General features: G+C 41.5%; 1 pseudogene; it reads left to right on the top strand.

The window, feature by feature from the left end:
* On the top strand, positions 134,975 to 135,764 carry LOC102189164 (annotated as a pseudogene).

The raw sequence follows: 144,179 nt of genomic DNA, 5'->3' as shown, positions 1-144,179 counted from the left end.
CCAGTGAAATACCAGAATAATAAACAGGAGAGGGGTGGGTCCACATTCTCAGGGTCAACAAATGTTTCAACCCAGATAAGAGTGGGCAAAGAGTATACAAGAAATGACTGAATTCTAAAGCTGTGGTCTATGTGTATTTAGGGTCTTAGAAGTTCAGAACTGAGAGAAATCTGAGAGCTTTGAAATCACCCTCACATTTTTGTATTTAAAAAAAAAAAAAAATCAAGGACCAGGGAGGAAGTCCAAGGTACCATGGTCAAGGTCACACAGAGAGGTCATGGTAGAGCAAGACCTTTTGATATTTCCTCTTATGTGAGTTCCCCTTCATTATGTGGACAGGATAATAGATTAAAAAATGAAAACTTAGTCCATTGCTTCTATATGGAGGAATGGCCCAGGGGGTTCTGTGGACAAGCAGATGTAAAGCCTTATGATCATGAGTAGTCTTGCTACTGACAGCTCAGACTACTAACTTCCAGGACTTCCCTGGTGGACCAGTGGTTAAGATTCTGCACTCTCAATGCAGGGGACCTGGGTTCGATCCCTGGTCAGAGAACTAGATCCCATGTGCTGCAACTATAACCCAACACAGCACACCCAAAATAAAAAACACTGACTGCCTGCCTCTTGGACTGCTTTGTGCCAGGCACTGTGTGCATCCCTCATTTCATCCTTGCTCCACTCTTGAAGGTAAATGTTATTCTGCCCTGAGGACACTGATGCTCAAGGAGGCTAAAAATGCCCGTGGTCCTAGTGAACCCAGGTTGATACTAAGATCTGCGCATCTTCAAAGAACTTGTGGTTTTCTCCTGTGTCATGCAGATATTTTGTGCTCAGAACAGAGTCCTTGAGAAAGTGACAGAGAGGTCAACAGTGTGAAGGAAAAGTTCCAGAGGGAGAGGGCAAAGAGGATCTGGAGGACCCATTCAAGAAGCCCTCCTGGAAGAAGTAAGTCTGTAAAGAACTGAATGAATGTGTGTTGGAGGGAGAGAGGTGACAATAACAAGACATGTCTCGTCTATCAGTGGGTTTTCTTATATTCGATTTTTTGTGTTAAATAATAATCATCAAGTTTGCTGTCTTTATAAATTTTAAGACTATAAAATGAGGCAAGACTGGCTTTTTCTCTCAGCATAATTTCTTTTATTTACATGATATTCTCGAACAGACAAAAGTATAGTTGTTAAGAGTCAGGGGTTGGGGGAGAGGATGTGGATGACAAAGTGGCATGGGACATTTTTGCCTGGGGGACTGTTCTGTGTCCTGAGGGTAGAAGTGGTCACACCCACTTATACGCTGTTAATATGCATAGAGGTATACCTCCAAAAAGGCAATTGTACTGCATTTTCCAACTGATGAAAAAACAAAATGTTATAAAATAAGGCACGGAAACTCACTGATGAGCACTTAGATTCCGATCACTAGGAAACAAAGGGATCTAGTTAAATTAGCCCACCCTTTGGTCTGTCATTCAAGGCCCCTCAGTGTCCAGTCTGGTGCCCAGCTGACAGCTGACCTCCCTATGTTTCCAGCTGAGGGACAGGGGCTGGTTCCATCCAAGTGCAGCCTCCAGCTCTTCCATGGCCCCATTCGTCCATCTGAGCCTGGAGGAACCGGAGGAAGGGGTGAGGGGGGATAATATTCAGGCAGGAAATGCACCTCTCACTCACAATATATAGTTTTTACAAGAAGCCTTTGTCACCACAGAGTATGCATGGCATTTCCCCTAAATCTATTCTCTTCTGAAATTAAACACAGGTAAAGAGATTCTCTAAAACAGGATGGGACTCTAAAGTAGCATTAAACCCTCTTGCAACTATAATAGCCACTGATACCATTTACTGAGTGTCTCCTCAGGGGATCAGGAATTTTCACTGTCTGCATTGTCTGATTTATCCCTCACCATCAGCCTTCAAGGGAGGAGAACCATTGCTCACACAAGGAAATTCAAGCTCAGAGAGGTGGCACCGCCTGCCAGAGGTCACAAGGCTGGGCCCTGGCAGAGCTGGGTTTTTCATCTTGGTCTCTGTCCCCAGGAGCTGGTGTGCTTGCTCTGAGTTCCAACGGGGCCACTCCAGTCCTACCAAGCAGCCAGCCCTGGCCCACCCCTCCTCCTACCCCTCTTCCCCAGTTCCCACCACGGGCAACGCCACTTCCCACTCTGCCTTGCTCGTCTCCCCCTACCCTCAATTTGTCCCTACTCTCACTCCTCCCTTTTAAGAGATTTGTCCTTGCTTTGAATCCATCTGTTCCCAGCTCTCCATCCTTCCCTGTTGTGCTCTGAGAACCAGTAGCTTGGAAACAGGGAAGAAACGCACTAAGTTGGAAGAAGATGAGTGCCTGGTACTTACTCCATGTGGTTCTCCAAGCTTGTCCTTACAGACCTTGTTATAAACAGTGGGCAAGATTTATAGGCTGTTGACTGGGAATCAGAAACTATTATTCTGTCTCTCTGTCTTTATACATAGATATGAATGGAGGGAACCACAGTCCTTATCTTGTCTAAGCTCTAGAGACTGCAGAAAATCTTGCGGGCAGACCTAGGAATCTAGTGGTGTAGATCCGTGGTACATAAAGTGGGTGTATCTGCATCAGCTGGGATCTTGTTAGCAATGCAGATTCTCAGGCCCCTGCCCAGACTTGCTGAACCAGAAACTCTGGATGTGGAGCCCAGCAATCTGGGTTTCAACAAGACCTCAAGCTGTTTCTGCAGTAACATGTTTTTGAGATTTACAGATGGAAACTAGTGCTTCTAACACCTTTATGTGCATAAAAATTACCTGAAGATAGGGTTGCCAGGTTTACCAAATATTTTTTATTTTATAGGTATGTTTATGGGACATACTTATACTAAAGAAAAAAAACAAAAAACAAAAACCTTTCCTTGTTTAATCTGAAATGGAAATGTAATTGCCTATCTTGTATTTTATCTGGCAGTTCTGCCTGAGGTCCAGCTTCTGATTCAGTGGTTCTGAGGTGAAACCTGAGATTCAGCATTTCTAACAAACTCCCTGGTGAGGCCAGAGCTGCCAAACCATGCTGACAGCAAGGACCTAGAGCTACTTGTTAAATGCAGATTCCTGAACCTTCCCCCAACCTACTGATTCAGAACATCCAAGGAAGACATTGATTTGGACTATTTGGCTGTGTGTTCTGAGTCACGAACATTCCATCTACAAACTTTGGGGGAGTCATTCTGTAAGTTCAGGTCTTAACCTTTACATGTAACCTTTACATGTGTACTCCATACACACAATAGTTAGTGGAGGTGAGCCAAGAATGGGGGGCTCTGCTGAAAGACAGGAGAGGAAGGGAGGCTCGCAGAGGAAAATGGAGAACTCACCAAGGGAGTGGAGGACCCAGGAAACTGGAGGTCTGGTGCATCTGTAACCGAGGGAGCAAAACTCAGGGCTGCTGGTCTCCCAGGCTCACCAAAGACAATCAGACCTTTGATAGTGGACCACGCTTGTGGGTACATTTATTGAACCCTCTTGCATTAAGAACTCTGCTTGTTTTGTTCAGTCACTCTGTTGTGTCTAACTCTGCGACTGCATGGAGAGTAGCACGCCAGGCTTCCCTGTCCTTCACTATCTCCCAGAGTTTGCTCAAACTCATATTCATTGTGTCAAGGATGCCATCCAACCATCTCATCCTCTGTCACCCACTTCTCCTCCTGCCCTCAATCTTTCCCAGCACCAGGGTCTTTTCCAATAAGTTGCTTCTTCGTACCAGGTAGCCAAAGAATTGGAGCTTCAGCTTCAGCATCTGAACTGTATGGATTTTATCTTATTTCAGTTTATTCTCAAACAATGTTTAAAGTTGGAGATTCGTCCTCTCATTTAGTAGATGAAGAGCCCAAGGGAGCTAGTCCAAGGTCATACAGCTGTTAGGTCCTAGAGTCAGGATTTGAATACAGGTCTGTGACCAGAGTGCTCTCTGCTGCACGTGTCACTCTGGATTCTTATGTTTATGGAAGGTGCTGAAGCACAATGGTGGCTCCAGGAGCAACTAGCCACTGCCCTCCACAACTGCAGCCACAGGCCCTTTTCTCATGGCATCTGCCTTCAGCCCCCTCCCAGCTGGGCCTCTCCACCCCGTCAGATGACACCCCAGAGCATCACCCACACAGACCCAGCCTGCTCCTTGACTCACCGACTGGCTTGTTTCTCCTGAGGAGCATGGCCTGCATGGTGGAAGCTTCTCCAGAGCCCTGAGCCCCCCACTTCATTAGACCCATTGACCTCCTCTTCTTGCTGTTGTGGGATTAGTCATGTGTTTATTCTTGATGCACTTTTGTTTCCTTTCATCTTCCAGAACAGTCTTTTCAGTTTTAGTTTCTACCTGGACATGATGAAATTCCAGGCATGTTCTCAACTCTATCCCAGGTTTCAAAGTGTATTAGTTTGAAGAATTTCTCTCCACCCAAGGAAATGATATTTGTCTGAGCCAGGACGAAAGAGTCAGAGGTTTCAGTCTCACCACTGTGGATGAGATGTCAGAGTTTCAAACTCATAATCTTATTGACTCCTCATCCTTTTGTTCTTTTTTGTACTTGTCATGAGAGTTGAGTTTGTGTAATTTGGAGGGGTGGCTGGTTGGCTCTGGTTTGATTATGACCTATTTGTGTCATTTAATTAATAAGAGCAGCAGCCAACTGACAGATGGGTTAAGGACATTTTGGCAATTCCTGCTACTCCAAAGCCCAGGCAATTATTTGGGTTTTAGAAAAGTGACTGAATCAGATCTTCAGCTTGGGATGGATCTTGTTTTGCCTTTAAGCAAGCTCTAGCCATCCTCTGTAGAGTCCACCAGTGAACAGAATAACCAAGAAACACACAGCTATTTTCAAGGATGGGAAAGGGAAAGAAAAGTCCTATTTCTCCAGTATTTAGGTTGTGTCAGGCACTTAACTAATTTAATCTTCTCAGTAGCTTTAGGTTCTAGATCTTTAGTTAGTTCAGTTCAAGTTGCTCAGTTGTATCTGACTATTTGAGACCCCATGGACTGCAGCATGCCAGGCTTCCCCATCCATCACTAACTCCTGGAGCTTACTCAAACTCATGTCCATCGAGTCAGTGATGCCATCCAACCATCCCATCCTCTGTCATCCCCTTCTCCTCTTACCTTCCATCTTTCCCAACATCAGGCTTTTTTCCAATGAGTCAGTTCTTCGCATCAGGTGGCCAAAGTATTGAAGTTTCAGCTTCAGCGTCAGTGCTTCCAATGAATATTCAGGACTGATTTCCTTTAGGATGGACTGTTTGATCTCCTTGCAGTCCAAGGAACTCTTAAGGGTCTTCTCCAACACCACAGTTCAAAAGCATCAATTCTTTGGAACTCAGCTTTCTTTATAGTCCAACTCTCACATCTATACATGACTACTGGAAAAACCATAGCTTTGACTAGATGGACCTTTGTTGGCAAAGTAATGTCTCTGCTTTTTAATATGCTGTCTAGATTGGTCATGGCTTTTCTTCCAAGGGGCAAACGTCTTAATTTCATGGCTGCAATCACATCTGCAGTGATTTTGGACCCCCCAAAAATAAAGTCTCTCACTGTTTCCATTGTTTCCCCATATAAATGCCATGAGGTGATGGGACCAGATGCCATGATCTTAGTTTTCTGAATGCTGAGTTTTAAGTCAACTTTTCACTCTCATCTTTCACATTCATCAAGAGGCTTTTTAGTTCTTCGCTTTCTGCCATAAGAGTGGTGTCATCTGTGTATATGAGGTTATTGATATTTCTCCCAGCAATCTTGATTCCAGCTTGTGCTTCTTCTAGCCCAGCGTTTCTCATGATGTACTCTGCATATTAGTTAAATAAGCAGGGTGACAGTATACAGACTTGACGTACTCCTTTCCCGATTTGGAACCAGTCTGTTGTTCCATGCCCAGTTCTAACTGTTCCTTCTTGACCTGCATTCAGATTTCTCAGGAGGCGGGTCAGGTGATCTGGTATTCCCATCTCTTGAAGAATTGTCCAGAGTTTGTTGTGATCCACACAGTCAAAGGCTTTGGCCTAGTCAAGAAAGAAGAAGTAGATGTTTTTCTGGAACTCTCTTCCTTTTTCAGTGATTCAACAGATGTCGACAATTTGATCTCTGGTTCCTCTACCTTTTCTAAATCCAGCTTGAACATCTGGAAGTTCATGGTTCACATACTGTTGAAGCCTGGCTTGGAGAATTTTGAGCAGTACTTTACTAGTGTGTGAGATGAGTGCAATTGTGTGGTAGTTTGAACATTCTTTGGCTTTGCCTTTCTTTGGGATTGGAATGAAAACTGACCTTTTCCAGTCCTGTGGCCACTGCTGAGTTTTCCAAATTTGTTGGCATATTGAGTGCAGCACTTTCACAGCATCATCTTTTAGGATTTGAAAGAGCTCAATTGGAATTCCATCCCCTCCACTAGCTTTGTTTATAGTGATGATTCCTAAGGCCCACTTGACTTCACATTCCAGGATATCTGGCTCTAGGTGAGTGATCAAATCATCATGATTATCTGGGTCATGAAGATCTTCCTTGTATAGTTCTTCTGTGTATTCTTCCCACCTCTTCTTAATATCTTCTGCTTCTGTTAGATCCATACCATTTCTGTCCTTTATTGTGCCCATCTTTGCATGAAATGTTTCCTTGGTATCTCTAGTTTTCTTGAAGAGATGTCTAGTCTTTCCCTATTTTTTTCCTTTATTTCTTTGCATTGATCACTGAGAAAGGCTTTCTTATCTCTCTTTGCTATTCTTTGGAACTGTGCATTCAAATGGGCATATCTTTCCTTTTCTCCTTTGCCTTTCATGTCTTTATTTTCTCAGATATTTGTAAGGCCTCCTCGGGCAACCATTTTGCCCTTTTGCAATCCTTTTTCTTGGGGATGGTCTTGATCACTGCCTCCTATACAGTGTTATGAACCTCCGTCCATACTTCTTCAGACATTGTCTATCTGATCTAATCCCTTGAATCTATTTGTCACTTCCAGTGTATAAGCATAAGGGATTTGATTTAGGTCATACCTGAATGGTCTAGTGGTTTTCCCTACTTTCTTCAATTTAAGTTTGAATTTGGCAATAAGGAGTTCATGATCCAAGCCACAGTCAGCTCCCGGTCTTGTTTTTGCTGACTATATAGGGCTTCTCCATCTTTGTCTTACTAGGAAAAGATCTATTTAGCATAGATCTTACTATCCCCATTTTATAGATTACAGAGTCTAGCCCCAGAGGTTAAGAAACCTGCCCCAAGTTCAAACAACCAGACAATGACAAGCCTGGGATAAGAATTCAAGTCTGTCTGATTTCAAAGTCATTGTGTTTTAATTCTGGGTAGGTTGGAGAACTTCTTCATTTAGCCCGAAAATTAAAAAACTTTTTTTAAAAATCATTTGTGTGTTTTTTAATGGGTGGAATATGTGTTATTTAAAGTACTGAGGCTCTTAGTCAACCAGGTATCAATACTCACCAAAAGCTCTTGCTAGTAAGTGGGAAATACAGGAAATATATTAAGAAGTGTAGATCAGTGGAATAATACAGCGTTCTGAGAAACAGCCCGAGATATCAGTGGGGGAAGTGATAGACTATTTAATAAATGGTATTGGGACCACTGACTTTTCAAATAAGATATAAAGTTAAATTCTTATCTCATACTGTACACAAAAACTAACTCCAGGCAGCATATACATTTAAAAATTTTAGCAAGAAAAAATATATAGGAGAATATCTTTGTGATCTTAAGGCAAGGAAAACCAAAAATAGAAAAAATAATGGGAAATATTGGTAAGTGGGGCTGCCATACACTATATGCAGGTCAGGAAACAACAGTTAGAAGTGGACGTCAAACAACAGACTGGTTCCAAATAGGAAAAAGAGTATGTCAAGGCTGTATATTGTCACCCTGCTTACTTACATGCACAGTACATCATGAGAAACGCTGGGCTGGAAGAAACACAAGCTGGAATCAAGATTGCCAGGAGAAATATCAATAACCTCAGGTATGCAGATGACACCACCCTTATGGCAGAAAGTGAAGAGGAACTAAAAGGCCTCTTGATGAAAGTGAAAGAGGAGAGTGAAAAAAATTGGCTTAAAGCTCAACATTCAGAAAACCAAGATCATGGCATCTGGTCCCATCACTTCATGGGAAATAGATGGGGAAACAGTGAAAACAGTGTCAGACCTTATTTTGGGGGGCTCCAAAATCACTGCAGATGGTGATTGCAGCCATGGAATTAAAAGACGCTTGCTCCCTGGAAGAAAAGTTATGACCAACCTAGATAGCATATTCAAAATCAGACACTACTTTGTCGACTAAGGTGCGTCTAGTCAAGGCTATGGTTTTTTCTGTGATCATATATGGATGTGAGAGTTTGACTGTGAAGAAAGCTAAGTGCCAAAGAATAGATGCTTTTGAACTGTGGTGTTGGAGAAGACTCTTGAGAGTCCCTTGGACTGCAAGGAGATCCAACCAGTCCATCCTAAAGGAGATCAGTCCTAGGTGTTCATTGGAAGGACTGATGCTAAAGCTGAAACTCCAGTACTTTGGCCACCTCATGTGAAGAGTTGACTCATTGGAAAAGAGTCTGATGCTGGGAGGGATTGGCGGCAGGAGGAGAAGGGGACAGAGGATGAGATGGTTGGATGGTATCACGGACTCGATGGACATGAGTTTGAGTGAACTCCGGAAGTAGGTGATAGACAGGGAGGCCTGGCGTGCTGCGATTCCTGGGGTCACAAAGAGTTGGACACGACTGAGAGACTGAACTGAACTGATACATTTTAAATTTTTTGTAGAATAAAAGGCCCCACTTACAAAGTTAAAAGATGAGAAGCAGGCCGAGAGAAGATAATGAGAAGACATATAACAGTCAAGATTAGTACTGAGAATGTTTTAAAAAACACAAATCAATACCCCCAAGACAGATAGCTTAGTAAACAAATAAGCAAAGATTATGGAGCAAGAATTTCACAAAAGAGAAATGCATATCCCCTACTACACAGAATAAACAAACAAATGAAAAGATATTCACTTCACAGCGAAATAACAAAAATAATACACTTGTCAAAAATAAAGTAATATTTCACAATTTATTAACTGTAAGTGAGAAAATGAGCCAGTGGAAACTGTCACCTACTACTGGTATTTGTGTAAATTTGTACGGCCATTATGGAATGTATTTGGGTAATTTCAGATTAAAATGGAGAGTGAGCGTGGCCACTCAGAAACCCACTTTCAGACAATTTCCTAGAGCATCTTTCAGGCAGATAGATGCAGGACCAGCTCCATGGGCATGTGTAGTCCCACAGTGCTGTGTCCTTGGGAGGGCCCTGTGCTTGGTTTCATGTTCTGCTTTCACCATTTTGAAATTCTTGACAGTTCTGAACTTGTGCTTTTAACTGAAGTTCCGTGGGATGGTGGAGTATGTCCTGGGCAGAGGAGGTGGGTGTTATATACATGCCTCCATTGCTTATTAACATTCAGGTCATCCCCTGAACACAACATTCTAGTGGAACTATGATGTGGGAAAGTTTAGCAGGGCCCAGATGGAATAAGGTTAAGCATGTGATGTCAACGACAGAGTAATCGTGAAGCTGACATTCCCAAGAGGTCACAATTCTCTCGAACCAGAACTTGCTTCAAATGCAGAAAGACTTCAGCAACCAGGGACCTCTGTCTAAGCCTTTCTCACTCACATTCCTTCCCTGTATCAACCAACAACTTACCCTGAAAATGATGACACAGAAGGAAAGGGAAAGACAGAACACCTCAGTTCCTTTTGATATCAGTGCTTCCTTACTCATCAGTAAGTCGAATGCAGAGCATGGGTAGAAGGTGCCGGAGTCATAAAAAAAAAAAAAGAAAGAAAACACTTCTAGTAATTTTATGCAGTGTTTCTACTTTTTCTGGTACAAATGGTACATACCTATACAGGAGCTGCAAGATTAAAGTTGTAGGATTTCAGTGATTCCCTATAAGTGTTAAGTATGCTTACATTTGCATTTAAAACTGGCATTGTGTAATATATTATATACCATTGAAAGGTAAAATTCCTGATAATAATCTTCATTTCTCATCTTTCTTAGAGCAGTATTAGGATGGAAAATTTTAAAAGTTTGTTACAAGTTGAGAGAAAGAGAGATCATGGAAGAAAAGAAAAGGTTTTATATTTTAGTTCCTCTAACAGCTCTTTTCCCCTACATTTTCCTTAGCAGGCAGGGGCCAGCCCTACAGCTCCATTTTGCACTAGCCAGCCCTGGGTAGTTGCACATGGGAACATGAACAAGAATGTCCATTTAAGCAAAGTTGTAAAGGTGAAAAAATAGAAACAATTCAAAGTCCAGGAATAAATGATGGGGTAGATTATGGCATAGTCAATAGGATGGAATAAATATATTGGCCAAATCTGTGGGTACATAGTGAAGATAAAAAACAAGGCTAAAAAAAGAAAAAGGAATGCTGCTCATATATAAGTATACCATAAACTTTAATTAACAAAATTATTTAAAATATTTTTAAAAGGCTGAGAAAAAAATAAATCTGGAGGGCATTACACAAAGTATGCAATCATGCATCTATTTACTTGTATAAAGCACCCACAAAATTTATTACCTATGGATACATTTTTATGTATATATAGAAACACTGACTAGGCACACACCAAGTTCATGATAGTGACTTTATTTAGGGAGAGAGAGAGAGAAAGAATGGGGCCAGGAAGAGGATGATGGAGGAGTTTATTTTAAATCTTTTATTTCTTAAAAAAAACAAGTTTATTGCAATGAATGTTGCATACATGAGTTTGATACGTTGTTCTCAATGGTTTCCATATTTGTTTAATTTTTAAAAAACCCTCCTAAGTTCGGTTAGATAGACCGGCTATGTCTCCTACCATCCCTTCAGGCCAAAAGCAATTTCCAAAGAAGAAAAAGAAACTACAGTGAGAACACAGAGCCATCCCTGTCCCCTTGTGTGTTTCTTTTAACAAGATGCTAAAACATGGCTCTATTTGGCAACATGGGAGATATGGCAGTGAGGCCTGGAGTAAATCTCTCCAGGGTTCGTGAGCAGAGTTTGTGCACAGACCATTAGAGAATCATTTGGCTGGCAAAGGAAGATACATTATGCATCTGATTTCCAAAATAATACTGTTTTTTTTCTCTCTTGAGTCAAGCCTTTTTTTTTTTTAATATACATGACTTTTACATCCTGCATTTGCTACTAAGAAGTCAGACCCTTTGGAATCATCCATTGCCGTCTGGAGGATGGTCACATTCTTGGCCATGCACCAGACCGGAAGGCAGTGGTGATGATAACATGATGCACACAGCCTCTCAGCCCCTGGTCCCATATGGAGCTGGAACAGCTCTTTAAGCTCTGAAGGCTTGAGTTCACTGTAGGCATAATATAAGATGGAAATGACTTTGGTTGCAAAGGCAGGATGTAGTCCATTCATGTAGAAAACCATTGCAATAAAGTGAAAAGAAAGTTAGTCTAGGAAAGTGATGCTTGGTTTGGGTTTTGTTTTACGTGTCCTTCCTTTCCAGACATTGGCTTCATCGCTGGGAGCTTGGCTGCTGTTTGACATCTGGCCCTCTGGAAACAACATGGTACTGATAACAATCCCTGGAAGGTGACTCGTTCAAGTTCAGCCCAACATTCTTCTGTCTTGCAGCCCCATCCCTCACCTCCATTGCTCTCCCTCATGAGCAAATCACACACAGGTAAGTAACGGGCCTTCCATGTCACTTTTAATTGACATAGCACTTAGTTCACAGCCTGCACCTCTACTATTTTTCTACTGAAACCTCAAAATTTGACAAAGATGAAACATGGCCAGCATCTAAAGGACAATTCAAAATGTCAGTGTCTCTTACATAGAAAATGGAAAGAAAAATGAAAGCTTCTACAAAAAAATTAGATGGCATTTAAAATTATTTTCAATAACTCACCAGTAAGCCCCTTTTCATCCAAGTTGGTTACCAAGATGGAATTAACCCTTTCCAGATAATTTATAGTATCTACCCTAACTTACACTGCAAATTCACAAAGCAGTGAAGGCTTTTCTCCCTGACATCTGTAGACTGCCGCAATGGACTTGAATTGCCTCCCACTAACTGTTCATTAAGGGTGCAGGGGGCGTGGCAACAGCAGAACCATCAGTAAATAAAGTTGTGGGAGCCTTTTGTGTTTCAAGGTGAAAAACTGATACTGAAAGGGACCTGCTGAGTCAGGGGACCTTCTGTCTGGCTTAGTGCTTTGACACTGATGGCCAAGCGGTTGGGATCCTGGAACTTTATCAGTTTATATTATACTGTAACTGCATAAAAATTGATATACAATTAGCTATCAATTAATTTAGACTCCTGAAGAGAAGAACAGACAACAAAAAAATCCCTCCCAGAGAACTTACAACCCTATCCACAAATCAGCAATATTCATCTTTGGAATTTGTGATGTGATTTTTATTTCTACCAATTTGCCTCCCTAACTGAGTATGATTTAGACTTCTCTGACAGTTCATTTGCAGTTGGTGTAGATAGTGAGAGGAGAGACCTGGGCAGATGCTTTGAGGAGAGTGGTCAGTTGTGGAGAAATCAAATTTCACCATATATAATCCTCACCAAAGGTTGAGAATCTGTGGACTGGATGCTGATTTGTATTAAGAAAAGAGTTGTTCCTTTGCCTGTTTATAACATCTTTTCTTCCATTAAATCATATCTGTGCCCTGTGAGAGGAGGAGATGAGGGGTGGGAAGCAGTTGTGATTTGTTTCCATTTTGCAGATTGTACTCAGCAATACAGGAGAGTTCTCCCAGACCATGAGAGTCCATGAGACCACATGGCCTATTGCTTGGTAGCTGAGTCCAGTGCCATGAACATCCTAACACCAAGCTCACTTCTGCAGCAAAGCAAAAGCCTACTGACTGAGCACACAGCTGCTGATGACAGGACTCGCTCTAGAGACACAGGAGCACTAAATGTTTGCTGCCCCTGCGAACATACTGGGTACTGTTTGGAGAGAAGCCCCATTGCCCCAGCTGGAATAGCCCTGGCCTTGCAGAACAGTGACTGTGCTCCTTGTCTTATTGCCAATCATTGCTTTTCCCAACACCTCCTGAAATTAGCATTTTTAAATGTTACTAAATAGTGTTTATATTTACTTTAATATTGCTTAAACTTCATCTAGTAGCTAGGTATACCTTAATCTATCTAATACTAAATAGTGTTTATATGTACTTTAATATTGCTTAAACTTCATCTAGTAGCTAGGTATACCTTAATCTATCTAATTACTATCTTATATAGTTGTTTGACATTTAATTTTTTCCAGTTTTTCAGAATTACAGATAATGCTTTTTTCATACTGAAGAAAAAAAAAGAGTCCCTTGGACAGCAAGGAGATGAAACCAGTCAATCTTAAAGGAAATCAGTCCTGAATATTCATTGGAAGGACTGATGCTAAAGCTAAACTCCAATACTTTGACCACCTGATGTGAAGAGACAACTCATTGGAAAAGACTCTGATGCAGGGGAAGATTGAGGGCAGAAGGAGAAGGGGGTGAACAAGGATGAGATGGTTGGATGGTTATCACTAACTCGATGGACATGAGTTTGAGCAAGCTCTAGGAGGTGGTGAAGAAGGGAAGTCTGGTGTGCTGCAGTGCATGGGACTGTGAAGAGTTGGACATGACTTAGCAACTAAACAACAACAGATAATAGAACTACCTTATGACCCAGCAATCCCACTGCTGGGCATACACACCGAGGAAACCAGAATTGAAAGAGACACATGTACCCCAATGTTCATCGCAGCACTGTTTATAATAGCCAGGACATGGAAACAACCTAGATGTCCATCAGCAGATGAATGGATAAGAAAGCTGTGGTACATATACACAATGGAGTATTACTCAGCCGTTAAAAAGAATTCATTTGAATCAGTTCTGATGAGATGGACGAAACTGGAGCCGATTATACAGAGTGAAGTAAGCCAGAAAGAAAAACACCAATACAGTATACTAACACATATATATGGAATTTAGAAAGATGGCAATGACGACCCTGTATGCAAGACAGCAAAAAAGACACAGATGTGTATAACGGACTTTTGGACTCAGAGGGAGAGGGAGAGGGTGGGATGATTTGGGAGAATGACATTCTAACATGTATACTATCATGTAAGAACCGAATCGCCAGTCTATGTCTGACACAGGATTCAGCATGCTTGGGGCTGGTGCATGGGGATAACCCAGAGAGATGTTATGGGGAGGGAGGTGGGAGGGGGGTTCATGTTTGGGAACGCATGTAAGAATTAAAGATTTTAAAATTTAAAAAATAAAAAAACTAAAAAAAAAAAAAGAATATTCTTGCTTATGGGTTTTTTTTCTATTGAACTATTTGTTCAGATTTCTTCTCATATGTGTTATCACTAGGTTAAAGTCTAAAATCACTTTAAGTTCCTTTGCATTTTGCTTTCTAAAAAGGATAGTCCAATATACACTGCCAGTAATGAGTACAGTTGTTTTAAATTTTGTTTTAACTACCTTTATATAATACACTTATTAAAAAGTGCTTGTCTTATTTTTCATTTTGATCTTCTCAAAGTTCTAGCCCTAGACTTCAGGGCCACATCATAATACTATTTGACCTAACTAACCCTCTGCTGTTTTCATGTGAATTCAAACCCTTGTCAAAGGAAGATAGTGCTGGTTTTCTCTACTGACTTATCCCACTTATGCAAATGGACCTCAAATTCTTCCTTCCTAAGATAAAGGGATATTATCTTCTTCTGGAAAATAGAATCAGTATGGTCTGATTCGGGCTTCTCTGTTAGCTCAGCCTGTAAAGAATCTGTCTGCAATGCAGGAGACCCAGGTTTGATCCCTGGGTTGGGAAGGCCCCCTAGAGAAGGGAATGGGTACACACTCCCATTTTCTTGCCTGGAGAATTCCATGGACAGAGGAGGCTGGTGGGCTACAGAGCAAAATCAGACATGACTAAGCAACTAACACTTTATTCATGGTCTTCCTGTTAACCAGTCCTTATGCTCTAGTGGTACCCAAGAGTAGGAAGGCTGGAAGAGAACAAAGGAGGGATTCAAAGGCAACAAGGACAGTCTGATCTTTTAAAATAAATTTCCAGTATAGTGGGGTGAGAGGTGGGAGGGAGGATCAGGAGGGAGGGGACATGCATGTACCTCTGGCTGATTCATGCTGATGTATGGCAGAAACCAACACAATATTGTAGAGCAGTTATCCTCCAATTACAAATAAATAAATTTAATTAAAAAATAAACTTCCAGTATAACACAGAAGCACATGCACATACTTGCATACATACCCCTGAGCCTTCCAAATGTTGAAACATTACCTCCAGATGGGTTTGCCCTGAAACTTATTTTTTAGAAGAAAACCCTGATTCCAGTTTGCTTTCTTGGCAGATGATAAAAGGAGAAGCCATAAGAAAACTTAATTTGAAATCAGAAGAGCCAGTAAGTTTCACTAGCCTCTTTCTCAAAAAGTAACCAGCACTTATATGTATAAAATTGTTACAATATGTACTACTACTATAAACACAGTTCTTGAACTGGAAGTTGACCCAAATTTCTGCTCCCTAAGCTTTCTTCCCTGTGCAGCCCTCTTCTCTCTTGCTCAGTGTCCCTTGGGTTTTTGCTGCTGCTGCTAGGTTGCTTCATTCATGTCCGACTCTGTGCGACCCCATAGATGGCAGCCCACCAGGCTCCCCCGTCCCTGGGATTCTCCAGGCAAGAACACTGGAGTGGGTTGCCATTTCCTTCTCCAATGCATGAAAGTGAAAAGTGAAAGTGAAGTCGCTCAGTCGTGTCTGACTCTTAGCGACCCCATGGACTGCAGCCCACCAGGCTCCTCCGTCCATTAGATTTTCCAGGCGGGAGTACTTGGGTTTTTACCAGCATCCAAAATGTTCCCTTCTTTTGGGCTCTGCAGCAGTTACCCTACCAGTTAATGAGATTGCATTAATGTCCCAGGGCAATGGTGCCATCTTGTGAACACTTGGAATGCTGCAGTTTCATCCCAGAGTAAAGTTGCATTTTCCCAACTACAGGCACAAATAAGACTTTGTCTTTTTACTGCTTTTAGATCTAGGCTGAGAGGGGTCCCATATGGCTGAAGATGTCAAGAGGGTAGGGGGTAGACAATCTGTAGTGTCTGTTGGTCATGTCACTTGAGATCTTGAATAAACCTTGGGAACTTGTATGAGAGTTGTTGCAAAACTGTTTACAAGATGCATCATTGATTTATTAGATCTGACCGAAAAGCTTTTCCCATAGCACAGTAATATGGCAACATGTACTACAGGTGAGTTGGCATGCTGTGTGACTTGATTCACTCTTGTAAAATAATTACTTTACTGGACATGTGGTCTTCAATCAGAATCAATTCTGTGATTTAATTTTTAAATACGAGAAATACTTTCACTTCAGAAACTCACTAACTTTGTGAACTTTGTGAAATTGGATATTCCAGTGGAAATATGTATTAGAGTTTGGGATATAAGACACAGGACTTTAATAATAATTTTTAAAACCCTAAAAGTATTCGGAGAAATGTTTGAGTCAGCACAGAATTTATATAATTTAGCAAATATGTTAATAATAAAATTTTGTGATAAAATTATTTTCTTAAAGAAAGCATAAACTTTCCTTTTGATGAACCTCTTTCTTGTATGGTTTAACTAAACGCCAGAATGCCTGCAAGTATCCTTTGGAAGGAGGAAACTGGTATTCTTCTAAGCTACTCCTAAAAAAGGTGTTTGTTCAACTAAAATGTGTTGTCTGCCCGTTGCTGTCACTATCAGAAAATAATCTCTGATTCTGTCTTCTTGGTGCAGATTTTCCATCAGTAAAATTCAATTTTGAAATGCAAATATACTCTTCTTTCTATAAGCTTGTAAAAATGCCAAAACAGCCCACAGGAAAATTAATTGTCACATAATTAGGTATTTAAACAGGAAGGCTATCCTGATGTTTTAATTTTTGCTTTATTGCAATGATGTATACTGAATAATAAGGCAGGGTGGGACAAGGGGATAAATTAGGGAAGAAAATAGCTAATAGCACCAAAAGGGGCTGCCCCTGGACCCAGAGCCTGGCAGAAAACAGAATTGACTTGCAGGGAATCACCATGGGGCCTAAGGAAAATAAACACAACTCTATTCAGAAAGCCCTCTTTACTCACTGGTTAAATTAGTAATAAATAACCAGAACCCAACAAAGTGTCGTTGCAAGCCAGAATTGCTTTTGGAAGAAAAATGTGAAAATGAGGATTTATGAAGAAGTTACATCCTGGGGTCAATACAAATTCAGTCCGATTCCTTCAACCTTCTTCATTTTTCTTACAGAATTCTACTTCTTGTTAATGTTTGTAATAACTATCCTGTGGCACTGTCGATTCCCAAATCATAAAAGAAAGATCAAATTACAGATCGTCCTCAACCTACGATGGGGTTATGCCCTGATAAACCCATTGTAAGTTGAAGATATTATAAGTGGAAAATGCATGTAATACACCTAACCTAGAGCGACTTCGCTTTCACTTTTCACTTTTCATGCGTTGGAGAAGGAAATGGCACCCCACTCCAGTGTTCTTGCCTGGAGAATCCCAGGGACGGGGGAGCTGGTGGGCTGCCGTCTATGGGGTCGCACAGAGTCGGACACGACTGAAGCGACTTAGCAGCAGCAGCAGCAGCAAACTTCTTAATCTTGCCTACCTTAAAATGCCCAGAACAATTACATTAGCCTACAGCTAGGCAAAATCCTCTAACACAAAGCCTCCTTTATAATAAAGTGTGGATTATCACATGTAATTTATTGAATTCTATACTAAAAATGTAAGAATGGTGGAAAGGGTACAAAATGGTTGTACCAATTGTTTACCCTCATGATCACATGGCCGACTGGGACCTGTAGCTGCGATCATACAGCATATCACTAGCCCTGGAAAAGAATAAAATTCAAAATTTGAAGCACAACCTCTACTGAATGTGTTTTTCTTTTACACCATAGTAAAGTCGATAAATGGTAAGTTGAATCATTATAAGTCAGGGGCCCTCTGTAATGTTTCATGATGCTTCTTACTAGACAACAGAGTGGGCTCACATGTTACAGAACGATGTTTGACAAAGGTGGAAATTACAAGGGTTATCTGATCCACCTCAATTAATCAGAAATTTCAATTAACAGAACCCTGGTTCTGATAATATTCCATTATGATAATGGTGGAAAAGAAAAAGAGAAGGAAAGGAAGAGAAGAAGGAGGAGGAAGAGAAGGAATTTGAACTTCTCAGCAGCTAATAAGGAACACACTTTTGTTTGGTTCTTTCAAGGTAGCCAGCTTGGGGCTAACTACATAAAAGGTGTGCATCAGATACACTTGTTTGTGTAAATTTCTCCTCTCAATACCTGGGGCGGAGGGCATGAATGGAATTTACTCCAAAAAACGAAGTCTCTTGAGTCAGAAATCAAGCAAGCTTTCAAAGAAAAATGTGCTTATATCAACAAGATACAGGCATTAGCTTGAAGGGTTTCCTACTAGTCAAAGTTGGGGCAATTTACACATCACAAGCATGATAACTGTAAATTGAATATATGAAAACCTATCAGTCTATAATGATACTTGAAAGAAAAAAGGCCAAAAGAAGTGCTTTGTCACCATCCTTGAAGTCTATTATATCAATCTCTTAATTGTAAAATTTGTAATTAATGGGAAAGAATTAGGTATTATCTTGCGTTTCAAGTGCAATCTATATTCTAGGGTAAACAAATAGTCCCAGCTGAGAAAAGAACATTTTCCTTTACGGTAAAGTCTTAGCTAATAATAGATGGACTTACAGAATTAGAAAATCACTACTTTGCAATCCCTATTAAGAGAAATGATTCTGTCATGGACCATTAAAAGATGCTAAAATCTGAAGGGAGTAGATGTGGATGTTAACATTCACCTCATAGATTACAAGGGAGGAAAGCATAACTTTACACAGGAAGGGTCAGTGCTGTATGTGGGCATCAGTGGTGGACAGTCAGAGAGCATGCACCTTCTGTGAGGAAGCAAAGAAGGTCTATTAGCTGTGATGTTCTTGCCCAAAGTATTTAGGTTGAGTGTAATCAAGCCTTTAGTTCTAACTTCGAGTTTACAAGAAGATAGGGTCTACAGGAGCAAGTAAAACAGCATTGCAAGGGATCAAAAGTCCATAAGGTAGTACATTCTGAAGAACAGCTGGTCTGGTCTCAGCAATTACTGTTAAGGAAAACAAAAGGGAAGGAGGTTGCTCTAATGTGTGGTCCTTGATTAGAATCTGATTTGAAAAACATTTTGGGAACAGTTGGGGAATTTTTCACACAGACTAGGTATTACATGCAGAGAAGGTGATGGCATCCCACTCCAGCACTCTTGCCTGGAAAATCCCATGGACAGAGGAGCCTGGTAGGCTGCAGTTCATGGGGTCGCTAAGAGTCGGACACAACTGACCAATTTCACTTTCACTTTTCACTTTCATGCATTGGAGAAGGAAATGGCAACCTACTCCAGTGTTCTTGCCTGGAGAATCCCAGGGACAGAGGAGCCTGGTAGGCTGCCATCTATGGGGTCGCACAGAGTCAGACACGACTGAGGCAACTTAGCAGCAGCAGCAGCAGCAGCAGCAGCAGGTATTACATAATGTTAAGGTATTATTGTCAGTTTTGTTAGCTGTGATAGCAGAATTGTGGTGACATAAGAAAATATTCCCAAATTTCACCACTGGAAACAGCCATTGTTAATGCAGATGAATTTCATTTCAGACATTATTTAACGAAAAAGAGAGAAGGAGTATGAAAATATTTCTATAAAGATAAAAATAATGCTACCATATACACATTCAGTTCAGTTCAGTTCAGTTCAGTCGCTCAGTTGTGTCTGACTCTTTGAGACCCCATGAATCACAGCACGCCAGGCCTCCCTGTCCATCACCAACTCCTGGAATTCACTCAGACTCACATTCATCGAGTCCGTGATGCCATCCAGCCATCTCATCCTCTATCGTCCCCTTCTCCTCCTGCCCCCGATCCCTCCCAGCATCAGAGTCTTTTCCAATGAGTCAACTGTTCGCATGAGGTGGCCAAAGTACTGGAGCTTCAGCTTTAGCATCATTCCTTCCAAAGAAATCCCAGGGCTGATCTCCTTCAGAATGGACTGGTTGGATCTCCTTGCAGTCCAAGGGACCCTCAAGAGTCTTCTCCAACACCACAGTTCAAAAGCATCAATTCTTTGGCTTTCAGCCTTCTTCACAGTCCAACTCTCACATCCATACATGACCACAGGAAAAACCATAGCCTTGACTAGACAGACCTTAGTCAGCAAAGTAATGTCTCTGCTTTTGAATACGCTATCTAGGTTGGTCATAACTTTTCTTCCAAGGAGTAAGCGTCTTTTAATTTCATGGCTGCAGTCACCATCTGCAGTGATTTTGGAGCCCCCCAAAATAAAGTCTGACACTGTTTCCAGTGTTTCCCCATCTATTTCCTATGGAGTGATACTATATATGAAACAGATAACCAACAAGGACCCACTGTATAGTATAGGAAACTGTACTCAGTATTATGTAATAACCCATAGAGGGAAGGAATCTGAAAAAGAATGTATACATATGTATTTGAATCACTTTGCTGCACACCTGAAACTAACACAATATTGTGAATTCATTACACTTCAATTAAAAATGCAAGAAATCATTGGTATATACTAATTTTAATAAAAAATATTACATTGACATTTAATTGAATTTCAAGAAAAAAGAGAAACCAAAATTAAACTGAGGAAATGCCTTAAACTTTAACTAAATGCTTCTTCACTATAAGAGATTTCCTGAAATACAGCCCTAGGATTAATAACAAAGATTAAGAAGCACTTTCGTTTGTTTTTTAAGTAAATTATGGTGAATTCACACACTTAATGGTTTATTATGGAATTGTTGAAATAATGCTGTCAAGTATTATTTAAAGACAAATACTTGCAATATATGGTTTTGTATTTTCTATCATTTTTTGTATTACTTTATTATCTTTTAAATTTATCTTTATTTTTAGTGAAGTATGGCAATGGCAACCCACTCCAGTACTCTTGCCTGGAAAATCTCATGGATGGAGGAGCCTGGTAGGCTACAGTCCATGGGGTCACTAGGAGTCGAACACGATTGAGCGACTTCTCTTTCACTCTTCACTTTCATGCATTGGGAAAGGAAATGGCAACCCACTCCAGTGTTCTTGCCTGGAGAATCCCAGGGATGGAGGAGCCTGGTGGGCTGCTGTCTATGGGGTCGCACAGAGTTGGACGCGACTGAAGTGACTTAGCAGCAGTAGCAGCAGCATAGTTGCTAAACAACATCATGTAAGTTACAGGCATACAATACAGTGATTCACAATTTTTAAAGGTTGTACTCCATGAATAGTTATTATAAAATATTGGCTATACAGTATTCACCATGTTGTACAATATATCCTTGTAGCTTCAGTTCAGTTCAGTCGCTCAGCTGTGTCCAACTCTTTGCAGCCCCATGGACTGCAGCACGCCAGGCCTCCCTGTCCATCACCAACTCCCGGAGTTTACTCAAACTCATGCCCATTGAGTCAGTGATGCCATTCAATCATCTCATCCTCTGTTGCCCCCTTCTCCTCCCACCTTCAATCTTTATACCTAATATTTTGTACCTCCTACTCCCCTACCTCTATATTGCCCCTCCCTTCTTCCCTCTCTTCACTGGTAACCACTAGTTTGTTCTCTATATCTGTGATTTAGTTCTTTATTTTAAGAATATAAATGTTTTTAAAATATAGAACCATAAAAGACCCAGAACTGCCAAAGCAAACCAGTGGAAAAAGAACAAAGCAGGAGGCATAACCCTCCCAGACTTCAGACAACACTACAAAGCTACACTAATCAAAATAGCATTATACTGGCACAAATATGAGACACAGGAATCAATGCAACAGAATAAAGGGAAACATCATTCCTGTTATTGTGAAACTAGTATATCTTCCTAAAGAGACCTGAACATTGATTGTTTTTATCAGCCTAAATTAGACTATTTCAAAGTATACTATTTTCCCATAATAAGAGAGAAGGAAAGTAGCTGTTGATTGTCTCAACTTAAGGTATATATGTGAATTTAAAATAAATTAAACAAAAAATTTTTTCAAATATATAAATTTGTAGTTCTTTATTTAGTTTGCCTCTTGATTGGCTGGCTTTTATCAAGACATTTTTACATGAATGCCTCATGAATGCCTCAAAACACTTATTAAAGCAAAAGAGAGTGGAAAATTATGTATTTCTAATTAGAAAAAAAAAATCACAGGATTTCATGCTAGAGAGCATCTGTGCAGTTGCACAGAAAGGAATTTCTTTTCAGCTTGACCACAAAGGATGCAGGAACTCATAGTTAATGGTTTTAAGAGCCCCAGGGCAAGGATTTCCAGGAGTGACTTTTGATCTTGATCAGTACTAGCTCTAAGGCTTGAGAGATCAAAAGCATCTAAGCCTCAATTTCCCCATCTGGAAAATGTAAACATTATCTATTTGTTGTTGTTGTTGTTGTTGTTGTTCAGTCACTAAGTTGAGTCCAAGTTTTTGTGACCCCTTTGTCCTCCACTATCTCCCAGAGTTCACTCAAATTCCTGTCCATTGAGTTGGTGATGCTATCTAATCATCCTATCCTCTGCCTCTCCCTTCTCCTTTCGCATTCAGTCTTGCCCAGCATCAGGGTCTTTTCCAACCAGTCAGCTCTCTGCATCAGGTGTCCAAAATATTAAAGCTTCAGCTTCAGCAACAGTCCTTCCAATGAATATTCAGGGTTGATTTCCTTTAGGATTGACTGGTTTGATCTCCTCGCAGTCCAAGGAACTCTGAAGAGTTTTCTCCAACACTGCAGTCTGAAAGCCTCTTTTCTTTGGCACTCATCCTTCTTTATGGTCCAAGTCTCATGTCTGTACACGACTACTGGAAAAACCATAGCTTTGACTACATGGACTTTTGTCTGCAAAGTGATGTCTCTCCTTACTCATGTGTGTTAGTCACTCAGTCATGTATGATTCTGCGCAATCCCATGAACTATAGCCTGCCAGGCTCCTCTGTCCATGGGATTCTCCAGCAAAAGAATCCCATGGACCAAGGTAGGTATGCTTACTCTTACCTATCTTAACAAGCAACTGAAAGAGTTAAAGGAGAAAAATCTGTATAAAATGCCAGGACAGTGCCTAACATATAGTTAACTATAAACACTAGCTTACATGACATTCACCAGCACATAGCTCAGTAAATGCTAGTTATCATTCATAATTGAGATTCCTAGGAGGGTAACTTTGATGTCTTCTGATGACGTTAGAAGGAAGTCAAATAGGTAAGGGGTTATCATGCATTGCCTTCCAAGATTTCTAAGGCAGAATTGGCCAGAATTCTAGAGTTCTGATGCACCATGGGCAGACACCAAGATGAAGTTAAAGCATTTGAAGAATTCACTTGAAAAGTCTCATTCAAGTCTTAAAGAACAATACATCAAGCCAAGTAGTGACTGATACTAAGTAGTATGATTAAGTATTCAGTTCAGTTCAGTTCAGTCACTCAGTAGTGTCTGACTCTTTGCGACATCAGGAATCGCAGCATGCCAGGCCTCCCTGTCCATCACCAACTCCTGGAATTCACTCAGACTAATGTCCATAGAGTCCATGATGCCATCCATCCATCTCATCCTCTGTTGTCCCCTTCTCCTCCTGCCCCCAATCCCTCCCAGCATCAGAGTCCTTTCCAATGAGTCAACTCTTTGCATGAGGTGGCCAAAGTACTGGAGCTTCAGCTTTAGCATCAGTCCTTCCAAAGAAATCCCAGGGCTGATCTCCTTCAGAATGGACTGGTTGGATCTCCTTGCAGTCCAAGGGACTCTCAAGAGTCTTCTCCAACACCACAGTTCAAACTCATCAATTCTTCAGCACTCAGCCCTCTTCACAGTCCAACTCTCACATCCATACATGACCACAGGAAAAACCATAGCCTTGACTAGATGGACCTTAGTCGGCAAAGTAATGTCTCTGCTTTTGAATATGCTCTCTAGGTTGGTCATAACTTTTCTTCCAAGGAGTAAGCGTCTTTTAATTTCATGGCTGCAGTCACCATCTGCAGTGATTTTGGAGCCCCCAAAAATAAAGTCTGACACTGTTTCCACTCTTTCCCCATCTATTTCCCATGAAGTGATGGGACTGGATGCCATGATCTTTGTTTTCTGAATGTATGAGCTTTAAGCCAACTTTTTCACTCTCCACTTTCACTTTCATCAAGAGGCTTTTTAGTTCCTCTTCACTTTCTGCCATAAGGGTGGTGTCATCTGCATATCTGAGGTTATTGATATTTCTTCTGGCAATCTTGATTCCAGCTTGTGTTTCTTCCAGTCCAGCCTTTCTCATGATGTACTCTGCATAGAAGTTAAATAAGCAGGGTGACAATATACAGACTTGACATAGATTTTCATTTTTCAAGTCTTAAGGTAATGGAATTCTGAACCACAGTTTGATGCTTTTCTGTTCTAATAAAATAAAACTAAGAAATGTAATTAAATTGTTAAATAACTCTATTTCTTGGCAATATAGTCTATCTTTGGGAGATTAAGTAACAAAATTATTTCCTTTTGAGGTTTTCAGACTGGTTACTGATTAGCCACATGAACATTGCCCAGAATTATCCCATGGTCCAATGTTGTTGCCTTGTGGCACCAACATTTATTGAATCACCTGACTTCTTCCAGAGCATTTGAGAAACTACATTAAGAGAGAAACAACACTGGTATAGACATGGCTATTTTTCTTGCTATAGTAAGCCTCACTCTCAATGAATCTCCTCCTTTATTCTTTCTTTCCACAAATATTTATTGAGCACATGCTATGTGCCAGGTGAATATGATATAGAACAAAACAAATGCGGCTCTTCACTTCATGTTTAGTTGTAGTTTATTATTCAAAACAGTACATAGATTAATGTAAACTTACAACTGTGATAAACAGTTTGAAGAAGAGGTACCTGCTATTTTGACAGCTGGTAAAAGGGTGATGGAGTTTTGAAAGAGGAGCTAGGGAAGGTATCCTTGAAGAAGTGACATTTTAATCTCAGGTTTAAAAGAGAAGAGTATGCTATTGAGGGAGGTGGAGTATGTGGGGAAAGAATCTTAAACAAAGGGAATAGTAAGAGTCAAGTTCCTGTAGCATGAGAAATTACATCAATATTGGGAAGTGAAGGAAGACAAGACTGGTTAATAAGGTGCTGGAATAAGGTGCAGTGAATAAGGTGCTGGAGAGGGTGCAGTTTGAAACAAGTCTGGCGAGGTAGGCAAGAGGCACACCTCAGACAGCAGTGCAAGGAGAGACATCAGAGGATTTTAAGCAGGGGCTTGATCTAGCTTGGTTAAATTTGCACCTCAATAAGTCAAAGTGGAGAGTGAAAAAGTTGGCTTAATGCTCAACATTCAGAAAACCAAGATCATGGCATCTGGTCCCATCACTTCATGGGAAATAGATGGGGAAAAAGTGGAAACAGTGTCAGACTTTATTTTTTTGGGCTCCAAAATCACTGCAGATGGTGATTGCAGCCATGAAATTAAAAGACACTTACTCCTTGGAAGAAAAGTTATGACCAACCTAGAGAGCATATTCAAAAGCAGAGACATTACTTTGCCGACTAAGGTCCATCTAGTCAAGGCTATGGTTTTTCCAGTGGTCATGTATGGATGTGAGAGTTGGACTGTGAAGAGGGCTGAGTGCCAAAGAATTGATGCTTTTGAACTGTGGTGTTGGAGAAGACTCTTGAGAGTCCCTTGGACTGCAAGGAGATCTAACCAGTCCATTCTGAAGGAGATCAGCCCTGGGATTTCTTTGGAAGGAATGATGCTAAAGCTGAAGCTCCAGTACTTTGGCCACCTGATGCAAAGAGTTGACTCATTGGAAAAGACTCTGATGCTGGGAGGGATTGGGGGCAGGAGGAGAAGGGGACAATAGAGGATGAGAGGGCTGGATGGCATCACTGACTCAATGGATGTGAGTCTGAGTGAACTCTGGGAGTTGGTGATGGACAGGGAGGCCTGGCATGCTGCGATTCATGGGGTCGCAAAGAGTCGGACACCACTGAGCAACTGAACTGAACTGAACTGAAGTTCTCTTAAAGTAGGGGGAATAAGAAAGGTAAGAAACAGTGGCAGCTTGGTGTATGGTAGTGATGATTAAGATGGAGAAAATTGGTTAGGTTCAAGAGATATTTAGGAGATAAATTGATGAGTCAGTAACATGATGATGAGTTGGTTAAGGAGGGTGAGCAAAAGGGAGCCATAAGAAAGGGAACCAAAGATCTCCTAGGCTCCTGGTTGTGAGATTGGATGGATGGTGTTGAAACCTCTCACTAGAGAAGGGAACAAGGGAAAAGGAAAAGGGTTAGGGAAAGGAGTGAGAAATCATAGATTGAGTTTGGATAAGAGGTTTGAAGCCCTTTTAAATATTCAAAAACACATTCAGAACATAGTAGGCTCTCAAAAAATATTCACTGATTTAACCAAGGAGACAGCAGTGAAAAGGAAGTTGAATGCATGAGCCTGAATCCCAAAGAACGGGTGTGGCTGGTAAGATATACGTATTTGAGTTGATGGCTTCTCTGTAGTTATTGAAAGTGTGAATGTTGAAGAAAGTTTAGAATGGAATACAGTAGGAAGAAAAGAGGGCTGCGGACTTAATGGAATTCCAAATTTTATTGTTTGGAGAAGAGATGAAACCTGCCAAGGGGACAGAGAAGGAATGGACATTTGGATGAAAGCAAGAGAGTGAGGCGTGATGGAGACCAGGCGAAAGATGTATTTCAAGAAAGGAAATCAGTATATATTAGCACATGAGAAAATGGGTGATTAAAGAGTTTAATGAAGAAATTGTTTGCAAAAGAGTGAGCAATGTTAAGACACCAACAAGGGACACTGAAGCAGCCCAAGGCCAGCAACAGGTTGGTCTAACCTATGGGTCAGAGAGAATGGGGGTTACCTGAACCCAGAAGAACTGTGGCTATCAGAGGGGTCTGCCCAACAACTGCTCAACTGGAGCTTGATGGAGGAAAAGGCAGGGAATAAATACCCTGACCTTTCTCTCCTCTCTTCATCTTATCTCCTGCCTGGACTTTCACTGGCCAAACCTGTTAGAAGGTACGGGAGCCTGTTGCTGTAATGCTTAGAAGTCAGCACCCTAGGGTAGGGTGAAAAGATGAAGCACAGATCTGGAGTGGCAAATAGAAAAAGTCTAAGAAGAAAGCAGTGAGAGGATGTGGCTGACAGGGCAAATAAGATGAGGACTGAAGCACATCCCCTGGGAGACTGAGAGGTCCTAGGTGATCCCCAGGGAGAAGTGGTGGAAAGATGCTGGGCCAGTCAGAATGGAGTGGGCAGAGTCGTGAATGGCAGGTGAGGAAATGAAGGGATTTTATCACTTTGGGCTGAGAATGGGGAAGAGAAGAAGGGAGAAATGGAGAGGCAGTAACATGTGAGTGAGAGAAACAGTGAGGATCACATTTCAAAGAGGCCATTGATGTGCTCCCTGCCACTCCCACCTGCTCTCAGCTCAATGAACATCTCCTCATGCCCTGAGGGACTTTCCCTTCCCCCCTTCAACCCAGTTAGACAAGAATCATATACTGCCTTGGGACAGGAGTTCACTCGGAAACCAGATAGACAATGGCGGCGAATTATGGCTCTTAAGTTCAAAAATGACTTAGTGTGTAAGATAGGAAGTCTCAGAGGCATCCTTGAAGAACCAGTTTCTCCTCGCCACCTCCTCCTGTGGCTGAAATAAAAGACTCGAGCTGCTTTACCCACACTCAGCCCTCACACCTTGGGCTGTGTATGACAGGCCCTTCTTTAGTTTGGAAGAAAAGCTTCGAAGAAAAACTATGACAAACCTAAACAGCATATTAAAAAGCAGAGAGATCACTTTGCCCACAAAGTTCTGTCTAGTCAAAGCATATTTTCTCATGTGCTAATATATACTGATTTCCTCTCTTGAAACACATCTTTCACCTGGTCTCCATCACGCCTCACTCTCTTGCTTTCATCCAAATGTCCATTCCTTCTCTGTCCCCTTGGCGGGTTTCATCTCTTCTCCAAACAATAAAATTTGGAACCATACAGGAATGGTTTTTCCAGTAGTCAAGTATGGATGTGAGTGTTGGACTATGAAGAAAGCTGAGCGCCGAAGAATTGATGCTTTTGAGTTGTGGTGTTGGAGAAGACTCTTGAGAGTCCCTTGGACTGCAAGGAGATCAAACCAGTCAATCCTAAAGGAAATCAACCCTGAGTATTCATTGGAAGGACTGATGCTGAAGCTGAAGCTCCAATACTTCGGCCATATGATGTGAAGAACTGGCTCATTGGAAAAGACCCTGATGCTGGGAAAGATTGAAGGCAGGAGGAGAAGGGGATGACAGAGAATGAGATGATTGGATGGCATCACATACTCTATGGACGTGAGTTTGAGCAATCTCCGGGAGTTGGTGATGGGTAGGGAAGCCTGGTGGAGAAGGCAATGGCACCCCACTCCAGTACTCTTGCCTGGAAAATTCCACGGATGGAGGAGCCTGGTAGGCTGCAGTCCATGGGGTCGCTAAGAGTCGGACATGACTGAGCGACTTCACTTTCACTTTTCACTTTCATGCATTGGAGAAGGAAATGGCAACACACTCCAGTGTTCTTGCCTGGAGGGTCCCAGGGATGGAGGAGCCTGGTGGGGTGCCGTCTATGGGGTCGCACAGAGCTGGACACGACTGAAGCAACTTAACAGCAGCAGCAGGGAAGCCTGGCGTGCTGGAGTCCATAGGGTTGCAAAGAGTCAGACACGACTGAACTGAACTGAACTGAACTGAACCTTCAGTTTGGAGAAATAAGGTTACAGAGGACTCGTACCCAGGTGGCGCTAGTGGTATAGAATCCGCCTGCCCATGCAAGAGATGTGAGAGACTCAGTTTCGATCCCTAGCTTGGGAAGATCCCCAGGAGTAGGAAATGGCAACCCACTTCAGCATTCTTGCCTGGAAAATTCCACAGATAAAGGAGCCTGACAGGCTACAGTCCATGGGGCTGCAAAGAATCAAACATGACTGAGCGACTGAGCACAGAGCACACACACGCCTTATGCCAAGGTAAGACTCTTAGGCTAGTCCCCTGTGCCATCCTGGTGCAGAAGCTATGCAGTGGAAGGAGTTCAATCATCCCAGGAAACATCACCCTACCTGCTTATAGCAATGACATTAGACTGACCGGACCCCTGCTAAGTGGATTTTAGAGGTAGTGGAAGTGAAAGTGAAAGTGAAGTCACTCAGTCACTCTTTGCGACCCCATGGACTGTAGCCCACCAGGCTCCTCCGTCCATGGGATTCTCCAGGCAAGAGTATTGGAGTGGGTTGCCTTAAGAACCCTAAATTCTTCAGTATCTTTGATTATCTATGTGGTCCTCAGGACCAACTGTAGAAACAAGGACTATGGAAATTATGCTCTTAATTGCTTCTATTATGAGCTATGAATTGTTTCTTCTCCTTCAATCCCCATAACTATCATATATGAGGATTATTACTAGTGACTAATATTTTAGGTTTCAGGAAGGAATATGAACAAATTGATGTCACTCAACAATAATATGGTACCTGATGAGACTTTGAGTGGTTCCTGCATGAGACACATGAACTTTTCACCTAAAGGAACTCTAAGAGTGATGCTGTGGGGGCAAAAGGGTGGGTTGTATAGAATACCTTCTATTTATTCTTCCAGATCTATTATCATCCTTCTTCCACTCTTGTGGGAGACTGAATAATGTCCCCCAAAGTCCCCCCAGTTCACCATTTCTGGAACCCACAAATGCCTTATTTGGCAAAAGGAATTTGCTAATGCAATGAAGTTAAGGATTTTGAGATGGGAAGATCCCAGTGCACCCTAAATGCAATTTAAATGTCTTTGTACAAAGGAGACAGAAGGCATAGGACACAGAAGAGAAGAAGGCCAAAGGAAAGAAACATAGTCCGAGGGAAAAGAAGTACATATACCAGTGATATATCACTGGTTTCAAAGATGAACCATGAGCCAAGGAATGCAGCTCTTGACTCCGGAAAAAGCAAACAAACTGATTATCTTGTAGGGCCTCTGGAAGGAATGGATCTCTCAGTTCAATCAGTCAGTTCAGTCTCTTAGTTGTGTCTAATTCCTTACAACCCCATGGACTGGGGTCAGTCCTTGTGACCCCATAGACTGAAAGCAGCATGCCAGGCTTTCCTGTCCAACACCAACTCCTGGAGCTTTCTCAAACTCAAGTCCCTTGAGTTAGTGATGCCATCAGGTCCATCATGTTGACTCATGTCCATTGAGTCGACTCAGGGAGTAGGGGGGAGATTCTTCAAGGATGCCTCTGATTAGTGGATCTCTGCTAACACCTTAATTTTAGCCCTGTAAGTCTCATTTTTAACTTCCCACAAAACTACAAGAGAATAATTTCTGTTGGTTAAGCACCAAGTTTGTGATAATTTGTTACAGTAGATATAGGAAACTAATACAGTCCTATGAAGATGCTGATCTGCATGGACTATACAAAGTTTTCTTTGCCTCTGATTTCTGGTTCAGTTTGGCACAACTGACTACTCTAGCATTAAAGGGCATGAGGATACTCAGGTACAACAAGGGAGAAAATGTTTTGGTAGGTTCATTCAGGATTGAGGCTTTGTCCTTGTTAGTACAGTAGTGAGGATACCCACATGTCACATGGGAAACCATGGTTTGATTCCCCAGTGGGGAGGCAACACACTCTTTCAGTCTTCCCCAATAGCTCAGCAGGTGAAGAATCCACCTGGAGTGCAGGAGACACAGGAGACTTGGGTTTGATCCCTGGATCAGGAAGATCCCCTGGAGAAGGAAATGGCAACTCACTCCAGTATTCTTGCCTGGAGAATTCCATGGACAGAGGAGCCTGGTGAACCACAGTTCATGGGGTTGCAAAGAGTCAAACAGGAGTAAGTGACTAGAACAACAATATAGCAGGATGAGGAATGTGTTGGAATTGGCTTATACCAGCTCACAAGGGGGAAGTCTATGCATCTCTTTCCAGTCCCATGTTCAGCGGCATCATGCTAGTAGCCTGAAATCAGCCAGCCATGGTGGGGAAACTTACCCAAGGAAATCAGCAGTGCTACAAATCAGCTCCTCGCTTAAACTGCTTGCATTTACCAGCACCCTACTGAATAGGTTCAATGAAAAGAGAAGGAGATTCAAAAGATTATATTAGGAAGAGAATTACTAAAATTTAAAGTACTACATTTACTAAAATTTTTAAAACATAGAGGCTGATGGGATTAGAGGATTGCAGAAACTAATGAACTGGATGACTCATAAGGTTCAAGACGAAGGTAGTGAGAATAGTGAAAAGGTCACCTGCCATTCCTAGTTCAAAACCTGGCAAAACAAAGTACAGTTTAGAGACACCAACTGTGTTAAGAGTTGACCCAGGTGTGATCCCTGGTTGGGAAGATTCCTTGGATGAAAACATGGCAACCCACTGCAATATTCTCGCCTGGAGAATTCCATGGACAAAAGAGCTACAGTTCATAGGGCTTTATATATATATATATAAAGGCAAAGGATTGATTAAAAAAAAACTAACCTTCAGGTGTTGTTACCTCTAGTGATCTGGGGTGGCAGATGAAGTTGGGAAAGGCTCGTGTCGGGCTCCTAAAGTACTGAAGATGCTATATTTCTTAACTGTGGTGAGCACACAGGTGTTCACTTCATTATTCTTCTTTAAACTTATAGATACTTTTAAAAGCTTTTTGGTAGGGACGGTATACCTCAATTCCATGTTCCTAAAATTGATAATGATTTCAGGCTAGTATACAGATTCATGAGTCTTATTTAAGAAGGATACTAAGGAATGGTTAAGAAATTGGGCTCTTATGGCACCAGTACTCTTGCCTAGAAAATCCCATGGATGGAGGAGCCTGGTGGGCTGCAGTCCAGGGGGTCTTGAAGAGTCAGACACGACTGAGAGACCTCACTTTCATTTTTCACTTTTGCGCATTGGAGAAGGAAATGGCAACCCACTCCAGTGTTCTTGCCTGGAGAATCCCAGGGATGGGGGAGCCTGGTGGGCTGCTGCCTATGGGGTCTCACAGAGTCGGACACGACTGAAGCGACTTAGCAGCAGCAGCAGGAAAGCCTGGCATGCTGCAGTCCAGGGGTTCATGAAGAGTTGGACATGACTGAGCGACTTCACTTTCACTTTTCACTTTCATGCATTGAAGAAGGAAATGGCAACCCACTCCAGTGTTCTTGCCTGGAGAATCCCAGGGATGAGGGAGCCTGGTGGGCTGCCGTCTACGGGGTCACACAGAGTCGGACACGACTGAAGTGACTTAGCAGCAGCAGCAGCAGCAGCAGCAGCAGCAATATATCTTGAGGGCTTCCCCAGTGGCTCAGTGGTGAAGAGTGCCATGGAATGCAGGAGACCCAGGTGTGATCCCTGGTTAGGAAGATTCCTTGGATGAAAACATGGCAACCCACTGCAATATTCTCGCCTGGAGAATTCCATGGACAAAAGAGCTACAGTTCATAGGGCTGCAAAGAGTTGAATATGACTGAAGCAACTATTAACACACGCACGAAATGTATCTTGGAATGCATTTTTAAGGTTAACTTAATATAAGTTCTTTCTGGAGTTATTTCTCCACTGATCTCCAGTAGCATATTGGGCACCTACCAACCTGGGGAGTTCATCTTTCAGTGTCCAATCTTTTTGCCTTTTTGTACTGTTCATGGAGTTCTCAAGGCAAGAATACTGAAGTGGTTTGCCATTCCCTTCTCTAGTGGACCACATTCTGTCAGACCTCTCCACCATGACCCATCTGTCTTGGGTGGCCCCACAATGCATGGCTTAGTTTCATTGAGTTAGACAAGGCTGTGGTCTGTGTGATGAGATTGGCTAGTTGTCTGTGATTATGTTTCAGTCTGTCTGCCCTCTGATGCCCTTTCTCAGTGCCTACCATCTTACTTGGGTTTCTCTTACCTTGGATGTGGGGTATCTCTTCACAGCTGCTCCAGCAAAGCACAGCCACTGCCTCTTACCTTGGACGTGGGGTAGCTCCTCTGTGGCTGCCTCCCCTGACCTTAGAGGTGGAGTAGATCCTCTCGGCCACCGCCCCTGACCTTGGACGTGGGGTAGCTCCTCTCGGCTGCTCCTGCACCGTCGCAGCTGCCGCTCCTGCACCATGGCCAGACCACCTGACCTGCCTCTTGAGAAACTTGTATGCAGGTCAGGAAGCAACAGTTAGAACTGGCCATGGAACAACAGACTGGTTCCAAATAGGAAAAGGAGTATGTCAAGGCTGTATGTTGTCACCCTGCTTATTTAACTTCTATGCAGAGTACATCATGAGAAACGCTGGGCTGGATGAAGCACAGGCTGGAATCAAGATTTCTGGGAGAAATATCAATAACCTCAGATATGCAGATGACAGCACCCTTATGGCAGAAAGTAAAGACGAACTAAAGAGCCTCTTGATGAAAGTGAAAGAGGAGAGTGAAAAAGTTGGCTTAAAGCTCAACATTCAGAAAACTAAGATCAAGGCATCCGGTCCCATCACTTCATGGCAGATACATGGGAAAACAGTGGAAACAGTGGCTGACTTTATTTTTCTGGGCTCCAAAATCACTGCAGATGGTGATTGCAGCTGTGAAATTAAAAGACGCTTGCTCCTTGGAAGGAAAGTTATGACCAACCTAGACAGCATATTAAAAAGCAAAGACATTACTTTGTCAACAAAGGTCTATCTAGTCAAGGCTATGGTTTTTCCAGTGGTCATGTATGAATGTGAGAGTTGGACTGTGAAGAAAGCTGAGCACCGAAGAATTAATGCTTTTGAACTGTGGTGTGGATAAGACTCTTGAAAGTCCCTTGGACTGCAAGGAGATCCCACCAGTCCATCCAAAAGGAGATCAGTCCTGAGTGTTCATTGGAAAGACTGATGTTAAAGCTGAAACTCCAATATTTTCGCCCCTGATGCAAAGAGCTGACTCATTGGAAAAGACCCTGATGCTGGGAAAGATTGAGGGCAGGCGGAGAAGGGGATGACAGAGAATGAGATGGTTGGATGGCATCATGGACTCAATGAACATGGGTTTGAGTGAACTCCAGGAGTTGGTGATGGACAGGGAGGCCTGGTGTGCTGCAATTCATGGGGTTGCAAAGAGTCGGACATGACTGAGCGACTGAACTGAACTGAATATAAGTTCTATAAACAGATTGAACCTTCTTTTTATCCTCTGTGCTATAGAGTAGGTTCTCATTAGTTATCTATTTTATACATTGTAATGTGTATATGTCAATCATAATCTCCCTATTTATTCCATCCCCTTTTCCCCACTTGGTGTCCATACAAATACTGTTTGACTCCACTTATATGAGATACCTAGAGCAGTCAAATTCACAGTGTCAGAAAGTACATTGGTAGATGTTAGACACTGAGGGGTGAGGGTAAAGTGGGAAAGGGGAAGGGGGAGTTGGTGTTTAATGGAGAAGGTTTAATGAAGGTGTTTCACCTTCAGTTTAGGAAGGTGAAAAACACGGGAGATGGAAGATGGTGAGATTTGCACTAGGTGAATCTGTACTCCGTGCCACTGAACTGTACAGATAAAAATGCTTAAAATAGTATGCTTTACATTCTATGACTTTCACCACAATTTAAAAAAAAAAAAAAAAAAACATAAAATAGAGAACAATTTGGGCTTTGGAGTCAACCCAAGGTCCAAACTGGAATTTTCCAATATTAATTCCATGACATCGTACAAAGTATTTTTAATTTTACAAACATTTTTTGAATACCATAGACCCTTGAGCAGTATGGGAGTTAGGAACACTGACCCCCTGAGCAGTTCAAAGTCTGTGCATAACTTTATAGTCTGGGACTTTCCTGGTGGTACAGTGGAGTGCCCTGGCTGGCGACACAGGTTCAATCCCTTGTTCGGGAAGAACCCACAGGCCTCAGAGCAACTTAGCACGTGTGGCACAGCTACTGAGCCTGTGTTCTAGAGCTCATGAGTTGCAACTCTTGAAACTCAAATGCTGCAACTACTAAAACTTGAGTGCTACAACTACTGAAGCCCCCACACCTAGAGCCTGTGGTGCTCCACAAGAGAAGACATGCACAGGAATGAGGAGCCCATGTATCGCAGCAAAGAGTAGCCCGCCGGCCCCTCACCACTCACCACAACTAGAGAGAGTCCTCATGTGGCAGTGAAGACCCAACTCAGCCAAAGAAAACCATAAAACTTTATAGTCTGCTCTAAACCTGCAATTCCGCATCCTCAGACTCAACCAAATCCAGACCATGCAGCACTGTAGTATTTAGTAGTGAAAAATATCTGAGTGCAAGTGAACCTGTGCAGTTCAAACCCGTGTGTTCAAGGGTCAACTGTATCTACCGTATCCCAGGCATTAGTCTATGTACTGAGGATACACTGATTCAGAAGACAGATGAGCCAGATTCAGTTTTTTGTTGTTATGCATCTTACACATTAGCTTCTCTGAACGTTAGTTCTTACTGAGGATGGTAATATATGAATGTTAAATAAAGAGTTAATTACATAGCAATTGGCAAAGGGTAAATGCCAATGTATTTGGTAAATGCTCCACCAATGGTGCTTACTTTTCCATTTAATATGTATGAGAAGCAAAATAATCCTTCATCTGCCTGGTAACACTGGGAACTAAGATGTTCCAGGTAAGTGAATTTTTAAAAATTTAATCCCACATAGTCTAGTATTTTTTAAAACTGAGATCTAACATACATATAGTAAGAGAACAAATCTTAATGTCTCAATAATTTTTATAGAAGTACACACCCACGTGATTCCACCTAGATCAAAGACAGAGAACATTGCCAGAAGTGCCCCACAGACATGTCTAAAACTTTTTTATTTTAGACATTTTTATGGCTAAACTTCTGAAAAATCTTACATGGTTTTTTTGTCTTCAGGAAGGGAGGACCAGAAACATAACTACGTCTTGCTGTTGATTGCCAAGAGGTGATATAATTTTGCTGTCTCCTTTTCTTCCTTTTTCTCCTGTATCTCTTTTAGTTACACAAATATAACATGAGCCTGGATATGTTTATGTTTGTTTTTTGTTGAACTTTCCATCTCTTTTCTACTCAACATAAGGCCTTCTTCTTTGAGGTCCACTTTCTTAATGTACATTGTTTTTCAGTTGCAGAACTGATAGCAATATGTATGTGTACTCAGTCGTGTCCAACTCTTTGTGACACCATGGACTGTAGCCCGCCAGGCTCCTCTGTCCAAGGGATTCTCCAGGCAAAAATACTGGAGTGGGTTGCCATTTCCTACGCAAAGGGATCTTCCCAACCCTGGGATCAAAGCTGAATCTCTTTTATCTCCTACATTGGTGGGTAGATTCTTTACCACTACACCACCTAGGAAGCTCTAATAACAATATGTTAACAAGAATTAGGTTGGCACTAAAGAAAAAGACCAGTGAAGGATTTTTTGGTGACAAGACCCTCAGACAGCTGTGTCAGGGGTTGAAAGGGATTTTGTTTGCTTTTGAAAATGTTTTTTCTCATCCATGAGCTCCACATACTGTGGATCTGAAGTAGACTCTTCTCACTTATTGATTTACTTGTCCTTATAGCATCGTCACAAGAGTAGGAGTCATTTGATTACTTCTTACAGACGAAGAATGTGGCTTGATTCATTACTCGTCCCACAATAGGGCAGCATTCTTAACCCAAGGTCCTTTTCCCCCCAGCTGAGCATTAGATGGTTCAGAAATATCTCTTTTCACTTTTTTTAGGAACCAAATGAATGTGAGAGTTGACAATTATCTGAACAGCTGGCTAATCCCAGCAATTATTTCCTTAGTGTGAACTGTGGTCCAGCAGAGGGACAGCAGGTGACTGCTTGATCTTGATTCACTTCCTTCTTCCTAACCATGGATAATTTTAGACTTCAGATCATATTAGGGAATGAATGACTAGAGTGAGAGGGATGGAGTATGTATACAGCAGAAATTCATGGGTGAGGGCCAACTGCCCACATGGGACCTCCCTTTGGAGACTTGGCCCATCAGATTCATTTGATGCTTCAACAGAAACTGAATGAATAAAGAGCTATTGAGACTAGACCTTTGAAAGTGTGTGGCTCTCACATTCATTCATCGACAGCTTGGTATGAGCTGGGCACTTGCACAGAGCTGCGGGGAACTAAGACACCTGAACCAACCTGCCTGCCACCTCAGAATGAATGAACTTTCTTGGCTTGGTTTCATTTCTCTTCTCTCAGAGACCCATCGTCTCCATGCAGTGCAGACCCAGTTTAATCTTGGCTTGGAAATAAGCTCATTTTTCTCCCCATTTATGGAGAGGATTCTCCACAAGAGAGAGGCGGTGTAGCTCGGTGGGCCATGGGGGAGAGATCATTGCACTGCCTGAGATGGCTTTTCTCCCCTCTGCAGATGCTGAGAGTCCCGCCTGGACTCCAGAGTCCCATTGAGAGCATGACAGCAATGTTTATGTGCAATTCTAATGCGGGTTTTAGCAGCATAAGTGCTTTTTAATGCATAGCATTACAGCGAGTGGGCCCTATTCTCTCAGCCTCTGAATAGCTGTCTAGAGGGGCGTAATTCCCAGCTCTGCCTCCAAGCACAGTTATTTACAAGCTCAGTTACACGTTCACATCAAGTGTTGTGAAAGGCAGGATGGAGATGGGCTGAGTTTAAAGCAATTTGGCAAGCCTTTATTCCCAGTATAATCACTCAGGTTCCTCAACTGCCCCGGACCAGAGCTTTCTGTTCACATATGTCAGAGGGAGCCTGGGAATTGAGGAACCAGCTGCAGAAGTAGATTTTCTTTCTACTCCTGTCCCTCTGGGGTACCCCCATCAACAGCTAAATTGCCCTTTAATGCTGCATTAGGTTAAGTTTCCCAACCTACACCTGTTCACCCTTCCTACCTCCACAGCACCCACCCTGTCCCAAGTTCTGCATCAGTGTCCAAACTAAGTTTCCTGCCCCATTCTTGCCTCCCCTTTCCAATTCTGGCCCCAAACCAGCCTCCATCCAACAACCAGACTGATTCTTTAAGTGTAAATCATATCCCATCACTACTCTGCTGAAAACTCTCAGTGCTTTTCCTTCAAATCCAGAATATAATTTACCTTATACACCTCATTGCATGCTCCCTCTCTCTTGCTCAATCCAGTCACACTGGCCTCTTGACTATCAAGTTTATTCCTACCTCAGGGCCTTTGCACATTCTGTTACCACTGCCTTTCTCATGACTGCCTCTTCATTGCTCAGTTGCGAGCTCAAACTTCACTTCTTTAAAGAGGCCATCCTTGAATACACAGTCTAAATAATCACGCCTCCTCCTAGTTACTCTCTAGCCCATTATCCTTTATTTCCTCAAAGCACTCAACATCAGAGGAAAGAATCTTATTTTTCACTGTCTATGTGCTTTTTTTATGTACTCGACTAGAATATATTATAAAATCTATGAGAGCAGGTACCTTGAACATCATTACATCCTGGCCCCAGCACATAGTAGGCGTTCCATAAGCAGTTGTTGAATGAATGAACTTTCTCAACAGAGTATCAATAGGTGCTGCTTTGGCATTAGTGCTATTACTGTCACTACTGTGAGTCTGTAGCTACTGTCTTTTATGTATAATCATTTTAGGACAAATGAAATATGGTCAATGTGATGTGCTTTTCTTTCATTTTCCCCTTTAAAATGTTATTTGTCTATACTAAATCAAAATTTTACATGTTCAAAGTTTAAAATATCAACTAGTTCTCTAAGGTATGTTATTTTTGAAAATAAAACAAAATAGCAGGCCCCTTCTCACTCCTCTTCTTCCACTTTCTCACCGGCCACCACTTTCTCTTCTTTTAGCTGATTATCTTAGGATTTACCTCTAGGTTTCTAAATAACATATTTGTATTGTATTGCTAACTCTGTTTTAGACATCATTTATTGACTTCTCTCTCTCAAAGATGAAGACAGGGGACTTAAAGAGATGGGGACTTTGATCTCTTTCCAACTTTCTAGTCAACCATACACATTCACCCGTCTCATCCATGAACCTCCTACTAGAGTTAATTTTAGTTTTGGTTTGATTAGTATTCTGTGTTGACATTATCATAACTATTTAAACATTAACACAGCTAAGCCATATAATAAAATATGAATATTTTTCCTTTCCCACACAACCTCTGGTCATCAAGTATATACCTGTCCAAGATCTATTTGTCTTCACAGGAACTTTTACCAAAGAACTGGAGGTTCCTTCTTCAACTTCAGAATTGTGACTCAACTTGGAGAGTCTTTCTTTGGGAAAACAGAATCAGAAAACTATGTTTAAGTTAGTTTCCTATTCATTCATCATTCAAATCAATGAAACTTGGTAAACTGGGTGTATTCTTTTGAAAATGCATCTAATTGGCCATTCTTGTATCCGTACCATGACATGGTACCCATACCATGACATCATCACGCAGTATCCCTCTCTCGGGAACCTGAGGTTGTTGACAGACGGGCAGTTGCCAGCTGCTCATCAAGACCTGTAGCTTCTAGTGCACAGCTTCATGGATGATTCCAGGTTTGACTGATGTGTGTTCTTTAGTAGGAGGCTCTGGGGCATCCATGTCTCAGAAGCAGGGCCATTTGGTCATTCAGTTCCCACCAGTGTTAAACAAAACATACTCTAGAATAACTCTTTGCCCATCCCTTATGTTATGGACAGAATTGTGTCCACCCCCAAATTTTTACACTGGAACCCCAACTGCCAGGGTAACTGTATCTAGAGATATGGCCTTTAAACAGCTAATTAAAGTTAAGAGTCTAAACAGAGAGAAAAGGCCATGTGCAGACACAGAGAAGATGATCATCAGCCAGCCAAGGAGAGAGGTCTCAGAAGAAAGCAAATCCACCTTGATCTTAAACTTCTAGCCTCCAAAATTGTGTGAAAATTCCTGGTTATTTAAGCTGCCTAGTCTATGGTATTTTGTCATGGCGGCTCAAGCTAACTGATATACCTCATAATGTTCATGGTGTTTTGGAGCCAAGAAGGGCTTACTCTAACAGAAAGGAGAGTCTGTTCCTGCCTAACTTAACTCAGCCACGTCCTTGCTTTCACTTCTACTCACCTGCAACTTCTTGGATTGCCCCAAGCCCTTTGGGGCCACACTGGGTATATGCACATACAGGGTGAAATTTAGAATCCCTTTGTTACTGACCTACATGCTACTCAACTGCCCTCACTACAAAGGTGAAAGTATTTCACTTTTAAGATTCATTTTGATTCCTAAGGATTTACATGCTGAGTTACTTGAAGTTGAAGGAAGTTAGAATTTGTGTGGACTGCATGCCTCCAGCCAGCCTGGAATTTACAACACTATGAAGGCTTTCATGGTCTTTGTAAAGTTTTAAAACTTAAAATTTAACTTTATCAACTCAGGTTGTAGACTGATAGAGACACCCTCATAATGAACAATGAATTTTCTTCTGGAAATGGACAGAAGCTCATTTCTGCTGGGTGCAGTTTCATCTTCTTTTCTAAGGAAGTCATTTTTCATTTGTCATAGGATTTGAAATTTTTAAAAATTGTCTTCAGTTGTATAGCATGGCTGTCTTAATCACATGTATATTGGCTTCTAAATGTTATTTACATATTGTCTTTCTCATCCCTCAGTTTGAATTGATTTTTGGTATTTGCTTTATTTTTACCAGAGTAACACATGCACGTGCTTTTGGTTTTTTAAACTGTATTTTAAAAAGAGGGAAAGCGGTAGTCCTTTATCTTAGTCCTTCCCATTCTATTTCTGCTCCCCAGAGGCCAGCATTTTAAACTTTTTTGAGCTATTTTTTCTCCTGGCTACTTATACAGTGCCAGATAATGTGCTTCTACTACTATTTCTTGATTTATCCACTGTTGACCTTACCTATCGGCTATGGTGTTAAGAAGAATGTATTTTTACCTCTGTTAACCTGTCCTCTCCTCATGTCTCCACATCTCCTAATACAGTTATTTCACTATTTTTGTTAAATCCATAATGGGTAGTTTACATCATATTACACAGTAAACGTGTCCTCAGTAAAGCAAAGGATACTTCCCTTGCTTTAGTTCCTCTATTTATAGTTTCTCTATGTATAGTTTCTTGTTTTGTCTGGAGCATCTACCTACCTTTCTATTTTCTTGCTGTCTTTCTGGTACCAATATAACCTAATGATGTCCAAATGCTTCAACATATCAGGCATTGTATTGAGTCTCCTTTTTCCTGAAGGCCCCCTACCTCTACCCGTCCCTCCAAACTGCACACCTCTTTTATTCCGCTGCACCGAGCTCTCCTGGACCACTCTGCCAGGCTCTTCCGGGTTAACTGTACTGCGTCCGGTTACTTCTTCCGTCTCCTACTCTTCATACCAAGTTCTACTCAAGCACATCTTAAGACAAGGAGTTCTCTACATCTTTACAGGTATGAAAATGTGTTTATTTTCTCCTCATATTTGATTGATAATTCGGTTGAATGTAGAAATCTAGGTTGAAAATTATTTTCCCTCACAATTTTGAAGACACTGCCCAACTGTCTTCACTATTGAGAAATTTGATGCCATTCTGATTCTCATTCAGTTGTAGGTGGGTGTTCCTTTTCTTTCTGGTTTTCTAGGTGCTTTTAGAATTGTCTTTTATCTTTGAGGCCCTGAAATAATAGAGCTTGATGCAAACCATTTTTAAATTCACTATTTGGGGCACTTGGTGGCAGTTTGAATGACTCTATAGGGGACTGGAATGCAAAAGTAGGAAGTCAAGAAACACCTGGAGTAAGAGGCAAATTTGGCCTTGGAATGCGGAATGAAGCAGGGCAAAGACTAACAGAGTTTTGCCAAGAAAATGCACTGGTCATAGCAAACACCCTCTTCCAACAACACAAGAGAAAACTCTACACATGGACATCACCAGATGGTCAACACCGAAATCAGACTGATTATATTCTGTGCAGCCAAAGATGGAGAAGCTCTATACAGTCAACAAAAACAAGACCAGGAGCTGACTGTGGCTCAGATCATGAGCTCCGTATTGCCAAATTCAGACTTAAATTGAAGAAAGTAGGGAAAACTGCTAGACCATTCAGGTATGACCTAAATCAAATCCTTATGATTATACAGTGGAAGTGAGAAATAGATTTAAGGGCCTGGATCTGAATGGATAGAGTGCCTGATGAACTATGGAATGAGGTTCATGACATTGTACAGGAGACAGGGATCAAGACCATCCCTATGGAAAAGAAATGCAAAAAAGCCAAATGGCTGTCTGGGGAGGCCTTACAAATAGCTGTGAAAAGAAGAGAGGTGAAAAGCAAAGGAGAAAAGGAAAGATATAAGCATCTGAATGCAGACTTCCAAAGAATAGCAGGAAGAGATAAGAAAGCCTTCCTCAGCAATCAGTGCAAAGAAATAGAGGAAAACAACAGAACAGGAAAGACTAGAGATCTTGTCAAGAAAATTAGAGATACCAAGGGAATATTTCATGCAAAGATGGGCTCGATAAAGGACAGAAATGGTATGGACCTAACAGAAGCAGAAGATATTAAGAAGAGGTGGCAAGAATACACAGAAGAACTGTACAAAAAAGATCTTCATGATCCAGATAATCATGACGATGTGATCACTAATCTAGAGCCAGACATCTTGGAATGTGAAGTCAAGTGGGCCTTAGAAAGCATCACTACGAACAAAGCTAGTGGAGGTGATGGAATTCCAGTTGAGCTATTTCAAATCCTGGAAGATGATGCTGTGAAAGTGCTGCACTCAATATGCCAGCAAGTTTGGAAAACTCAGCAGTGGCCACAGGATTGGAAAAGGTCAGTTTTCATTTCAATTCCAAAGAAAGGCAATGCCAAAGAATGCTCAAACTACTGCACAATTGCACTCATCTCACATGCTAGTAAAGTAATGCTCAAAATTCTCCAAGCCAGGGTTCAGCAATACGTGAACCGTGAACTCCCTGATGTTCAAGCTGGTTTTAGAAAAGGCAGAGGAACCAGAGATCAAATTGTCAACATCCTCTGGATCATGGAAAAAGCAAGAGAGTTCCAGAAAAACATCTATTTCTGCTTTATTGACTATGCCAAAGCCTTTGACTGTGTGGATCACAAGAAACGGTGGAAAATTCTGAAAGAGATGGAAATACCAGACCACCTAACCTGCCTCTTGAGAAATCTGTATGCAGGTCAGGAAGCAACAGTTAGAACTGGACGTGGAACAGACTGGTTCCAGATAGGAAAAGGAGTACGTCAAGGCTGTATATTGTCACCCTGCTTATTTAACTTCTATGCAGAGTACATCATGAGAAAGGCTGGACTGGAAGAAACACAAGCTGGAATCAAGATTGCCTGGAGAAATATCAATAACCTCAGATATGCAGATGACACCACCCTTATGGCAGAAAGTAAAGAGGAACTAAAGAGCCTCTTGATGAAACTGAAAGAGGAGAGTGAAAAACTTGGCTTAAAGCTCAACATTCAGAAAACAAAGATCATGTCATCTGGTCCCATCACTTCATGGGAAATAGATGGGGAAACAGTGGAAACAGTGTCAGACTTTATTTTTGGGGGCTCCAAAATCACTGCAGATGGTGACTGCAGCCATGAAATTAAAAGACGCTTACTCCTTGGAAGAAAAGTTTTGACCAACCTAGATAGTATATTCAAAAGCAGAGACATTACTTTGCCAACTAAGGTCCATCTAGTCAAGGCTATGGTTTTTCCTGTGGTCATGTATGGATGTGAGAGTTGGACTGTGAAGAAGGCTGAGCGCAGAAGAATTGATGCGTTTGAACTGTGGTGTTGGGGAAGACTCTTGAGGGTCTCTTAGACTGCAAGGAGATCCAACGAGTCCATTCTGAAGGAGATCAGCCCTGGGATTTCTTTGGAAGGAATGATGCTAAAGCTGAAACTCCAGTACTTTGGCCACCTCATGCGAAGAGTTGACTCATTGGAAAAGACTCTGATGCTGGGAGAGATTGGGGGCAGGAGGAGAAGGGGACAATAGAGGATGAGATGGCTGGATGGCATCACGGACTCGATGGATGTGAGTCTGAGTGAACTCCAGGAGTTGGTAATGGACAGGGAGGCCTGGCGTGCTGCGATTCATGGGCTCGCAAAGAGTCAGACACGACTGAGTGACTGAACTGAACTGAACTGATACTTTCATTCTTCAGCTCTGGAACATTTCCTTGTGCATATGTGTGTTTTAATATTTATTTATTTATTTGGTTGTGTGGGGTCTTAGTTAAGTCATGCAAGGCCTAGAGCACATGAGTATATGGGGCTTAGTTGCCCCAAGACATGTGGGATCTTAGTTCCCAGACCAGAGATGGAACCTGCAAACCCTACATTGCAAGGGAGAGTCTTAACCACTGTACCACCAAGGAAGTCCCATTCCTTGTGTTTTAAAATATAGCTTTCTCACCTCCATTCTCTCTGTGTTCCCTTTTAGAACAATTTGGGATTAAATGTTGGGCCTTCTGGATTAGATCCTCCATATTTCTTATTTTCAATTTCAGTGTCTTCTTCCTCTCCTTTCCAAGCAATATTCTCTGTTTTATCTTGTAGCATTTATTTAGTTTTCAATTTTGGCACTAATGTTTTTAATTTCCAAAAGTTTTGTCTTACTTTTTTAGAGTTCCTTTATTTATGGCCATCTTCCTCTACTTTTTAAAAGCTAACAGTTAGAATACTAATTTATATACCAAATTGTTTTGTGGGTTTTTTTTTAAGTTTTAATTTTATTTCTCAATTCTGTGAGTTATCCCTTTTGCTCAGATTTAGTCTTCTTTTTGGATATTAGCTCATTTTTTTCTTCCTTTCCTGCTGTAAGTCTTAAAATGCCTGATGACTCTTCATTGTGTTTTAATGCTTATGTGGTAGTCAAAGGAGAATTGGAAGCTGAGGGTCACATGTGCAGGGCTTGCCACTTGGTGGACTCTGCTCCTGGCTAAACAGACTGGGTTGCTGGGGCACCTCTAAGTGTCATTGCATACATAGGGTCATCAACAGTGAAAACGCCTCTCTTCACGTTAGGGTAGATACTTGATTACTGACATTCTGCAACTGAGGTGATGGGTGATGGGTGACTGGGATTGACTAGTTTGTGCTCATCTTTGGGATTAATTCCTTTCTTTGGTCCCATGCCTTACCCCATGCATGACACCTCCAGCAAATCAGTTATCTCTGTCCAGTGCACACTTCAAGCTGTGTATTCTCTATTTACCTTCCAACATCTAAAAATGTATCAAAATCCCTTAGATTTAGTGGAGTCTTTGGAAGCAGAACATGTAATTCTCTACCTTTAATCAAAAGGCAGCTTGAGTAATTGTTTTAAAAACACATAGTAATTGTACAATTCCATTTTTATAAAATAGCCAGAATAGGTAGACAAATTATAGAGAAGAAAAGCAGACTATTGGTTGCCAGGGGCTGGGAGGAGGGCAAAAATGGAAAGTGACTGCTTAAGGAGTATAGGGCTTCTTTTGGGGGTGATGGGTAAGACTTCTTTTTGGGGTGATGGAAAGTTCTGGATCTAGATAGTGGTGATGGTTACATAACACTGTGTATGCAACTAATGCCACTAAATTATGCCCTTTAAAATTGACAAAATGAAAATTTATGCTATGTGTGTTTTATCACAGTCAAAAAAAAATATGTGGTGACCATAAGGAGCTTACAAAAGTTTTTCACAAAGAGTATATTCAAACTACGCTCCCATAGAATCCTGGTGTTCTGTGATCAATGCTGACATGGAAACTAAATAATAAATATCAGCCTTCCTCATTCATTTTTGGAAAAATCAATTCATGAATAGAATATTCTCAATTTGCATTTTCTTCCTACATATTTTCCTTCAACTTCTGACACCTAATGATTCTTATCTATACTGAAGATAAAAGATGTTCTATAAAAGGTGTTTTCTTATTTACCACAAGAAGAGATTATATATTAATATAATTATTTCACATTGAAAACATCATTATCTCTTACTGTTCCACAAAGAGCCATCCCTAAATTTACCCTTTTTCATTTGCTAGGAAAACAAAATATTCAACTGTTAGAAAAATGAGTAGATAAAATAGCTACTTCATATGAAAAGTTGCTGTAAAACTATGAAGTACTTCATTAGCTGCATTGGAAAATGCAATAGCATTTTAGCTACTGTAGCCTTTGGTGCTTGAAAGAAATGGGTTCACAGAGCTGGAAGTGATGATTCACTGAACAAAAGTGGTCAGGCTTCCCTGACCTCATCATCCTATGTATCCTGGGATGAGGATCCTCTGGCCATGGTGAGAGGTTAACTCCCCTTTCTGGTGCCCCCTCTGACCAGTGCTGTCTTTAGGTTACCCACACACTGAATTAAAACCAGCTACTGTTGACTTGGAGCACTTCGTAAGCTAAGAATTTTACACAGACTGTCTTTTTGAATTCTTACAACATTATTGTTTCCCTTCTACAGATGAGAAAACTGAGGCTTAGAGAAGTTGAGTAAATTGCCCAAACCTCTATGGATATTAAGTGGCAGAGTCTGAAGGCAAACCCAGGCAGCTTGTAGTCTAGACTTGTAGCCATTATGTAATATCTCCTCCTATGAAAATTAGAATTCTCCCATTTCAGGTCCTCTGGCCACTTTACAGTTAACAAATGCTTAAAACAACAACAACAAAAAAAAACCCTCTAGAGGAGTAGTTGTCGGAAGACTTCAGTTTCCCCTGTAATGTCAGATCTGACATGAAGTTGGCATTAAAAATAAACTTGTGAAAAAGACTATAATAATATGAATTTTATATTCAATGTCATTTAAAATCAACCTATCCCCTAGAGTATAACTTTAGCTGATGCCTAGTGCCTATCACATTACCAAAAAAAATTATCTATAATTTCTTCAGTGATGTTTAAAGTATGGGAGACATGATACAGTATATTATAAAATTTAATTGAACTTGATAAATATTTAAAAGCTTCCCTTGAAGTTTCTTAATCTATAACTATAGATTTGAGGGTACAGGCTCAAAATCTTTTGTGACTGATAGAACGGTCAATTTAAGGAAAGTTTGGAGATCTCAGCTAAAGTGGATTAGGTCCTAGACCCTAAAAAGAAATAAAGTATCCCCTCTCACCTGATGCTTGCCTGTTTATGGCACTCCTGGCCACCCCAATCAGCTCCAGTAGCCCTGCCCCTTCTGAGTTACACACACACACACACAGTCACTCACTCCCTCAAATACATGTTATATAGCTGTTATATAGCTCCTGTTCTCCGAACACAATTTTCCCTAAACTTGAAACTCCACCCCTTTCTTCAGCCCTGACGTGTACATTTATTTCAAGAATGTGCTTCCAAACTCTTTTCATAAGGGAAGTAGAAATAAACTCATAAAAATCCACCTAAGATTGTACAGAAAGAAAACATAGACTAATCAGTCCATCAACAATGATATACAAATCCTAAATAAAATATTAACAAATACAATGTAGTAATTCTTTAAGTGAGCAACCCATGAAAAAGTAGAATTCATTCATGAATGCAAAAAGGGTTCAATATTAGAAAATCTTTTCATATGATGTATTATATCAGTAGGTCAAATGAGGGAAAACAGAGTGATCATCAGGATAGATATAAAAGAAGGCATTTGGGAAAATCCAATATGTATTACAACAAAAAATTCTTCAGTTCAGTTCAGTTCAGTTCAGTCGCTGAGTCGTGTCCAACTCTTTGTGACCCCATGAATCGCAGCACGCCAGGCCTCCCTGTCCATCACCATCTTAGTAAAATATAAATAGAAATTTTAACTTGATTCGTTTTCAGATATATTTGCATGTATGTATATAGGAATATGTACATATACATGCATGCTGATATAAATGTGTATACATAAGCACATACATAAAACATGCTTAATGTCAGGGCACTGGAAGCTTCCCATTGGAAAAGATAAGAGTATCACTACCTTTAGAGTCTATGATTGTATTGTGGAAAGCCCAAGAGAATCACCTGAGAAGTGTCAGAAAGAACAGAATTTAGTTAAGGTGAAAGTGAAAGTGAAGTCGCTCAGTCGTGTCTGACTCTTTGAGACCCCATGGACTGTAGCCCACCAGGCTCCTCCATCCATGGGATTCTCCAGGCAAGAATACTGGAGTGGGTTGCCATTTCCTTCTCCAGGGGATCTTCTTAACCCAGGGATCAAACCCAGGGATCAAACCCATGTCTCTCGCATTGCAGGCAGATGCTTTAACCTCTGAGCCACCAGGGAAGCCCTTAGTTAAGGTAGATGACTGCAAAGTTGATATTAAAAAGTAGTTTGTTCGTATTCAAATAATAAGCAGTTAGAAAATATATTGAAATGAAAATGCTCCATTCAATATCACAACCAAAATTATCCTTTTATTTCCATTTCCCACAAAAGGAGTAAACTTTGAAATGAATGCAAACAGGCAAGATGAGGAAAAATCTTTACTTACATCTGAAGAAAAAGAACACAAAATATTTTAATAAATAGAAAGGAATGCCTTCCTATTGAATGGGAATATTAATGAATGCAGTTCATTATTCCTAAGTGAATCTTTATTTTCTGTGTTGCCCTAGTCAAAATACTTGCAGCATTTTTTATTCAGCAAAATCATATTAAATTTATAAATAAAATTAAATAAGTAAGAATGGCCAGAAAGTCTCTGAAAAGGAAGAGTAATAAGAGGGGACAAACTCAACCACATATTAAGCCCATATAATCAAGTTACAGTAATTTAAACTCACGTAGGATTAGATAGAATATTTAATGGAACAGAGGAGAGAATTGAAAAAAAAAAAAAAAACCTAATACATGTGGGAGTTTTGTACATGATAAAAGTAGCATTTCAAATCAGCAAGGAAAAAGATGGATTATTCAATAACCGGTGTTGGGACAACTGGCTAGCCATTTGGGAAAAAATAAAATCTGATCTCTATTTCACTCCTTACATTAACTTGAATTCCAGATGGAGCAAAGATTTAAACATTAAAAAGATAAAACCATAAAAGCACTGGAAGGAAATTTTTTGTAAAGGGAAGACCTTTCTAAGCATGGCACAAAACCCATAAACCATAATGGAAAAGATTAATAAAGTTGACTATATACATTTTTAAGCCTGTAAATTTAGCAATAGCTAATAAAATTAAAAAAGAACATACACTTTGACCGAGCAATTACATTTCTAGGAATTTCTCCTCCAGCTATACTCAAATATGTGGGGAAAAAAGAGAAAGAAAGAGAATTATATGTGTAAGGATGTTCATTGTAAGGTCATTTACAATAGAAAAAAAACCTTGCAGGAACCTGAACACCCATCATCAACTGACTAGTTAAGTAAAATATTGTACAAGCATAGGATGAACCACATGTAGCCATTAAAAGGAACACAGTAAGTCTATAAATGCTATAACAAAAAACAATTTCAAATGCCATTAATTGTAAAAAAAAAAAGATACCAATCACAAAAGGGGTCATTATATACATTCATTATAACAGGAGGATTTGTAGTACTTTGCATTAAATAATTTACAAAAACCTTTAATCCACTGTCCATTAATTTTATCTCCTTTCTCTCCAGATTAAGCCCCTTTCTCTACCAAATTTTTCCTCTCAGCAGTGGCTAATGTTCCAGAGCAGTGTTCCTCAGCCCTTTTGATCGAATGGCACAGAGAGATGGTGGTGTGTATGGCACGCTGAGGAAACTAGATGAGGTTGCTTCTGTCATAAGCCCCTCTCTTGGGGGAGCTCCAGAGTCCTGGGATGAGGAAAGCAACTAGCAGCAACAGTACATACCTGTAGCCCATTCCCAGTGGTACATGGTGTAGGAGCATTTCCTGGCAATGGGAGACTTGGCTTGCAGAGAAGTGTTGACCTTGCAAGAGGGAGAAAGAGAAATCTTACCCTGTCACATTCTCAAGCAGGGAGACAGAGCAGCTGAAGAGTGCAAGCTGAGGGCTTGTGCTTGGCTAAGCAGGTTCTGATCCTCCGGAGGAGATGCCACAGCGTCCCCTTTCAGAGACTGCAGACAGGTTGACACACATGCAGGCTTCTAGGTTTTGACTGAAGATGAGTATCCTTTGCCAAAGTAAGCACTGGATAGACTGAGGTGGGCTTCCTGGCTGTGCCACTTCCTAGCAGTGTGACCTTGGACAAGTTACTTCACATCTCTAGGCAAAGCAACCCCATCTGTAAAATCAGGTTCATAGCTATCTTGGGGGATTTGGGAGAAGGAAACAAATCTGTGTATTCAAGCACAGCATCCTCTTTTATTTTTATACGAACCCTGCCTCCAAGTCAATACTTAGAAGTAGTTATATCAAATTTCATGGGTGGTAAGAAGGTTCTTTAATCCCTCCAAATCTCCTCACATGTCCACATGATCAGTGATGCCCAAAAGTTCTTTAGTCCACAGAAAAGTCTTCTCTCTCTTCAACCACCCTCCCCCTATCCCTCTCCTTCAGCCTCTGGCCTCTCCTCCTCCGTCTAATTACAGGGATAGAGTATAATATGCAAATGTCCAGGGGGAGAAGCAACACATAGCACCCCATCCCTATAAGTTCAATACTAACACATATATATGGAATTTAGAAAGATGGTAACGATGACCCTATATGCGAGACAGCAAAAGACACAGATGTAAAGAACAATCTTTTGGACTCTGGGAGAAGGCAAGGGTGGGATGATTTGAGAGAATGGCATTGAAGCATGTATATTATCATATGTGAAACAGATCCCCAGCCCAGGTTCGATGCATGAGACAGGGTTCTCAGGGCTGGTGAGCTGGGATGACAGTGAGAGATGGGATGGGGAGGGAGGTGGGAGGGGGGTTCAGGAAGGGGAACACATGTACACCCATGGCTGATTCATGTCAATGTATGGCAAAAACCACTACAATATTGTAAAGTAATTAGCCTCCAATTAAAATAAATTAATTTTAAAATAAATAATTATTTTTTAAAAGAATCAATGCACAACATGACAGAGAATGACTTTGCAATGTTTTCTGGTTTTGTTAAAGCAAAATATGCTTCATGGGTCCTCAGGTTGAACCTAACGTCCAGAAGGCAATAGCAGCCTTTAGTAAAGAAATTCAAAACAAGGCCCCAGGAACTTAACAGCTCAAGTCCTGGAGAGAAGCTAAATGTCAGGACCTAGAACCCAAAATGGTTACTCTCTCTCCTGTGAGGCAGGGGACTCTCCAGGGCCGCTGTCCTGCATGCAGGAACCCAGCAATCCATCTGTTTCCATCAGACACTCAGCCATCTCAATGCAAGGCCTCCACTTCTCGTAATAGACCATTGACCAGAACCAGACACATGGTGTAGTTAACTCTTGGTGGGTCAGGGAGGTAGAAATGCCTGGAATTGCTGAAAGGAAAACAGAACCAGACAGAACACAGTACTGATGGTATTGATGAGGGACTTGCTGTCTTTCCAGTTCCAACAAAATCCAGCTCTGTTGAATCTCAGTGGGCCCAGGAGTGTGGACAGGGCTTTGGGCTGAGGGGCATCGACAACCTCCTTCATTAAACCTCTACTTAGTGATGCCTCTGTCCTGGGCTCCTCCATTGGCAAATAGATGTGAAGGAACACAGCCCTGCCTTTGGTGAGCTCACACTCCAGAAGCAATGTTGAGCTTAAGTCCTAGGTCCTGGTTTATCATTTCAGTAGCAAAACATGTTCCTGTTCAGCCCCAGGTTCTTGCAACTGCCATTTCCTAGTGTGATCTGAGGAAGCTTACCTCAAACCAGGACATTGAGCTGCATTTACCATGACAATAATTAGCATCAGCTGCTCAGCACCAAGCTCAAGAGCACAAGCCCATTTACTGTTTTAGCCCCAGTGGTGCCTCCCTAAGTTTGGTTACTGCAGCATCCAGGTGAGAATGAAATTTCACCAGTGGGAAAAGCCAGTTAGGACAGCCGTTCAGCCTTACACAGATCTCATGACTGAACTGGCTGAAACTCTAGTCTGTGTTTGCCAGTGGTTCTCAGCATGTGGTCCCTAGAACAGCAGCATCACCTGGACACTGGTGAGACACGCACCATCTCAGGCCCCACACTTGACTCACATATTTAGAAACTAGGGGGTGGGATCCAACCATGCGTGTTTTAACAAGGCAATTCTTGTGCATAAGTTGGACACTCAGTGGCATATGGGATTGAGAAACCACTGAGAAACAAGCTTGAGCCTGGAAGCTAGCTTTTCATGTCAGAAGAGCCCATCACACAGTCTTGGGAAGCAGGTAGAGTTATTGGTCCTTGAGGTTTTATTCTGTTTGCATCATTTGAAGAGATTGCCAAGACAGCATATCCTGGTGGTTTGCATTCCCAGGTGCAGATTAGAATCATATGAGAGCTTTTTGAACATGGGCCCAACCTCAGAGATTCTGATTCAGAGAGTCTGGGCTGGGACCCAGACATGCACAATTTGTTATAAGCGTCCCCTTGTCTGTACCTGTTAAGTCACTCAGTCACATCTGACTCTTTGCCAGGCTCCTCTATCCACGGAATTCTCCAGGCAAGAATACTGGAGTGAGTGCTGTGCCCTCCTCCAGGGGATCTTCTTGACTCAGGGATCAAATCCACATCTCTTATGTTTCCTGCTTTGGCAGGCAAGTTCTTTACCACCAGCGCCACCTGTGAATCTCAGTCTATGCAGCCAACCTGAGGACTATTGATTTAAACTGGAGTGAGGCTGAGAAATGGGCACATCCCCTGGCATATCCCTCCCTGGGTTTTGGCTCTTATGATTTTGAGAGGGGAGACTTACTTGGACATAGGCCCAACTCTACTTTGGGGCAGAAATGTGGAACCTGTTTAATTCCCATGAAAGGCTCTCTACATAACTTCCCAAATATCCATGGTAGAGCCTCACACTAAAGATTGTAGATAGTCCGATCCTCCCTCCCTAGCCCCCAACTTCCCACTCCCACCATAAAGCCTAACATAACATAACTGCTTTGCATGGGGCTAGCATTCAGGCTTTCTCCTGTCTGGGTAGGACAAATTCCTTAAAGATAGGAAGAAACATCAAATTAATATTAATATCAAATCAATCCCCCTCAATAAGAACCACTCTGGTGTGACAGGTCCCATCACCAGCCCATGCCATCGCCCAATTCAGCATATTAATGCTGCACTGACCTTCCTAACCCTATCTGTGTGATCGGCCAGGTACCATGAATAATAAAACAGATGTAGGACCAGGCATAGTCTCCCTTCCTCCATCTGGGACTAGGTTTTGGACCAGGCTGCTGTGGCCTGTCGCTTCCCAGCAAGTTTGGTGCATTTTGGATTTTCTACTGTGTCAGAAGCAGAAGCCACCAGACTTTCCAGGGAAACCTAGTTACATCATCATCAGATATTTTCTTGTCCTTCACCAAAAAAAGAAAGAAAGAAACAATCAGACGAAACCCCTTGAAGGCAGTGAGCACTCTACCTGATAATGAAGAGTATTGCTTAATGCTTTCCCTATCAGTAAATGGCGTCAGTGACTATTATTGTCACCAACCTGACCCCTCTCTTGCTTTCTCTGTTACCGCATCAAAGACTAAGGGATTCCTTAGAGAATATAGCTTGAGAAAACCAGGCTTTCCCCTTGCCTCACCTGTGGAAAATAACAATCTTCTGTCAAATCTTCCTGTGTGATGGGGCAAGTTATCTAACTTTTCTGCATGTCAGTTTTCTCATCTGTAAAATGGGGATACTATAAGGAGCCCAACTCAGTTTCATGTAAGTTGTTGCCCAATAAACAGATGCTGGATGAAAGAAAGAACTAGGAATAAGGGGAAGCAATGCCAGCTATAATCCAGAACCACAGGACTATCTTCACAGCTGGGGGTTGGGTAGAGGCTAGACAGTTTACCCAGTCCTTTATTCCAGACCACACCTTCCTGGCCAGGATGCCTGAGGATATGGCTCCTCTTCCTGGCTTTCCCCTATCTTTTTTAACCCTGTCAATGCCAGAGTCCCACTGGTGCCCAGGAAGGAGGAGCTTTGGTCCTTCTCCCCCTCATTGGGCACAAGCTATGGACTCAGACCAAGGCTGCGCTTGGCCTCCTGAGCTCTTTGACTCATGATGGATACTCACTTCATTTCAGCCCTCTTTCTCCCTCAAGCCTCTCCTCTCTCTTGGGAACAGCTAGGTCCTCCCATGCCTTTTGCTTTGGGCAAAGTTTTCAGACCACATCTCTTGAGAGACCTTAGTATTAACAGATACATTTGGTTTTAAGAAAGACATTGAAGTTAAAGTTACATCTTTAGGAGCCTCTTAGTAGTCAAATGCAATCAAGTATCATCATCATCATCATAGCTCATTTAACTGTTCAATGAACTCTTTGTCAGATTAACTCATTTATTCCTTATACCAACTATGTATGGCAGGGAGTATCACTACCATTACACAGATGAGGAAACCAAGGCACTGAGATGCTGCATAATTTGCTCAAGTTTAGACAACTAGTAAGTCATAGGCCTGGCTTATAAATCCAAGCAATTTGTGGCTTTAACCACTATGCTGTGCCTCCTAATGTGCTCCTGCATCTTCCCTGTCCCTGCATAATTTGAACCTTTAATGATGGCAAGGAAGCTTATCAACATATCCAATCTGTTGGGAACAATGATTGGTAAATCTAAAATAGAATGGGTATAACGGACTTTTGGACTCAGAGGGAGAGGAGAGGGGCGATTGGGAGAATGGGATTCTATCATGTATACTGTATGTAAGAATGAATCGCAGCATGTCTGACGTAGGTGCAGCTTGAAAAAAAAAAAAAAATAGAATGGGGAGGCTGGAAATGCTCAAATTCCACACCTTGTTATTTTTCAGACTCTCTGAAAATTGGTTTCTAGTAACATGTATCATGGTGGAAAGACCATAAACTTTGGATTCACAGAGATCAAGATACGTTGTTTCTGGTATGAATTCTGTTTATTATGACCTGGGGCGAGTCATTTATGCTCTCTAGCCTCGATTTCCTCATCTTTAAGTTGGGGATAATAACTCATTAGCTTCCAGTCCAACAATTTTCCTTGACTCTTCTCTATCCTGGCAAAGCTGTAAATCTAAAAATAGCATGATTTTCAGCCTTGAGGCCAGCTGGGTACAGGTTAGTCTCTGCCAATGGGAGACACTGGATGGAGAGTAAAAGCCACAGAAAAAGAGTTACTTTTCTGCTTCTGATTCTGAAAGTGGGAGGGGAAGGACAGCAGTAATTGCTATGGAAGCCCCAGAGGGTAGTTAAGGATCATTGCAATAAAGGAAATGATTACTGTAACAGCAGGATAGGGTGATGGTGGGAATGATGACTATAAGACAATGGGTGGGATGTCTGTTTCCTGGAGACACTGCAGAAAGAACATGACAAACTTAGGTTTTTAATCGCTCAACTCCAGGTCTCATCACAGAACCAGAGAGATTCTGTGATGGCGCTAAAGGAATCTTTTATCTTTTCAGCCACAGGTCTGATGTTGTTGTTGTTCTGTCGCTCAGTCATGACTGACTCTTTGCGACCCCATGGACTGCAGCACACCAGGCTTCCAGGTCCTGCACCATCTCCCAGAGCTTGCTCAGACGCGTATCCACTGAGTCCGTGATGCCATCCAATCATCTCATCCTCTATCATTCCCTTCTCTTCCTGTCTTCTCTCTTTCCCAGCATCAGGGTCTTCCAATGAGTTGGCTCTTCATATCAGGTGGCCAAAGTATTGGAGCTTCAGCTTCAGCATCATTCTTTCCAATGAATATTCAGGGTTGATTTCCTTTAGGACTGATTGGTTTGATCTTCTTGCAGTCCAAGGACTCTCAAGAGTCTTCTCTAATACCACAGTTTGAAAGCATCATTCTTTGGTGCTCAGCCTTCTTTATGATACAGCTTTCACATCCATAGATGACTACTGGAAAAACCATGGCTTTGACTATGCCATCTGACATCAAACCAAAATTCTATCCTATTGGAGAATTACAGTGTAATTTGAATTCATGAACTCATCAGATATTTTATGTAAGACTTTGAGGATTGAAGGAACTGGTGGAACCCTGAGAATTGGAATGGGATCATTTGAATGGATTCAGACATATTTGTTGTTGTTCAGTTGCTCAGTTGTTTCTGACTCTGCAATCCCATAAACTGTAGCATGCCAGGCTTCCCTGTCCTTCACCACCTCCTAGAGTTTGCTCTAACTCATGTCCATTGAGTGGGTGATACCATCCAACCATTTCATCCTCTGTCATCTCCTTCACCTCCTGCCCTCAGTTTTCCCAGCATCAGGGTCTTTTCCAATGAGTCAGCTCTTTACATCAGGTGGCCAAAGTATTGGAGCTTCAGCTTCAGCATCAGTACTTCCATTGAATATTCAGGATTGATTTCCTTTAGGATTGACTGGTTGGATCTCCTTGCTGTCCAAGGGACTCTCAAGAGTCTTCCCTCCAGCACCACAGTTTGAAAGCATCAGGACTTTCGTGCTCAGCTCTCTTTATGATCCAACTCTCACATCCATACATGACTACTGGAAAAACTATAGCTTTGACTAGATGGATCTTTGTCAGCAAAGTGATGTTTTTACTTTTTAATATGCCGTCTAGGTTTGTCATAGGTTTCCTTCCAAGGAGCAAGTATCTTTTAATTTCATGGCTGCAGTCACCATCTGCAGTGATTTTGGAGCCCAAGAAAATAAAGTCTGTCACTGTTTCCATTTTTTCTGTATTGATTTGCCATGAAGTGATGGGACCAGATGCCATGATCTTAGTTTTTTGATAAAATTTGAGAAACTCTTGATCTTCCAAGTCTTCTTGTCAGTCCTTCCTCCTCCAGCTGAGAAGACTAGTCTTCTTTTGCAAGAAGGTGTTATTAATAACCTTACCCAAGGCAGTTTCCGTACAAAAGGATGCATATTCCTCTCAAGATTTACTCTCTCCATCTTTAATGGCCTCCAGACTCAGATCCACTCTGATATCAGATTCCAGCAATTCTGGAGATAAAATCTTAAAAGTATGACCTTAGAGGATACAGCTTTGCACACCTAAATAATTGAAGTTTTTTTAATTTACATTGGTTAAACCCTATATACATGGAAATGGACTATAAGGTTGTAAGACCAAGGAAGATGAACAAAATACTGAGTTGGGCCGATTTGAGATATATACCAGAGATGCCTACTTGGACTTCATATATCTCCTTTTAGGAAAAGGGTAAAAGTATGTTGGTTTGTATAAGGGATGGTTACATTGTATTAAGTTGAAGCATTGAATTTGGTAATATTGTTGATGAAAGTTTAAAAGTGCAAAAAAGTATATACAGATGCTTCTGTAACCAAAGGGGTGGTGAACTGTTCCAGATATTTATCTTTGGTTCTCAGCCCCACACTTGTTCTTTTATACTCTTCTGTGTATAGAAGACCAGAATCTTTAAAACTACATTTCCCAAACTCCCTTGCCAGATGACTTCTGGTAAAGTCTGCCAAAGATTAGAAGTCAGATGAAAGAAAAAACTATTTTTCTTCTTTGGACCTACCAGTGACCACATTGGGACTATAGCCTCATGCGAGTGACCGGTTTCCTGAAACAGTGATGAGTGTTACAACAACAGGTTGTAGCAATAGCAGCAACAGCAGGTCTCTGCAGTAGTGACAGTGGCTACCACAGCTGAAGCAGTTGCTGTAGCGGTGGTGCAGGGAGGGGCATTCAAGCTCTGTGCTCAGCAGTAATAGCATGGGTTCTACCCTTCATACGAGTTCAGCCATAAAACTGTCAGTCTCAGTAGTGAGCCCACACCGATGGGCTCTGAGTAGCATCAATTTCCCTTTTGTTCCTCCAGACCTTACAACTTTTGTAAACAATCTTCTGTATTAACTTCTCTCTGTCTGAAATAACTAGGTAGATTTCTGCTTTACTGACTGGACACTGACACAGAGGAATCTTATCTTCTTCTTCATATGGTTGTTGTGAATGTTAAAGGGGATAAACATGATAAACATAAAAAGTGCTCAGTTTAGCATCCAACACAAAGAAAATGTTTAAAATTACTCTATAGCCTCATATTCATTTATTCAACCAAAAGTTAGTTAAGCATAGACTTTATGCTTGGAGATTTTGCTGTTTGAATCCAGCTGGACACAGAGAAGAGAGAAGAAAGCCGTGCTCAAGAAGTCTTTAAGATAAAGATGAAGAATACTAGATATTAGGTTGTTATATTACAGCTCCAAATCCATCTTGCTATATGCTGTTCTGTGATGCTGGTGCTGGAACTCTGGAAATCACGACTTTTCTTTGGCTTAAATGAATGATTCCTGTTAGGTTCTATGAATAGGAGCTGGAAGAGAGAGACTGGAAGGCAGGCAGGAGATGAGACTGGTTCCTTCCTTCTTACTTGCTGACTCCTATCAGGATGCCCCAGCAATGGATCTTCATTCCAAGAACAACAGTTCCAGTTTCCAGCTTCTTCCTTCATTCCCAGAAATAGCCTATCTAGGCAGTGCCCCCTCCTGAGAAGGAAAAGTCTCAGTTCCATGATGCTTCTCCAAATTTCTAGTGTCCAAAATCACTTCAACCTCTGCCACTTCATTTTTCTAGCCTTTGGGATATGTGGCTTCTTAGTGTAGTATTCCCTTGATTGCCTTTGAAGTCTTCCAATAACTATTAAACAATTCCCCTCTATTAAAATAACTAATATGGTTTTGTTTTTCTAATTGGACCCTCATTGACACAAGAGATGATGAATGTCTAGATGGACAGTTGAAGAATAAATATTGACCCAGAGCCAAGCAGTGCTAGTAATTTGGGTTCTCCACAGCAGTTGGAGAAGTTGGGTCTAAACTCTTTGCTTCTAAAAGTGTGTGTTGGTAATTTTAGTGGAAGACAGCTACTTACAGACCCTAGGGAAATAACATAGAAATGAAAAGCTAAAAAATGTAATTTCAAACTATGATTCTGTTTATTTTAAGTAATATTTATATAATTATTGCATAGTTATTATATTATCATGCTTTTTATAATAATAAGTGCATTATCGTGAGCAACATTGTATCAGGTACGTTCACTATATAACAAACCACCCCAAATCCTAGAGCTTCAGTTCAGTTCAGTCGCTCAGTTGTGTCCGACTCTTTGCGACCCCATGAATTGCAGCACACCAGGCCTCCCTGTCCATCACCAACTCCCGGAGTTCACTCAGACTCAAGCCCATAGAGTCAGTATGCCATCCAGCCATCTCATCCTCGGTTGTCCCCTTCTCCTCCTGCCCCCAATCCCTCCCAGCATCAGAGTCTTTTCCAGTGAGTCAACTCTTCGCATGAAGTGGCCAAAGTACTGGAGTTTCAGCTTTAGCATCATTCCTTCCAAAGAAATCCCAGGGCTGATCTCCTTCAGAATGGACTGGTTGGATATCCTTGCAGTCCAAGTGACTCTCAAGAGTCTTCTCCAACACCACAGTTCAAAAGCATCAATTCTTTGGTGCTCAGCCTTCTTCACAGTCCAACTCTCACATCCATACATGACCACAGGAAAAACCATAACCTTGACTAGACGGACCTTAGTCGGCAAAGTAATGTCTCTGCTTTTCAATATGCTACCTAGGTTGGTCATAACTTTTCTTCCAAGGAGTAAGCGTCTTTTAATTTCATGGCTGCACGTCACCATCTGCACTGATTTTGGAGCCCCCCAAAAATAAAGTCTGACACTGTTTCCACTCTTTACCCATCTATTTTCCCATGAAGTGATGGGACTGGATGCCATGATCTTCGTTTTCTGAATGTTGAGCTTTAAGCCAACTTTTTCACTCTCCACTTTCACTTTCATGAGGCTTTTTAGTTCCTCTTCACTTTCTGCCATAAAAGTGATGTCATCTGCATATCTGAGGTTATTGATATTTCTCCCGGCAATCTTGATTCCAGCTTGTGTTTCTTCCAGTCCAGCCTTTCTCATGATGTACTCTGCATAGAAGTTAAATAAGCAGGGTGACAATATACAGCCTTGACACACTCCTTTTCTTATCTGGAACCAGTCTGTTGTTCCATGTCCAGTTCTAACTATTGCTTCCTGACCTGCATACAGATTTCTCAAGAGGTAGGTCAGGTGGTCTGGTATTCCCATTCTTTCAGAATTTTCCAGTTTATTGTGATCCACACAGTCAAAGGCTTTGGCATAGTAAATAAAGCAGAAATAGGTGTTTTTCTGGAACTCTCTTGCTTTTTAGATCTCTGGTTCCTCTGCCTTTTCTAAAACCAGCTTAAACATCAGAAAGTTCATGTTTCACATATTGTTGAAGCCTGGCTTGGAAAATTTTGAGTATTACTTTACTAGCATGTGAGATGAGTGCAATTGTGCAGTAGTTTGAGCATTCTTTGGCATTGCCTTTCTTTGGGATTGGAATGAAAACTGACCTTTTCCCATCCTGTGGCCACTGCTGAGTTTTCCAAATTTGCTGGCATATTGAGTGCAGCACTTTCGCAGCATCATCTTTCAGGATTTGAAATAGCTCCACTGGAATTCTATCACCTCCAGTAGCTTTGTTCATAGTGATGCTTTCTAAGGCCCACTTGACTTCACATTCCAGGATGTCTGGTTCTAGATTAGTGATCCCACCATCGTGATTATCCGGGTCATGAAGATCTTTTTTGTACAGTTCTTCTGTGTATTCTTGCCACCTCTTCTTAATATCTTCTGCTTCTGTTAGGTCCATACCATTTCTGTCCTTTATCGAGCCCATCTTTGCATGAAATGTTCCCTTGGTATCTCTAATTTTCTTGAAGAGCTCTCTAGTCTTTCCCATTCTGTTGTTTTCCTCTATTTCTTTGCATTGATCACTGAAGAAGGCTTTCTTATCTCTTCTTGCTAGTCTTTGGAACTCTGCATTCAGATGCTTATATCTTTCCTTTTCTCCTTTGCTTTTCACTTCTCTTCTTTTCACAGCTATTTGTAAGCTTAAAACAACAATTTATTTCATTCATGATTCTGTGGGCTGATAATTTGTGCTGGGCTCAGTTATATGGGTTTTCTGGTCTTAGCTGGACTCACTCATGTGCTTGCAGTTGGTTTCCAGTCAAACAGTATGAAGTGAGCTCCAGAATCCATGAGGCAAAGACTTAACAACTCCTTTCCATTCACTGTAGGTCTCCAAACAGGACAAATGGGATTCATTAAAAATGACTGATCTCTACACCACAGAGATAGCAACAAGAGGAGAGATGTTCAAGAGAAATTTTCTGACCTTCCTCAAGCCTTTCTAGAAGACTTTTCTCTCCATCCTCAATTCCTTATTCCTGGGTTCTTCATAGCCTTCTATGGGAGATTCTTTTCTGACGTTCTATATGCAGGGCTTTGTGACTTTTCCCCTCTACATCTCTTTCCCCCACATTTACAGTCATTCTCCTAAATCTTTGCTTAACCCCTGCTCTGGCCCTAGGACTGTCTCTTCCCTTCCCCCTTCCCCTCCTTTCCTCCCACCAAGATCCTTCTCCATGCCTCCTGCTCCCCATGCTATTTGTTATCAAAAAGGCCCTGAATTGCTTTGAAAGGTGACTGTGGTGCTTATGTGAGGTGCATTTGCATGAAAGGAAGGAAAGAAAAACTAAACAAAAAGAATCTGTCTTAACAGTTTCTCCTACTTCTGGAAATCCCTAGAAAATTTCCAATGTCTAAGCCCTTACTGGGGCTCAGGGAAAACTATGCCTTTTTTTTTTTTTGTCATTACTGTCATTTTAATTATTTCTCAGTTAATTTTGTTGCAGGTAGAGCAACAGTAAATTTCTGCACAGTGTTTTGCTACAAGTGCTCAATATTTTAAATACATGTTATGTTAGATAAACTTGGGGTTTCCCTGATTGCTCTGACAGAGATCTGGGTTCAATCCCTGGGCCAGGAAGATCCTTTGGAGAAGGAAATGGCAACCCACTCCAGGACTCTTGCCTGAAGAATCCCATGGACAGAGGAGCCAGGCAGGCTATAGTTCATGGGGTTGCAAAGAGTTGGACACAACTGAGCGACTAACACTTTAGGTAAACTTTGTGGACTCTAACAACATTTCTAATGCATTTTCTACACAAGAACATTTGTAGATTTCCAAACTGATTTACAAAACTTTTCTTGAAGACAACTAGTTATAAGTTGAGAATGTCTTTGTCTTACACTAGATTCCCAAGAAACAGAGTCTGAGATAAGAATTTATGCTGCAGGTGTTCCTGGAAGGGCCTGAGAGTGGATTCTTGTCTAACACTTAGAAATGAATTGTCCAAGGAGACACATACACTGACAAAGGAAAGACTTTATTGCAAACGGGTACTTGATCAGAGAAGTGGTGAGGGAACCCAGGAGAGCTGCTCTGCTATGCGGTTCAGTCTCAGGTTTTAAGGTAACAGTGTTATCTTTCTGAGTTGTCTCTGGCCAGTCACCTTGCTTGTGCATATATTTGGTTTGATTCAGGGTCCTTCTTGGCAGTGCTCACGTGTTTCAGCCAAGATAAACTCCAGCGTGAGGCTTTCTGGGAGGTTGGCAAGACATTTTATGGGCTGGTGTCTCCTCCCTCCTTTTGGCCCCTCCCAAATTCTCCTGGTTAGATTTTGGCAACAGCACAAAGTTCCTTACTGGGACCTACTGTTATGAGACAACTCATGCAAACAAACATTTTCGTGCCTGACCAAGGCAGGTAGTTTCAATCAATGGTTGCTAACAAAGAGATTCATTAGAATATATTATCAGAGATATCAGGAAGGGAACGAGTGAACCAAGAAAGTGAACCAAGAAAAAGATGGAGAGGAAGCACAGGTGTCACCCTTCAGTCAAGGGCTACGCTCAAGGGGCTGAATATCCTCTGGCATGTGGGGTTCCCTGTGGCCTCAAGCAAAATGGGTTTTAAGTAGCCAGAGGAAAGCCCTCATACAAAGAAGCACTAGTTCCAGCTGTTGGGGATGAAAGCATCCAAGGAACCAGACATGGGAGAATGGTAAAAGACTTGAGGGGATATTAGTGAAAAAGTGATCATGAATGCTGCCTTCCTGCTTTATGGACTTTTGTTAGTGTTTCATAAATGTTTGCCCTTGTTTCTGGAATGAATATGACTTCATGGATATAATCTTTTTAAGAAAATAAGATTACCTTTTCTCCTTGGTGTCCAATGTGTTCTTCAGCCTTAACATTTCTTTCTCTTCTGTTTTCCTTCTTTTCCTCCTTACATTTTTATAAAAAACATACAATAATAGTTAGCATTTATGGAGTACTTAATATGGCCAGGTACTTTTTTGTTTTTATTTGTTGTGGGCTGGGTATGATCCAGGTATTTAATTTAATTAATACTATAATTAATAAAGAATTAATAATTAACAATGAAGTCATTGATTCATTTCATTTAATACTCATAAAAGTCCCCTGAGATGAATAATATTGTTATCCTCACTTTTAATTAGAGGATTGTACACAGATTAAATAACAGGCCAATAAGTGAATGTAGACCTATTTGCCTTTTTCTTCCTTTCCCCTCTGCTTGTCATCCTCTCCTACACACACACAGTTATTTTAATACCCATCATTATAATGGGATTCATTTGCAGATATCAAGTCCCAGTGAGTTTATCAAGGAGGGAGTAAGCCTCCTTGGTTAAAATAACACTGTGCAGTAGGACAGAAAATAAGCTGTCACGGCAAACTAGCCATCTTTTACTTTCACAACATAAAAAGGAGACACCTTTGAGCCGGCCAGAAGTTGCCAGAGGCTTTAGCAGAAGTCAGGTGTCAATGAGTTTCACCCGCTGCTCACCTGAACCCCACGGAGCCCCCAAATGTGGGGCGACATCCTCCCTCTGGTCATTCCCCAGGTCATTCCTCTCGATGGTCCAGTCAACTCAGATATTTGTCCAGAAAGTGAAGATGTTTAGTTTGCCATGACATCTTATTTTCTGTTTCACTGCACAATGCTATTTTCAGCAGGGCAACCAAGCTCTCAGATAAACTTTGAGAACATTTGAGCCAGCTTGACAGTGAAAAGATTCAGTGCATTCCAAGTTTTATATATTTATTTATTTCACTTTATTCCATGTTTAGTATGACTGAGTAACCAGTTCAATAAAAAAAAAAAAAAAAAAAAAAAGGTGGGGTGGGAAGCCACTGTGGATTGTATAATAAAGCAGCCCAGGTTACTGCAGACTGTATCCTAACAGGTCCAATATTCCTTTCAAAGTACAGATTCTAAACATAGATTAAGCATGATGGGCAGCCGATAGTTCATCCCAATTCACATTATGGCTCTGAATAGGAACAAGCAAGGGTGTCCCTCTTCAAATAGTCAGAAAGTGCATGCCTCCAAGGACCTCCTTAACTAGGCAATGCAGAAGCAAGAGAAAAACCTCTCAGTAAGGGCTCAATCCTCACTGGCACAAGAACAAAGACATTAAAATCTGTAACCAGCCTCCCCCAGTCTTAGGTATGACCACAGGAGCTAACAATATTTCCAGCAGGGGGCTAGGAGTCAAAGCAAGGCCACCACATCACTTGCTGTAGGTAGTCCCCTTCAGCATCTCCCACTTTTTGGTCTATTGGGTTGGCCAAAAAGTTTATTAGGGTTTTTCTGTATAATGTTATATAAAAACCCAAATAAACTATAAGGGCAACCCAATAGTTTTCAGAGAGCTTTTTTTACACTTCCTATTTCATTTAGGAGAGATTGGATTTGAATTTTATTTATCACCCTGTCTGGCAGCCTGGGGTTGAGGTAATGCAGAATTTAAAACCTGAGAATTGGAAGGGGCTGGGGAAGTCATTGAGCATGATTCCTATTCAATGTGAAAATTCTTCTCTTGGATACAAAAAGTGATGGTGGTCTCACTACCTTATATTTCTGTCTATGAAATTGTTGAACAGTATTTTCTTGTATACGCAGGTTTGATCCTGGGTTAAAAAGATTCCCTGGAGAAGGGCATGGCAACCCACTCCAGTATTCTTGCCTAGAGAATCCCATGGACAGAGGAGCCTGGTGGATATGGTCCACAGGGTCACAAAGAGCTGGACACGACTGAACGACCTAACACACACACATAAGGAATAGGCTATGTCATTTTGGAGTTGGTAAGTTTAACAGATAGTATCACAGGTGTTAAGTGGGTAAAACTGTAAGAAGCCATATTTAAGGCAAAGACAATTCAAATAAAATCACACAGCCAGAAACTGCACAGGAAAATATGTGCATGTGCTAAGATTCCATATGCTGCTGGGCAACTAAGCCCATGTGCCACAATTACTGAATCCACAATTACTAAATCCACACCAGCAGCACTGCATTTTAATAAATGCCAACATGGAGGTATATGTAGATAAGAGGTAGCATAAGGGTAATTAATTAACTCTTCCAGGGTAAGGAAGGAGGGAGAGAGAAGTAATGAATGTACTAAATAATCCAAGTACAGAAGAATGACTAAGAGTTGGCCAGGGTGCAAGACGGGAAGAGACCTTAGATGTGTGTGATGGGTAATAAGCCCAGAAAAATCAGGCAGGGCCAGATCACAGGGCTCCTATGAGCCCTGCTCAGGGGTTGAGTTTTATTCCCCCCAGGTAACAGAGCCACAGAAGGACTTTCAGAAGGCGAATGATTTCTTTAAATTGACACTGTCACCAGTTCACATGGTCTTCAAGCATCTCATCCATCCTCCATCAGCATGGACAGCCTGGGGCAAACTCCTCAAATCGTATTGCTTCTATTTTCCCTCTTTCAAAAATCATTTCACAGTCATTGTAAAGAAATTCAGGCATTACAGTGGTTTATGGAGATAAATATGAAAGAGGTTTTTTACCTTTTCTTGTGACTCATTCTCTTTCAGAGACAATTTGATGAGCATCCTCCAGCCTTTATTTATTATATGTATGTGTCTAATTTATTATAGATAGCCACATATCTGTGTCTATCTATACAAGATTTTTTAATATCTGAGTGAAATCATATCATGTGACTTGCTTTTTCATGTGGCAGTATTCTTGGAAACCTTTCCATACCAATTCATATAGCCATCCCTCTTTTGACATCGGTATAATATTCTATGCTATAGCTGTACTACAATTAATTTAGTCATGCCTTGTAGACATTTAAGTTGTTGCCAATATTTTCTATTTAAAAACTATAAAATAATTAATATTTTGTGCAATTTTTATATATACTTTGCAGCTAAGGGCTTCCCTGGTGGCTCAGACGGTAAAGCATCTGCCTGCAATGCAGGAGACCCGGGTTCAATTCCTGGGTCGGGAAGATCCCCTGGAGAAGGAAATGGCAATCCACTCCAGCACTCTTGCCTGGAAAATCCCATGGGCGGAGGAGCCTGATAGGTGGGAACCTAGATTAGATGATCCCCAAGTCCAAAATCTTCATCTTTGCACTGTACGAACGCTGCATGAAAACATCTTAAACTGCAGGTTTATAGATTTTATCAGATTTAGAAAAAATTTGTATTCCTTATTTCTTCAACTATTTTTAGATCCCCCTTAACTTTTTCCTTTTATGGGACTCTAATTCCACACATATGAACCAGGCCACTTGCTTTTGACCCACAACTTACTATGCTGAGTTTTGTTTTGTTTTGTGTTTTTTTCAATAGTTTTTCTCTCTCTACTTGATTTTGAATACTTTCTACTGCTATCTCTTCAAGTTTATATTTCACGATGAAAACCTTGCTGAGTCTCTATCTTTCTCTTCTTTTGGCTGTGCCACATAGTTTTCAGGATCTTAGTTCCCCTCATCCCACACTCCACCCTGGCCACCCCAACCTAGGTGTCAAATTGGTCACTTTAATCAATATAATCAGTCATGGAAATAACTTCAAATTCCTATTATAATCAAACTTAGGCCCAAGTTTGGAACCAGAGATCAAATTGCCAGAAGCTAGAGAATTCCAGAAAAACATCTACTTCTGCTTCATTGACTATGCCAAAGCCTTTGACTGTGTAAATCACAACAAACTTGGAAAATTCTTTAAGAGATGGGAATACCAGACCACTTTACCTGCCTCTTGAAAAATCTGTATGCAGATCAAGAAGCAACAGTTAGAACTGGACATAGAATAATGGACTGATTCCAAATAGGGAAAGGAGTACATCAAGGCTGTATATGTCACCCTGCTTATTTAACTTACATGCAGAGTACATCATGTGAAATGCTGGGCTGGATGAAGCACAAGCTGGAATATTGCTGGGGAAAATATCAATAACCTCAGATATGCAGATGACACCACCCTTATGGCAGAAAGCAAAGAGGATCTAAAGAGCCTCTTGGGGGGAACTGTAAAGATGGCGGAGGAATAGGATGGGAAGACCACTTTCTCCCTCACAAATTCCTCAAAAGAACATTTCAACGCTAAGCAAACTCCACAAAACAACTTCTGTAGGCTGGCAGAGGACATCAGGCAACCAGAAAAGCAGACCATTGTCTTCAAAATCAGGTAGGAAAAAATATAAAAGATGAAAAAGGAGACAAAGGAGGTGGGGAGGGAGCTCCATCCCGGGAAGGGAAGCCTGTCCTGGGAAGGGAATTTTAAGAAGAGAGGTTTCCAAACACCAGGAAACACTCTCCCTGCCGAGTCTGTGGCGAGCCTTGGAAACACAGAGGGAAACATAACAGGAAGGGAAAAATAAATAAATAATTAAAACCAACAGATTACAAGCCCAACAGTAACTCCCCCAGCGGAAAAGCAGCACAGACGCCTGCATCCGCCACAAGCTAGTGGGGGCAGGGCAGGGAAGCGCGGGAGGCGTGGGCTGCAGTGCTTTGTAAGAATCGGGCAGGAACGCCCCACGCGCAACCAGAACGATCTAACTTGGGCTAGCAAATCAGACTGTGGGATAGCTACCGCACAAAAAGCTCGAACATAAGACACTGCCAGGACCGAGCACAGAACAAAGGACAGAACGGAAAAAGCCGGCTGCAGACCATCCCCCACCAGGGACAGGCAGCCAGAGCCATAAGGACTGGAAAGGGGCAATTGCAGACCCGGAGAGACTTTACTTACCTAACTGCCAGCAGGCTTCTTTGCTAAGACTTCTGGGGGTGCTGGACAGTCACCATCCCCCTCACAAGCGGCGCCAGCGGTCCACCCAGAAAACTGAGCAGCAGAGGCAGAAAAGGCGACAAGTTGCAGTGATCGCGCTCGCCAAACTCCTGAGCTACTCGGACCTGGGAAGGGCACAAAACGCAGTCCCAGCCGAATCTGTGCCTCTGAGGGCTGCCTGAGCGCCGAACCTGAGCGGCTTAGACCAGGGAAGTGCACGCAGCCTAGGACTGGCCTCAGACGGTTCCCGGCTGAGCATCGTAGAGCCGGAGCAGTTTGTGCGCCTTGAGAAGGGACAGGTCAAGCGGGGCTGAGACACTGTGTGCACACGAGAGTGCTATTTGTTTGTAGCATCCCCCCTCCCCACAGCGCGATGAACTAGTGAGCCTAAAAAACCAGCAAACAGAAGTTAAACAGAGGGAACCGCCTTGGAAGTGATCCTGCACGGCCCACAACATCAGAGAAGGGCCAGATATATTTTTACTATTTTTAAAATCATTCCTTTTTTTCTCTTTTTTTTTCTAACTTTTTTTAATTGTTAAATCTTCTATTTCTCCTCTAATTTTTATTTTTATAACCTACTATTACTATTTTTTTTAAAAAGACTCTTTTTTTTTTTTTTTAAAGGCAAACACCATATATAGTCTTTGGGTGGTTGTTGGTGGGTTTTTTTGTTTTTTTTTTTTTTTAATAATTCTTGGGGTTTTTTTCCTTTCTCTTTTTTTTTCTTTCTTCCTTTTTCCTTCTGCTTCTTTTCTTTAATATTGTATTTTTGAAAATCCAACCTCTACTCTAGATTTTTAATCTTTGCTCTTAGGTTTTTGTTGTCAATTTTGTACATTTAAAAACCCAAACTTCACTACCCAAGTTTACCTGAGAGCGAGATTACTGGCTTCACCACTCTCTCCTCCTTTGGACTCTCCTTTTTCTCCACCAGGTGGCCTCTGTCTCTTTTCTCCCCCATCTCTTCTCTATCCAACTCTGTGAATCTCTGTGTGTTCCAGAGAGTGGAGAACACCTAAGGAACTTGTCACTGGCAGGATTTGTCTCTCTCCTTCTCATTCCTCTCTCTTATCCTCCTGGCCACCTCTATCTACTTCCTCCCTCTCCTCTTCCCTGTATAACTCCATAAATACCTCTGAGTGGTCCAGACTATAGAGCGCACATAAGGAAGTGACTACTGGCTAGCTTGCTCTCTCCTTTTTTGATCTCACCGCATCTCATTCCAGTTACCTCTAACTACCTCCTCCATCTTCTCTTCTCCTTGTAACTCAGTGAACCTCTCTGAGTGTCCCTCAATGTGGAGAAACTTTTCATCTTTAACCTAGATGTTTTATCATCGGTGCTGTATAGATGGAGAAGTCTAGAGGCTACTGTAAAAATAAAACTGAAAACCAGAAGCAGGAGGCTTAAGTCCAAAGCCTGAAAACATTAGAGAACTCTAGAATTCAGGGAACATTAAGCAATAGGATCCTCATCAAATGCCTCCATACCTACACTGAAACCAAGCTCCACCCAAGGGCCAACAAGTTCCAAAACAAGACATACCACGCAAATTCTCCAGCAACACAGGAACACTCCCCTGAGCTTCAACATACGGGCAGCTCAAAGTTATTCCAAAACCTTTGATGTCTCATAACCCATTACTGGTCACTCCACTGCACTCCAGAGAGAAGAAACCCAGCTCCACCCACCAGAACTCCAACACAAGCCTCCCTAACCAGGAAACCTTGACAAGCCACTGATAGAACCCCACCCACAGTGAGGAAGCTCCATAATAAAGAGATCTCCACAAATTACCAGGATATAAAAAGGCCACCCCAAACGCAGCAATATAACCAAGATGAAGAGACAGAGGAATACTCAGCAGGTAAAGGAACAGGAGAGTTGCCCACCAAACCAAACAAAAGAGAAAGAGGTAGGGAATCTACCTGAGAAAGAATTCCGAATATTGATAGTGAAAATGATCCAAAATCTTGAAATCAAAATGGAATCACAGGTAAATAGCCTAGAGACAAGGATTGAGAAGATGCAAGAAAGGTTTAACAAGGACCTAGAAGAAATAAAAAAAGAGTCAATACATAATGAATAACGCAATAAATGAGATCAGAAACACTCTGGAGGCAACAAATAGTAGCATAACAGAGGCAGAAGATAGGATTAGTGAAATAGAAGATAGAATGGTAGAAATAAATGAATCAGAGAGGAAACAAGAAAAACGAATTAAAAGAAATGAGGACAATCTCAGAGACCTCCAGGACAATATGAAATGCTCCAACATTTTAATTATAGGAGTCCCAGAAGAAGAAGACAGAAAGAAAGACCATGAGAAAATCCTTGAGGAGATAATAGTTGAAAACTTCCCTAAAATGGGGAGGGAAATAATCACCCAAGTCCAAGAAACACAGAGAGTTCCAAATAGGATAAACCCAAGGCAAAACACCCCAAGCCACATATTAATCAAACTAACAAAGATCAAACACAAAGAACAAATATTAAAAGCAGCAAGGGAAAAACAACAAATAACACACAAGGGGATTCCCATTAAGGATAACAGCTGATCTTTCAATAGAAACTCTTCAGGCCAGGAGGGAATGGCAAGACATACTTAAAGTGATGAAAGAAAATAACCTACAGGCCCAGATTACTGTACCCAGCAAGGATCTCATTCAAATACGAAGGAGAAATCAAAAGCTTTACAGACAAGCCAAAGCTGAGAGAATTCAGCACCACCAAACCAGCTCTCCAACAAATTCTAAAGGATATTCACTAGACAGGAAACACAAAAAGGGTGTATAAACCCGAACCCAAAACAATAAAGTAAATGGTAACGGGATCATACTTATCAGTAATTACCTTAAACGTAAATGGGTTAAATGCCCCAACCAAAAGGCTAAGACTGGCCGAATGGATACAAAAACAAGACCCCTCTATATGCCGCTTACAAGAGACCCACCTCAAAACAAGGGACACATACAGACTGAAAGTGAAGGGCTGGAAAAAGATATACCACGCAAATAGAGACCAAAAGAAAGCAGGAGTGGCAATACTCATATCCAATAAAATAGACTTTAAAACAAAGGCTGTGAAAAGAGACAAAGAAGGCCACTACATAATGATCAAAGGATCAATCCAAGAAGAAGATATAACAATTATAAATATATATGCACCCAATATAGGAGCACCGCAATATGTAAGACAAATGCTAACAAGTATGAAAGGGGAAATCAACAATAACACAAAGATAGTGGGAGACTTTAATACCCCACTCACACCTATGGACAGATCAACTAAACAGAAAATTAACAAAGAAACGCAAACTTTAAAGTGATACATTAGATCAGTTAGACCTAATTGATATCTATAGGACATTTCACCCCAAAACAATGAATTTCACCTTTTTTTCAAGTGCTCATGGAACCTTCTCCAGGATAGGTCACATCCTGGGCCATAAATCTAAACTTGATAAATTCAAAAAAATCGAAATCATTCCAAGCATCTTTTCTGACCATAATGCATTAAGACTAGATCTCAATTACAGGAGAAAAACTATTAAAAATTCCAACATATGGAGGTTGAACAACACACTTCTGAATAACCAACAAGTCACAGAAGAAATCAAAAAAGAAATCAAAATATGCATAGAAACAAATGAAAATGAAAACACAACAACCCAAAACCTGTGGGACACTATAAAAGCAGTGCTAAGAGGAAAGTTCATAGCAATACAGGCATACCTCAAGAAACAAGAAAAAACTCAAATAAATAACCTAACTCTACAACTAAAGCAATTAGAAAAGGAAGAATTGGAGAACCCCAGAGTTAGTAGAAGGAAAGAAATCTTAAAAGTTAGGGCAGAAATAAATGCAAAAGAAACAAAAGAGAGATACTTACCTGGCAGGGGAGATACCATGACCACGAAGGTGGTTCCAGGTGAGGCTTATCCATTGCACTCCGATGTGCTGACCCTGCGATTCCCAAATGTGGAAACTCGACTGCATAATTTGTGGTAGTGGGGACTGCGTTCGCGCTTTCCCTGAAAAAAAAAAAAAAAAGAAAGAAAGAAACAAAAGAGACCATAGCAAAAATCAACAAAGCCAAAAGCTGGTTCTTTGAAAGGATAAATAAAATTGACAAACCATTAGCCAGACTCATCAAGAAGCAAAGAGAGAAAAATCAAATCAATAAAATTAGAAATGAAAATGGAGAGATCACAACAGACAACACAGAAATACAAAGGATCATAAGAGACTACTATCAGCAGTTATATGCCAATAAAATGGACAACGTGGAAGAAATGGACAAATTCTTAAAAAAGTACAATGTTCCAAAACTGAACCAGGAAGAAATAGAAAATCTTCACAGACCCATCACAAGCACGGAAATTGAAACTGTAATCAGAAATCTTCCAGCAAACAAAAGCCCAGGTCCAGACAGGCTTCACAGCTGAATTCTACCAAAAATTTCGAGAAGAGCTAACACCTATCCTACTCAAACTCTTCCAGAAAATTGCAGAGGAAGGTAAACTTCCAAACTCATTCTATGAGGCCACCATCACCCTAATACCAAAACCTGACAAAGATGCCACAAAAAAAGAAAACTACAGGCCAATATCACTGATGAACATAGATGCAAAAATCCTCAACAAAATTCTAGCAATCAGAATCCAACAACACATTAAAAAGATCATACACCATGACCAAGTGGGCTTTATCCCAGAGATGCAAGGATTCTTCAATATCTGCAAATCAATCAATGTAATTCACCACATTAACAAATTGAAAAATAAAAACCATATGATTATCTCAATAGATGCAGAGAAGGCCTTTGACAAAATTCAACATCCATTTATGATAAAAACTCTCTGGAAAGTAGGAATAGAAGGAACATACCTCAACATAATAAAAGCTATATATGACAAACCCACAGCAAACATTATCCTCAATGGTGAAAAATTGAAAGCATTTCCCCTAAAGTCAGGAACAAGACAAGGGTGCCCACTTTCACCGCTACTATTCAACATAGTTCTGGAAGTTTTGGCCACAGCAATCAGAGCAGAAAAAGAAATAAAAGGAATCCAAATTGGAAAATAAGAAGTAAAACTCTCACTGTTTGCAGATGACATGATCCTCTACACAGAAAACCCTAAAGACTCCACCAGAAAATTACTAGAGCTAATCAATGAATATAGTAAAGTTGCAGGATATAAAATCAACACACAGAAATCCCTTGCATTCCTATACACTAATAATGAGAAAGTAGAAAAAGAAATTAAGGAAACAATTCCATTCACCATTGCAATGAAAAGAATAAAATACTTAGGAATATATCTACCTAAAGAAACTAAAGGATATATATAGAAAACTATAGGATATATATATATAGTTTCTATATATATCCTATAGAAAACTATAGGATATATATAGAAAACTAAAGAATATATATAGAAAACTATAAAACACTGATGAAAGAAATCAAAGAGGACACTAATAGATGGAGAAATATACCATGTTCATGGATCGGAAGAATCAATATAGTGAAAATGAGTATACTACCCAAAGCAATTTACAAATTCAATGCAATCCCTATCAAGCTACCAGCCATATATTTCACAGAACTAGAACAAATAATTTCAAGATTCGTATGGAAATACAAAAAACCTCGAATTGCCAAAGCAATCTTGAGAAAGAAGAATGGAACTGGAGGAATCAACTTGCCTGACTTCAGGCTCTACTAAAAAGCCACAGTCATCAAGACAGTATGGTACTGGCACAAAGACAGACATATAGATCAATGGAACAAAATAGAAAGCCCAGAGATAAATCCACACACATATGGACACCTTATCTTTGACAAAGGAGGCAAGAATATACAGTGGAGTAAAGACAATCTCTTTAACAAGTGGTGCTGGGAAAACTGGTCAACCACTTGTAAAAGAATGAAACTAGATCACTTTCTAACACCGCACACAAAAATAAACTCAAAATGGATTAAAGATCTAAATGTAAGACCAGAAACTATAAAACTCTTAGAGGAGAACATAGGCAAAACACTCTCCGACATAAATCACAGCAGGATCCTCTATGATCCACCTCCCAGAATTCTGGAAATAAAAGCAAAAATAAACAAACGGGATCTAATTAAAATTAAAAGCTTCTGCACAACAAAGGAAAATATAAGCAAGGTGAAAAGACAGCCTTCTGAATGGGAGAAAATAATAGCAAATGAAGCAACTGACAAACAACTAATCTCAAAAATATACAAGCAACTTATGCAGCTCAATTCCAGAAAAATAAATGACCCAATCACAAAATGGGCCAAAGAACTAAATAGACATTTCTCCAAAAAAGACATACGGATGGCTAACAAACACATGAAAAGATGCTCAACATCACTCATTATTAGAGAAATGCAAATCAAAACCACAATGAGGTACCACTTCACACCAGTCAGAATGGCTGCGATCCAAAAATCTGCAAGCAATAAATGCTGGAGAGGGTGTGGAGAAAAGGGAACCCTCCTACACTGTTGGTGGGAATGCAAACTAGTACAGCCACTATGGAGAACAGTGTGGAGATTCCTTAAAAAATTGCAAATAGAACTACCTTATGACCCAGCAATCCCACTGCTGGGCATACACACCGAGGAAACCAGAATTGAAAGAGACACATGTACCCCAATGTTCATCGCAGCACTGTTTATAATAGCCAGGACATGGAAACAACCTAGATGTCCATCAGCAGATGAATGGATAAGAAGGCTGTGGTACATATACACAATGGAGTATTACTCAGCCATTAAAAAGAATACATTTGAATCAGTTCTGATGAGATGGATGAAACTGGAGCCGATTATACAGAGTGAAGTAAGCCAGAAAGGAAAACACCAATACAGTATACTAACACATATATATGGAATTTAGAAAGATGGCAATGACGACCCTGTATGCAAGACAGCAAAAAAGACACAGATGTGTATAATGGACTTTTGGACTCAGAGAGAGAGGGAGAGGGTGGGAAGATTTGGGAGAATGCATTGTAACATGTATACTATCATGTAAGAATCAAATCGCCAGTCTATGTCCAATGCAGGATACAGCATGCTTGGGGCTGGTGCATGGGGATGACCCAGAGAGATGTTATGGGGAGGGAGGTGGGAAGGGGTGCATGTTTGGGAACGCATGTACACCCGTGGTGGATTCATGACAATGTATAGCAAAACCAATACAGTATTGTAAAGTAAAATAAAGTAAAACAATAAGAAAAAATTAAAAATAAAAAATAAATAAAATAAATAAATAAAATAAAGAGCCTCTTGATGAAAGTGAAAGAGGAGAGTGAAAAAGCTGGCTTAAAAGTCAACATTCAGAAAACTACGATCATGGCTTCCAATCCCATCACTTCATAGCAAATAGATAGGGAAACAATGGAAACAGTGGCAGACTTCATTTTCTTTGGCTCCAAAATCACTGAGGATGGTGACTGCAGCCATGAAACTAAAAGACCCTTGCTCCTTGGAAGAAAAGCAATGACAAACCTAGACAGCATATTAAAAATTAGAGACATTACTTTGCTGACAAAAGTCCATATAGTCAAAGCTATGGTTGTTCCAGTAGTCACAAGAGTTGGACAGTGAAAAGGTTAAGCACCAAAGAATTGATGCCTTCAAACTGTGGTGCCAAAGAAGACTCTTGAGAGTCCAAAGGACTGCAAAGATATCAAACCAGTCAATCCTAAAGGAAGTCAACCCTGAATATTCACTGGAAGGACTGATACTGAAGCTGCAACTCCAACACTTGGCCACCTGACGTGAAGAGCTGATTCAGTGGAAAAGACCCTGATGCTGGAAAAAATTGAAGGCAGGAGCAGAAGGGGATGAGAGGATGAGATGATTGGATGCCATGAGTTTGAGTGAACTCTGGGAGATGACGAAGGACAGGGAAGACTGGCATGCTGCAGTCCATGGGGTCACAAAGAGTTGGACAGACTGAGCAACTGAACAATGACAACAAGGTTCAAATATTCTGATCCTCCAGGAGGGATGCACTCTGTGACCCCACAGCCAGCTCACATCTGCCTGTGCCAGCCGCCAAGCAGACCATTAATGAGCACAACTCTTCAATTCATGGTGCCCAATAGGATTCAAAGTATGGAATTATGTGTGGTTCCGACACAGAGCTGTGGTTCTCAGCCCTGACTGCAAAGCAGCATCCCCTGGAGAACTTTAAGAAATCCAGTCCCCTGTGAAGACTAGCCACAGCAAAGTGTCTGGGGTAGGACCCAAGACTTAAGTTCTTTGATGAGTCCAATATGCAGCCAGGATTCAGAAATTGACACAGAACTTTTAAAGCCTTCCCTGGAAGAGTCAGGCAATGTGGGGTGGGACCAGAGAACTTTTCTTTTTAATAAGCACTGCAGGAATCATTTTTTCATTCACAAGTTTGGGGATATTGCTTTAAAGGACCAGAGATAAAACCATTATGTGTTATGGCCTCTGAGTTACTGTACTTGGAATTCTGTGTTTTTGGTCATGAGTCACTCTGTCTTTTCAAAGTCCTTTTAAAAAAGAAAAGTCAAAGACCTTTGAACATGCTGCATTAGTTCAGTTCAGTTCAGTTGCTCAGTTGTTTCCAACTCTTTGTGATCTTGTGGACTGCAGCACGCCAGGCTTCTATGTGCATCACCAACTCCCAGAGCTTGCTCAAACTCATGTCCATCGAGTCAGTGATGCCATCCAACCATCTCATCCTCTGTTGTCCCCTTCTTCTCCTGCCTTCAGTCCTGCCCAGCATCAGGGTCTTTTCCAGTGAATCTGTTCTTTGCATCAGGTAGCCAAAGTATTGGAGTTTCAGCTTCAGCATCAGTCCTTCCAATGAATATTCAGGGATGATTTCCTTTAGGATTGACTGGTTTGATCTCCTTGCAGTCCAAGAGACTCTCAAGAGTCTTCTCCAACACCACAGTTCAAAAGCATCAGTTCTTCAGTACTCAGCTTTCCTTTTTTAAAAAAATTATTTATTTTAATTGGAGTCTAATTACTTTACATTATTATTGTGGTTTTTGCCATACATTGACATGAATCAGCCATGGGTGTACATGTGTCCCCCATCCTGAACCCCCCTTCCCACCCCCCTCCCCATCCCATCCCTCTGGGTAGTCTCAATGCACACCAGCTTTGAGTGCCCTGTTTCATGCATTGAACTTGGACTGGTGATCTGTTTCACATATGGTAACATACATGTTTCAATGCTATTCTCTCAAATCATCCCACCCTCTCCTTTTCCCACAGTCCAAAAATCTGTTCTTTATATCTGTGTCTCTTTTGCTGTCTCACATGTAGAGTTGTCATTACCATCTTTCTAAATTCCATATATATGCATTAATACACTGCATTGATGTTTTTCCTTTATTTATTTATTTTTAAATTTTATTTATTTTAATTGAAGGCTAATTACTTTACAATATTGTGGTGGTTTTTGCCATACATTGACATGAATCAGCCATGGGTGTACATGTGTTCCCCATCCTGAACCTCCCTCTCACCTGCCTCCCCATCCCATCCTTCAGGGTCATCCCAGTGCACCAGCCCTGAGCACCCTCTCTCATGCTTCGAACCTGGACCGGTGGTATATTTCACATATGATAATATACATGTTTCAATGCTATTCTCTCAAATCATCCCACCCTTGCCTTCTCCCACAGGGTTCAAAACTCTGTTCTTTAAATCTGTGTCTCTTCTGCTATCTCGCATATAGGGTCATCATTACCATCTTTCTAAATTCCATATATATGCATTAATACACTGTATTGATGTTTTTCTTTCTGACTTAACTTCACTTTGTTTTATCTACCTCATTAGAACTGATTCAAATGCATTCTTTTTAATATCTGAGTAATATTCCATTGTGTATATATACCACAGCTTTCTTATCCATTTGTCTGCCAATGGACATTTAGGTTGCCTCCATGTCCTAGCTATTGTAAACAGTGCTGCGATGAACATAGGGGTATACGTGTCTCTTTCGATTCTGGTTTCCCAGCAGTGGGATTGCTGGGTCATATGGCAGTTCTATTTTCAACTTTTTAAGGAATCTCCACACTTTTCTCCATAGTGGCTGTACTAGTTTGCATTCCCACCAACAGTGTAAGAGGGTTCCCTTTTCTCCAAACCCTCTCCAGCATTTCTTGTTTGTAGACTTTTTGATAGCAGCCATTCTAACCAGCGTGAGATGGTACCTCATTGTGGTTTTGATTTGCCTGATAGACTGGTGTTGAGCATCTTTTCATGTGTTTGTTAGCCATCTGTATGTCTTCTTTGGAGAAATGTCTGTTTAGTTCTTTGGCCCATTTTTTGATTGAGTCGTTTATTTTTCTAGCATTGGGCTGCATGAGCTGCTTATATATTCTTGAGATTAATTCTTTGTCAGTTGCTTCATTTGCTGTTATTTTCTCCCATTCTGAAGGCTGTCTTTTCACCTTGCTTATAGTTTCCTTTGGTGTGCAAAAGCTAAGTTTAATTAGATCTCATTTGTTTATTTTTGTTTTTATTTCCATTACTCTGGGAGGTGGGTCATAGAGGATCTTGCTGTGATTTATGTCAGAGAATGTTTTGCCTATGTTTTCCCCTAGGAGTTTCATAGTTTCTGGATTTAGATGGATTTAGATCTTTAATCCATTTTGAGTTTATTTTTGTGTATGGTGTTAGAAAGTGTTCTAGCTTCATTCTTTTACAAGTCGTTGAACAAGTACCACTTGTTAAAGAGATTGTCTTTTCTCTATTCTATATTCTTGCCTCCTTTGTCAAAGATAAGGTGTCCATAGGTGTGTGGATTTATCTCTGGGCTTTCTGTTTTGTTCCATTGATCTATATTTCTGTCTTTGTGCCAGTACCATACTGTCTTGATGACTGTGGTTTTGTAGTAGAGCCTGAAGTCAGGCAGGTTGATTCCTCCAGTTCCATTCTTCTTTCTCAAGATTGCTTTGGCTATTCAAGGCTTTTTTGTATTTCCATACAAATTGTGAAATTATTTGTTCTAGTTCTGTGAAAAATACCATTGGTAGCTTGATAGAGACTGCATTGAATCTATAGATTTGAACTCCGGGAATAGGTGATGGACAGGGAGGCCTGGCGTGCTGCAATTCATGGGGTTGCAAAGAGTTGGACACGATTGAGTGACTGAACTGAACTGAACTGAACTGGGTAGTATACTCAATTTCACTATATTGATTCTTCTGATCCATGAACATGGTATATTTCTATATCTATTTGTGTCATCTTTGATTTCTTTTTGGAGAAGGAAATGGCAACCCACTCCAGTATTCTTGCCTGTAGAATCCCATGGACGGAGAAGCTTGGTAGGTTTCAGTCCACGGGGTCACAAAGAGTCAGACACGATAGTTTTCTCTATACAGGTCTTTTGTTTCTTTCGGTAGATTTATTCCTAAGTATTTTATTCTTTTCATCACAGTGGTGAATCGGATTGTTTCCTTAATTTCTCTTTATGTTTCTCATTGTTAGTGTATAGGAATGCACGGGATTTCTCTGTGTTAATTTTATATCCTGCAACTTTGCTATATTCATTGATTAGCTCTAGTAATTTTGGTGTCTTTAGGGTTTTCTATGTAGAAGATCATGTCATCTGCAAACAGTGAGAGTTTTACTTCTTTTCCAATCTGGATTCCTTTTATTTCTTTTTCTGCTCCTTTACTGTGGCAACTTCCAAAATGATGTTGAATAGTAGTGGTGAGAGTGGGCACCCTTGTCTTGTTCCTGACTTTAGGGGAAATGCTGTTAACTTTTCACCATTGAGGGTAATGTTTGCTGTGGGTTTATCATATATGGCTTTTATTATGAGGAGGTATGTTCTTTCTATTCCCACTTTCTGGAGAGTTTTTATCATAAATGGGTGTTGAATTTTGTCAAAGGCTTTCTCTGCATCTATTGAGATAGTCATATGGTTTTTATTTTTCAATTTGTTAATGTGGTATATCACATTGATTGATTTGTGAATATTGAAGAATCCTTACATCCCTGGGATAAAGCCCACTTGGTCATGACGTATGATCTTTTTAATATGTTGTTGGATTCTGTTTGCTAGAATTTTGTTGAGGATTTTTGCATCTATGTTCATCAGTGATATTAGCCTGTAGATTTCTTTTTTTGGTGGCATCTTTGTCTGGTTTTGGTGTTAGGGTGATTGTGGCCTCACAGAATGAGTTTTGGAGTTTACCTTCCTCTGTAATTTTCTGGAAGAGTTTGAGTAGGATAGGTGTCAGCTCTTCTCTAAATTTTGGTAGAATTCACCTGTCACGCCATCTGGTCCTGGGCTTTTGTGTGAATATTTTTTATTACAGTTTCAATTTCCATGTTTGTGATGGATCTGCTAAGATTTTCTATTTCTTCCTGGTTCAGTTTTGGAAGGTTATACTTTTCTAAGAATTTGTCCATTTCTTCTAAGATGTCCATTTCATTGGCATATAGTTGCTGATAGTAGTCTCTTATGCTCCTTTGTATTTCTGTGTTGTCTGTTGTGATTTCTCCATTTTCATTTCTAATTTTGTTGATTTGATTCTTCTTACTCTTTTCCTTGATGAGTCTGGCTAATGGTTTGTCTATTTTATCTTCTCAAAGAACCAGCTATTACTTTTGTTCGTTTTTGCTATAGTCTCCTTTGTTACTTTCTCATTTATTTCTGTCCTAATTTTTATTATTTCTTTCCTTCTACTAACCATGGGGTTCTTTATTTCTTCTTTTTCCAGTTGCTTTAGGTGTAGAGTTAGGTTCTTTGATTTTTCTCTTGTTTCTTGAGGTAAACTTGTATTGCTATGAACCTTTCCCTTAGCACTGCTTTACAGAATCCCATAGATTTTGAGTTGTTGTGTTTTCATTTTCATTTGTTTCTATGTATATTTTGATTTCCTTTTTTATTTTTTCATGATTTGTTGGTTATTCAGAAACATGTTGTTTAGCCTCCATATGTTTGCATTTTTAATAGTTTTTTCCTGTATTTGACATCTAATCTTACTGCATTGTGATCAGAAAAGATGCTCGGAATGATTTCAATTTTTTTGAATTTACCAAGGCTAGATTTATGGCTCAGGATGTGATCTATACTGGAGAAGTTTCTGTGTGCACTTGAGAAAAAGGTGAAATTCATTGTTTGGGGGTTAAATGTCATATAGATATCAAACCTAGATAGCATATTCAAAAGCAGAGACATTACTTTGCCGACTAAGGTCCGTCTAGTCAAGACTATGGTTTTTCCTGTGGTCATGTTATGGATGTGAGAGTTGGACTGTGAAGAAGGCTGAGCACCAAGAATTGATGCTTTTGAACTGTGGTGTTGGAAAAGACTCTTGAGAGTCCCTTGGACTGCAAGGAGATCCAACCAGTCCATTCTGAAGGAGATCAGCCCTGGGATTTCTTTGGAAGGAATGATGCTAAAGCTGAAACTCCAGTACTTTGGCCACCTGATGCGAAGAGTTGACTCATTGGAAAAGACTCTGATGCTGGGAGGGATTGGGGGCAGGAGGAGAAGGGGATGACCGAGGATGAGATGGCTGGATGGCATCACGGACTCGATGGAGGTGAGTCTGAGTGAATTCCGGGAGATGGCGATGGACAGGGAGGCCTGGCGTGCTGCAGTTGATGGGGTCGCAAAGAGTCGGACACGACTAAGCAACTGAACTGAACTGAACTGATCCATTGTATCATGTAAAGCATGTGTTTCCTTGCTAATTTTCTGTTTAGTTGATCTATCCATAGATGTGAGTGGGATATTAATGTCTCCCACTATTATTGTGTTACTGCTAATTTTCCCTTTCATAATCGTTAGCATTCGCTTTACGTATTGAGGTGCTCCTATGTTGGGTGCATATGTATTTATAATTGTTATATCTTCTTCTTGTATTGATCTTTTGATCATTATGTAGTGTCCTTCTTTGTCTCTTCTCATGAACTTTATTTCAAAGTCTATTTTATCTGATATGAGTATTACTAGTCTTGCTTTCTTTTGGTCTCCATTTGCATGAAATATCTTTTTCCAGCCCTTCACTTTCAGTCTGTATGTATCCCTTGGTTTGAGACGGGTCTCTTGTAGACAGCATATATAGACAGCACATATAAGGGTCTTGTTTTTATATCCGTTCAGCCAGTCTTTGTCTTTGGTTGGGGCATTCAACCCATGTACATTTAAGGTAATTATTGATAAGTATGATCTTGTTGCATTTGTTTTGTTGTTTTGGGATTGAGTTTATAAGCCTTTTCTGTGTTTCCTGTCTAGAGAAGATCATTTAGCATTTGTTGAAGAGCTAGTTTGGTGGTACTGAATTCTCTCAGCTTTTGTTTATCTGTAAAGCTTTTGATTTTTCCTTCATATCTGAATGAGATCCTTGCTGGGTACAGTAATCTGGGTTGTAGGTTTTTCTCTTTCATCACTTTAAGTATGTCCTACTATTTCCTTCTGGCCTGAAGAGTTTCTGTTGAAAGATCAGCTGTTATCCTTATGAGGATCCCTTTGTGTGTTATTTGTTGCTTTTCCCTTGCTGCTTTTAATATTTGCTCTCTGTGTTTGATCTTTGTTACTTTAATTAATATGGGGTATTTATTTATTGTTAATTTGGGGTGTTTCACCTTGGGTTTATCCTGTTTGAGACTCTCTGGACTTCTTGGACTTGGGTGGCTATTTCCTTCACTATTTTAGAGAAGTTACAACTATTATCTCCTCAAGTGTTTTCTCATGCCCCTTCTTTTTGTCTTCTTCTTCTGAGACTCCTATGATTGAAATGTTGGGGTATTTAACATGTCCCAGAGGTCTCTGGGGTTGTCCTCATTTCTTTTAGTTCTTTTTTCCTCTCTGCTTTATTTATTTCCACCATTCTATCTTCCACCTCACTTATCCTATCTTCTGCCTCAGTTATCCTACTGTTGGTTCCCTCTAGAGTGTTTTTGATCTCAGTTATTTCATTATTCATTATTGATTAACTCTTCTTATTTCTCCTAGGTCTTTGTTAAACTTTTCTTACATCTTCTCAATCCTTGTCTCTAGTCTATTTATCTGTGACTCCATTTTGTTTTCAAGATTTTGGATCATCTTTACTATCATTATTCTGAATTCTTTTTCAGGTGGACTCCTCCTCTTTTGTTTGGCTTGGTGGGCATTTATCATGTTCCTTTAAATGGTGAATATTTCTCTGCCTTTTCATTTTATTTAGATTGCTGTGTTTGGGGTGCCCTTTCTGTAGGCTGGAAGTTTGTGGTTCCTCTTTATTGTGTTGCCTGCTCCCTATGGGTAGGGTGGGACTAGTGGCTTGTCAAGGTTTCCTGGCTAGGTGAGCTTGTGTCTGTGTTCTGGTGGGTGGAGCTGGATCTCTTTCTCTGAATTGCAATGAAGTGTCCAGTAGTGAGTTTTGGGGTATCTATGGATTTGGCATGGCTTTGGGAAGGCTGTCTTTTAATGCTCAGGGCTGTGTTCCTGCTTTGCTGGAGAATTAGCATGATATGTCTTTCTCTGGAACTTGTTGGCTCTTGGGTGGAGCTTGGTTTCAGTGTAGGTAATGGAGGTTTTGAGAAATCTGTATGCAGGTCAGGAAGCAACAGTTAGAAGTTGACATGGAACAACAGACTGGTTCCAAATAGGAAAAGGAGTACGTCAAGGCTGTATATTGTCACCCTGCTTATTTAACTTCTTTGCAGAGTACATCATGAGAAACGCTGGGCTGGAAGAAACACAAGCTGGAATCAAGATTGCCAGGAGAAATATCAATAACCTCAGATATGCAGATGACACCACCCTTATGGCAGAAAGTGAAGAGGAGCTAAAAAGCCTCTTGATGAAAGTGAAAGAGGAGAGTGAAAAAGTTGGCTTAAAGCTCAACGTTCAGAAAACGAAGATCATGGCATCTGGTCCCATCACTTCATGGGAAATAGATGGGGAAACAGTGGAAACGGTGTCAGACTTTATTTTTCTGGGCTCCAAAATCACTGCAGATGGTGACATGCAGCCATGAAATTAAAAGACGCTTACGCCTTGGAAGAAAAGTTATGATCAACCTAGATAGTATATTGAAAAGCAGAGGCATTACTTTGCCGACTAAGGTCCATCTAGTCAAGGCTATGGTTTTTCCAGTGGTCATGTATGGATGTGAAAGTTAGACTGTGAAGAAGGCTGAGCACCAAAGAATTGATGCTTTGGAACTGTGTTGTTGGAGAAGACTCTTGAGAGTCCCTTGGACTGCAAGGAGATCCAACCAGTCCATTCTGAAGGAGATCAGCCCTGGGATTTCTTTGGAAGGAATGATGCTAAAGCTGAAACTCCAGTACTTTGGCCACCTGATGCAAAGAGTTGACTCATTGGAAAAGACTCTGATGCTGGGAGGGATTGGGGGCAGGAGGAGAAGGGGATGACTGATGATGAGATGGCTGGATGGCATCACGGACTCGATGGATGTGAGTCTGAGTGAACTCCGGGAGATGGTGATGGACGGGGAAGCCTGGCATGCTGCGATTCATGGGGTCGCAAGGAGTCGGACATGACTGAGTGACCGAACTGAACTGAACTGAACTGAATGGAGGTTTTTGGATGAGCTCTTATCTATTAACGTTCCCTGGAATCAAGAGTTGTCTGATGTTCTCAAGTTTTGGATTTAAGTCTCCTGCCTCTGGCTTTCAGTCTTATTCTTACAGTAGCCTCAAGACTTCTCCATCCATACAGCATCAATGATAAAACATGTAGGTTAATGGTGAAACAGTTCTCTGCAGTGAGGGACACCCAGAGAAGTTCACAGAGTTACATAGAAAAGAGAAGAGGGAGGAGTGAGATAGAGGTGACCAGGAGGAGAAGAGTGGGAATGAAAAGGGGAGAGACCACTCTAGCCAGTAATCAGTTCCCTAAGTGTTCTCCACAGCCTGGAACACCCAGAGAGATTCACAGAGTTAAGTAGAGAGAGAAGGGGGAGGGAGGAGATAGAAGTGACCTGGGGGAGAAAAGGGAGAGTCAAAGGGGAGAGAGCAATCAAGCCAGTAATCACACCCCTAAGTGAAAATGGATACTGAAAATTAGATTCTTAAAGGTAAAAAATTGATGACAAATATCAAAAAACAAAGACTAAAAATCTAGAGTAGAGGTTAAACTCTCAAAAATACAATATTAAAAATACAAAACAAAATCAATCACAAAAATTATAAAATATATATATGAAATTTGATTTAAAAATAGGATCTTTTTTTGTAAGATAATAGTAGGTTATAAAAATGAAAAATAAAGAAATAATAAAGAATTTACATTTTTAAAAAATTAAAAAGTAATAATAGAAAAAATATATCTAGGAATTTCTCTGGAGCTGTTGAGGACAGTGTGGGGTCAGTTCAGTTTCAGATAGTTCCTTTTTACAGCTTATATTTGTTCTCAAGGTCTATAGGCTCCCTCCAATGCTTAGTCAATGTTAACTATAGGGTTTTAATCTGTTGCACCTGTCACTTCCAGAATGGTTCCCTCTTCTTTGTTTAATTTGGCTTCCTCTGTTTACAAGTCTCTTCAATGTCTAATTTCCACCCTGACAAAGGGGGCAAAGGTGGTCACTTATTTAGGCTCACTTGTTCACTTCTGTCTCGTGGAGGGAGGAACACAGCAAATAAATATCTCTGGCGTGTGTGGGGAGTACTCACAGTATAGGACCATGTTCGTGGTGTGTGCTTTCCAGGTCTACACTGCTCAGACTCCAGGGTGCTCTGCAAGGGCACTGTCCAAAATGGGCCCTGTGTTTTGTGCACTTCCCAAGTCTAAGCCACTCGGGTTCAGGTTCTCAGGTACTCCACAAGGGTACAGACTTGGTTGGGCATGCGTTTTGTGCCCTTCCCAGGTCCAAGCAGCTCAGGCAACCAGCTGCTTGGCAAGTACACTGTCCCAGGTGGACCATGTGCCTTAATCTCCCCAGTCCCCATCACTTGGTTTCCCGGGTGTGCTGCACACCATCTCAGGTGTGCTGTGTGTCTCCTCTGGGGAGCTGATTTCAGGCTGCAACTCTCCCGGCAGATGTCAGCCATACAGGATCACAGGAGACATGGTTAGCAACTGGGAGCCTGCTCACAGTTTGGTGGAGGACGCCGTCTCCGGGGCTGAAATTGCCCCTCACCTTCCAGTTCTGGCTGTCACATGCCTGCCTCTCTGCCTCCAGCGAGGGGAGGGGCCTGTATGCAGCCCACTAGCGCTCCTTTGGTATTCGCTCAATCCTTGTTCTGTGAATGGACCAGGCTGTGCATTAGGCTAGAGACCTTCACAGGGAAGTTCTCTCTCTTTTTTTTCCCTCTCTCTGGCTATCCCACAGTTTGGGTTGCTATTTCACATTAGCTCCCTCAGATTGTCCTCAGGGCATTCAGGCCCAGTCCTTACCCTAAGCATGCAGCCTGCACCTCCCTGTCTAGCCCCTGCTAGAGTCTGAGCTACCTTCTCTACTGGGAGTTGTGGAGGTGCATATTCTGTGAGGGTTTTTTTTTTTTTCCCCCTCCTGGTTGTGTTGTCCTCTGAGATTCCAAAACTCCCCACAGAGCTGCTGGTGAGAGGGTTTCCTACTATTTGGAAACTTCTCCTTCACGACTCCCTCCCCAGGACAGGTCTCTCTCCCTAACTCTTTTGTCTCTCTTTTTGTCTTTTTTATTTTGTCCTACCTCCTGAAGAGAATGGGCTGCCTTTCTGGGTGCCTGGTGTCCTCTGCCAGAGTTCAGAAGTTGTTCTGTGGAAGTTGTTCAGCATTCAAATGATCTTTTGATGAGTTTGTGGGGGAGAGAGTGGTCTCCTCGTCCTATTCTTCTGCCATCTTGTGACTGCTCCTCATGCTCAGCTTTCTGTATGGTCTAACTCTCACATCCATACATGACTACTGGAAAAACTATAGCTTTGACTAGACAGAGCTTTGTTGGCAAAGTAATGTCTCTGCTTTTTAATATGCTGTCTAGGTTGGTCATAGCTTTTCTTCCGAGAAGCAAGCATCTTCAATTTCATGGCTGCAGTCACCATCTGCAGTGATTATGGAGCCCAAGGAAATAAAGTCTCTCACTGTTTCCATTGTTCCCCCATCTATTTGCCATGAATTGATAAGACTAGATGCCATGATCTTAGTTTTTTTAATGTTGAGTTTTAAGCCAACTTTTTCACTCTCTTCTTTCACTTTCAACAAGAGGCTCTTTAGTTCCTCTTTGCTTACTGCCATAGGGTGGTGTCCTCTGCCTATCTGAGGTTATTGATATTTTTCCCGGCAATCTTGATTCCAGCTTGCGCTTCATCCAGTCCAGCATTTCTCATGATGTACTCTGCATATAAGTCAAATAAGCAGGGTGACAATATACAGCCTTGATGTATTCCCTTCCCAATTTGGAACCAGTCTATTGCTCCATGTCCGGTGCTAACCGTTGCTTCTTGACCCGAATACAGATTTCTCAGGAGGCAGGTAAGGTGGTCTGGTATTCCCATCTCTTAAAGAATTTTCCAGTTTGTTATGATCCACACAATCCAAGGCTTAGGTGAAGTCAATGAAGCAGAAACAGATGTTTTTCTGGAGCTCTCTTGCTTTTTCTATGATCCAGTGGATGTTGGCAATTTGATCTCTGGTTCCTCTGCCTTTTCTAAATCCAGCTTGAACATCTTAAGTTCTTGGTACTGTTGAAACCTCACTTGGAGAATTTTGAGCATTACTTTGCTAGCATGTGAGATGAGTGAAAGTGTGTAGTAGTTTGAATATTCTTTGTCTTTGCTTTTCTTTGGGATTGGAATGAAAACTGACCTTTTCCAGTCCTGTGGCCACTGCTGAGGTTTCCAAATTTTCTGGCATATCGAGTACAGCACTTTAACAGCATCATCTTTTAGTATTTGAAACAGCTCAACTGGAATTCCATCACCTCCACTAGGTTTGTTCATAGTGATGCTTCCTAAGGCCCACTTGACTTCACATTCCAGGATGTCTGGCTCTAGGTGAGTGATCACACCTTCATGCCTATCTTGGTCATGAATTAGTTCTTCTGTGTATTCTTGCCACCTCTTCTTAATGTCTTCTCTTCTGTTAGATCCATACCATTTCTGCCCTTTATCAAGCCCATCTTTGCATGAAATGTTCCCTTGGTATGTCAAATTTTCTTGAAGAGATCTCTAGTGTTTCCCATTCTATTGTTTTTCTCTATTTCTTTGCATTGAGCACTAGGAAGGCTTCTTTTTTTAATTTCTCCTAGCTGTCCTTTGAACTTTGCATTCAGATGGGTTTATCTTTCTTTTTCTCCTTTGCCTTTAGCTTCTCTTCTTTTCTCATCTATTTGTAAGGCCTCCTCAGACAACCATTTTGCCTTTTTGCACTTCTTTCTCTTGTGGATAGTCTTGTCACTGCTTTCTGTACAATGTCATGAACCTCCATCCATCATTCTTCAGGCACTTTGTCTTTCAGATCTAATCCCTTGAATCTGTTTGTCACTTTCACTGTGAGGGATTTGATTTAGGTCATACCTAATGGGCTAGTGGTTTTCCCTACTTTCTTCAATTTAGGTCTGAATTTGGCAATAAGGAGTTCATGATCTGATTCAGATGAGTCAGTCTGCTGAGTCAGCTGAGTCACAGTCAGCTCCAGTCTTGTTTTTGCTGATGTGTCTTCTGTTGTGTTGTTGGAAGAGGGTGCTTGCTATGACCAGTGCATTCTCTTGGCATAACTCTGCTAGCCTTTGCCCTGCTTCATTTTGTACTCCAAGACCAAACTTGCCTGCCAATCCAGGTATGTCTTGATTTCTTACTTTTGCATTCCAGTACCCTATGATGAAAAGGACATCTTTTTTTTTTTTTTTTTTGGTTTTAGTTCTAGAAGGTCTTATAGGTCATCATAGAATCGTTCAACTTCAGCTTCTTCAGCATTAGTGGTTGGAAATAGACTTGGATTAGTGTGATATTGAATAGTTTACCTTGGAAATGAACAGAGATCATTCTGTCATTTTTGAGATTGCACCTGAGCACTGCAGTTTGGACTTTTTTGTTGACTATGACAGCTACTCCATTTCTTTTAAAGGATTCTTGCCCACAGTAGTAGATATAATGGTCATCTGAATTAAATTCGCCCATTCTGGGACATTTTAGTTCACTGATTTTTAAAATGTCAATGTTCACTCTTGCCATCACCTGTTTGACCACTTCCAATTTACCTTGATTCATGGGCCTAACATTCCAGGTTCCTATGCAATATTGTTCTTTACAGCATCAGACTTTCGTTCCATCACCAGTCACATCCACAACTGGGCATTGTTTTCACTTTGGCTCCATGTCTTCATTCTTTCTGGAATTATTTCTCCCCTCTTCTCCAATAGCATATTGACCACCTACCAATGTGGGGAGTTCATCTTTCAGTGTCCTATTTTTTTGCCTTTTCATACAGTTCATGGAGTTCTCAAGGCAAGAATACTGAAGTGGTTTTCCATTCTCTTCTCCCGTGGACCACATTTTGTCAGAACTCTCCACCATGTCTTGGGTGGCTCTATATGGCATGGGTCATAGTTTCATTGAGTTAGACAAGGTTGTGGTCCATGTAATCAGTTTGGTTAGTTTTCTGTGATTGTGGTTTTCATTCTGTCTGCCCTCTGATGGATAAAGATAAGAGGCTTATGAGATCTTCCTGGTGGGAGAGACTGACTGTGGGGAAACTGTGTCTTGTTCAGATGGGCAAGGCCATGCTCAGTATATCTTTAATCCAATTTTCCGAGGGGCTGTGTTCTCTCCCTGTTTTTTGGCCTGAGGCCAAACTATGGTAGGGGTAATGACAGTAATGGCGACCTCCTTCAAAAGGACTTGTGCAAGTACTGTTGTATCCAATGCCCCTGACCCTGCAGCAGGCCACTGTCAATGCACGCCTCTGCAGGAGATGCCTCGATACACACAGGCAAGTCTAGCTCAGTCTCATGTGGGGACACTGTTCCTTTCTCCTGGCTCCTGGTGTGCAGGTTTTGTTTGTGTCCTCCAAGAGTCTGTGTCCCCAGTCCTGTGGAAGTTCTGTAATCAAATCCCACTGGCCTCCAAAGTCAAATTCCCTAGGGCTTCTCAATCCCTTTGCCAGATCCCCAGGTTGGGAAATCTGTTGTGTGTCCTAGAACTTTCTTAACAATGTGAGAATTTCTTTGGTATAATTGTTCTGCAGTTTGTGGGTTGTCTGCTCTGCAGTTCTATGTGGTGGGTCTAGTGTCAACCTCCTCCAAGAGGGCTTATGCCATATGTTGCATGTCCCAGGTCTGCTGCAGCCAGAGCCCCTGTCCCCAGTGCAGGCCACTGCTGATCTGAGCCTCCACAGCAGGAGACACTCAAAGTCAGGTCTGGCTCAGCCTCTTTGGAGTCTCTGGGTCCTGGTGTGCACAAGGCTTTGTTTGAGCCCTCAGACCATTTCTAGAGGGTATGGGGTTTGGTTCTAAACACAATTTTGCCCCTCATACCATCTTGTTGGGGCTTCTCCTTTACCCTTGGATGTGGGATACCTTTTTCGGTGGGATCCAACATTCTCCTGGTGATGACTGTTCAGCAGCGATTTGCAATTTTGGGGTTCTCACAGGAGAAGATGAGCACATGTCCTTCTACTCCGCCATCTTGTTTTATGCATCTTGCCACATTAGAGTAGAATTTAAAAGAAACTTGGTTATAAGGACATGTTTTAACTACCTGGCCACTGTAACAACCAGCCACTCTCCCACATTTCCCAACAACCCCTGAGGGAGAATGTACTTTCCTCACTAAGATTCCCTTGGTTGATGCCCGGAGTCCAGCTACAAAATCTCTCCCAAGCAGAAACCCACTTTTAGGAGCAAAAGCTTACTATTTCCATAGGCAGACAATTTTTAGATCTTTGGACAGCTCTGGATAATAGAAAATGGCAACATCTAATTTTTCCTCCTTTTAGAAGATGGGAGAAACTGTGATTAACATATAATGTCCAAGCAACGTGGCCCTTCTTTTGGCTCTAAAATGGTAGAAAATTGTTCAGCAATGTGTTAGGGCTGCCCTGACCAAATACCACGGACTGGGTGGCTTAAATAACAGAAATCTATTTGCTTACAGTTCTGGAGGCTGGAAGGTTAAGGTGTTGGCAGGTTTGGTTTCTCCTAGGGACGTCTCTTTGGCTTGCAGATGGCTGCCTTCCAGCTGTGTCTTCACCTGGCCTTTCCTCTGTGCAAGGACATCCCTAATATCTATCTCCCCTTATACGGACATCAGTCATATTGGATTAGGACCCCACCCATAGAACCTAACCTCAATCACCTCTTTACAGGCTCTGTTTCCAAATACAGTCCAATTGGGCTTTGGGGCTTCAACATGTGAATTGGTTGGGGAGTGTACAATGCAGTCCATAATAGGACTTCCTTCTATAGATTCTCTCAGTACGGGGCTATACACATGTGAGACAAGAGAGCTGCACCGATGTAGAGTAACTGACAGTCCACCTACTTGCTTCAAGCCTCAGAGCTTGGGAACACTTTGGGTCTGCTCTCTCCTTGCAGAGTTTTAATTCTTATTTGCTGCCCATAAGTCTTACTGTGTCCTCAGTCACTTCAGTCGTGTCCAACTCTTTGCGACCCTATGGACTGTAGCCCACCAGGCTCCTTTGTCCATGGGATTTTCCAGGCAAGAACACTGGAGTAGGTTGCCATGCACTCCTCCAGGGGATCTTCCTGACCCCAGGATCAAACCCCTGTCTCCTACATTGCAAGCAGATTCTTTACCCACCTGGGAAGCCCAAGTCTTATTACACTCATCCAAATGTGCTTACAGTGCACTTGAGGATCCCATGGAGGCCCATTTTCAGCTTAAAACAAACAAGACAGTAATATATTATGAAGTCATTAACAAACAGGTCCTCAGTTTCTAAGTGGAATGTTACTAATCCAATTTTGGTAACCTAAATCTCTTTTATTTTCCTGCTTATTTCCCTATTTCCTTCAAACTTTTTTTTTCCTTCAGAATTGTGTTCCTGAAAATGAGCATTTTGTGAATCAATAATTACTCTTGGTGTGCTTAGATATAATTTTTCCAGAAACTAATAGTGTTTGTTTGTTGTTGTTATTTGCTATTAGTTTGTTGTTTGGCAGTGAAAAGTTTAAACACATGCATCTTGTTTTAGGTTTTCAGGTTGTTTGCCTAATGAAAGCAATACATATCTGAGAAATATTTGTAACAGCTAAGTAGGTCAATGTAAAATGCTCAAACAAAACAGAAAGTCACTGTATCTGAGATAAGAAAATATTGATGAAGCCAAAAACTAAAATGAAAGAAATTTATGAAAATGAGGGAAACTGTTTCAGGTGACATTCAAACTGGAAACTGTTCTCTTTCCACCAAAAAGCCCCCATGGTCTTAATACACAGCTCTCAGAAGGCATTTCAGATACACACAGGTAGAGGCTAAACTGACAGTCATGCTACCAGGATTCAGAGGATTTAGGCTGTAACATTCAATAGGATAAGAATATGCACAGAGGGGTTGGGAATTCCCATAAATTACTACATCAGCCCTTAGACCAGGAAGTCACTCAGCACTGATCAGATGGGACAGACAACACAGGAGGCAGGAGCAAGGTGACTGCTGAGGTAAGACCAACTGGGACAATGATGGAATTGGGAGCTCCAAACATATCACCACACACACACACTCAAAGGTGCAATGGGGTAGGGGTGGGGGGATAACACTGGAGAATCCAGTAATCCATCATTATTTACATACACAACTCAGGTGAGTGGACACGTGTCAAGCTGATTGTTCAGAAACCGCATCTTGTTTATTTCACTCTGCCCTCACAGGCCTTCCTGAGTTTTTAGTAAGAATCCTTGCATGGGAAGGACCCTTCCAAAGGCTGCTGAAGAGAAGGATCTGATGGAAAGCAGGGTGAGGAGATGTCGATTAACTATTGCTTTAAAATCCAGGGTCCAGAATGCAAATAATGGGGATTAAAGCTTTTTGCAGAAACAGACCGAATAGGAGTGGTTTTCAGGGAGTTGGACAGCTTTATACAGACCCCAGAATACAGTGTTTCAACCATCAAAAGTCTCCCTGACTATCCACCCTTTCTCTCTTTCTCCTTACGTGGTCCCTTTCCCTTCTTCCCCAAATCAATTTCTCATTCAGTAAATTCTTACAAGCACTAGGCTAGTCAGGGTGGGCATCAGCATTTTCCCTGTGGACAGGAGTATGAATGAGCTTACGGTCTGCAGACAGCCATCTCTGCCCAGGTGTTTTCACAGACCACAGGGCTCTGGGCCTGAGGAGTGGTAATTACTGCAGCCAAGGAGGAGAGGGGAGGGTTCCAGGGTGGATTCACAGAGGACAAATTATACATTCAGCCCAAAGCTCTTTGATTCAAAAGGTAAATCAGAGTTACCTGCGGTCACCCCATGCAAAGTGCTCCTTGAAAGACACCTCCCAAGTCTCAGGTATCAAATGATCCTCCTGCAGATTTATCAAAGCAGTAGGGATTAGCAGAGCCGGCCACCCTTCAGTTCTGCTCCCCTTTTCTCTCCACATCTTTGTTTGTCTAAATAGTTATTTTAGTGAGTGAGAAGAAAGAATGAGAGGTAATTAGTGTTTCTTGTAATATTTCATGTTTAGTTTTGTAATCCTTCTGTCAGGTTTATTTTCATGTTAAGCAAAGGAAGTCCCACTGGAATATTATAATCTCTTCTTAGTGTTAGCAGAAAGCCATGGTGTTTAAGTTATTAAAGAATTTCTCAAGAAAACGAAGGCTTTCCTTGAGAGCATCAGTTTAAAGAACACATCATTTTTCAGAGCCTGCCTTGCCCCACAGTGTTTTGTTTCTGGTTTCATTTTGATTTTTGTTTGTTTGTTTGATTTGGCTTGGTTTTTTGCACCACAATATTTAGGGCTGGAAATGAGCACCTTTCTAAAAAGCCGGGTAGGGGGGTTAGGTTTGAATTGCAAGGTTACATCTGCACCCCAGGATACTGCACCCACAGGGCCTTATACTTGCCTACAGGGCCCCAGGGTCACTGTAGTAGCCTCCTGATCTGCCTCCCACCTCTTACATTGCCTGTGGCTACCAGCCCTTGAAGTATTGAGGGCTATTGAGACCTCATTGCTCCAAAGTCCCTGAAGCCCACAACTGGTGACTACGTCCTAGGCCCTGACTCCTCAATCTTCCCCTTCGCACACTCACTCAAGGCAAACTATAACTTGACCCCAAATCCATCTTGCATTTTCCTATCAGCTTGCCTTTCCCTCCACCCATGCCACCTCTGCAAGGCCAGATCTGCATCTCCTTCAGCCAGGGGCTGCCTCCTTCGCAAGATTTCCTCCACTCCTCCCAGCTGCAAGTGTTCTCTCTCACCCCGTGTGTACCGTGAACTCCATCTCTGTCTGTCTAGAGCAGTGTTCCATTTTTGCTTTGTATTATAGATAGTTGCTTCAGTCGTGTCCGACTCTGTGCGACCCCATAGACGGCAGCCCACCAGGCTCCTCCATCCATGGGATTTTCCAGGCAAGAGTAGTGGAGTGGGTTGCCACTGCCTTCTCTGTATAGATTTCTAATTCCCTAAATAATACACATAGTCTCCTTATAGAAATTGGAACACTACAGATAAAGCTTAAGGCCTCTTAACCTTCACCTTCAATCCCAAACTCATCACTCTGATGAGTCTGATGTGTTTCCCTTGGCACAGTGATAAAGAATCTGCCGGCAATGCAGGAGCCTTGGGTTCCATCCCTGGGTCGGGAAGATCCCCTAAAGAAGGAAATGGCTAGCCACTCCAGTATTCTTATCTGGGAAATCCCATGGGCAGAGGACATGACTGAGTGACTAACGCTTTCACTTTATATCTACATTGACATGTCTATATACAGACACAGTATTAAATATCTGGTATAGATATGTATATCTATATATGTACTTCATATAGATTGTAAACATACCGTATATATAAACATATATAGATATATTTGTGTATTTTTACATGTAAACATATTTAATTCTACAACTTGCTTTTCACACAGCATTGTTTTTTGAGATCTGCCCATGCGCTTATTATAAATTAAGAGACTGGCTTTTCATTATTCTGTGGGATTTTATCTTAGGGCAACACTTAACACTCTCTTTTAGCCTGTCCTCTATTGGTGGACATTCTGTCCCCTCTGTCTGGGATAGTCTCTAGCCAGATGGCCCAGCTAACTCATCTCCAGGTGTTGACTCCTTGGTAAAGTCGTTTCTGACATTGCCGCATTCCCCTCACCTCTCGTCCTGAACTAAGCATCTCTGCCCTCTTGAGTCACCACCCCTTCAGTTTCTGGTGCTGAGAAGACCAGCACCCAGGTTTTTCTCCCTGTGTCAGGTGCTTCCTTGAAAGCCCTGGCACTTGATCGCCAAAGTGCTAGAGGTTCAGCTTCTACCCTGCACACTGATCAGCGTGTTCATCTGGCAACACAATCTCTCTCTTACTTTCCAAGAAACCAAGGTGCTGACTTTTAAAATAACAACAGGTTGAACAGTTGGTACACACTTCTATGTTTTCACGAGAGCTCCTTAGAGGTGGTCATTTATTGCCATGTCTTGGGAACTTGGCACAGAACATGACACATGGTAGGTCCTCAGTAAATAGATGCTGAATCAGTGTATATTTCTCACACATGACTGCAAGTTCCTTGAAGTCAAGATTTGTATCTGAGTCATTTGACACTCTCTCAAGTCTTTTTCCTTTAAACTTTTCATTTTGTATTGAAGTATAGCCAATTAACAATGTGATAGTTTCAAGTGAACAGGGATGGGACTCAGCCATACATATACATGTATCAATTCTCCCCCAAACTCCCCTCGTGTCCAGGCTGCCGCATAACGCCGAGCAGAGTTCCATGTGCTATACGGTAGGTCCTTGTTAATTATCCATTTAAAATATAGCAGTGTGTACATGTCCATCCCGAACTCTCTATGTGGCGCTTTGCCCATAAAGCCTCAACAAATATTAAAGGAGTGACAAGACAGTAAGTCAATCTGGTCATTTCAAACAAAGAACCACTCTCTTAAAAGAAATGGGTGGAAGAGAACTGGAGAAGAGAACCTGGTTACACTTTGGCATAACCAGGCCAAAGAAAGAAAAAGGGTTTTTGTTTTTTTGTTTTTTTTTTCAGAGAAGAAGATGGAAAGATGAGCTGCTGACCCTCCCTGCACAGTGATGGAAGGATGCTGGAGAGAGGCTGTGCCCTTTCTGGGCTCCAAACAGCACAAGGTTCTGAACCTGGGCCTAGTGTGTCTCTCAATGTTGGGGAGACTCTCTTCCTGAAAGGAAGAGACCAGGAGCTCTAGGCCAGTAGTATGGTTTATGAAGACACTTAAAAAGAGAGTGGCTGGCCTGAGGTTCTGCTGGTCTGTCTTGTGTCAGCAGACAGAGTCTTACAGTGGCTCTGAGGGCCTCCTTGAAATCTTCCATCAGCCCTGCCTTGGCCTTGGCCACCCTATCCTGCTCCAGGGTCTCCAGCGATCAGCCCTGGCTCTTAGAAAACCTCGTCTACATTTCAGGGAGGCAAGTTCTAGCTCTTAGAAGAGCTTTCTGGAAAGGGCCCTTTAAGTTTTGATGAGTTTTCTTTACCAGGTTCCTATGAGCCTGGTCTCCAGAGTGGTCCAGCACCAACCCTTCTCCTCACAACATTTAGAAGATAACCCCCTGCTTAAAATCTTCAGTGACACCCCTCAACCTTCTCCCACTCCCATGCCTCCAGGATAAAATTATAACTCAAGCTGTCCCTGCGCTGGTTCCTGCTTCAACTGGCCACACTGTCTCGTGCTGTCTACATTTAAGCAAACCTAGCCTCACAGAGCTCCTTGGATCCATCAGGTTCACTCTTGACTCAGAGCTTCTGTGCATGCAGTTCTTTCTGCCTGGATCACTGTTCACCTACACGCCACATGGCCTCAAGTCTCTCTCCTCAAGTCTCATCCCTTCTTGAAAAACCTCCCTGGTTGGGTTTATCACCTCCCTATATGATTCTACATACCCAAGACATCCCCATTGGAGCCTGATGAGTGTTACTGCTAGTTTAATAGTGCACCATAAGCTCTCTAGGGCTAGAGTCCATAGCTGCCTGTATCATTTTGGCATCCCAGGTGCCTAGCAGAGTGCCAACACAGAATAAGTGTTCACTAAACAGTGAAGACAAAAATGAAAAGAGAGTCTTCCCTGCCCCCATCCTACAGTGCCTCCAGGGGCGAGTCCCTCCTTGAAGTCTTTTGTTGGTTAAAAATCCCTGGGGGTTTCTGATTTAGAGTCTTTCCCTTGAGGGCTGCACTATGTTTTAAGAAAATGCCTATTCCCAGCTGCACAGTTTAGGTACATAAAATTTGCGTATTGCAATAAATACTTGGCCTCATGAATTTCTAGCCTGTTAAATAACAGAACTTAAAATGCTAGGTAAGCATGTAAAAGAAGATAGCATCATAAATACCAGAAAATTACAGGTTGGTGATTTTTTTTTCCCTTTGATCTTGGAACTTCCTACCAGATGAAAAAGTGATTGCCTCAGAGAGAGTCTGGAGTAGAGTTTTTTCCTTGCCTGGCTTGCTGCTGACCAGTTTGGAGCAAGGAGGCAAGCACCCACTTTGGCAGACGCCAGCTAGGGTGATGAGTTCCCAGTTCACAACAAATCTCCCTTCTCTAGGAATGTTCCCAAACAAAGCGGTGGGCAATCAGTGACTATATCTGCTGTGTGAGAGGAACTGGTTAAAGGAGAGATCCCTGACCCAAGCAGAGTCAGCTGATCTTTCTTCTGGAATTTGAAACTTAAATCATTTTATGTACCCAGTGGCTATGATACTGACCAAGGTTCTTGGCCTTCCTTAATCAATAGAAATTGACTAGAGGTCAGACAAGAAATTCAGGCAAGGCTTTATTGGGGCTTAAGGCAATGGCAACCCACTCCAGTACTCTTGCCTGGAAAATCCCATGGGTGGAGGAGCCTGGTAGGCTGCAGTCCATGGGGTCGCTAAGAGTCAGTCATCACTGAGAGACTTTACTTTCACTTTTCACTTTCATGCATTGGAGGAGGAAATGGCAACCCACTCCAGTATTCTTGCCTGGAGAATCCCAGGGACAGAGGAGCCTAGTGGGCTGCCGTCTATGGGGTCTCAGAGTCGGACAGGACTGAAGTGACTTAGCAGCAGCAGCACCAACTGCCAGAGGAAGCGAAAAAAGAAACAAATTACCTTGCTTGCTCCCCAAGGGTGGGAGGGCAACCTTGTCCCTTATATGGGGTGAGGGTAGGAGTCTATCCAGTGGCCTGGCTGAAGGGGTCCCTTAGGTGGTTTGCCCACCCCTTTGGTGGTGTTGGGTGGAGGGGGCATGTGCAGTCCCTCCTTTTGCTCCCAATACCCATTTTTTGCTCCTGACTCTTCAGAAAGGGCAGTTGGGTTTTCTGTCTTTTTGTATCTTTTGGTCCAGCATTTGCCCACTGCACATGTACACAGTTTTTTTTTAAGTCTCATATAGTTTCTTTGTATTTTGTAGCTCAAGGAGAGGTGTGTCCAGGTGCAAGCTTCACAGCATTGCAGCAAAGATTCCCAGGTCTCAGGCCTGTCTCAGCTGGAGTATGGGAGTGGAGTTAGCGTAAAGGCAGCCCCTAGAAAGGTGATTCCCAGAGCTGCTGTTGAGGTCTCCTTGCCTTGGCTCTTGCCCTTCCTGAGATCTGAATTCATTTTCTCCTTGATCCTGTGAGCCACTCAGGATCCTTTTAATCCAATATCTTTTTTGGACACACTCATGTATCCATACACCCATCTACCTATTCCAGGTTAAAGGTAGGATTTCACTACTCCAACATTCTCTCATTTTCCAAAGAGAACTGAGCCTGACCAGGAGACGGTGATGTTCAGCTAGATGGGTCAGGGATCACCTGTCACACGAGGTTTCCTGGTCCCTGTGAAACTGTTTACCTCAAATTGGGACTCAAACTCAACCAAACCCCAGTTTGGGACTTAAACCCACATGGCTGGGACATGAACCCAGCCAAAACCCACAGTACCTGGTTTCAGGACTTAATGAAGCTCAGGTTCTTGATGTCTCATGGCAGAAAGAATTCAGCGAGAGACAAAGTGACAGGTAAGAAGTGAATTTATTCAGATACAGAGAGAAGCACACTCCACAGAGTGAGGGACATTGCAGAGGACAAATGTGGTGGCAAAATTTGGTGTGGTTAGTTTTTATAGGCTGTGTAATTCATACGCTAATGAGTGGGAGGATTATTCTGGCTATTTTGGGGAAGGGGTGGAGATTTCTAGGATTTGGGCCACCACCCACTCCTTGGTCTTTTAGCAGTGCCTTGGAACTGTCATGGCACCTCTGGGTGTGTCATTTCACTTGCTGATTGAGGATTAAGGGCTAGTCCTGTCTGCCATCTTGGTCCCATTTGATTCTAATTGGTTTATGCTGTGTCCTTGGGCTATGTCATCCTTTCAAAAGTTGTGCCTTGCCCCTTTCCCTCCTGTTACACCTGGGCAAGATGAGGAAGCAACAGGGGCTTGGCTACCTAGAGTTCAATGAGAAGGCTTATTCTTCTAAAGAAATAACATTTGACTTGCCTTTCTGATGACTATTTGATTCTAAAAGTAGAGAGAACAATGAATGTAATTACTATTTTGAGTCTGCCAATCAGCATGGGAGGAAAAATCCACCAGTGTGAGGAGATGCCCCATCACGTCAATCACGTGAACTGAAGCAGTGCCCTAGACTTTAGGAAATAAAGCATCTGAATGTTCCGAGGAAAGATAGCCGTGCCTGTAGAGCTGTGCTTTGCAAGGAAATATGGCTCAAGAGGCCTTTTTAAAAATGAAATTCTAACTATAAAATCACAAATAGTCACAGAGAGGAAGAAAAAGGCATGATAACTAGAGAAGCAGGGTGGTTTCAGAGGGAACTCCCTGATAAGCTCAGATTTTAAATATGAAAGAACATGGTCCCCACCCTCAAGGATATCACAGTCTGGTGGAGCAGATAAAACTCTTGCCCTAATACTTCAAACCCAAAGGGGAAAGTGCTGAGAACCCTGGGAGAGGGACAAGCCACTGGCTACTGGGAGTGGGAGGTGACAGCAGCATCTTCCAGCTAAAGGAACAATATCTGTCCTGGCTATTATTTGTTTCATATAGCCTAGGGCAGGGTCCCCATCATATTCTTTATTCTCTGTGTTTAGGGACATAAAGTAAGTACTGGATAACTACTCTATTGCCTGAATAGTTGACTCTTCATTACACTGGAGATTTCTAGCATTAACAGAGCCTTAAGACATTTATTTATTGCCTGGTAATGAAAGGCACCTGGTGAACATGACCTCCATTCCATCCTTCCACTGTATTTCTGGGTAAGCTGTATTCTTCCCACTTTACAGATAAGATAACTATCCTTTGGAAGAGAGAAGATGACCTGCCCGAGATGGAGCTAACTCCATCCTGAGTGAAGGCTCCCTGTTCTGCTCTCTGTTTCTTGGGATTTGTTGCAAAATACCCACTCCAACTCCTCATTTTACTTTGCAGCCAGGGAAACAGCCCCACAGCCCAGCTGATTCAGAAAGGTCTTCGGTCCACAGGGGCACAAAGGAAGAGCCAATACTGAAACTTCAGCTGCCTCCTCTGAGGAAAGAGGCATTATTGAAATGCTGGTTTGAAAGCTCAGTCTTGGTAGGACTGAGGCAAACATGACTCTAGCCAGGCATCTGTTTTACCTGGCTAGTTCACCCTTCTGTTTTACCTGGTCCTCAATCTGCCCATCAGAAAAGACCATTTTGCACCCTCATGTGTTTTTTCTACCGCTATTTGTCATCTGTTTCCATCATCTGTGACTATTGTTTTTTCATTAGACTCTGAAGTCCTTGAGATCAGCAATTCTAACAGAGTTCTTCAATATGTGTTTGTTACATAGGATTCTTGCTGTTTTGAAAAGATGCAAGACACTTTTTTATTAGTACCCAGGGAAAGGGCTCATTTTGGAAAAGCTTCTTCTGAATGCCATAACAGATACTTTTGGACCTCACTATTTACTCTAACCCCATCTTGGAAGAACCTACAACCTATTTCTTGCTTAGGGTTTTCCATTTGTCTTTTTCTGGTTTAGTCCATTACACAAAAATCTCCCTGACAAAGCTTTCTTGTCAATTTGATATGATATTCTTCCCATAAATACAGAAAACATAAAAACTCCAAATAAAAGATTGCAAAATTATTCCTTGTTCTGCCAACTGATGAATAGTTTTAAAATGTGGCATACTGACAAAAAAGAATATTTGGCCATAAAAAAAATGAAGTACTGACTCATGCTATGGCATGGATGAACCTTGAAAACATTATGCTAAGTGAAAGAAATCAAACACAAAAGCCTATAGTTTAAGATACTTTTTATTTTTCCTCATGGCACGTGAGATCTTGATTCCCACTTTTTCTTTCTCCACATGCCATGTGGGATCTTGGTTCCCTGACCAGCAATGGAACTGATGCCGCCTGGACTGGAAGCGTGGAATCTTAACCACTGGACCATCAGGGATGTCCCTATGATATCTTTTATTTGAAATGTCCAGAAAATAGATTAGTGGATACCTTGAGTTGCAGGGGGAGGGCCTGGGTGGGTCATAACTGAGGAATTCAGGGTTTCTTTTGTAGATGATGAAAATATTCTAAAATTTATTGTAGTGATAATCATACAATTCCATGAATATACTAAAAACAATTTAATTGTATACTTTACGTAGGTGAATGGTGTGGTATGTGAATTACATCTCAATAAAAGCTGTTACCAAAAAAATTTTTTTTAATTTACTTCTGTTTCACTAACTGAATTTGTTTCCCTTGACAGTTTTTCCCCTCAGACCAAGTCTAACAGAAAAAGCTTGGCAAAAAACTAGGCCCTGCCCAATTCTGCAACCCCTTCAGTTCACACAGGAAGAGTTGCCTTTGTTTTACTGGGTTTAGTAACACGAAGAGTTTTCTGTCTTCACCTGAAAAGACAGGCAGCAAGGCAGACTGTACCACTTAGGGGATGCTAGGCCCCTTCATGAAAAGCCAGGTTCCCCTAGCGACTCAGGAGGGATTGGAAAGGGCCCTTGGTTAAGCCTAAGATTGGATAGAGAAGAGAGATGAAAAATTAGGAGATCAAATCTGCCATCCACAGGCCTTGAAAATACCCAGATAAAGTTAATCTCACTGTCCTGGTGTCCCTTGTTGCTTCTTTCTTTATTAAAAGAGACTTTCTTTCATGTGGTGTTAACTTAAAACGCGACTTAACAAAATAATTGCTACTTCTGTCTTTACATTTTGATTTTTGTCCTATACTACAAAAGACAGCTGAGTTTGCCCTCACATTATAAATCCGGGGCTTGTTATTGATGAATTACTCCAGCTGTGTGTGGGGGGGGGGGGTCGGGGGCGGGGGGGGGGGCGGTGGACGTGTGTTGGCGGGGGAAGGGGGCGGGGGGGGCGGGGGGAGTTTAAATACAGATCACATTTCATTAATTCTGCCCACTTCCTGGAAGCGCTCTGTTATGTGGTCATAGCGATCGAGCGCCAAAAAGGTTTGCCGCCGGATACTTGTTGGACAGCAGCATTCAGGCAAGGAGGGGAGAGGTGGTCGGATTCAAATAACATGAATAATAAAGCTTTGAAGCTGGGAGGGCGGCACGCAGAGCTGATGCATAATTCATCAGGCAAATTAATCAACTCCCCTTTCCTATGCCCATTGCAATTACTGGGAACACGCAGAGTCATCAGCTTTTTCTCCCTCCCTCCGCCCCTTTCCCAGCCCCGGCAGCACCTGGAGAAGCCTCTGGACCGCTCCGGGTGAGTCCCGGCCGCCGCCGGCGCGCGTCGCGACCAGAGCGGACTTTGGAACGCCGATCCCTCTGCCTCCGCGAGACCGGGTTTTCTCCCACTGATGCAGAGCTGCGAGAAGCAGGGGCAGGGTTTTGGTGTGCAGCAGAGCAGAGAGTGGGGACAATTAGTTTTCTTCATGCTTGGCTGAGCCTTAGTGTAGGGACGACCGGCTTAGAGGCAGATTGCAGATAATAGAAGCTTCATTTCCAACTGACCCTCCGAGCAGCGTACCCAACCCTGGAGGAAGGAACAATGCCGACCCCTGCGCTGAATGCCAAAGGCTCCAGCCGAACAACGGGGCAAAAACAAAAGCAATGGACCCGGCTTTGCCTTGAAATGGTTTCTCTAGTCCACACCAAAAGAAAAAAGAAAAAGGTTCCATTGAGGACAGAAAATAAAGTCTGGTAATGAAACACATTGCTCACACAGCAATAAGCAAACACACACACTCTTACACTCGGGCCATTGTGTGGGCAAGTTCCTTTTGACCTGGGATGCGTCTCTGAGAGGGGGAAAAAATAAGGCGCCACAAATAGAAAAGCCCCCACTATGTAACCTTCTAGCTGTAGGATGTCACCAAAAAAGGATCCATGATGTGAGTAAGTTGAGATTAACCAGGCATAACAGAAGACGCGAACACAAAAGTTTTCACACAGAGGGAGGAAATGAAGCACCCTTAACATTGGTGCCTTTAACCTTCTTTTCAAGTTATCAGTTACTGTGCAACAAGCCACCCCAAGTCTCAGTAGCTTCAAGCAACACCCCAGTTCATCATATTTGGTTCATGTTCTGGGGTCCAAATTTCAGGCAGGGCTTGGTTGGATAATTCATTGGCTCCAGGTAGTATCAATTGAGGTCACTTGATGGTATTTAGTTGGCATCTGGGCTGGGCTGCAGGGTCCCAGATGGCTTTACTTCTTGATCTCTTGTCTAAGAAGGGAAGACTTGATCTCCTGTCTAAGAAGGGATGAAGGAAAGACTGAAACTGTGGACCAGAGGACCAACCAGGAGCCTTTCCATCACCAGCATGGCAGCTCAGGGCTCCCAGAGACAGGAAGTGCAAGTTGTCAGTTTCTTCCTCAAAGCCTGTGTTTGGACTGGCATAGCATCACTTCCACTATAGATATGTATATGATTAACTGTATTCTAAGGGGCTTCCCTGGTGGCTCAGTTGGTAAAAAAATCCTCCTGCACTGTAGGAAACATGAGTTCGATCCCTGGATTGGGAAGATCCGCCTGGAGAAGTGAATGGCAACCCACTCCAGTATTCTTGCCTGGAGAATCCCATGGACTGAGGAGCCTGGCAGGCTACAGTCCATAGAGTTGCAAAAAGTTGGACACGGCTGAAACAGCTGAGAACGCATGCAAGCATATTCTATTGGTCAAAGCTGTCATAGAGCTTCCAGAGTAGGGACACAGATCTCACTACTCAACTGAAGGAGTACAAATGAATGTGCAGTCACCTTTAATTCACCATGCATGTAGCCATGATAGGTAGCAGAAAAGTTTAGTTTATCTCAGTGAGCTATGTGGCATCTGGAAACAATGAAAGAAGCAAAGAGAATCACCCTTTCATTTACTGCCCAACAACTCCAGTTACAAGTTTCTGGAAAGGTAGGCCTAGGTAAAGCTTAGAGGGGATATAGGATGTGTGTGGGGTAGGAGAAGAGGGCTCCAAATCAACTTCCCTCATCTCCAATTCAAGTGTTATTTTCTTTTTCCAGATTTGCCTTAAACTCATGGTCAACTTTCTTGAGTTTTGCATCTGAACCATCATCATTTTGTGATGGGTGCAGGCTCTAAAGTATTTCTTCAATGAATGAACCACTCTAACTAGGCTGTTTTTTAAAATTTAATTTAATCTTTAAAAAAATTTTATTGGGGTATAGTTGATTTACAAAGTTGTGTTCGTCACAGAGAACTCTACTCAACACCCTGTAATGATCTAAATAGACTCCTTGAGGGCAGAAATTCATCTTAAACTTCTTTGTGTTCATCAGGATCTGTGCAGCGCAAGCACAGTGCACACATTGGTCTTGTGGTTTTGTGTTTCCTTTTCTTCAGTTGATTACGACTCTTCCATCCGGACATGTGTTATTGAAAGGAAATTTCACTACAAGGTGGTTTGTCTTCTACAGCCTTGTTTTGCCCACTCATTCTTTCTGGGTATTTTCCTTCCACTTTATGGAATGGTGCTATGATTTGATGTGTATCCCCCTAAAATTCACATGTCGAAGCACTAACTCCCCAGCATGATGATCTTAGGAGGTGGGACCTCTGAAAGGGGATTAGTTCATGAAAGTGGAACCCTCATGGTTGGGATTAGTGCCCTTATAAAAAAAAAAAATAGACCTCAGAGAGTTCTCTTGCCCTTTCTGCCATGTGAGGACACAGACAGAAGTTGGGTACCTATGAACAAGGAAGCAGGTCTTCATCAGATACTGAATCTGCCAGAATCTTGATCTTGGACTTCCCAGCCTCCAGAACTAGGAGAAATAAATGTCTGCTATTTGTAAGTCACCTAGTCTGTTGGTATCTTGTTAGAGTAGCCCAAATGGACTAAGACAGATGGTTTTCTCTTCTTACTCTATGGTTTACACTTTGAGGAAAAAGTTCAATGTCTCCTGTTCACAAGACTTGGTTTCATGGGACATCTTGGGGTTTCTAGGCCCTACTCAGTTATGGGATGCTGGGCAGGGACTCAAACGACACAGCTGCAGGGGAATGACTTGCAGGAGAGTTAAGAGAGTCACCCCTTTTGTTAGTGCTTCGCATCTGTCAAATGCCAATTCAGACTTCCATCAGCGGGCATATTTAAAAGGATCTGTGTTAGGGAAATTTGTTATCCATGCATTTTCAATGAGAGCCAATTCTATTAACTCCTCTGGAGCCCCATGCATTATGGCTGGGCTTTCAGGAGGGAGCTTTGAATAAACTTTTCAGTGATTTCACAACACCTCCATTATGGCTGTTCCATTATGAAGCAGATGAACATTTTCTTGAACAATTAGACAGGGTTGTGTCAAATAAAGAGTGAGGTTTGCCTGAGATCACCGAAACCTATCTGCTTAGGTGATTCATTTTCTTCCAACAAGGCAGCCTATAATAAGCTTTTCTTCTGGAGCCTTGTCTAGCTTCCCATTTCAATTAGTGACAATGACTGGAGAATAGGAGGAATATCTTCTTCATGTCCTTGTGCTGCAAACAAGGCTGGCCAATGATGAACAATGAGGGAGGGGAGGGGATGCGGAGTGGGGGCAGGGGCGCAGCTGCAAAGAAACCAGCCTGCTTTCCCAGAGAGACTCCACAGTGCTGGGGTGGGGTCCTCCACAGGAATCAGGTGGCAGAGCTAAGATGGGAAAAAAAACCTTTCAGTTGGTGTGTAGTCCAGTATGGAAGCAGGTCACCACCGGCAGAGCAGCAGGCACAACATGACCCTAAGCATCACTGCCTCGCTCCATGACTGAAGCTGATCTTATCCTTGACGCTGGCCCCTGAAATTTGGGGTAAATTGAACTGTCACACTGTCCACAGTCATTTGTACATGTATGTTTCTTGACACAGTTCTGCCCTATTGCTGTTTTGTACATGGTGAGTTTCATCACTTCCTGCCACCAGGCATGTCAACTAATCATTCTCTGAGAGGTGATGTCAGTGTGAGAGAAATCCAGTATCACAAATTCATTCATTCATTTATTCATTCTCTCAGTAAATGAGCACTTCCTGGGCACATACCATCTACCTTGATTTCCAGGTATGCCAAGTACTCTGTCATGAGCTAGAGGGGTGAACTTTCTACATTTTTGTGTCATCCAGCCCATTTCTCTTGCGCTCCATCTCTACATACAGTTCACCTTTGGCAAATACTGACAGCTTGCCTCTCCATTCCAGACCCTGGTTTTAGGTACCTGGGACACAACAGTGACCAGAGCACAGTTCAGTTCAGTTCAGTTCAGTCGCTCAGTCGTGTCCGACTCTTTGTGACCCCATGAATCGCAGCACGCCAGGCCTCCCTGTCCATCACCATCTCCCGGAGTTCACAGGGTTAATTTCCTTGGGCCACTGTGACAAAGATCACACACTGGAGAGTGTGGGGTGCTTAAAACAACAGAAATTCATTCTCTCTGGAGGCTGAGAAGTCCAAAATCAAGGTGTCAGCAGGGCCACACTCTCTCCAAAATCCCTAGCTGAGGACCCTTACTTGCGTCTTCCCAGTTTCTGTGATTTGCTGGCAATCCTTGATGTTCCTGGACTTGTAAGTGCATCATTCCACTCTCTGCCTCGGTCATCATTCGGAGTTCCCCTGTATCTCTTCAAATCATCTTCTTCTGTGTATCTGTCTCTGTGGCTCTTCTTATAAGGACACCAGTCATATAGGATTAAGGACCCACCCTTGGATGCATGCTCAGTCATGTCTGACTCTTTTATGACCCCCATGGACTGTACCCCGCCAGGCTTCCTGTCCATGGGATTTCCCAGGCAAGAATACTGGAGTGGGTTGCCATTTCTTCCTCCAGGGGATCTCCCCAAACTAGGGGTGGAACTCCATGTCTCCTGCATTGGCAGGCAGATTCTTTACCACTGAGCCACCTGGGAAGCCCAAGGACCTGCCTTATTCTAGTATAAGCTTATCTTAGCTATTTACATCCTATTTCCAAATAGAGTCATATTCTGAGGTTCTAGGAAGGACACAAAAAGTCATATTCTGAGGTTCTAGGAAGGACACAAATTTGGCAGCGGGGGCAGGGGTGGGGGCAGACGGGGCAGAGTTGACTTTGTTCTATCCAGGACACTGCTCTTCTGAGAGTGCACAGAGGGAAGCAACCCTAGTAAAAAAGTCATGGCCACCTTTAGTGAGAGGCAACATGGGGAAAGTCTGTACAAAGCCCAAAGAGAGACGCAGGTAAGTGAGACATCCGCTCTGGAAGGTGGTTTGCACGTAGAGAAGAGAGAGGATATTCCCAGCCAGATCTTGAGGCAGCAGTGTAGGAGACACAGTTTTTATTTTATTTAGTGGAATGCCAAACCTTTGAGCTGGCCCAGACTCCTGGTGACTTGTCATACCTCCAGTGTGCCCAGGCTCCAGCCTGCCAGGTGACCTCCCCACCTCCTTTCCCTCAGTGCTTGGCTCTTCACTGAGGACCTCTTTGTGGCAAGAATTAGCAAAGAAAAGGAAATGCAAGGGGGAAAGAGATTTCCCCCAAGGCCCATTCATTACAGAACTTCACAAAGAGGCAAATTGAAGCAAAAGACCAGACAGTCACACCGGAGTCCTAAGCCTCTCCCTAATCCCCAGCCCCCACCACCTGGTCTGGCAACACCTGTGGTCCCAGTCTCCCCTAGTGCTCCTCTTGCTCCTCCAGGGTACACAGAAGGTAGCAGGAACATAGGTTTCCCCTGGCTATCAACAAGAGAAATCAAAAAAAGGAACTGATTGAGTTCTTCTATAAAATGAGAAGATTGAGGGGCAGACTGGGAGAACTTTACTTGCAAAAAGACAGACAGGGTAACCACTCCCATGACCACCAACCATCATGTCAACATGTACACATCCTTGCAGTGTTGTTTTGGCTGGAAAAGGCCTCTTGGGTACAAAGGTGCCTCTGGACCTGACTCAAGCCAGCACTCTGTCTCCAGCAACCTATGCTACACAGATAGGTGTATCATTAAAAGTCCTGCCCTATTTTAAAAGTCCTTTTGGCAAGATGTTTTATAACGGGCTTGATAACAGTTTTAATGTATCAAAATGGTACATTGTGCTCATTGTATACATTGTGATACAAAATGATTAAATGTGCTACCAAAGCTAGATCCTGTATTAGAATCTGCAACTAAATGTTTATAGGTCCCCAAATCATCCAGAGTGGTGGCAGCTTGACAAAGTCTTTAGTGTTAGTGATCAGGATCCAGTCTGATACAGTGTTTAATAAAGTGCCAAATGTAGCTGATTAGATGCTCGGGTGATGGCCGTCACTCACTGCAGGGTCCCACCCCCTTCCACTCTGGGAATGTGGTCTACACCAGGTAAGATACAAAAATGTCACACAGGACAAGGGCGATCCTGGACTGGGAGCAAAGAGAGATGAGCTGCAAGATCTAACCTGTAAGCACATCTCACATGTCCTGCTGACTGGGGGGAGGTTCTGCCTTGATCCCCACCTTGAGTTCTGACACAAAGGGCCCCTTTCTATTACCTCACACTCTAGGAAAGGTGAAACACCTTGACAATCCTTAGAAAAACCAGAATACCTATTCTCCCCAGATCAGATAAATAAATAAGACCAGGACATCGGAGTTAACATCATTGTGTGGCACATACCAGCATCTTAGCCACATGAGATGTGTCTGCCTCAGGCACACCTGTCCAGGACAGCATGAGTTACCTGAGCTGTTTTCTGGATTTCTCAGAGCCCTCTGTGCTAACCCGGAACCTGTTCCTCAGTTCTGGAAACCCAGCTTCTTCCCTCCCACTGTGTATCATCACCCCTTCCTCAGTGCTACTGATAGTTCCTGATAACAGATACCCTGTCTGGATCCCCTGGTCTCAAGCTACTGCCTCTGGATTCAGATTCATACAGGCAGCTTGCTGCTTCTCCAAGATGATAAGTGCTTCATCTTTACACAGAGCCAACTGTTCCTTACTCCACCATCACTGCCTCTTACCAAGGGGCTGTTGGAACCCTGTCAGGTCCTTCTGGACACCTGCCTTTTATCCTGTGTCCTTTGTGAACATCACAGCCCCAGGACTGTGTGAAAATCCCCGCCAGTGGGCATAGGCTAAGTGCTAATACAGCACTGAGACACACCAACCCTAGTCTCCAATAGCATCTGTAATGTGTCAGGAGGAGAAGGGAACAACAGAGGATGAGATGGTTGGATGGTGTCACCAACATGATGGACATGAGTTTGATTAAGCTCCAGGAGTTGGTGATGGACAGAGAAGCCTGGCGTGCTGCAGTCCATGGGGTCTCAAAGAGTAGGACACTGCTGAGCAACTGAACTGAACACGGCTGCAGTCCTGAGTGGTGCAGTTTAAAAACAGGGTCCCCAGCAAGTGCTGGGAACTCCGCCCCTCTCCCCACCATCTGAAAGGAGGCCCATATATTGCATGCATGTGCTAGAACCACATGGCGTCTCAAGGAGTTTTTGGTCTCATGATGTTATGCTAAGAGACCCCAGTAGCCCACCTACCATTGTTCCTTGGAGACTATTCCTCAGTTTAGCACTTTATGAGATAGGACTACACTTCCTGCCCCCTTGTCTGCAGCGAAGTAGAAAACAAAGACTCAGAGGCAGAGACCTGGCTCTGGTCTGAAAAGCAAGACTCATTGTGAAAAGAGTGGTGTAATTTCTACTCGTGGGCCCACATAGAGCCTCCCTCCAGTTATTTGTTTCTTTGGGAAGATAGAGAATGATTATAGACTGCTTGATCTTCAATAATTAAAACTCTTTCCATAATAATCAAGTCATCAAGACTCTCTCCTGATTGCAATGAATCTGATTGGGGAATAATTCTAATATCTATGCAATAACAGACACTCTTCCATCCCTGATAAGATGCCCTTAGGAGCCATGACAGAGGAGGTTTTGACTCTTGGGTTGTAGAGACAAAAAGCTAATGCAGACTAATTGCTATAAATTCACTAATCTGAGCTGTCAGTCCCTTCCTCCTCACCCCTCCTCTCGCTCCTTCCCCTCTATCCCATTCTCCTCTCCCCACCCCCAGTGTCTCTCTACCCTTTTTGAGAAAGTAGATTTCTGCCACATATATATTGAGCAGGGGCATTATAATTTGTCTGAATATTCCTTGGCCCACAGGAATGAACCCATACTTATTAACAGCTTCTGCTTTCCATATGTCTGAGGTCATCAGTCCCCCTCAGCACCACAGATTGGTTTAGCCAGGATAATAATACCTAAACTTCCACCCATAACCACCCTTAATGATACAAACTTGGTTACACTGAGCTTGGCAGTTGACTCTTTTTCTCAAGCAGGAGCAGCTAAAGTTCTTCTCCTGGGCTGGAGCTGAGAGGGACAGATGGACAGAAAGCAATGCCCCGTGGTCACTTAAGATTCTCTTTTTTTATGAATGCCCATGTGTGCACAACACATTTGCTACCATCGTTACTTCTGTGCATTTTGTAGCAATGGTGACAGTGACAAATACTGTTTTTTATTAAGTGCCTGATATTGTGACCCCCATGTTTTACAGGATTGAAAAATGGAGATCTTACTGACTGCATTAGAGTGGTGTTTTCCTGTAACAATTTTCATAGCTTAAGCTCTGGATGCAAACACATGGCTCCATGAATTAGCCACCATTTGGGCCATTTTGCAGCAGAACTCTTAGGATTTTCTCTTCCCTGGTCCTCGACCTCCTGAAATTTTCCCAGTGGACTTTCTCTCAAGCCTCAAACACACCCTGGAGTTAGGGCCATAGACCCAGAGTTCTTTGCTTAATGATTGCTCTGGAAGAATCTTTGAAAGCCATGAGGGGAGTTGGCCAGCCCCCTTCCCGGGCCAATTGTCAGGCTCTTAAGTTTCCTAAATGTCACTTCCTCTCTGCAGCCGAAACCCTGCTGACAGAGAATGTGGAATTCCTCATCCACTAGACATCCGATCCAATGCTGCCCTGCAGCCTGCAGTTCACTGCTGATAAGTAAGGAGCGGTTATCAGCCCACATTCAAAATGCTACTCCATGCTTCCTTCTCAAATGGATTCTTGATAGTCTACTTCAGTTCTGGAAACTGCAGATATGAATGGGGATAGGAAAAAGGCATCAGACCTCATGTCAGGAAGAAAGCAAGTGGCTTCTGCTCTCTGCTGCAACTCTCCTGGCACAACCTTCCACCCACAATCACCTGCCAACCTTCCAAACAAACCAGCCAAAGATAGACAGGACTTGAATAACTTTTTCATTCATGTTGGATGCTGATCGCCAAACAGCTCAAGGCCTGGGCCCCACCCAATTCTCTTTCAGTCCCACCTTGTGCCCTCTGGCAGTAGCCCCTCCCTCTGAGCTGGAAACTGCAAGTTAAATTAGGGAGGAGCTTGGGCAAATCACTCATTAAACCCCCAAACTCTCCTTAGTTCTCCAGGACAGACAGTGAGGTTGAGGTCTTAGCCCGGCAGCTGATATAAAATACAGAAGAGGCATCAGAGAAGAAACAAGTTGTCACCAGCACCGTCAGTGGCTGTCATGATCCCCTGAAGTCCTTACAACACAATATGTCATCCAGGGACACAAGTGTCTCCAAGGGGTTCCTAATCCCAGCAACCATCTCCACTCTCATCCCACCTACCCTGCTCTCCCTATGCTGGCTCTCCCCCATCCTAGAACACCTTTTTCTTCCCACATGGCAGCCTGCAACCTTGCTGGTCCCCCTGCCTAGAATAAGTTTCCTCTGGTCTCTCCTTTTCTGATCCTTTTCTTCAGTCTCAGGTCTCCTCGGAGCATTCCTTTGTGATCTCCAATCCACAGGAGCCCCTCACCCCTACATGCTTCCAGTTCCTTCATCCTGATTACACATATACACCCATTCACACACTCACAGGAAATTAATGTGTTTAAGTATTCAATATACTGACCTTGGCCTCTCCCCTGCTCTGCCCCCATGAGGCTGACCCCTTACCTGTGTTCACCATGATCCTGGACCCTCTGCCTGTGACATACATACCAACACTCCTTAAGTGGTTACTGGATAGATGTTGAAAGAAGGAATGAGGCTTTGGGGTAATCTCTTTACTGGTGATGTCTTGAAAATCTACCAGAATGTATCCTGGCTGAGTGTTCTTTAAGGAAATCTTGTTGCGTATTAGCAGGGTCTTGGAATCTGAAGACACTGGTCTTTCTTGAGCTCTGGAAAAATATTCTAGTCTGATTTGGGTGAGCCACCACCACCCCTCTGCATTCTCTCTCTCTGTTTTGTTCTGGAATTCCCACTGGACAGACGTGGGGCCTTGTAAGTCTATGCTTTTTGTTCCTTAATTTTCCTTTGTATTTCTGACTCTTCATCCTTCTGCATTGCTTCAGTTTTCAAACTGAAAATTTCCCCTTCAGCTACTCTGTTATACAGTCCATTTACTGAGAATTGCATGTCAACAATCATATTTTTCTCAGGAATTTCTAACTAGGTCTTTCATATTAACAAGTTGCTCTTGGGTTGGGGAGAGGAGGCTCAAGAAGGGGGCCCATGTATACTTGTGGCTGATTCACCTTTTTGTGTAGCAGAACCATGTAACTTGCAAAGCAATTACCCTCCAATTAAAAATAAATTTAAAAAAAAGAAACAATGAAGCAATGTAATTTTGCTCTCATATTTAATTATCCACCAGTAAAACTAAAATTTGAACTGTGAAAAGGTGATATATCTAGCCATGATAGTAACATAAGGGGATAGCCCAAACTTATAACCCATTGTCTGTCATATTTCTGCAAGGAAACATGTTTTCAAGTGAAGTGAATCTAATATGTAAAAATAAGAACAATCTTAGAAATAAATTTAAGAGCATATCTGTAGTTGCCTTTCTGTGTTCAGGTAGTCTAAAGAAATTTTGTCAAAGATAATTTTTAAAAATTGTTCTTATTTTAGAAATAGACTTCCAAACACAGAAAACAGACTTGTGGCCAAGGAAGAGAGGAGGTAGGGGAGGGATGGATTGGGAGTTTGGGATGCAATCTATTATGGGAATACCAGACCACCTGACCTGCCTCTTGAGAAACCTATATGGGGGTCAGGAAGCAATAGTTAGAACTGGACATGAAACAACAGACTGGTTTCAAATAGGAAAAGGGGTACGTCAAGGCTGTATATTGTCACCCTGCTTGTTTAACTTCTATGCAGAGTATATCATGAGAAACGCTGGGCTGGAAGAAACACAAGCTGGAATCAGGATTGCTGGGAGAAATATCAATAACCTCAGATATGCAGATGACACCATCCTTATGGCAGAAAGTGAAGAGAAACTAAAAAGCCTCCTGATGAAAGTGAAAGAGGAGAGTGAACAAGTTGGCTTAAAGCTCAGCATTCAGAAAACAAAGATCATGGCATCTGGTCCCATCACTTCATGGGAAACAGATGGGGAAACAGTGGAAACAGTGTCAGACTTTATTTTGGGGAGCTCCAAAATCACTGCAGATGGTGACTGCAGCCATGAAATTAAAAGACGCTTACTCCTTGGAAGAAAAGTTATGACCAACCTAGATAACACATTCAAAAGCAGAGACATTACTATGCCAACAAAGGTCTGACTAGTCAAGGCTATGGTTTTTCCAGTGGTCATGTATGGATGTGAGAGCTGGACTGTAAAGAAGGCCGAGTGCTGAAGAATTGATGCTTTTGAACTGTAGTGTTGGAGAAAACTCTTGAGAGTTCCTTGGACTGCAAGGAGATCCAACCAGTCCATTCTGAAGGAGATCAGCCCTGGGATTTCTTTGGAAGGAATGATGCTAAAGCTGAAACTCCAGTACTATGGCCACCTCATGCGAAGAGTTGACTCATTGGAAGACTCTGATGCTGGGAGGTATTGGGGGCAGGAGGAGAAGGGGACAGCAGAGGATGAGATGGCTGGATGGCATCACTGACTTGATGGACGTGAGTCTGAGTGAACTCCAGGATTTGATGATGGACAGGGAGGCCTGGCGTGCTGCAATTCATGGGGTCGCAAAGAGTCGGACACAACTGAGCGACTGAACTGAACTGACTGAATGGACAAATGGTAAAGAATCTATTTGCAATGTGGGAGACCTGGCTTTGATCCCTGGGTTGGAAAGATCCCCTGGAGGAAGGCAGGACAACCCAGTCTAGTATTCTTGTCTGGAGAATCCCCAAGTCCAGAAGAGCCTGGTGGCTACAGTCTATTGGGTCCCAAAGAGTCGGACACAACTGAACAACTAAGCACATGGACGAACAACAAGTTTCCAGTGGATAGCACAGGGAGCTATACTCCATATCCTGTGATAAACCATAATGGAAAAGAAAATGAAAAAGAGTGTATATGTATATGTGTGTGTGTGTGTGTGTGTGTGTGTGTGTGTGTGTGTGTGTAGAGTGACTTATTTTGCTATATAGCAGAAATTAACACATTATAAATCAGCTATACTTTTAAATTAAATGTAAATAAAATTTAATATAAAATAAAATTTAATTTAAAATATAAAATTAAAAATTTTAAATTGTTCTTGTTTTAGCCTTCTTCACAGCTATTAACAACTGACATATTTGTTTTTGTTTTTTACTTATTTATTATATCTTGCTCACACGATTAAAATCTTAATTCTAAAAGAGTAGGAATTATTTTTTTCATTGCTGTATTTTCAGTGTACACATAGTGCTTGGCACATAACAGTGCTCAAAAAGTACACATTGAATAAGCTGAAGAAATTCATGGGATATCTTTTGGTATCTTTCTAAAGATTAAAATTACACTTTGTTTAAGATATCTTATAATTTCTCCCACTAAATGTTCCTTGGGTGTTGGTTCTATTATCCACTGATTTTTAGTTCTCTTTGCAGTGTTTGCTTGTTTTAGTCACTAACTTGTGTCCGACTCTTTTGTAGCCCCATGGACTAGACTGTAGTCCCCTCAGGCTCCTCTGTCCGTGGGATTTCCCAGGCAAGAATACTGGAGTGGGTTGCCATTTCCTTCTCCAGGAGGTTTTCCCTACCCGGAGAAGGAACCCATGAAGTGTTGCAGTATTGGTTTTTGTCAAATTTTAATGCTTCTTGAAATTACCGTCTTGGTGATTTGTGTCTTTATACTTGCAGAATCCATTAGCCTGTGTGGAAGAGGCATTCTGATTAGAGCCACATTCTTCTTCTGGAGGTTGGGTTGGAGGATATTGGGAATGTTCTAGATGGATTAGTCACGAGCTACTCTTCCAGGCCTCAGGCTCTGGGTTCTTCCAGGTGTGCTCAGCCATAGTACCCTCAACCTAGAACATTCTGCTTCTGCCCAGACGTTAGATCCTTCTGTTCACTGCCCGACCTAGGAAAGGCAAGGGTGGAGAAAGGGCAGAGCGGCCCAGCTCCCTTCTATGAATTCTTTGACCTGGCAGCTGTCTCAGGACTCCCATGTCTACACTTGTGTTTGCTTCCTCTGAGTTCTTAAAGCTTCCCACCTTCTCCAACCATCCTTTCCTGAGTGTGTTTTAGGTTACAATTTTTCTATCAAGTTTTACCTGCTTCCTGACTGTCAACAATTCCTTATAATTTCTGGTTCACTAAGACCATCCTTTGTTGTTTTGTTGTTTTCCAGACAGCTGTGAGTTTTCAAAATATTTTTTCCTGTCATTTCTAAGGTTTTAGGATGAGAAAAGAAGGGTGAAATGTGTTTAGTATGTCATCTTGGTCCAGTCTCTTCTCTCCATTTTACAGATGCTACAAATGAGGCTCAGAGAGGCTAAGTAACTTTACAGGTTCACACAGCTAGGGAGTGTGGTGGGGCTGGTTTGTATCATGATAATGAATATCTGTTGGGATTGGCATGATAACGACGGTAGCACAAAAGGAGAAGTCCTTGTTTTATGTACGTACTCTAGAAGTCTCCCTAACATCAAACTATTGGGTCTGTTTGGATTTCCAACCCAAGAAAAATGATCTATGATTCTCATAGAGAGAAGAGCTGAGAATATGTAGTCTATTTCATTAAAAATAGTGCCTCTTATGAGGATTACTTTCTGATCTAAAGATTAGCTTTACGTCATTGTATGCTGTGTTATAAGGCAGCACTGTCCATACTACTTAATTTCAAAGATAAATAACTTGGAATTAAACATACCCATCTCTTATCAGCTCTCTGATTTGGGATTTTGTAGATGAAGATTTTAATTGCAGTTTTTCGTGGTCATAAGCAGTACATGATAAGCTGTCATTAATTTGGACTTCTCTGGTGGCTCAAATGGTAAAGAATCTGCCTGCAACGTGAGAGACCTGGGTTCGATACCCGGCTTGGGAAGACCTCTTAGAGAAGAGAACAGCTCCCCACTCCAGGATTCTTGTGTGGACAATTCCATGGACACAGGAGCCTGGCAGGCTACATTTCATAGGGTTGCAAAGAGTTGGACATGACTTTTCCCTTTTGGGGGGCTTTCCTGGTAGCTCAGCTGATAAAGAATCTGGCTGCAATGCAGGAGACCTCAGTTTGATTCCTAGGTTGGGAAGATCCCCTAGAGGAGTGCATAGCATTCTTGCCTGGAGAATCCCTATGGAGAGAGGAGCCTGGAGGGCTACAGTCTATAAGGTCACAAACAGCTGGACACAACTGAGTGACTAAATTGAGAGATCATCTCGTGAGTATGAAATATACAGTGTGAGGAATATAGTCAACAATTATATAATATCTTTGTATCATAACTAGACTTATCATGGTGAGCATTTTGAAATGTATAGAAATACCAAATGACTATGTTGTGTAACAGGAACTAATATATTATTCTAGGTCAATTATACTTCAGAAACAAACAAACTCATAGAAAAGAGAACAAATTGGTTGTTGGTAGAGGTGAGGAACTGGGAGAGGGAGAATTGGATGAAGGTGACCAAAAGATAAAACTTCCAATGACAAGATAAACATGTACTAGGGATATAATGTGGAGAAGGCAATGGCAACCCACTCCAGTACTCTTGCCTGGAAAATCCCATGGACGGAGGAGCCTGGTAGGCTCCAGTCCATGGGGTCGCTAGGAGTCGGACACGACTGAAGCAACTTAGCAGCAGCAGCAGGGATATAATGTACAATGTGAGAAATATAATCGACACTGCTGTAAGTTATATATGAAAGTTAAAAGAATAAATCCTGAGAATTCTCATCACAGGGAAAAATTTTTTTCCCTTTCTTTAATTTTGTATCTACATAAGATGATGGATGTTCACCAAACTTATTGTGGTGACCATTTCATGATGTATGTAAGTCAATCACTATGCAGTACACCTTAGACTTATACATATTTCAATTATCTGAATAAAACTGGAAGAAAAGAAACCAATGTAACACATATAGACATACAGTTTTAGTTTGAGCAAGATTTCTTTTCTTTCTTTTATTTTGAGCAAGATTTCTGACCATTTTATTTTGAAACTTTGATCAAAAGGATTTTTTTACTTTCTGCACTTTTTTCACTAAATTCCTGTTTTGATTAACTTTGCCTTTTGATTTATGGTCTATTTCTGCTACCCTCAAAACTTTTATCTCTTGCCCCTTGGAAGCTCAGAACTCTTTTCCAGGTAAGCTAGATGAAAACATTCATTTCCCAAAACAGTCAATAAACTTTAGTTAATTGGTTCTGAATCTAAGAATATGAGAAAAATATCATTCTTCCCACCTCCCGCAACAAAACTCACCATAAACAAGGCTTGCCTACGTTCCATGCAGCAATGTATTAGGAGGAATTGAATACATGGAAGCTGCTGAAGAAAGAGATGCTATGAAAAATGTTTTCATGAGAAGAAATGGCAAAACTTATGGGGGATATTGAGCATGTAAGTCCTTGAACTGAAACTGATTGGAAAAAAATTATGAAAAGATTGTATGCCTGAATAATAGAGTAACTAGCGACCTTGAACACAGAAGGAGTGTAGAATAGGAGTGAAACAATGACATCTTTTTAGAACAGAGAATAATACTCATAAGAGGCAATTTTTCAATGAAAGACAGTATGTTCTATAATAGAAATATTGGGAGCCTGAACCATCTTGTAATTTCATAGAGAGGGGAACACCAGTGGCCTTGCCTAGAAGCCCACAGCTAACAGAAGGGAGAGGAGCTTGAAATAAGATTATTAATTTCCTTGGAATGAGGCCAGTGTGACATCCTCTCCCAAAGCTTGGCCAGATTCTTACAAGATCACTGTGAACAATGAAAGCTAATAAATACACAAAAACAAAAGCCAAGGCACATCTGGTTACACCAACAAGGATGTTGGATTTTTAAAACAAAAATACCTTGTTATCCTGCCTTCCATAGACTTTGTAATATTTTCACTGATTAATAAAGATTTTTTCACCTAATTTCAGGCAAAAGCAATGGGGCATAAAATATCATAGGATGGTATATATGATGGTAACTAGATAAACATTGTGACTTCCAAAAAAAAAACTGATGATTTTATAGGCATCTACACAAGTATAGTTTGGGAAACTATAGTAGACTTCATTTTTCTGACTACCCAGCATCTCTTCCCTGTGAAATACACTGTCCACCTTTCAAATACTCAACTCTCCTTTTGGGGAATTGCTCCTGCCCCTTTTCACCAGAGCTGGTGAGATTACCAGGCAAAGGCTCCATGCAACGTTTTCCTTCCCTCCTCTCTTTTTCTGGGCTGGAGATGACAGGATCTTGTCCTTCTCCACTGGTCACAAGCTTTAAAGAAGTGACTTTAGAACTCCAGGTAGAAAAGTTTAGTTTTTGCTGTTATTGTTGAAAACTCTCATTGGCAGATTTGCCTAGTAAGTTTTCTTTTAAAAGAAGTTAAAATAATAATAATAATAAGGCAACAAATCCATGCTTGAGTGTTCATCTATAAATGACACAAAATTCAGAGGGATGATGAAAACAGATAGTAAATAGGGTTTTGAAAATCTTGAAAACTGGAAGGAAGGAATATGACTAACAAAAGAAAATTGCAAAGAAGGGACTTGACTTGTTTATTAAGGGGGAAGTTATAATCTTCATCTTCTGATGTATAAAGCCTATCCTGGGTGTAAGGCACAAACCTTGTTACAGGTGATTTTTAGAATAAACCTGGTGTTTGTTGTTTGCCCTCAGCAACCCTATCCACAACCACAGCTTGAAAAACCACCATGAAATTAAAAGACACTTGCTCCTTGGAAGGAAAGTTATGACCAACCTAGATAGCATATTAAAAAGCAGAAACATTACTTTGCCAACAAAGGTCCATCTAGTCAAGGCTATGGTTTTTCCAGCAGTCATATAAGGATGTGAGAGTTGTACTATAAAGAAAGCTGAGCACTGAAGAATTGATGGTTTTGAACTGTGGTGTTGAAGAAGACTCTTGAGAGTCCCTTGGACTGCAAGGAGATCCAACCAGTCCATCCTAAAGGAGATCAGTCCTGAATATTCATGGCAGGACTGATGCTGAGGCTGAAACTCCAATACTTTGGCCACCTGATGCGAAGAGCTGACTCATTGGAAAAGACCTTGATGCTGGAAACATTGAGGGCAGGAGGAGAAGGGGACGACAGAGGATAAGATGGTTGGGTGGCATCACCGACTCAATGGACATGGGTTTGGGTGGACTCCGGGAGTTGGTGATGGACAGGGAGGCCTGGCATGCTCTGGTTCATGGGGTTGCAAAGAGTCAGACACGACTGAGAGACTGAACTGAACTGATAATCGCTTTCCTGGTTATCTATTGTTGTGTAACAAATTAATCCAAACTCAATAGATTGACAACTATTTTATAATTTTCTGACTCAGAAATTCAGGTAGGACTCAGATGGATCACTCTCCTGCACACGATGTCAACATGGATCATTAAGTGGTAGTTGTTCTGACCTAAAGTGTTCAAGACAGCTTTATTGAATTCACATGCCTGGTGCCTTAGCAGGTATGGCTTGAAGGCTGGGCTCGGCTGGGTGCCTCTGCTCTCCATATGATACCAGGGCCTCTCCGCCTGTTTCCTCCAGCATGGCAGTCAGCCTTCTTATGTGACAAGTCAGGACTCTAAGAAGAAGTGTTCTCAGAGACAGGAAGTAGAAGCTGCCAGTCTCTTAGGCCTGGCCTGTAACACATATATATTTACAGTGTACAACATGATGCTTTAACATATGTATACACCATGAAATTATTACCACAATGAAGCTAACTAATATATCCATTACCTCACAGAGTTATCCTTTTTTTTTTCTTTTGTAATAATACTTAAGAACTACTCTCAGCAAATTTCAAGTATATAATAGAATATTATTAACTATAGTCAGGATGTTATACATTAGACCTCCAGAACTTATCATCCCTCATAACTGAAACTTTGTACCTTCTGGTCAACATCTCATTTCTCCCACTCCCCATTCTACTCTTTGCTTCAATCTTCTCAAAGAACTAGCTTTTGGCTTTGTTGACTTTTGCTATGGTCTCTTTTGTCTCTTTTGCATTTATTTCTGCCCTAATTTTTAAGATTTCTTTCCTTCTACTAATCCTGGGGTTCTTCATTTCTTCCTTTTCTAGTTGCTTTAGGTGTAAAGTTAGGTTATTTATTTGACTTTTTTCTTGTTTCTTGTTTCCTGTATTGCTATGAACCTTCCCCTTATCACTGCTTTTACAGTGTCCCACAGGTTTGGGGTTGTTGTGTTTTCATTTTCATTTGTTTCTATGCATATTTTGATTTCTTTTTTGATTCCTTCTGTGATTAGTTGGTTATTCAGCAGCGTGTTGTTCAGCCTCCATATGTTGGGATTTTTAATAGTTTTTCTCCTGTAATTGACATCTAATCTTTCTGCATTGTGGTCAGAAAAGATGCTTGGAATGATTTCAGTTTTTTTGAATTTACCAAGGCTAGATTTATGGCCCAGGATGTGATCTATCCTGGAGAAGGTTCCATGTGTGCTTGAGTAAAAGTGAAATTCATTGTTTTGGGGTGAAATGTCCTATAGATATCAATTAGGTCTAACTGGTCTATTGTATCATTTAAAGTCTGTGTTTCCTTGTTAATTTCTGTTTAGTTGATCTATCCATAGGTGTGAGTGGGGTATTAAAGTCTCCCAATATTATTTTGTTATTGTTAATTTCCCCTTTCATACTTGCTAGCATTTGTCTTACATATTGTGGTGCTCCTATGTTGGGTGCATATATATTTATAATTGTTATATCTTCTTCTTGGATTGCTCATTTGATCATCATGTAGTGTCCTTCTTTGTCTCTTTCCACAGCCTTTGTTTTAAAGTCTATTTTATCTGATATGAGTATTGCTACTCCTGCTTTCTTTTCGTCTCTATTTGTGTGGAATATCTTTTTCCAGCCCTTCACTTTCAGTCTGTATGTGTCCCTTGTTTCGAGGTGGGTCTCTTGTAGACAGCACATAGACAGGGGATCTTGTTTTTGTATCCAGTAAGCCAGTCTTTGCTTTTGGTTGTGGCATTCAACCCATTTACATTTAAGGTAATTATTGACAAGTATGATCCCATTGCAATTTACTTCATTGTTTTGGGTTTGAGTTTATACACCCTTTCTGTGTTTCCCGTCTAGAGAAGATCCTTTAGCATTCCTTGGAGAGCTGGTTTGGTGGTGCTGAATTCTCTCAGCTTTTGCTTGTCTGTAAAGCTTTTGATTTCTCCTTTGTATTTGAATGAGATCCTTGCTGGGTACAGTAATCTGGGCTGTAGGGCTGTAGGTTATTTTCTTTCATCACTTTAAGTATGTCTTGCCATTCCCTCCTGGCCTGAAGAGTTTCTATTGAAAGATCAGCTGTTATCCTTATGGGAATCCCCTTGTGTGTTATTTGTTGTTTTTCCCTTGCGGCTTTTAATATTTGTTCTATGTGTTTGATTTTTGTTAATTTGATTAATATGTGTTTTGGGGTGTTTTGCCTTGGGTTTATCCTGTTTGGGACTCTCTGGGTTTCTTGGACTTGGGTGATTACTTCCCTCCCCATTTTAGGGAAGTTTTCAACTATTATCTCCTCAAGCGTTTTCTCATAGTTTTTCTTTTTGTCTTCTATTTCTGCGACTCCTATAATTCAAATGTTGGGGTGTTTAATATTGTCTCAGAGGTCTCTGAGATTGTCCTCATTTCTTTTGTTTTTCTTTTTTCCTCTCTGATTCATTTATTTCTACCATTCTATCTTCTAGCTCACTTATCCTATCTTCTGCCTCAGTTATTCTACTGCTGGTTCCCTCCAGAGTGTTTTTGATCTCATTTATTGCATTATTCATTATATATTGACTCTTTTTTATTTCTTCTAGGTCCTTGTTAAAACTTTCTTGCATCTTCTAAATCCTTGTCTCCAGACTATTTATCTGTAACTCCATTTTCTTTTCAAGATTTTGGATCATTTTCACTATCATTATTTGAACTTCTTTATCAGGTAGATTCCCTATCTCTTCCTCTTTTGTTTGGTTTGGTGGGCATTTATCCTGTTCCTTTACCTGCTGGGTATTTCTCTGCCATTTCATCTTGTTTATACTGTTGCGTTTGGGGTGGCCTTTCTGTATTCTGTCAGTTTGTGGACTTCTCTTTATTGTGGAGTTTCCTTGCTGTGGGTGGGGTTGGACAGGTGGCTTGTCAAGGTATCCTGGTTAGGGAAGCTTGTGTCTGTATTCTGGTGGGTGGAGCTGGATTTCTTCTCTATGAAGTAAAATGAAGTGTCCAGTAATGAGTTATGAGATGTCAATGGGTTTGGTGTGACTTTGGGCAGCCTGTATATTGAAGTTCAGGGCTATGTTCCTATGTTGCTGGAGAATTTGCATGGTATGTCTTGCTCTGGAACTTGTTGGCCCTTGGGTGGTGCTTGGTTTCAAGGTAGGTATGCAGGCATTTAATGAGCTCCTATTGATTAATGTTCCCTGGAGTCAGGAGAGCCAAGAGGAGCTAGTTCAATGTCAGAAGGGGCGACCTTGTCCAAGGTAAGGAGCAGCGGCTGCACTTTGCTGGAGCAGCTGTGAAGAGATACCCCACGTCCAAGGTAAGAGAAACCCAAGTAAGATGGTAGGTGATGTGAGAGGGCATCAGAGAGCAGACACACTGAAACCATAATCACAGAAAACTAGCCAATCTAATCATATGGACCACAGCCTTGTCTAACTCATTGAAACTAAGCCACGCCATGTGGGGCCACCCAAGATGGATGGGTCATGGTAGAGAGGTCTGACAGAATGTGGTCCACTGGAGAAGGGAATGGCAAATCACTTCAGTATTCTTGCCTTGAGAACCCCATGAACAGTATGAAAAGGCAAAATGATAGGATACTGAAAGAGGAACTCCCCAGGTCAATACTGAAAGAGGAACTCCCCAGGTCAGTAGGTGCCCAATATGCTACTGGAGATCAATGGAGAAATAACTTCAGAAAGAATGAAGGGATGGAGCCAAAGCAAAAACAATACTGTTGTGGATGTGACTGGTGACAGAAGCAAGGTCAGATGCTGTAAAGAGCGCTATTGCATAGGAACCTGGAATGTCAGGTCCATGAATCAAGGCAAATTGGAAATGGTCAAACAAGAGATGGCAAGAATGAACGTCAACATTCTAGGAATCAGTGAACTAAAATGGACTGGAATGGGTGAATTTAACTGAGATGACTATTATGTCTACTACTGTGGGCAGGAATCCTTTAGAAGAAATGGAGTAGCCATCATGGTCAACAAAAGAGTCCGAAATGCAGTACTTGGATGCAATCTCAAAAACAAAAGAATGATCTCTGTTCATCTCCAAGGCAAACCATTCAATGTCACGGTGATCCAAGCCTTCGCCCCAACCAGTAATGCTGAAGAACCCAAAGTTGAACTGTTCTATGAAGACCTAAAAAACCTTTTAGAACTAACACACAAAAAAGATGTCCTTTTCATTATAGGGGACTGGAATGCAAAAGTAGAAGTCAAGAAACACCTGGAGTAACAGGCAAATTTGTCCTTGGAATACGGAATGAAGCAGGGCAAAGGCTAACAGAGTTTTGCCAAGAGAATGCACTGGTCATAGCAAACACACTCTTCCAACAACACAAGAGAAGACTCTACACATGGACATCACCAGACGGTCAACACCGAAATCAGATTGATTATATTCTTTGCAGCCAAAGATGGAGAAGCTCTATACAGTCAGCAAAAACAAGACTGGAAGCTGACTGTGGCTCAGATCATGAACTCCTTATTGCCAAATTCAGACTTAAATTGAAGAAAGTAGGAAAAACCGCTAGACCATTCAGGTATGGCCTCTATCAAATCCCTTATGATTATACAGTAGAAGTGAGAAATAGATTTAAGGGCCTAGATCTGATAGATAGAGTGCCTGAACCATGGACTGAAGTTCATGACATTGTACAGGAGACAGGGATCAAGACCATCCCCATGGAAAAGAAATGCAAAAAAGCAAAATGGCTGTCTGAGGAGGCCTTACAAATAGCTGTAAAAAGAAGAGAAGTGAAAAGGAAAGGAGAAAAGGAAAGATATAAGCATCTTCCAAAGTTCCAAAGAATAACAAGGAGAGATAAAAAACCTTCCTCAGGGATCAATGAAAAGAAATAGAGGAAAAGAACAGAATGGGAAAGACTAGAGATCTCGTCAAGAAAATTAGAGTTACCAAGGGAACATTTCATGCAAAGATGGGCTCGATAAAGGCCAGAAATGGTATGAACCTAAGAGAAGCAGAAGATATTAAGAAGAGGTGGCAAGAATACACAGAAGAACTGTACAAAAAAGATCTTCACTACCCAGATAATCACAATCATGTGATCACTCATCTAGAGCCAGACATCCTGGAATGTGAAGTCAAGTGGGCCTTAGAAAGCATCACTACGAACAAAGCTAGTGGAGGTGATGGAATTCCAGTGGAGCTATTTCAAATCCTGGAAGATGATGCTGTGAAAGTGCTGCACTCAATATGCCAGCAAATTTGGAAAACTCAGCAGTGGCCACAGGATGGGAAAAGGTCAGTTTTCATTCCAATCCCAAAGAAAGGCAATGCCAAAGAATGCTCAAACTACTGCACAATTGCACTCATCTCACATGCTAGTAAAGTAATGCTCAAAATTCTCCAAGCCAGGCTTCAGCAATATGTGAACTGTGAACCTCCTGATGTTCAAGCTGGTTTTAGAAAAGGCAGAGGAACCAGAGATCAAATTGCTAACATCCACTGGATCATGGAAAAAGCAAGAGAGTTCCAGAAAAACATCTATTTCTGCTTTATTGACTATGCCAAAGCCTTTGAGTGTGTGAATCACAATAAACTGTGGAAAATTCTGAGAGAGATGGGAATACCAGACCACCTGACCTGCCTCTTGAGAAATCTGTATGCAGGTCAGGAAGCAACAGTTAGAACTTGACATGGAACAACAGACTGGTTTCAAATAGGGATAGGAGTACGTCAAGGCTGTATATTGTCACCCTGCTTATTTAACTTACATGCAGAGTACATCATGAGAAACGCTGGACTGGAAGAAACACAAGGTGGAATCAAGATTGCTGGGAGAAGTATCAATAACCTCAGATATGCAGTTGACACCACCCTTATGGCAGAAAGTGAAGAGAAACTAAAAAGGCTCTTGATGAAAGTGAAAGAGGAGAGTGAAAAAGTTGGCTTAAAGCTCAACATTCAGAAAACGAAGATCATGGCATCTGGTCCCATCACTTCATGGGAAATAGATGGGGAAACAGTGGAAACAGTGTCAGACTTTATTTTTGGGGGCTCCAAAATCACTGCAGATGGTGACTGCAGCCCTGAAATTAAAAGACGCTTACTCCTTGGAAGAAAAGTTATGACCAACCTAGATTGCATATTCAAAAGCAGAGACATTACTTTGCCTGACTAAGGTCCGTCTAGTCAAGGCTATGGTTTTTCCTGTGGTCATGTATGGATGTGAGAGTTGGACTGTGAAGAAGGCTGAGCGCCGATGAATTGATGCTTTTGAACTGTGGTGTTGAAGAATACTCTTGAGAGTCCCTTGGACTGCAAGGGGATCCAACCAGTCCATTCTGAAGGAGATCAGCCCTGGGATTTCTTTGGAAGGAATGATGCTAAAGCTGAAACTCCAGTACTTTGGCCACCTCATGCGAAGAGTTGACTCATTGGAAAAGACTCTGATGCTGGGAGGGATTGGGGGCAGGAGGAGAAGGGGACGGCAGAGGATGAGATTGCTGGATGGCATCACTGACTCGATGGATGTGAGTCTGAGTGAACTCCAGGAGTTGGTGATGGACAGGGAGGCCTGGCGTGCTGCGATCCATGGGGTCGCAAAGAGTCAGACACGAAGGAGCCACTGAACTGAACTGAGAGTCAGGAGTTCTCTGGTGTTCTCAGGATTTGGTCTTAAGCCTCCTGCCTCTGGTTTTCAGTCTTATTCTTACAGTAGCCTCAAGATTTGTCCATCTATACAGCACCGTTGATAAAACATCTAGGTTAAAGATGAAAAGTTTCTCCGCAGTGGGGGACACCCCAAGAGGTTCACAGAGTTACATGAATTAGAGAAGAGGGAGGAGGAGATAGAGGTGACCAGGAGGAGAAGAAGGCGGATCAAAAGAGGAGGGAGCAAGCTAGCCAGTAATCACTTCCCTATGTGCTCTCCACAATCTGGACCGCTCAGAACTGTTCCCGGATTTATACAGAGAAGAGAAGAGGGAGGAAGGAGACAGAGATGGCCAGGAGGATAAAGCAGGGAATCAAAAGAAGAGAGACAGATTCAGCCAGGAATCAGTTCCCTAAATGTTCTCCACAGTCTGAGACACGCAAAGAGATTCACAGAGTTGGGTAGAGAAGAGAAGGGGGAAGGAGAAGATAGAGGTGACCTGGTGGAGAAAAAGGAGAGTTCAAAGGGGGAGAAAGCAGTCAAGCCAGTAATCTGACTCCCAGGTAAAAATGGGTATTGAAGATTGGGTTCTTATAGGTACAAAATTGATAACAAATACCAAAAAGCAAAGATTAAAAATCTAGAGTAGAGGTTGGATTCTCAAAAATGCAACATTAAAGAAGAAAACAAAGTCACAAAAATTATAAAATATATATATATGAAGTTTGCTTTAAAAAATAGGGTCTTTTTTTGCAAAGTAATAGTAGGTTATAAAAATGAAAATTAAAGGAGTAATAGAGGACTTAAAATTTTAAAATTGTTAATTAAAAAAATGATAATAGTAAAAATATATCTAGGACTTTCTCTGGTGGTGTTGTGGACAGTGTGGGGTCAGTTCATTTTCAGATAGTTCCTTGATCCAGCTTATACTTCTCAAGACCTATAGGCCCCTTTCTATGTAGTTGGTGCTAAGTACAGGGTTTTAATCTATTGCACCTGTCACTTCCTAGGCGGTTCCCTCTGTTTTAGCTTCTGTTTGCTGGTCTCCTCAGTGTCTAATTTCCGCCCTGACACAAGGGGGCGGTGGTGGACACTTTTTTAGGCTCACTTGTTCAGTCGTGCTGTGGGGAGGGAGGAACACGGCAAATAACACTGGCGTGTGCTCGCAGTGTCTCAGCCACACCGCGTTTGCCCCCACTCACGGCGCGTGTGCTTTCCCTGTCTACCCTGCTTAGGCTCTAGGTCGCTCTGCCAGGAACTGTCTGAGGCCAGCCCTGGATTGTATGCACTTCCCAGGTCTGAGCCTCTCAGGTTCAGGCACTCAGGTACTCCACAAAGGCACAGACTCGGTTGGGCCTGCGTTTTGTGCCCTTCCCAGGTCCGAGCAGCTCAGGTGACCAGGGGCTTGACGAGCATGGTCGCTGTGACTTATCGCCTCCCCTGCCCCTGCCACTCGGTTTTCTGGGTGTACAACCAGTGCGCCTTCTCAGGTGTGCTGTGTGTCTCTTCTGGGGAGCTGATCTCTGGCTGCGACCCTCCCGGAGGATGTCAACTATCCAGAATCCCAAGAAGTCTTGGTTAGCAATGAAGCCTGCTTGCAGTTTGGTAGAGGATGCCTCTCTGGGGCCACAATAGACCCTTCTGGCTCTGGCTGCCCTCGCCTGCCTGTTTCTGGTGGGGGATAGGCCAGTCCACAGCCAGCTAGCTCTGCTCAGTCCTTTGTTCTGTGAGCGGGCCTGGTGGTGTCTTAGGTTAGGGCTTTTCTGGGATAGCTATCCCACCGTCTGGTTTGCTATCTCAAGTTAGTTCCGTCAGATTGCCCTCGGAACATTCAGGCCCGGCCCTTACTCTAAGCAATGTAAGCAATGCAGCCCGTGCCTCCTGCCCAGCACCCGCTTGCTAGTGGCGGGTGCAGGCGTCTGCACTGCCTCTCTGCTGGGAGTTACCGTTGGGCACGTAATCTGTGGGTTTAAATTATTTATTTATTTTTCCTCCCAGTTATGTTGCCCTCTAAAGTTCCAAGGCTCACCACAGACTCGCCAGTGAGAGTGTTTCCTGGTGTTTGGAAACTTCTCTCTTTTTTATGACTCCCTTCCTGGGACGGATCTCCATCCCTGCCTCTTTTTATCTTTTTTTTTTAATCTTTTTATCTTTTATACTTTTTCCTGCCTCCTTTTGAAGACAATGGGCTGCTTTTCTGGGTGCCTGGTGTCCTCTGCCAGCATTCAGAAGTTGTTTTGTGGAATTTGCTTAGCGTTCAAATGTTCTTTTGATGAATTTGTGGGGGAGAAAGTAGTCTCCCCGTCCTATCCTTCCCCCATCTTAGGACCGCGCCCCCTGTATTTTCAATTTTTTTAAGAATTTCCGTATTGTTTTCCATAGTGACTATACTGTCTATTGTGTTTTATATTTCAGTCATAATACTTTCCATTTTTATAAAGTAAATTTAGGTCATTTTCTGATCTGCTTGGGCATTCTTTATAAGTTCTTATTTCATACTCATATTTTCAGGCTTGTCTTTTCTTTTTCAATATGATACATATGGCTATTTTATTTTCTGTCTCTATTAATTTCAGTATCTGAAGTCTTTGGGAGTCTGTTTCTAGTGTCTTGTGTTTCTCCTTGTTCTCATGCATGTTGCCTTGTTTCCCTGTCTGTTTAGTTATTCTCTGCAAGTTGCTTTGAAGGTGAATAAAAGAATAACAGTACATTATTGTTTTTACTTATTATTTAGATTAAATTTTTTTTTTAGAATTTTGTCTACCCATTCTACATATGATTTCTACATGTCAGTCAATTTAGCCACTCAGTCGTGACCAACTCTTCACAGCCCATGGACTGCAGCACGCCAGGCTTCCCTGTCCATCACCAACTCCCAGAGCTTGCTCAAACTCCTGTCCATTGAGTCAGTGATGCCATCCAACCATCTTTTCCTTTGTCGTTCCCATTTTCTATATGTATATCTGAAGCTAGTCTATAGTTTTATTTTATGGGGCCACTCATAAGTACAATATATAGTTAACCTTCCTGATTTCCTATATTCACATATTTTAGCCTTATTTTTCTCACTTTTTCTATGTCTTTTTTTTTTTTTTCCTCACCAAAAGGGTTTATTTTTGCTTTTTTCCCCGAGCATGTAGGGTCATTACTCACTCAGGGTCAGTGTAGAATCAATCCTCAGCTTGAGATATTTTGGTCTGCCTAGGAGTTTGAATTTAGGCAAAATTTTTCTTTATAAGTTATCAGGGAAAGTTTTCCCCCTCTTACCTGCTTGCTATTAATAGTTCACTGGTGTGTTTAAAATACATTTAAAATGCATATTTTATTTATCATCTAAAATTGTTTTTAATGAAAGAGTGGGTCAAGAAACCTAGTCCACCATATTGCCAAGAAAACAAGGAGCCCACTCTCATACACTGATGGAAGGCTGCAAGAACAGTGCAAGAACATCAAGGAAAATTGGGGAAGGGGGAGGGATGGACTGGGAATTTCAGGTTGGTTGATGCAAACTGTTATGTTTAGAATGGATAAACAAGGTCCTACTGTATAGCATAAGGAACAGTATCAAATCTCCTGAGATAAACCGTAATGGAAAATGGAAAAGAATGTTTTAAAAGGGTGTGTGTGTATATATATATCAGAGAAGGCAATGGCACCCCACTCCAGTACTCTTGCCTGGAAAATCCCATGGATGGAGGAGCCTGGTAGGCTGCAGTCCATGGGGTGGCTAAGAGTTGGACACGACTGAGCGACTTCACTTTCATGCATTGGAAAAGGAAATGGCAACCCACTCCAGTGTTCTTGCCTGGAGAATCCCAGGGATGTCGGAGCCTGGTGGGCTGCCGTCTCTGGGGTCTCACAGAGTCAGACACGACTGAAGCAACTTAGCAGCATCATATATATATATGTGTGTATGCGTATACATATATGTAAAGCTGAATCACTTTGCTGCACAACAGAGATTGTCACAATATTGTAAACCAAATATATGTCAAAAAATTTTTTTAAAGCTGCAACAACAAAAAAGAAGAAAAATTTGCTAAAAATCTCTTAAAATCAGAAATGCACATTCTGTTTATTATCAACTCCACATTTAGAAATGTTTAACAGACATAACCATCCAAGTGCACAAATATGCATTTCAAAGATACTTACTTAGCTTGAATCAGCAAAAAGCTGTATAAAAATGATTACTAAAAATACTGATTAAATGAATACTTTCAGACATTAGTCTATGAGGCAGCTATTTTTAAATGAGGTCATTCAGTACAGCCTGCTATGTTTTGCTTACCAAGATACATTGTTAGGTGAAAGCAGAAAGCTGCAAAATAGTGTGATTAGAAGTTACAGATTGTCTAAAACTGACTGATTGTCTAAAACTTAACGATTGTCTAAGTGACTGACTGGGTGGAAGGAAGACTTACTTTTCAATGTTACCCTCTTCTATCTTTAACAATTTAAACCATGTTTATATATTGTATCTTTAAAAAAACATTTATGAAAAGAAAATATAAAATATCTCTGTATTCCTAACACACTATTTTTTTTTCTTAAATCAAGAATGAACATTAAATTTCTTAAAATTGCTTAGCATCTATACTTACATATGCAGTGAGGTCTCAGTTGTTTCAGTCTTGTCCAACTCTGAGACCCCCAAGCACTATAGCCTGTCAGGCTCCTCTGACCATAGGATTCTCCAGGCAAGAATACTGGAGTGGGTTGCCATGCCCTCCTCCAGGGTATCTTCCTGACCCAGGGATTGAACTCATGTCTCTTATGTCTCCTGCTTTGGTAGGCAAGTCCTTTATTACTAGCACCATCTTTAATTCATCATTTCCCCTTTAATTCACCATTTAAGACTGAATTAATTAAGACCTTGGATTATATTATTAAATTTTCCAGTATTGAACTATTCTAGTATTTTCTGAATAAAGTTATTTGGTAACACTGAATTAACAGGCTGCTAGAATTTCATCGTCCTTCTTAACTTACAATTTTTACATTAATATTTAAAATGAAATTAATCTATAATTTAATGTTGAGAGTACATTCTTATATTTTAGAATTTGGGTTGTCCTTCAAATAAGAGATTAAGAACATTTCTAATTTCCCTGAAGCACAAAAATTTAACTAATATGGAAGTTATCTGAATTCTGAAGATTTTATTCTAATCCAGCTAATAATAAACCTCCCTCTAACAGTTTCTTCTATTAGTTGTGTCTTTCAGAGTGTTTGGAGTATTGGGGTTTAAATTTTGGCAATTAATATTTTTCTTAAAAAAAAGCATTTGTATTAGCCAATATAATATTATATATTTTAGATATTATTTGTTTATTAATTTATGAAATGAACAAACTTTGAGTTTATAGCTCAATAAATGTATCTGTGTATACACTCGTGTAACAATATCCAGATCAAGATAAAGAATGTTTCCATCACTCCAAAATTCAGTTTCCTTTCCAGTCAATAGCTACCCACCACATGGGATATAACCAAATTTTCAAATTTTTATCATCACAGATAATTTATCAGGATTCACTATTACTGTGAGTGGTAGGGAAAGGCAAACATTCAGACATGATTTTGTGATTCTATACCTGAAGTAGGCTAGAAATTCGCAGCACACCCCTCTATCAAAAACACTGGTTGTGAGATTTCCCTGTATAAAAAGAAAAAAGCCCAAACTTTCCCTGGGTGCCATCTAACCCAAGGGAAACCTGAGGTTTCATAGTAGCCACCTGTCTCATGTTCAGGCTTTGATGAAGTTCCCAAGGTCCTTTCCTGTGTCCCCTTCTCAAAGATTCCTCTGGATACAGCTTGGCATCTAAAAATGACTGGATCTTATGAAAGAACTAGCAGCCTGTGGAAAGTATCAGAGCAGATACACGGAGTAAAAAGGTCTTCAGGAGTTTCCCTGCATTGTCTGATTTTATGTGCTTTGTTTTCCCATTATCGTTGAACATTTAGATGTAGACCTATGCCTTCTTTCTTTGGACCTATTGACAATGTTGAAAGGGCTATAGGAAAAATATCTCATTTGCTTATCAAGACGTGCCAAGTGAACAAGAGATTTAAGGCTATTGGTAATCAATCCGAGGTGTGTGTGTGTGTGCAGGGAGAGAGAGTAGTGCTGACAGTTTTCTCAGTGATATTCCCTTCAAACAATGTCCTAGTCCCTCTTGCTCCAAACTCTGTTTTTCTGAAACTCACTTGGGGAAATCCATCAACTGTTTTTTTGTTTTTTGTTTTTTTGTGTTTTTTTTGCTGGTACAGATTTACAGGCTTTGTAAGCATGGATTGACTTTTCTATTAGCTTTGTCCAATCTGTTTTCTAATTTTCAGAAATTCTCCAAAGTTTCTTGCCTATATATGGTATTCTGCACCATTTTCTCAGCTCACAGAAATTTTATTTATTTGATTTGGATTTTTTCCCCTCTTTGTTCTTGCATTTCAATATCCTTATAGAATTTTGATAGGGAAGAAAACAAAGGTACCTGTTGACTCAGTTTACCAACTGGAACCTGGAAGTTTGACATAAATATATTTAAAATAAATCATCTAATAGGAGCAATTAGTTTTATATATTCAAACCTTTCCAGAAAACTTTTGGCTCTTGGTTCTTTTGAACTTAGGGAAGAGAATCAAATTAGATCTCATCTGATCAAAGCACTTAACTAATTCTTAGAAGAAATAAGAAATTTATCATTATTTATCATTAAATTTATCATTATTTCTCATACTTTTGCAATCTTTAAGAATCCTCCAAGGGAAGAAGGCTTGATTCAAACCTTCATTTTCATCTCCTAAAACTCACCAAAATAAGCAGTCTCTTACCTTGTCTCAAGTTTCAAGTTGTCCTTGATTTTCACACCATAAAAGATTAAAGATAATGCCATTAATTATAATATTTAAAAAGAGCCTTTCCTGAGAATGATCTGCCACTGGTATTGTGCTATATAAAGACTTTGAGAAATAGCTTTGATAATTTATATTCATTAAGAGGAGAAAGCAGGAGATTAAAGGTAGCAAGGGTGAATATCCTCTTATTTTTGCAAAACTTGTGCAACCTTTTATTCACCTACTAAAGCTGTTATTATGTAATAATAAAAACAGAGGTGTGCTGCATATATGAACTCAGAGAGGGAATAAAGACACAAGGAGCTATTTTCTGTCAAGAGAATTATAGTGTCATAGATTAAAGGTGGAAAGGCAGCCATCATTTAAAACAGCTCACATCTCCAAAGGATGTTTATTCACAAATTGATTAGAGTTGGAAATGAAAATGATTCAGTTGGTGGGAACATTACAGCAGCCCTTTAAAGTGTGATGGAAAAGATGAAAAGGAGGCTCACTTACCCTTTCCTTAGTGTGCAGACAGAGATCAAAAAGACCAATGTCCCACTGATAGCCCTAATGAGTCTGCACTTCTATTTAGCTTTTCAGTCATTTCCAGTGACTTGGGAGGCATGTTCTGTCTGACAAACCTGACTATCCTGTTGCTGGAGGCAGCACTGAGTTTCACAAATCTTTTTAAGGTTGATTTGATTGAGTTTTCAAAAATATGTAATGGAAATTAATGATATCCACCCAGAAGAAACCTTTATCTTATCCACTGGCTTTGTCTCCACTGTTACTCGTCCCCCAATCTTGACTGTCATCTTCTGCATCTCATCTTCTCTCTCGCTCCTGTCAAATCTGCCAGCAAAACCTGTTGGCTCTATTCTGACTCTGACCACTTCTCTCTCCTCCCACTTTTTCCACTAGAGTACAGCTAATTCATTTTCACTGACGTTATACTTGGAATCTCAATCAGAAACTCAGAGCTCAGAACCAAGTGCTGTCTAAGTCAAAGGGATAAAACTAGCTAACATGCTGGTAATTTGAGAGTCAATGAGATTTTTTAGCTTTTGAATATAATTAAGAGAGTAACACATTCAGAAAACAGTCAACCCCAGAATAAAAAAAAAAAACATCACAACTTCTTTTAAAATAGAAAACAGCCCAGTCTGCGCCGCATCCCGAACCGCAGCCATGGCCGCCTACAAGCTGGTGTTGATCTGGCACGGTGAGAGCACGTGGAACCTGGAGAACCGTTTCAGCGGCTGGTACGACTCAGACCTGAGCCCAGCAGGGCACGAGGAGGCAAAGCGAGGCGGGCAGGTGCTGAGAGATGCTGGCTATGAGTTTGACATCTGCTTCACCTCAGTGCAGAAGAGAGCAATCCGGACCCTCTGGACAGTGCTGGATGCCATTGACCAAATGTGGCTGCCAGTGGTGAGGACTTGGCGCCTTAATGAGTGACACTATGGGGGTCTGACTGGCCTCAATAAGGCAGAAACTGCTGCCAAGCATGGTGAGGCCCAGGTAAAGGTCTGGAGGCGCTCCTTTGATGTCCCGCCACCTCCCATGGAGCCTAACCATCCCTTCTACAGCAACATCAGTAAGGATCGCAGGTACGCAGACCTCACTGAAGACCAGCTGCCCTCCTGTGAGAGTCTGAAGGACACAATTGCCAGAGCCCTGCCCTTTTGGAATGAAGAAATTGTCCCCCAGATCAAGGAGGGGAAATGGGTACTAATCGCAGCCCACGGCAACAGCCTTCAGGGCATCGTCAAGCATCTGGAGGGTCTCTCTGAAGAGGCTATCATGGAGCTGAACCTGCCGACTGGCATTCCCATGGGCTATGAATTGAACAAGAACTTGAAGCCCATCAAGCCCATGCAGTTCCTGGGGGGTGAGGAGACCGTGCGTAAAGCCATGGAGGCTGGGGCTGCCCAGGGCAAGGCCAAGAAGTGAGGGCAAGCAGCAGATTACTTCCCCAAGGATTACCCTCCTCCCCTGCCCTGGCCCACCCTATTCCTCTGCACCTCTCCCTGGCACATGTCCCACTGATGACATCTGTAGGCATTGTAAGTTGTAGCTGCAGGTGGGGACCAGCGGCTCCCAATTCCACACTAGCCATTTTATCTCTTGCACCCACTCCCTTCATACAGTCTGGTCAGAATGGCACGTCTGGGGCATGGTCCTCAGTCCAAGCCAAGGGAAGACTTATCCAGAAGTGTTGAGAGGTCATCCCTGGGGGGTTTGATGGTGGTTTATTAATAAGGAGCTGCTTGAGTAGGGGTCAGGGAGAAAACCATGCTGAGGTGTGGCCAGTGAGAAGTAAGAGCCTATTCGTGTCCCCAGAGGCCAGCTGGGCACTGTTGTTAGGTGACTCGGGGCTCTAGTCATTCCAGTGGAGATGAATGTAACCTGCATGGTGACTTAATCAAATATTCCTCCCTGACTCTAAAAGGCTGGATCAATCCTGAATGTTTTTGTGTTGCATTTACTTAAAAAAAATTATATATAAATTATATATAAATACACACACACAAAAAACCCTCCTGGGGTTTTTAGTGGCAGTTGAAATATTCCCACATGTGGTCATCAGCAAATAAGTCATTCCTTACACCATCACGGGATAAGCTCCCTGACTTCTAAGGTGTAGGAGTTCATCCTGCTGTGTGTTTTAGAATCCCTCCCCTGCCTTACTGTTTTGTGGCAGCGGAATGCCTCTTGATCATGTCCAAGTGTGTCTCTCACTGTGCCTGACTTCTGAATCATCTTCCAGTTGTTTGGCCCAGCACTTGGGCCCAGTACTCATTTGAGCATAACTGTACTAAAAATATCTTTCTTCCAGATCAGTATAAAATAAAGGAGTGATGTGCAAAAATAAATAAATAAATAAATAAATAAAATAGAAAACACCATTTCTCCAAAATCAAATTAGTTATATTTTATGTTTCAATGAGAAAGTGGTATTGATATTTCTCCTGGAAATCTTGATTCCAGCTTGTGCTTCATCCAGCCTGGCATTTTGCATGATGTACTCTGCATATAAGTTGAATGAACAGGGTGACAATATACAGCCTTGACGTACTCCTTTCCCAATTTGGAATCAGTCCATTGTTCCATGTCCAGTTCTAACTGTTGCTTCTTGACCTGCATACAGATTTCTTAGGAGGCAGGTCAGGTGGTCTGATATTCTCATCTCTTAAAGAATTTTCCACAGTTTGTTGTGATCCACACAAACAAAGTCAAAGTCTTTGGTGTAGTCAATAAAGAAGTAAATGTTTTTCTGGAACTCTCTTGCTTTTTCCATGATCCAGCAGATGTTGGCAATTTGATCTCTAGTTCCTCTGCCTTTCCTAAATCCAGCTTGAACATCTGGAAGTTCTTGGTTCACATACTGTTGAAGCCTGGCTTGGAGAATTTTGAGCATTACTTTGCTAGCATGTGAGATGAGTGCAATTGTGCAGTAGTATGAACATTCTTTGGCATTGCTTTTCTTTGGGATTGGAATGAAAACTGACCTTGTCTAGTTCTGTGGCCACTGCTGAGTTTTCTAAATTTGCTGGCATATTGAGTGCAACACTTTCACAGCGTCATCTTTTAGGATTTGAAATAGCTCCACTGGAATTCCATCACCTCCACTAGCTTTGTTTGTAGTTGTGCTTCCTAAGGCCCACTTGACCTCTCATTTCAGGACATCTGGCTCTAGGTAAGGATCACACCATTGTGGTTATCTGGGTCATGAACATTTTTTTTTGATAGTTCTTCTGTGTTTTCTTGCCACCTCTTCTTAATATCTTCTGCTTCTGTTAGGTCCATATCACTTCTGTCCTCTATTGTGCCCATCTTTGCATGAAGTGTTCCCTTGGTATCTCTAACTTTCTTGAAGTGATCTCTAGTCTTTCCCATTCTATTGTTTTCCTCTATTTCTTTGCATTACCACTCTTTGAATCATTAAATCATCGTTCATGAGAAATAATTATTCATTCATATCTGCATCTTCTGTGAGCTTCATGATTTCCAACATACACCATCATTTTATGTACCATTAAGAGAGAAATAAAATGCTTAAGATGAGGTATAAAGCTGAGATATAAATGGCCCATGCCCTCAAGGCATGACTAAACAAGACATATACTTACCTTCCTTAATCTTAGCACTGAGTTAAGAAAAGTTTTTTTCTGGAAATTTGAACCATAAAGTGGTATTCAAGCAAGTTTGTAGTCTAAATTCTCAGTATATTTGCAAAATCTTCAAGCAGAGAGTTTAAACTGATTACATGCTGACAGTGCCCCCAGGAGATAAGCAGATTCTCTCTGGAAGAACTCTACTTCCTTCTAGACTAAAATACCATCCTGATTTCAGAGATGTTAAAGTACGATAGATGTATGTCTTCAGTTCAGTTCAGTCGCTCAGTCATGTTTGACTCTGCGACCCCATGAATCTCAGCATGCCAGGCCTCCCTGTCCATCACCAACTCCTGGAGTTCACTCAGTCTCACGTCCATCGAGTCAGTGATGCCATCCAGCCATCTCATCCTCTGTCGTCCCCTTCTCCTCCTGCCCCCAATCCCTCCCAGCATCAGAGTCTTTTCCAATGAGTCAACTCTTCTCATGAGGTGACCAAAGTACTGGAGTTTCAGCTTTAGCATCATTCCTTCCAAAGAAATCCCAGGGTTGATCTCCTTCAGAATGTATGTCTTAGACCAAATGAAATCCTTAATTATCTTGTGAATTTTGGGCCCAGCAAGTCTTCTGAATTTGGTCCCACTATAATTTTTGTAACTGTGCAAATTTAGTTGTGTAGTACCTCAAAAAGCTGCTAAGTAAGAGGCATACTGCTACTGCTACTGCTAAGTCACTTCAGTAGTGTCCAACTCTGTGCGACCCCAGAGACGGCAGCCCACCAGGCTCCCCCGTCCCTGGGATTCTCCAGGCAAGAACACTGGAATGGGTTGCCATTTCCTTCTCCAATGCATGAAAGTGAAAAGTGAAAGTGAAGTTGCTCAGTCGTATCCGAGCCTACCAGCTCCTCCATCCATGGGATTTTCCAGGCAAGTAAGACACATAGAGGTACACAAACAAAGAAAAATTTATATTAATGAGCAAAGAGCAAATTAAGCAAACATTTCATCAGTTCTTCAATCTCTCAAGTTCTCTATGATCTTTTCATCTTTTTTTTTTTTTATCCATCTGACTTCTCCACTTTATAGCTTGGCGCACAAAAGAGGAGCTTAGAATCATAATTTTATAACTAAATTCCACAGTTTGGAGGGAAACGTGAATGGAAATGAAGCTGACTGCAAGAGGAGCTCACCAGGAAATGAGTAGAGCCTATAGCAAGGGCAGAAATATAACTTGATTGGAAATACCAGCTAACTCTAAGATAGATGGTAGAATTCTAGGCAAAGTTGTTCGGGAAGAATTACTCAGTCAGTGCTGGCTTCATATGAGCAAAATGAAAGATACTTGGTGTCATATCACTCTTATCCTTATAATGTTAAGAGAAAACCAAAGTAACTTTAAGCTTTCCCTGAAAATAGAGTATTTTTCTTACCAAAATTTATATGTTCTACCCACTATGAAATTATGGTATCTAAGAAACAATACCTCTTCAAAATCTGGAGCTCAAATATCATCTCTTACAGGAAGCCATCAGTTGTCTACTAATCACAATCCTGACCATGCCTCTATTGCTTATCTCATCAGAACTTATTTTAATTTTTATCAAATTGTTTCTTGATTGGTAAGACCATGGCCTCCAGTCCTATCACTTCATGGCACATAGATGAGGAAACAATGGAAACAGTGACAGACTTTATTTTCTTGGGCTCCAGAATCACTGCAGATGGTGATGTAGCCATGAAATTAAAAGTTAGTTGTATATAGTGTGGTATATAAATATATGCAGTATGTGTATGCTAACACATAGCTTGGAAGAAAAATGATGACAGACCTAGACAGTATATTAAAAAGCAGAGACATTATTTTGCCAGCAAAGGTCCATATAATCAAAATTATGGCTTTTCCAGTGATCAGGTATAAGTGTGAGAGTTGGACCATAAAGAAGGCTGAGCGCTGAAGAACTGATGTTTTTGAACTGTGGTGTTGGAGGAGACTCTTGAGAGTTCCTTGGATTGCAAGGAGATCAAACCAGTCAATCCTAAAGGAAATCAGTCCTGAGTATTCATTGGAAGGACTGGTGCTGAAGCTGAAGCTCCAACATTTTGGTCACCTAATGAGAACTGACTCTTTGGACAAGACCCTAATGCTGGGAGAGATAGAAGTCAGGAGAAGGGGACCACAGAGGATGAGATGGTTGGATGGCATCACCAACTCCCTGGACATGAGTTTGAGCAAGTTCTGGGAGTTGGAGATGGACAGGAAAGCCTGGCATGCTGCAGTCCATGGGGGTCACAAAGAGTCAAACACGACTGAGCGACTAAACTGACTGACTGGTGAAATGTGTCTCAACTGGCTTCAGGAAGTGAGAGAGAGGGAAGGATTAGAAGTTTGGGTTTAGCAAATGCAAACTGTTATTTACAGAATGGCCCTACAAATTATCAGTTGAATTCTAGATTTGTGTTCAGTTCATGGTGCTCCCTGCATTATTATGAAGGAATGAATAAAGAGCCATGCGTAGAACAATGATGAAACTTTATGATCAAGGATTATGATTGATCCAATTAATCCAATCACAAGAAAGAAAGCAAAAATTGAAGTACATACATTTTTAAAAGTAAACATTCCTATATCAAACAGAAGCAGGAAAATGGCGGTGGGGGGGGGGGAGAATGAAGGTATTCAATACATAAAATTGGCTGTACCAGTGATGAAAGAAAGTTCTGAGATGTCAGACTTAAAGACTGAGACAACTTAAAGATTAACAACCCCATCAAGCCATTGCCACACTTAGGCTATAGGATCAAAAGAGGTATACTGCCAGAAACCAGGAACCAGGGCCACTCCACTGAAGCCAAAGCCATGGCGTTTGGGAATTGGGAGCTGGACCCATAAGGAGACACAGCTGCCACCAGAGAAATCACCTGGTAAGGAGAAAGGAGGGGAAAATGCTGATTTAAGCTTTTCCCTTCCTCCTGCCCTTTATCCTCCTGCTAGTACCCAGCTGAACACCAATAACAAATGCAACCTGCTGTCCTCAAGCACTGCCAGATATAAGACAAAGCAGAGGACGGGAGGAGAAATGCACAGGAGATTAAACTGAACAGGCCCAGAGCTGACTACTGCCTTTAACAGTCCTTCCCTTGCCCCAGCCCAACCCCACTCATTTCCCACAGATAATTACTTTTTATCATTTGTTTCATATCTTTCCAAACCTCTGTCTAATCTCTGTGGAAATAGAGAGTTTACATACATTTTAACACACAAATGAAATTGTGCTGTATATGTTGCAGTATATGCTATATGTGTAAGCGTACATATACTGCATACATTTATATACAACACTAAGCATGAATATGTATATATGTGTTATATAATTTTGTTTGGGAACAAAAAAATTACAGAATGCAATCATTATATGTTTTCTGGACGTTTTTGCTTTGATCAGCAATGTGTTTCAAAGGTCATTCCACACGGTTACATATATATTTGCCCCATTTTTTTAAATGATTGCAGATTATTCCATTGTATGGATCTGCCATAATTTAGCTAACCAGTCTCCAGTAGATGGATATTTAGAGGGTTTCCAAGTGTTTGCTATTATTAGCAATGTGGCAATGAGCATACTTTTAACTTCATATATACATGCCCACATTTCTAGAAGATAAGATCACAATAACAGAGAGTAGCTTGTACAAAATATGAGATATTGTTTATAAGGCCAGTAACAGAGAGTTTGAATTATATGTGTACTATTAAATTATGTATTCAGTTGAATATCATCTATCTCCACCCTTAAGATTGGGGGGCAACTTTTTTTTGTTCACTGTGTTATCCCCAGTGGGTATATTGTAAAATCTATCCATCTGTCTATCTATCTATCTATCTTTATCATCTCTTTTTTTTATATGAGTATAATCATTAAAACCACTTTCATAGCAGTTTTGTTTATGATTTAAACGTGGCAATGGTTTAGCTCCAAAACCTTCCCCTAGAGACCAAAAGGAGTGATAAGGAAAACAGGGAAGAAAAAACTCATAAAAGACATTTTTAGAAAAACTAAGAGACAGAAGAAACTTGGCAATTCCAATTGCATGTGGTGTGGTGCTCAGTTGCGTCCAACTCTTTATGACCCCATGAACTGTAGCCCCCCTCTGTCCATGGAATTTTACAAGCAAGGATGCTGGAGTGGGTTTCCACTTCATACTCCAGGGGATTGTCCCCATCCAGGAATCGAACCCATGTCTCTTGTGTCTCTTGCATTGGCAGGTGAGTTCTTTACCATCAGCGCCACCTGGGAAGCCCTCACTTGTATGTGAGTGGTGTCAGAGGCAGAGCTGAACCATGAGCCTCTCTGTTGGAAGTTGCAGAGGAACCACAGAGAAGAACAGAAGTATGGAGAGGGCAGAAGAGCTCTTGGATCTTGGAAATTTCCAGAAAATATTTCCATCTAGAAGGAGAGGGTCTCACTACAATAAATTTAAATGGATCAAAGACTTGGATCTTAAAAATGAGACCATACAAGCTCTAGCTAATGACTATAATCATTTGTAAATATCATGTAATCATTTATAAATTCCTTTATACATCTGGAGTAGGGAAGATCTCTTCTAACTATGACTCAAAATCCAGAAGCCATTTAAAAAGTTTAGTCACTTGTTACATGAAATAAAACAACTTTTCATAAGCAAAAAGATCCCTGACACTCTAAAAGAAATACTTACAATTCTTACTTCAAAGAGCTAATTTCCCAAATACACAAAGAAGTTTTTAGAAAAATTAAAAGATAAAACAGTCCCAAACCAAAGTAAGCCCAGAAGTTGGACCAACGATGTCTCACTGGAAAAGAGATATTAAACATATGAAATCTATCTCACTCAAAGGAAGGCAAAGAAAGGCAACATCAAGCTACCTTCTCATTAATCTTCACAAAGAAAGGCATCAAGCTACCTTCTCATTAATCTTTACAAAGAAAGGCAACATCAAGCTACCTTCTCACTAATCTTCACAAAGAAAAATTTTTTTAAAAATGGGAATTACTTCATCAAGGCTGTGGGAAAATAGGCTCTCTTATTCTTTTTTGTGGGGGCTGTGATATACATCATGCGCCATTTTAGTTCCTCAACCAGGGACTGAACCTGTGCCTCCTGTATTGGGAGCACAGAGTCTTAACCACTGAACCACCGAGGAAGTCCTTCTCATTCTTTATTGGAGGTTGTTCCAGTAGAACAATTTCTGAGAGGTTAGGGAAAGTAGAACTCCTTACCGTTCCTGTTTTTTGAAGTGGAAGTGTTAGTTGCTCAGTCATGTCTGACCCTTTGCGACCCCTGTAGCCTCCAGGCTCCTCTGTCCAAGGGATTTTTTCAGCAGGAATACTGGAATAAGTTGCCATTTCCTTCTCCAGGGAATCTTCCCAATTCAGGGATCAAACCCTGTTTTCAGGTATGAAAACACAATTTATTAATTCTTTGGTATTATTTGTAGTTTGGGGCTATTTTGATAAACACTATGAACATCTGTGTACCAGTCTCCTGCCACAAATGCCACTAACTGAGTCATATGTGGAAAATGTGCATTTTGATCGAACTACATAGAAAAATCCAACATGGCCTGATTTTTTCAATACTTGTTTAGTCAAATCTTCAGCAAGATTTTCCACGTCTTCAATAGCATTTGCTACCAAGGAAAGGAATGTTTTAGTTCGTCACCATATTGTATTAACTACTTTTTACCAAGCAGGAAGAATGAAGTGTTTTCCCAATATTCAGCTTTTTATATTCACTCCTAAGGAAGAAATTTCAGATGCTTCTCATTTTTTATTATTATTTAATTTAAAATGATTAAGAAACAAATAAAATATTCCAAACCTTAAACATTGTTGAAAACTACTTTAGAAAAACCACCATTTGGGGGAAAGATTGTAGGTAGTTGTTATCACATTTGCCTACACATGAAAGGTCCCCAGTTTGAAACCAGGCAGAAACAGTCAGATCTTCCCATTTTTCAGCTAGAACACTAAGCACACATATTCACTCCTAAGGAAGAAATTTCAGATACTTCTCATACTGAGCACACATATTCACTCCTAAGGAAGAAATTTCAGATACTTCTCATCACTTTTTGTTATTGACTTTCATTTAACATGGTTAAGAAGCATATCAAATACTGCAAACTTTAAACATTGTTGAAAACCACTTTAGAAAAACCACTACTTTTGGAAAAGATTATAGAAGCTTGTCCGCCTGTTCTAAATATC

The sequence above is a fragment of the Capra hircus genome, chromosome 1 (genome assembly GCF_001704415.2).
Source record: "Capra hircus breed San Clemente chromosome 1, ASM170441v1, whole genome shotgun sequence".
Lineage (NCBI taxonomy): Eukaryota > Metazoa > Chordata > Mammalia > Artiodactyla > Bovidae > Capra > Capra hircus.
Note: the sequence above shows the minus strand (reverse complement) of the source record. Positions and strands in the feature narration are given on the sequence as shown.